The sequence below is a fragment of the Paramisgurnus dabryanus genome, chromosome 4, assembly GCF_030506205.2.
Source record: "Paramisgurnus dabryanus chromosome 4, PD_genome_1.1, whole genome shotgun sequence".
Classification (NCBI taxonomy): Eukaryota; Metazoa; Chordata; class Actinopteri; order Cypriniformes; family Cobitidae; genus Paramisgurnus; species Paramisgurnus dabryanus.
This window is the reverse complement of record NC_133340.1, coordinates 23,906,885-24,051,063: the sequence shown is the minus strand read 5'-3', so window position 1 is coordinate 24,051,063 and position 144,179 is coordinate 23,906,885. Positions and strand designations below refer to the sequence as shown.

The window sequence follows — 144,179 nt, the reverse complement described above, 5'->3', positions numbered from 1 at the left end:
CACCAAACTAAACTTTATTTAATTTTTGCTCCAGGTCCCCTTAGGGGCTCTGCATGTATGTGTGTATTTATATATACATAATAATTTCACACACACAAATATAAAACACAAACTTTAATTTTGTATGCAATAAATCGTGATTAATCTTTTGACATCCCTAGTATAAATGTAAATTAGAGGAGCAGTTCCTTGAATAAGGTATTTCTTAAAAAGAAACAATATGGTCATATTAAAACATAAAAAGTTAACAAAAAACTTTAGTTTTTTCTTTACGCACAGCCATCCTATTTAGCCTAAATAAACAAATATCTCCCCCATCCTGATCTCCCGTCACTGATCAATATTACTGCTACTAATAAGAAAACATTCCTAATATGATATAATTTGCACTCACCCATATCTGCAGTTTCACACGTTTCTCATTGCGGTACACCGTTTTGACTTTAAAGTCAATGCCGACCGTGCTGACGAAAGCTGAGGTGAAGGAGTCGTCAGCGTACCGGAACAGGAAACTGGTTTTTCCCACGCTGCTGTTCCCAATGATGAGGAGCTTGAACATGTAGTCAAAATTCTGATCGGCCACATCTTTCTGACCCTGGGGACGGGTATCGTTGGCAGATGCCATCTAGAGGAGTGGAGGGAAAGTGGCAGCTCAGCTGTTGTGGCACTAGCAACATCAAGGTCATGGGTTCGACTCTCTCATATACTGATAAAACACGAGGTTTGTCTATTTAGTTCCAGTATTAGGTCAGTCTTTTATAGTTTATGTATAACTCTGACACTGTCCGCTATCCATCACTCGCTTTCTCTCTTTGTTAAACAGAGATGCTGAGTAGGGATCTGTCATTGATTCAAGGCCATTACAGCACCAAACATTCCGGCCAGGAAAACTAGACTGAAATGGGAAGCACAGAATACTAATCAGGAATAGTTCACCGCACACCTATTTCGTTCCTAAGCCGCATGCCGTGAGAACAGATGAAAATTAAAGTGGTCATTTACTAACAATAATTTTCCTCAATTCATTCTCTTCCTCACACAAGGAGGATATTGTGTCAAATGCTCTGTCCCAATACTGTTCCCTAAAAGTATAGCATGAATGCATAGCAAATAAGTATGCAGATACTGGGACGTACTAACATGTAACGGTAGTGAGATTGATAACAATAACAAACGTCACAAGTCTACTATTTCAGCTTTTCTTATGTAAAGTAATGTTTACAATAATATTTAATTAATTTATAAGGTGAATCATCGCTTACTTGATTTATTAATTCAGTGCAGCATCACTAAAATCCTCCCTTTCACAATGAATTATGGGTAATATCAGCCATGTTAGTATGGATCTGCACTTCCAACTTTCACTTAAAATAGGAGACCGGATACTTTAAGGATACTCATTTCAACTAGGGGTCGAAGAAAATCTATCGGGTATCAAGATATTTTGTTTGCCGATACAGTACAGATTCAAAAACGCAGTATTGATTTTTTTTAAAGGGGTCATACTATGAGTTTTTAAAGAAAATGCAAAATAAGTCTTTAATGTCCCCAGAGTGTGTATGTGAAATTTTAGCTTAAAATACACCACAAATAATTTATTATAACATGTTAAAATTGCCACTTTATTAGCCTAGAAATCTAGACGCACCCTAGCGGCCGCAAAATATATTTGCTGCCAGGGTTTAGTCTAGGCACTCACAATACACTTAACCGGTCCAAAAACCAAAATTTGGTCAGGCCAATCACATCGTGTGTAGCGTCTGTGGGGCGGGCATAACATGATGACGACAGAGCTGCAACGGTTCCTACTTGAAAACAGAGAATGGCTGCTGCTGCTGGCGAACAGCTATCTTTTGAAGCGGCTTTGGCCGCGACTCTGGAGGACTTAGACTTATGTTTTTCTTTGAGAGAAGAGCAAATAAACCCTACTGAAGTCCTTTTTAAGCAAGAAAGATGTGTTTGGAGTTTTGCCGACTGGTTACGGTAACTACGTCACCTTCTTCGTTGCTCTGCTTGGTCATAGCGCTATCCTATTGCGTGCAGAGGCATTTTGAGGGACAACCTTATATCCCGCCCCTTGCATTGAGCCGTTTGTGTGAAGAGTTGCCAGACCTTACATCTTGATGTAGGTCTGGCTAACCAGGCTACCACTTTATAGATGTGAGCAGAAATTTGTGGGTGTGTCCTTTAAAATGCAAATTTGATACAAACCATGATGGTGGTTTGTTGAAATTGAAACTCAATTGTGCTGTCAATATTTTTTCTCTTTTTTTCTCTGACTTATGGCAGTGCTGTGGTTGCAGATTAAGGGGCGGTATTATTCAAATAAGACTTGCTACCTACGTCACAAAACAGGTAAAATCAGAATGACCTAATGTTTGCACAGAATGGTTTACCAAAACGATAGAAGCACTGGGGATTAAAGCACCTAAACACGGAAAAAGTCAGTTTTTTATGCTATGACCCCTTTAAAATTTTACGAATTATGGCAATTTCGCTTTGAGTTTACATCCTGACCGCTATATTGCTGTCTTCTGATCTATAAACTTATCGCCCAATATCGCAACCATGTATCACGATACATATCATGTGGCCAGATTCTTGCCGATACACAGCCCTAATTTCGACATACTATGATTTGGGACACACAAAATTTTTATTTCGAATACGACACACTCGGATAAAAGGTACAGAAGCTATCACGGGGATGGTACCCTTTCAAAAAGTACACCTTTATAACTAAAGGGTGCATATTAGTACCTTATAGGTACATTTTGATACTACATCGGCACCTCATAGGTCCATAGAAGTACCTTAGGGTACATATTAGGATACCATCCTAATGACAACTTGTACCTTTAATTCTAACAGTGTATTTACGATGGACGTGCAGATTGGGATGCAGGATTATTTCCTTTAATGAGAAAAATGTCTCATGGAAAGTTACAGGAAGTTACATGGAAAAACAAGATGCAATAACGATAATATTTTATTTTTATTGCTTTTAAAGATCAACCAAGTAACATGTCTGCATCAAACTCAAATATTTGATGTTTTAGCTAAGTAATACTTTGAGTGTCAGACACGTGAAACATGTTATACAGGTATACAGTAAGGCTTGATCTACACACTCCTATATTTACACCTGTAAAGGTAACCTGAAGAGGGAGTTACCAGGATATGACACACCTAACACGTATAAACGAACATGGTGAACAGTTTAATTAAAATTAAAATAACATATTTTATTTAACATAATGCCGTTTCCAAACCAGCAGTTAGTTATACACAACGTGTACTGCTACATCGTTGTACGTTTTTTTTAAACCACAACGTCACAAACATACACAATTCACATTTTATATTATCATGTTATCAATAACGGAGTGCGAAAACCAAATACCCATGCGGATCCGGATGCTTAAAGCAAGCGTCCATATGGCTACCTTTCTAAAATGTCCCACAACAGTAAACGATAATAAAGATGCTTATCCTTAAAAACAGGTATTAAAGGCCATGACTAACCTTGACCAGCTATTCTTGATGGTTATTTTATGAAGTTGGGATCCAGTTTTCGCGTCCGCGGCGCGTTCACATCCACTTTCACTTTTCCCGTACAAAACACTGGAAAGGTCTGCTCGCGTAATCTCGCTTCAAACCCCGACCATTGCCTTCCCTTCAGAGGGGCGTTGCAACATCAGAGCCTTGATGCCTTCGTCTGCCGCGACCTGCTGGCTCTCCACCAGCTGTATTATGCTGACGGATCGCTGACACGACGAGGACTGTTTCCAGATCAGTCAGCGGCACTGGCGAGTTTCCAGCATGCAATATAATAACCAATCAACAGGTCCGCCCCGTTATACAGTAGCTGTGATGAGGCGATTTTTAAAAATCATTTTAAGAAAACATTTAAGCGTTAAAAAATAGCATTTTGTCATTCAAAGGTGATATTTAACATTATTTTTAGTTATACCACAGGGCTTTTAAATGCTTCTTTCTCATTGGTTGAGAATCGTTCAACGGGTGTGCAATAATTTTCAGTAAATGCAAAATTATGAAGTAGTTCCAGGTGTGTCGACTGCATTACAGTTCCATATCACTGCGCCAAGTTTAACTGAAATAACCAATTTATTTTATTTACAACAAATAAAGCATTAACGCAGGGTAGTAAAAAAGGAATGAAAAAGAATTAATAAAATGCTTAGAAGAAGAAAATGAATACAGTAAATAAACTGTTCATTCCGTGGTCGCATTACCACCTCGGGTGTGCGTTATTTTCGATAATTCAATGGCACATCGTTAATTATTCCTTACCTATATTATCAGTGGTGTTTAAAAACTCTTCAAAATTAATTGTTTGTATAATTTAAGAATAAGCCAGTTTTTTTTACTTTTTTTGTCTTGTTTTTAGTACAAACATCTAACATTTTTTAATCAAGATGCAAGATGTTTTTATACAAAATATCTAAAATTTAAGTGAATTTATGCATAAAACAAGCAAAAAAGTCTAGTTTTAAAACCAACGAACTTTGAAAACTGTCGTCTTCGCTCTCCAGGCAGAGAGTGGACACAGAGATGCTGCGGAGCGGTCATTAAAACACGAAGTGGATCACCGGAATCAGTGGATCTTTAGTGGAGCGGCAACAATTAAACGGCAAGATTTTTGGGTACTGTGTTTAGTCTATGTTCTGCGTTTTGCTGCTTTCCGCAAGTCTATCATATTAAAAACAAACTAGACACCCGCCTGAAAGGGTTTTTAAAATATGTATTTAATATTTAATAAAACTGTATAAATCATCATTCGGGCCGGATTGGACACCTTTGACACCCCTGCCCTAAGGGGACATGGAGAAAAAATTAAATAAAGTTTAGTTTCGCATGCACACATGATAGTTTCACGTGCGCACGCAATAGTTTCAAGAACATACGATAGTTTCACGTGAGCACACAAAACTAAATTTAAAAAAAAAAAGTCTGCACATGAAGGTTTCGCGTGAGCACCCGAAAGTTTCATGTGAGCTTAGATTTTTTTACTCCAATGTCACCTTAGGCGCTCCATAAATTTGTGCTTAAAACAAGCCAAAAAAAATCTGCCAATGGGGTAAGCAAAAATTTCTTGATTTTTGCTTGAATTGCAGTGTGTGGCTCGTCAAGTCAAAATATGCACTGCAATAAATTATTTTCAAGAAAAAAATTCTTAGTATTTTTTGTCTTGTTTTCAGTAAAAATATCTAAAAAATTCTTAAATTAAGATGATTTTTCTTTATGAGCAAAACGACCCAAGAATTTAAGTCTAGTTTTTAGACCAAAAATATCAAATGTAAGTGATTTTGTGCATAAAACAAGCAGAAAAATCTGCCAGTGATTTTTCTTGAAATTCATTTTTTGCAGTGCACTCTTCGCTGGTACCTATGCCAGTTGGGGTGGTACGAGTTCGGGCAAATATTTAGAGTTCGGAGCCCTCCCCGCAGATAGCACACCAAATATGCTTTATTATTTCAATTCAATTCAATTTTTTATATAGAGATTGATCGATTATTAATGCGAACTCGCGGAATGGAAAAATTATCATTTGAAAAATGACACAGTGACATATTTGTATGGCAATAGACTTTTTTTATGTTGTGCTACAGAAACAAGCTTATCTAAAATATTTGAGTTACAGGAGAGGAACACAAAGGGAAAAGCATTGTAAGGAATTGAGCAATCAAAGGCATGGCTATAGAACACACACAGATGTTCACTAAACTCACTAAAATATATTAGTATTATTTTAAGCATTGATTATTATTTTAGTATCTGGGCTTTATTTTCACTAATGGTTTATCTATGACTAGGGCACAACTTGAAGTAAATATTGCATCATTCAAAATCTCAATAAAACATATCCATAAAAATTTAACAAAGTTTGCCTTAAAGAGACGGACAAACCATATAAAACAAAAATTCGTATTCAACACCCAAACAGTTGAACAAAATAAAATGTAAACTGAGTCAAACTATGTCTTGTAAATCTTATGAAAAACAAGCAAAAGTAGCCCTTTGTCTAGCAAGTTATAATTTCACCCACATGACCCTATTGGTCAATTCAGCTGCCCGTTTGTGGCCCGATGTTCGTGATTGGCCGGATCATTGGCGTCCCACAGCTTCTCAAACTCCTTGCGATACGGGCCCACGAGCATGGGTTCCTCGGTTATGATGAGGTTCTCTTTGTTGCTCTGAACAGCCGTTAGGGTCCAGTTAAGGGAGCCAGTGATCAGCTTCCTGCCATCAACTATTGCAAATTTGTGGTGCATGTGTACAGCAGTGCTCATCTCGTGCCTCACGCAGATACCTGTAGCAGGAACGCTTTGGTCAATAAAACTAGAAACTTGAAACAGTCGGGTGTGATAGCCTAGAGAAGTTACAGTACTGTATCCTTAAATAACAAAGACTGATTCAGACAGAACATGTGCAGGCTGTGTCGTGTGTGTTGTAATCTAGGTATGAATGACATGATTTTTACTGCCTACTACCGTCATGCTAGGTCAATGAATCATTGTAGTCTGCATGCCACAGAGCTGTGAGGACAGGCCTGGATCATTGCAAAGAGAGAGAAGGTGGAAAGTGTTGTTTGTTTTTTAAATATTACTCATAAACTGGCACACTTTATTCATCCCAAATCACATACTAAATGTTGTTTTTACATTTCTTTGATCTGCTGAATAAAAAAGAAGATATTTTGAAGTATGCTAATAACCAAGCAAATCTGGAGCACCATTGACTACCATAGTAGGAAAAATGATACTATGTTTTGAATGGTGCCCCAGATCGGTTTGGTTTAATTATAATTTTTCAAATTTTAGAGCGGTTCATTATTCAAAGCTTGAAGGTGAGTAAATGATTACAGAATAAATAAAAAATTCAGTAAACTTTCTCCTTAATGTTTGTGTTTCTTTAAAGGAAAACACCACAGTTTTTCAATATTTTACTATGTTCTTACCTCAACTTAGATGAATTAATACATACCTATCTTTTTTCAATGTGTGTACTTAATCTTTGTACAGCGTGTCGTGAATGTGTTAGCATTTAGCCTAGCAATCGTCACTTCCATTTCGCATTACTATGTCGAAGTGTGTGCACACTCTTTTGCTCCACACTCAGAAGTATGCAATTTCCCAACACAAAAATAGTACACACTATTAGGGCATAGTTTAAATAGGCCAATTGAGATTGAGAGTTTATATAAGGAACAAAAAAGTCAGGTGAGTGGCCTGCACTTTTTCGTATTTCGATATTGTTTGTCTGGGTTTTTGTTGTGGGCGATGTCTAATTATGTAGCTTGCAACAATAAAAGCGCTTAAAGCCCCTATATATTATTGATGAAAAACATCTATTAAAAAGTACCATTAATGGGACGGTTTTCTTAATCTCAAAGCTGTGTTACTGAAATAACGCACCTGCCCTGCGGAGGGTGCCAATCTGAGATCCAGTGATGGTCATGTAGTCTCTATCCGTAACAACTCGTACAGTAACTCCCTGCTGGTGCAGGTGAAGAACCGCTCTGCTCAGCTCCATTTGTGAGAAAGAAAACACACACAGGTCCAGTGATGAACATGCAGAGAGAAGATGACCAAGGAGCCTGGAGAAAGACGTCTCCCTGCCGTGTGGGAGGGGACATGTGCTAGGGGGGGAGACATTAAGATTCTTATATACATTTTAGATTACGGATGGATTTTGCAAGCTTTCCAAATGCAGACTTTACCAGGGGTAGCTTCTGTTAGGCATATACAGGTGCTCAACACAGGTTTGGGGTGAAGGGAAGAACAGGACTTCTTTCAGGGGCCCTCGGAATCTCAGACGACGCACCAGCCAGTCGAAGCACTCGACCCCCAGCACGAGAGCTACGGCTCCCAGGCCAAAAAGTTTTATGAGCTCTTTAAATGATATCTGAGAATTCACACACACAAAAAATGGAAATATAGCAATGCCTCTCATAAGTACCTTATTATGGTTCTGTGGAATACTTCATTCTGATTGGTTCATTCATTTTTTGTACTGTATAATCTCAGAAAACTGATTACTGTAGCTGTAAAAATTAATTTCAAATAAAATCAATATTGTGAGAGTTAACATTTTAATAATATTGAGTTCACATTGGGTTTGTTGTACATGCTAAACTCCAAAACCAGCACATAGCAGTTTTGTGTTTGAAAGATGTGTGATGTTTAGTTGTGTCAACCGATAACTTTTATTAACTATAATTTGTGAATTAGCTGACTAATTTGTACTTAGCCAGTTTGAGTATTCACTATTGTCAACTATTTTAAATGGAAAATTACTCGAAAAGTTGCGTTCATGACGTCACTGCGTGTCGTGTGGTTTTTAGTTTGAGGTTATAGCGTCAACACTGACATCTGTTTGACTCTCTTCTTACTCTATGTGCTCACATACTGAATTTTTAATACAGCCTTCAATCTAGTTTACATATTTTACATAGTTTCTGTTGCTAGACAACAAAAATAGCAACTGAGCGCGACCTATTAAAAATACGAGCACAACCACCTACTGATGCAAGGAGCTTTTTTAAAAATACGTTGCTAAAGGGGCCTGCAAAGTCATGGAGTTGGTAAATGAATAAAAATGTACCTGTTGAGACATGTTAGCAACTGTGTTGACAACCAAAACCATCAGCACATGGCGGTTGATAGTTCTTTTCCTGCAGAGACGCCGAACTGAAGACAGCGAGTGAGGGCGTGTGTAAGTGTCGCCCCCTACTGGTTGACATTGGTCATGCAACACATTCACTTAAATAAAGCAAACACAAGATGACGCCATAATTTGGTAAAAGTTTACTAATATTCGTGATTAAAAGGCAATTGAGGGGCATTTCGATGAAAGAGAAAAATCTAATGAGCAGGATAATAAATTAACGAGGATTTTTTGTAAGCAGTTACAATCAATAATGTAAATAATAGGTGGTAAAATCTGACTGCTGTTTGATCAAATTTACCTTCTTATTAAGCTTTAAGGCCTATAGTTGTGTAAATAAATGATTTTTTCCTTTTGTAGATGAATCTGAATCGGCGTCTGAAAGCAAGTATAGACTGACCAATCAGAAAGACGCCTTGATGATGACGCAATTTTGAAATGCGGGGCCGCGACAGGTAAACATTTGAACTTTTTGTGATTCGGTATTTATTTTGGAATTGATCTCATATAAGAAATATACATAAAGATTTATCTAGATTTATAATTGAACATATTTAATTGAACTTATATTTAGAAAATGTTTGGTTTGGTTTTAAAGGTCCCCTTCAATAAGAGAAAATAATAGGCTACTTATATTCTCTAAAAAGAAATTAAAATGTATATGAAGACAATTTTTTTTTCAAAAAAGTAATAAGAAAGCAACTAATGAATATCTTTTAATATATTTGTGTAATGCTTGATTTACAAATATATTGTTGTTTTTCAAAAAAGAAAAAGAAATGCTTCTCTGGGTCAAAAATATATATATACATAATGTATAAACAATCCAGGGTGCTCTTCAAAAAAGGGCCTATAATAACATTAAGAAAATAGAAAAAATGAGGCACTCCTGATAAATGTTAAAAAGCCTTTAATCAAAAATGGCTACATGCCAACGCGTTTCAACTAAACAGTTTTCATCAGGGCATGATGTCATGTAGCCATTTTTGATGAAAGGCTTTTTAACATTTATCAGAAGTGCCTCATTTTTCTATTTTCTTAATATTGTTGTTTTATTTTGACTATGTCTACCTTGGTCTTCTGTAAATTCATTTAATTATAAAAAAATAGCTTTTTTGCTAAATGTGAATTAATAAGTGCATATTAAGGATTGGTTGCTAAGTCATTGAATGCTTATGTGGCAGAAGTTCCACTTAAAAATAATCAGAGAACAGCTGTTTTCTCCGTAAAGATATCATTTATCACTACCAACCCTAAGACAATGTTTCTTTTCTACCATTTATCTACTACTGGAAGTGTGTACTACCATTTTTTCTGCCTATAGTTTGTATACTTCACAAAGCATGCAATTCTTCTTATACGGGATACTTAGATGATCTTCCACATTTGGCAGAATTAATATAGCATGCAGTGCATTGCATTATGGGATACAGTACTATATCTTTTCTCAATACTACAACTTTTTGTCATTATTCACTTTCCCTCATTCTAAGTGGCAAAGGTCAAAGTCTGTACACTTCTTCAGTTACGTCTGTCTACATTCTCTGCGTTTCTGTGTTAACAGCACATTCACATGAAACTAAAGTATGCAGTACATGAACAAATTAGGCAAACCCTGAACAAGTATGATAATATCTCACATACTTAACATTACACAAATCTCAATGTTTACTATTTACTGTTGCCAAGATGCAAGCAGCTCATATTTTGCATATCATAAAATAATATCCAGCATGACCTGTATTTTCTTGACTGGAAGCTCATGTAAATGTAAATCAGTATTGAAAAACATCCAAAATTTGCTGTCAGGTGTATCATGTCAAGCCTTTAAAATTCACTACGCCATCCTTCAACCTGTCCTTGAAGTTGATATACTCCTTCAATTGTTAATAAGTATCGTTTAAATGTGATAGGCCAAATGAAAGTCACCCAAAAAGGAAAAAGGTAGCACTATTACCATAATTGTCCAACAGGGGGCGGTATGACAGCAAACTTATGACACTACAGTACATATGTGTTCTTTACCTATTCCTTATATGCACCTGAATAAGTTGCTTGAACTTCTGTGTTTAATATATCAAATGAGCTAGAACTGATATTTTGACCATTTTTCAGTGCATTATTTTTGATTGGACTGTCAAAGGTCTATAAACATTTTATAAGATGATCAGGATGCCACATGTTTAACAAATGTACAATGTATAGGGCCTAGATACAATGTTTATTCCAAACAGAGTCACACCTCTTCATATTCCAGTTTTCGCTTTGAACAATATGCAGCTAAGCTACCAAGCTTAAAAACTACCCACAAATCCACTTTTCCTAATAAGTGGCAACAGATTTTTCCTCATACTTGTAACTGTAGCGTTTCTCCAACTACACAGAAACTTCATTAAATCTTTCAGAGTCGTGCTGCTGCCTGTGTAGCTCTATTGCTAAAACCAATACATTAATCAACGAGTTCATTTTTACTTTGGTTAATGGCAGTTTTTACTCCATATAAATGACTGCAGGGTTTCTTACACCCGACGACCTGTAGCATATGGTTATAATCACCATAAGACAGGGAATAAAAGTAATAAAATGTTACGTAATCATGCGGTGTGTGGCTTTAATACGAGCCTGGAACCATAACAGATTTTTACCTCAGCAGACCCATGGGCCAGAGCTCCACATTCAGCTGTCACACAAGCCACATTAATGCACCTTTAGTACTTTAAAATTATTGGCGAAATTGGTAAGGGCATCTGAAAATAAGAAATCAGTCAAACAAGTATGATGCACCGGTTAGACTGCATGACATTGACTGACATGTTGGAAGAGAAGGCCGGATAGTCCAGATTAATAATGTTGAGTGCAAAAGTTACTAATAATTAATACAGTGAGTTTTTGTGAGTTAAAAATCTTTAAAAGAATAAAACTAAACCAAAAAATTAAGAAAAAAAAAACATTTCATTTATTTTTATATTGCTATTGCTTTCTTATGCCTTAAAAGTGCCTCAAATAGTCAATTTGTGTGCACTGCAAAAAATGTATTTCTTACCTAGTATTTTTGTCTTGTTTTCAGTATAAATATTTAAAAATTCTTAATTCGTATTTTCTTGATGAGCAAAAAAAGAATTGAGGATATTACATTGAAAAGAATTTGTCTTTAAAAAAAGCAGAACAAATCTGCCAGTGTGGTAAGAAAAAAAGTCTTGAAATGTGTTTACTTTTATCTTCAACACTTAATTTAAGAAAAAGTCAAGAATTTTTTTTATCCGATTTGCAGATATGTTTTATATTGGTCAAGACAATCTCCTGAACTCCAAACTGAATGTCAGAATGGGAATGAAAGGTGATTTAAGCGATTTTGAGCGTGGTATGGTTGTTGGTGCCAGACGGGCCGGTCTGAGTATTTCACAATCTGCTCCGTTACTGGGATTTTCACGCACAACCATTTCTAGGGTTTACAAAGAATGGTGTGAAAAGGGAAAAACATCCAGTATGCGGCAGTCCTGTGGGCGAAAATGCCTTGTTGATGCAAGAGGTCAGAGGAGAATGGGCCGACTGATTCAAGCTGATAGAAGAGCAACTTTGACTGAAATAACCACTCGTTACAACCGAGGTATGCAGCAAAGCATTTGTGAAGTCACAACACGCACAACCTTGAGGCGGATGGCAGAAGACCCCACCGGGTACCACTCATCTACACTACAAATAGGAAAAAGAGGCTACAATTTGCACAAGCTCACCAAAATTGGACAGTTGAAGACTGGAAAAATGTTGCCTGGTCTGATGAGTCTCAATTTCTGTTGAGACATTCAGATGGTAGAGTCAGAATTTGGCGTAAACAGAATGAGAACATGGATCCATCATGACCACTGTGCAGGCTGGCGGTGGTGGTGTAATGGTGTGCGGGATGTTTTCTTGGCACACTTTAGGCCCCTTAGTGCCAATTGGGCATCGTTTAAATGCCACGACCTAACTGAGCATTGTTTCTGACCATGTCCATCCCTTTATGACCAGCAGGATAATGCACCATGTCACAAAGCTCAAATCATTTCAGATTGGTTTCTTGAACATGACAATGAGTTAACTGTACTAAAATGACCCCCACAGTCAGCAGATCTCAACTCAATAGAGCATCTTTGGGATGTGGTGGAATGGGAGCTTCGTGCACTGGATGTGCATCTCACAAATCTCCATCAACTGTAAGATGCTATCCTATCAATATGGGCCAACATTTCTAAAGAATGCTTTCAGCACCTTGTTGAATCAATGCTACATAGAATTAAGACAGAGTTCTGAAGGCGAAAGGGGGTCAAACACACTATTAGTATGGTGTTCCTAATAATCCTTTAGGTCTTTATTTATCATATGCATTTTGTATTAGCAGCCTTTAAAATTAAGATAAAACTCCTGCATGTTTCACATCCTAAAACATTTTTCACCTCCACGTTTAAACATCTAGGTTTCTGAAGTGATCACTCACTGTGTGTCATCATTTTTTCATATGACATCCCTTCAATGGCCTAAACTGAAATGAATAATACAGTTGGCCTCTTCAATACTTTTGTCCACACATTACAGTAAATGTCCTTTCCCTCACCAGCATGTTTTCAATTATAAAGCAGTAAATATTGTTGTACAATTTCATACAGACTATTCTAGTAACAATAGGGCACTGTATTCATCTCAAAATCTTCAAGGAGCCAGAAACTGAATTCATATTGGCTCAGTCTCAGAGACAGAAATGAGCGGTCATAAACCGCCAGATGTGCTCATTACTGTTAAATAAATCACTGTCGCCCAAGATGTCATCTCTCATTCAACTTCCCAAATAAAGGCCTTTCAAAATCACTTGAACTATAATCACTATACTTAATAGTCATTATACTGTGAACTTTAAGGTAATCATGTCCTGTAAGACCTTTTAGATACTTCTGCTCTCTCAGAAAAATGTGCACTGTGAAAAAGTACACATTTGTAAAAGTGCATATGAGTACATCACAGGTACAAAATGGGTTCAAATAACCCAGCATTTTGGGTTGAAACAACCCAGCATAGGTTTGATTGCAACCCATTCGGTTGGGTTCGTCTCTTTTGACCAAACACTGTGTTGAAAATATCCCAGCATTTTGTGTGTGTACATATCTGTATCGTCAGTAACAGCTTTATTATCTAGAGTAGATAGATATTAGGATGCAGAATTATAAATTACATTTTGATTAAGAGTAAGTGATATTTATCTGCACTCAACACTAACATAGATAATATAGATTAATAGATAATTATTAAATCAGCTGTATCTTCAGATAATGATTTTCAGCATTGATTTTATTAACAGGAGGATCCAGAAGGACGATGAAACCTCGAAGCAAGTGCTCATGAATGCTGACGAGTTTGTGACAAGACATTTTATGTTACTATTACACACAAGCAGTTGTTCTGATTCTTATCTTGTACAATAAACAAAACACTGCCTGTTTTGTATCATCCATCAATATATTATTACCTGTTCATCCAGCTCTCTATTGATCCAGCATCCTCGTCTGTTGACGTAGCTATGCATCTTCTGTACTGCTGCCGTAAACATGACAGCAAAACTGTGACAGGACAATTTCATTGATTTCTGTGGTGGGACGCTCCTGGTGTGTGATCACTTGCGTGTGTTCTGGATATTAAGTGGCAGTTACACTGTAAACTTAAAAAAGTAAGTGTTCATGCTGCCTTCAGATTTTATGTTAATTCAACTTAAAAATATAAGTTTACAAAAAAATTAGTTAAACGAACTCAAAATTTTTGTTGAAAAAGTTAAAATCTTTTTTTATATTTAATGTGTGCTGCAGAACATAGTTTCACACCATACCATGTATGAAGACAAGGGTGTAGAGTTGGTTGTACACTGGGGGTGGGGGGGCGGAAGTGTCAACTATGTTTTATTAATCATTATATACATTTTGAAAGATTCGATTATGAGGGTTTTCCTATCCCACCCAGAAACATGCAATGAAGACGGTCAGGTACAGATTAAAAACTTTTATAAATGTTCTTGCCGATCATAGGTGTGTACAGTATGTGTGTAAAAATATCTAATTGGTCATATATGCTTGCTATTAGTTCTTAGAATGCAATTTGTTTTTGTTTTACTGCGACTCCTCCCAAACACTTATAGGAAAACACCCAGAAACATGTGCCCATAGTATATGTGTACCAAATTTGGTGTCGATACCTCATTCCTGTCCACGGTTATAGCTAAATCGCTCCGCCCACTTCCTACGTTTGGGTGTGCAGTTTCGGAAAGTTCAATTATTTTGAAAACTTTTGATATTCACACTCAAAAGAATATTTCAGCAATGTTTTGGTTCCAATCGGGTGAAAAACCTAGAATTAGTTTGCAAAAGTAGGTTTTGGACAAAATTTTTCATGATGGAAATGAAATCTGAGATCTACGTTTTGTTTGTTTTGAACCAAGGATATAAGCAACTTGACAAAAATTGCATGAGTTATGAGCACAAACGAGTTGCCTAAAGTCTCATAATCTAATTTTAAGATAAAAAAAATCAAAGTTTGATTTTAAATTGATTTCAATCTTTGACATGCACTGTACAAAGTGAAGTTATAGAGGACATATCATGAAAATCTGACTTTTCCTCTTGTGATGTCAGACGGGGATCTTATTATAATAATACCACCCCTTAAACTACATTATCCAACCAAGGCACTGCCATTTAGTTTCAGTTTTAACAAACCACCATTATGGCGATCAGTGTTTGCATTTCAAACAGCACATTTTAACATGTTGTAATAAATTATCTGTGGGATATTTTGAGCTAAAACTTCACATATGTACTTTATTTTACTAATTTATTTTTCATCTTAAAAAAAGTTGTGTGAAATGTCCCCTTTAAATTTTTTTTTACATTCGTAAAAAACTATTTTTTTTTCAGAAAACATACAATTTTTAGGTTGATCCACCTTTTTACATTGTGACCTTACTTAGTCATTATAAAGATATAAAAAGACTTTTTACAATGTATGAGCTGTTCTGAGCCAAAACAATATATATATATTTTTTTACAAATCTGTACCCTGCCAGTCCAAATGTAATATCCTTTCTCCGTCTGGTGACTTTACTTTCTCATGATCCAAACAATGCAGGTGGGGTCTGAACCTGAGACCATCACACACAAATAGACATTCATTAGACCTAACCCCACCATAAAACACCTGGCAGGGTTAGAGCCAGGTATTCACAGCACCCATTTATTTACTGAGGAGGAGGGACGTCAAATGCTAATCAGGCTTTGATGTGGCCGAGTTTCTATACCAGTAAGCATTGCCATTGTGCCTGGAACTGAAACAAAGAGGCATCTATTTTTTCCATCTGTTTATACATACATAGTTATTACCTGCTCTGTGATGTTTGTGTGCAATCAAGTTGAAACATTTTCACAGTCTTGACTGTACCATTGCACTTCCAGGGCTTTATTTATACTGTATGAGTGAAGGAATTGGGGCAGCACCCTTTAAAAGGGTCCTTTGAGACACCAGCATGTACCTCTAATACGTACTCTTAAGGTGCAAAGCTGTGCCTTTTATAAAGGGTACCATCCCAATGAAAGCTTTGCCTACATATGTTGACCATTTTTTGGACAGTGTGGACAAGCTAAAGTGAGAGGAGTCTGCGAGTGATTTTTGTAAGTTCAGTAGGGACCACAGTACAAGTAGTTTTGCACTTTCAGAATGGCTCACTCCAGACCACCGAAACCTCTGGAGCACATATTATCCCTGACTGCGTTCGTATATAATGATTCAGACGAGACCACCTCCCTGTCTCCTGTTATCAGCAATGCCACGGCTTTCAGGTCAAAAAGAGCTTTTGATATGAGGTCAGAGGTCACGTGAGCATTCTGAAGCTTCTCCTCCCCTGGTTTTGGGTCACTTCACCGCGACAGTGGATTTCCAACAGAATCCCTAGACGGTGTGTCGGGTTCGAGTCTCTGCTGGCGTCCGGTTGTGAAGGTTCAGTTGATTCCTTTCCCGTCATAGTTCATTTGGTAATGGAAAGTCGTTCGCAGAGTTGTCTCAAATAGCAGAGACTTTTAATTATAGGAATAAAGTCTGGTCAACTTGTTGCTTTGGACAAAAAACACGCTCTTAGACATGTGACACGATCAGGCGATGTTTGATTTGTTTTTACATGTCTAGGAGCAAGTTTATCTCAAAGAGCGTTGCTTATAAAACAGCTATATGAACAGCTATATATATATATGCGTCCGAAAATGAATACCGGATGAAAAAATGAATAATTGTAAAAATAAAAAGTTAAAACAACTTGTCAATTCAACATACTATTTTAAGTTTGGACTTGTAGTTGATATAACTTTAACAAGGTCATTTTTTGACCTCCTTTTCTTTTCGTATATCCTGTAAGTCACGTTGGTTGCACAAACTTCCAGGCAGCCTGCTTTCAAATGGCCAAATTAGCACCGTTTAATTATGTACTGGCACAACCTTTCATTACTAAACGATGCAAAGGTTAAAGAAGAAGCAATAAAAAAGTTTCACTGCCTAAGAATAGATGCAGCACAATGGAAACGAAATGAAATGATAATGGATTTTCAATTATAAGTTTAATTATATGAAAAGGTATAGGCGACGTTTAATTATAGGTGAAACTACACCCGTGAATGGAATGTGTTTTCTAACAACATTAAAATAGTACTCTTTTTAATAAACAAACCTTGTAAAAACAAACCTGGCCTCTGTATTTGACACCGTTTTCGTGTGGGATCGTACACATATGTTTTAAATAGGAATGCGACGTAGATGGATCTGGTTCTGCTTCTGAGAATGACTTAAAAAGCAATTCGCATTTTGGAAAGAAAAGCCCTCGTATTTTGGAAACACTTCAGGTTTTCAGAAATGGCTACTTTCAGTCAAATCTGTGTGGTGCCAGATCCACCAAAATGGCTGAAACTTGCACTGCAAAAAATGATTTTCAAGAAAAAAAGGTCTTAGTATCAAAATTCTTAAATTAAGATGCTTTTTCTCGATGAGCAAAACGACCCAAGAAAATAAGTCTAGTTTTTAGGCCAAAAATATCAAATTTAAGTGAATTTGTGTGTAAAACAAGTAAAAAAATCTGCCAATGGGGTAAGCAAAAAAAATATAGAACATTTTTCTTAAAGTCGCCATGAAACGGAAGTAGCAATTGCCTTATTTTCCCCGTGGTGACGTATATCCGAATGAAACGGCTTTTGTGATGAAATAAGGCAGGGCTGGATTTGAATTTGTCCATCGAGATCTGATTGGATCGTTTAAAGTTGGGTCGTGTTGCTAATTGCTAATCTCTGCGATCTTCTACCGGACCCCGCCCACCTGCCATACTTTTGACCGGAAGTGAAGAGATATCGTTTTGAGGAGGGGAGGAGATTTGCATTTTTGATTAAAGATCATGAGAACACACAAATTTTTTTTAAATAATGAAGCTCACAGATAAGTCATTGTTAATAATACCACAATATTAAAAAAATATATATAGTTTTTCATTTCAATTTCATTGCGACTTTAAACCCTAAATTCAAGAAAAATGTAAGAAAAATTAGCTTACCCCATTGGCAGATTTTTTTGCTTGTTTTACGCACAAAATCATTTAAATTTGATATTTTTGGTCAAAAACTAGACATATTTTCTTGGGTAATTTTGCTCATAAATTTTTTGATATTTTTACTGAAAACAAGACAAAAATACTAAGAAAATATTTTCTTGAAAATAACTTTTTGCAGTGTGGCTGAGTCGTTTTTGAAGAAGTTGTTGAAAACCGAGTGAAGATGACAGGGTTTTTCTTTCGAAAGTAGTACCTGGAGTAAGTTAAAGTGTACTTTCTGTGCCACGTGTGCAATAGGATTGGTTTTGAACAGGTTTCTCAAACTTACCCTATACTGCCATTGGGCAAGCACAGATAGTCCCACCCCAGACTTACACCACTGGTTAAATTAATGTTGCTGTGTCAGACGAATCAGACGACGGATTGGAGGAGTTTGCGTTGGTGGGGAACTTTTCTACCTATTTCTGGACGTAACGCTCGAGTCTGTCCCAAAATACGACTCCGGTGCACCCTCGTGGACTCGTGTCAAGGGTCCCTATAGGTCTACATGATGTCATTAAAGTGTGGACTCAAGTCTGAAGTGTGCCATTTTGGGACAGGGCCTTACTTGAACTCTAAAAACTTGGTTATAAACCACGCACACCTAGCTCGACGGTAGTGGCAGCAGCGGCAATCCATCTCAAGTCACTCAAGTGGCCACACCCTTAATTATGCAGAACTTCAAGGCTTAAGATCATTTAAATAAATGAGTTACCCCCCTCACAGTTGTCATGAAGGGCAAAATTAGCTATAGACCAAAACCATTTTTTGCATTTTTACATTTAAATATGATCCTTTTTGGAGCCAGTCGATGAATTGCAGTTCAAGTCACTTCTGTGTTGGATTCAAGAGAGAGACGAAAAGGTTTTAGTACATTTTCTTGAAATAGTTGATCATATAAATCACAAACAGAGCAGCTGACACTCAGAATAGCATGTAAGGGGGACGTGAGTGATGTCTATTAGTGAACTTTCATCTATGACCTCAGAGGTCGGCATGGGACTGTCGGACCTCCATGATGGAGGCAAGAATCACGTGTCTTTAGTATACTGTTGTGTGTCTGAAACCATGTTTGTATTTGATTAATACGTTTGATACGGCTTAAGCATGGGAGATATTTAACTACATTTACATTTAGGCATTTAGCAGATGCTTTTATCCAAAGTAAAAAATTAAGGAACAATAAAGCGATTTATCATAGGGAGGAAAAACACAAGAAGTGCTTATCAAAACATAACTGCGAGATTAGGAGCAGATGACACTTAATTTGTCCAATCACAATGAAGCTGTAGTGGTGATGCATACTGTACCCCAAACATGCTCAGTAACATAATATTTCACATGGCAGTTCAAAAAATGATACGCTAATTGATATGAATTTGAATGATTTCATTCATACAGTTTAATACAATATGCTTTTGTCCAGCTGACCTTGGGTTTAAAGACAGGGTTTGAGCTTCCTTGATGCTTTCTTCGAATAAATATACGTTTGTCTATCATAAAATTTGTATGAATGCATTATGAATGAGACACCACATTAATACTTATGAATTTTTGTAAGATCTGGTTGATATTACTTTTGTGTTTAGTTTTAAGGATTATCTTTAGGATATTTGGCTCTTCATAATGTAATATATATTCACCCCTATTATGTAGCGTTCCGTTCACACCAGCTGCGGAAGAGGCGTCAAAAAACGCGCATTTCATGCATAGTTGGACGCTTGAACATTTTGAGTTTAGTCACTTCATTCGCGCGTGAAAGCCGCGCATGAAATTCTAGTCATTCGAGATGTTCACGCGGAAATTCATGTCATGGGAGGGGCTTCTTCTGCATCTGCTCGCTTCCTGTATTCACATCACTACTAGAGCAAGCTCCTGATTGGTTAATGCGTCGCGAATATCTACCAACGTTCAGATTTTTCAATTCTGCGCCATCCTCATGTTACGCGCCATTCGTAACGCAGGATTCCTATTCGGTCTTTGCATTTACCTTACGTGGTGCGGCTGGTGTGAACGCTATATTACAGCTGGTCAAATTGTTTTTTTTACATTTTGACTTTAGAATTAAATTTAATATATATATATATATATATATATATATATATATATATATATATATAAGCTCATAAAATACTCAAAATGTAAAAAATAAAACATTTATATAAATCACAGGCTACACTGTAAAAAAGATTTGTTGTTTCAACTTAAAGAGGTGTTTGTGCTGCCTTAAAATTTTCAGTTAATTCAACTTAAAAATATTAGTCAACTTAATTAGTTAAAAAAAAATTCTTCATTTTAAGGTAGCACAAACACTTTATTTTTTAAGGTAAAACAACCACAAACCTACCTCAAAATTTTATATTTGTCTTGCCAAGTTACCTTCCATGAAACAGGCCCCCTTTCTTCACATTAGCTGTAAAAAATTCCTTCATATTTAAATTTTCCTGAAATAAGAGTTTTATTTTAATACCGACTTTATTTTGTAAAACAGTCGAAGTGGCCGAGCTTTTGTGTGATTAACAGTGAGGATATCATGAATACTAACACTTAAAGAGGCTCTCAGCCACATCAATGCTCATACTTGACCTTTAGTTTCAGGGTCATCGCTTGTTTTTTAACTACACTGTAAAAAAAATCCGTAGAAATTACAATGTTATTGCAGCTGGGTTGCCGGTAATTTACCGTAGATTTACATTTATGTTATTTACTGGCAAGAGTTTGTTCAAAGTTAAATAAATTTTAAATATTAACAAGTCTTTATCTTTACAGAATAAAACTATACAATAACAGCCTCATGCAAAGCATTCTGGGAACCAGAAATCATCATCAACCTTTTTCTGTTTTTTGCTTCAGATTTTGTTTCCCAGAGTGTTTTGCTTGATGCTGTTTTTTTAGTTTTACTCTGTAAAGACAAAGACTTGTAAATGTTAAATGTTCATTTAACTTTGAACAAAATGTTGCCAGTAAATAACATAAATTTAAATCTACGGTAAATTACCGGCAACCCAGCTGCAATTTCTACGGATTTTTTTTACAGTGTAGGGTGTGAAAACTTTTAATCCGAGTGAGATTTTAGCGCTCGTCTAATCCTTTTCTAATCCAGGACCCAAAACACAGGCCATCACAGAGCCGAACACACACGGAGGCTGTCGAGATGAAGAGGCCAAACCAAATCCTGCTTGCATGTGAATGTGGTCAGTCAGCTGGAGAACGGGGGAACATCTCAGCTTTCCAGTATTTGGTGGTGGCCACTGGGATACAAAGAAGACTTTACAAGCGAGAAGCGCTCAAAGACATTCCTCGAGTCCATTTCAGTAGAAAGAAAGAGAGGACAGGGCTTATGTTTCCCCACAGAAATAGCTGTTTTATTTTTCTTGGGACCTCTGATTTGAATTTCTTCTCCATGGGCCAGCCAAGTGATCTTAAATTTATTTTATTTAAGTACTTAAATGTCAGCTCTTGGTTCATCTTTATAAACTTTTTGTCTACTTCGATCCTTCAGGCGTGACTTATTCCTGATACAGCACTAGCCTTGGGTACCTTATTGCTTTTATTAAACGGCACACAATACAATATTAAAGCAATAAATGCAGTTTTATAAATGCAAAGAGCTGTAGATCAAAGTCTAAATGATAATAAAAATGGTGAGGAGAGTCCTTGCTGGTAGATTAAATAATGTATATAAAGTCACCCAGCACACATTAATTCTCTGTTAAACATTTTATGGTTTGGTTAAATCACTGTGTTGGTGGATGAGCTGGGTGACAGAACATAGACGGTTATTGATTTTGATATTTTTTGGGGATGAAGATTGGTAACATTAATGCAGTTGGGAAGGCATCAGTGTGGTCTGCTCTTGTGGTCAAGGCTTTAATATAATCTGTCACAAGGGTCGACCAGGGGTCAAAGATTATCACCTCCCAGATCTCTATGACCCTTACAGATTGATTCCTTACACATTCAACTCAGCCTGGATGATGTTGGTATCTTTCTCTGTTACTTCTTGAAAAGGCTTAAGGTATTAAATCAGTTTTGCACTGCAAAAAATGACTTTCTTACTTTATTATTACGGATTTTTCTTGTTTTCAGTACAAATATCTAACCATTCTTAATCAAGATGCATTTTCTTGATTAGCAAAATCACCTAAGAAAATAAGTCTAGTTTTCAGATAAAACACATACATTTTTTGTGAATTTGTGCTTAACACAAGCAAAAAAAAAAAACCTGCCAATGAGGTAAGCAAAAATATTTTTTCTTAAAGAATACAAAAAAGTCAAGAATTTTTTTATCCCATTGGCATTTCAATTGGATACTTTTTTGTCTAAAAACTACACTGCAAAATTTTCAAGAAAATAAATTCTTAGTATTTTTGTCTTGTTTTCAGTAACAATATCTGAAAATTAAAGCAAAAAAAAATCTGCCAATGGTGTAAACAAATTTTTCTTGAATTTTTCTTGAATATAGTGTTTAAGAAAAAAATTCAAGATTTCTTTGCTTACCCCATTGGCATATTGTTTTTGCTTGTTTTATGCACAAAATCACTTAAATTTGATATTTTTTGGTCTAAAAACTAGACTTATTTTCTTGGATCGTTTTGCTCATCAAGAAAAAGCATCTTAATTTAAGAATTAAGACAAAAATACTAAGAAAATTTTTCTTGAAAATTATTTTTTGCAGTGTAGACATAATTTCTTAGGTCATTTTGGTCATCAAAAAATACTTGTTGATTTAAGAATTTTCTGATATTTTTACTGAAAACAAGACAAAATACTAAATAAGAAAGTCATTTTTTCAGTGTGTTTGAATAAAAAAATGATCCTTGGCTTCTATCTATCTTTATATCAGTCTAATCTCACAGAAAGTCGTGTTATAGTCATACAAAATTTTATTAATTTATTATGTCCATGGCACGAAATTCAGCTTTTTTTCGTGCCTTGAGCACAAATATATTTTCCGTGAAAGTTGCATGAATTTCTATTAATAGTTTCCTGTGTCTGTGGCATGACTTTCTTTTTTGTTTCATTTTATGTATTGTTTTTTAATTGTTTTTTCCTATTTTCTTACCATTGTCGCTTGGGGTTGGGTTTAGAATCACTTTCTGTTAAATTTTTAGACATCTTAACCCAAAACCCAACTCTAACCCCAACTACAGTCGAAAAAAGTTTTAAAAGCGGAAGAAAAACTTGTAGAAACTAATTCATAAAAGTACATCCTAAATCAACCCCAAATGTAACCATAATGATGTAAAAATAGTGAAAAAAACAATGAGAAAACAATACATAAAATGAAACGAAAAAGAAAGTTGTGCCAGGGACACGAGAAACTATTCATAGAAATTCGTCCGAGTGTCACGAAAAATAAATTCGTCACAAATAAAAGCTGAATTTCGTGCCATAGACACGATTAAATTAATAACATTTTGCGTAATTATAACACGACTTTCTGTGAGATCATGTTGATTTGTATACTCTAATTACTCTATACCATGGTTTTCTGGGGTCCCCCAGGAGGTTATAGGGGTCCTCAAAAAATTTCAAAGGAAAAAGACAGCCCAAAAATTATAAAAATAAACTCTTTTAGCCAACTTTTTAAGAAACAATTTGTCTATATTACATTTGTATAATATTAAAATTACTATTTATCTAACAGGGTTTAAATGTTTTTATTAATATATATATGTGTGTGTGTGTGTGTGTGTGTGTGTGTGTGTGTGTGTGTGTGTGTGTGTGTGTGTGTGTGTGTTAATTTTAGGATGGGGTCCCAATTCAGGGTCCTTGGCATCATAAAGTTTTCTTTTAAAAATGTTTAGAAGAAGTCAGTAAATCTCAGCTTTTTGATCCAATATCAAATACATATTTCATATATTTTATGCTATTTATTTGACCCATTTCTGATTTTAATAATAATTTATTTGCACACAAACAGATGATAAACCTCAAACAACACAAATATTTTTATGAAATGAAATATTTTTAATCTTTTTATTCATAAATATAAATAATAGCATTTTTACAGCAAAAGCAGTCAGCAGTCAACGAATATTTGCATATGACTAATGCATAGTCCAGTATTTATCCCTGTAAAACATTTCAATAACATCTTCAGAAAAACATAGACCAAGTATAAATATGTTTACATGTCACATAAATGCTTATCTAAAAAAAATCATGACACAAAATTAGCTTTTTTTTGTATGTTGGGATATATAGTATATGTATTGAATCTCTCCCTGTCTCTGTTATTTCTATCCTTTGTCTCTTTCATGTGTCAATGTCATATTTTATAGTATATAACAGTGGTTAAATGAGAACATCCAAGTTTTTGCTCATTTTGGCAGGAATAAATTGAGAAAAAATAAATTTTGAGTTATATTATTATGGACATGTGAAATAAAAGAGCGTTTAAGCAGTGGACGTAGACAAAAGTGTTATTCTGTCAAGTTTGTTTTACACTGTTCTCGTTCTTATTAGAATAAACAATGCTATCTCATGCCAATACGTATTTATGGATGGCTAAATCGTACAACCATATTTGTACGTTTTTTGTAATATGCTTTTGCCCTGTGCATTGGGGTGAAAATCGTGTTTTTGTGCAATTCATTTTCGTTTGAATTCTTAAAAATGAAGACAATTACAAACAGATACGTACTGTAAATGTTATGCTTTTATGTAAATCATTTTTCATGGAAACCCATGGATCTTTAAATGAAATATGCTTGAAAACTGGCAGTGTTTTGAGTGCATAAAAGGATTTTAAGTGGAAGCCATCCAGCCCTTGATTCAATGAACCAGGTATTTTGAGTCATGAATGTCATGAAAAGACCAAGCTTGGAAGCCCAGATTCAATCCCAGCCAAAGTCCTGACCAGTCATTTGGTAAAACTTTAGATTGAAAGGTCTGTAAAATTCCCTGAGTCTGTGTAACACCTCTGGTGGTATGTGTGGATGGGATCTCCCTTTAGTTTTACCCAGGCATCGCGGCCTGCTGCTGCCCTCGGGCTTTTTGAGGCACGGGAAGCCTTTAGTCTGATTGAAATAGAAGTGCTTGTTGGTCACCACCCGTTTGAGACCCAAAAAGTCCTGCACTCGCCCCATTTCTCCTGCCGGGTCCGTGACGAGCCTCTCCCCGCTCACGAACAGTAACTGAGAGAGCGGGAAATACCTGAGCCAGTTCTCCAGGTGTTTGGCGTAGATGCCGATCCTGACAGCGCTCCAGGAGGTGTCGATCAGACCGCTGGTGGAGTTCTTGAAGACCAGGTTCTGAAATGTCGGCAGACCGGGGTTTTTTGTCAAAGTCTGAGTATAGTCCGACACGGCCCGGGTCACGGGGTCGCGGACCACCACGATGAGTTTGGTGAGGCGGCTCATGGAGAAGACGCGGTGAGGGGCTTCACGTGTGATGAAGTAGCTGGGGGTCTTCTCCATGGTTAACTGACCATCTAACGTACGTGGCATTAGATTCCTACAGAAAGAGAAAGTGAAAATTAATAACAAAAAATGTTATGCCAGTTTGGTAATAACACCAACATGCTCACAGAATTACAGCTGAATATGATTTGCATAGGTAAAGTTGTGAAATATACAGTAGACTACCGTAATGTGATATACTTCACTGGGACTTTACAGCATTGCTTGCGACACCCGATTCAGCTATTTAAAATATAATATGTACAGTATGTTTGTTTAAAACCACATGTCTGGAGATATGCTTACTCTTTTGCTTATTGCGATTAATAAAATTGGACAAAAAATTAAGAAATAAAGCACAATTTTTTGCGCATTTTTACATAGAAAGGATGTTTGTTTGCACTACAAGTGCCTTTATTCATATATGTGCAGTTATATTGAACAAAAATACAACGTGCAGAATTTCTGAATAGTTTCTACTTCGGAAGTCAAGTAAAATCTTTAAACTTATCGTGCACCACCAAAGTAATTGAAGTAAAATGTAATTTAAAAGTATAATTTAGAAGTTCTGTGTTTTTTTACTCTGTCGGCCAAACTAAATATCAAACCTGGAAATTTTAAGCAATAATGCCACATGCAAAATATAAAGTTTAATTAGAAGTGACTCCGGAGACAAAATAATTGCAACCATTTCTCCAGTTTCCAGGAAATGAAGTTGTGGCACGTTTTTATGTTTCGGTTTGTTACGATGAAAGATGTTTCTTTTATTATCAGATATAAACTCTTACTCTATTATGATTGATGCGAAATGTAAAATGTATTTTAATAAAAACGAACGTTGACTTTATTATAAAATAAAAGTCACTGCTAAATAAAAACTCAAAACTCATAATAGCTCTTAGCAGTCATTTCCTGATGGTCTTTCTACGTAGAACATCCCGATCTCTCCATAGCTCTTTCGGACTGATCTAAGATCAGTTTTGTGAGTTTCAAATACAAAATTTCGACTCTGCTCAGGTAACGGAAGCTGATCCTAAATCAGCACATATTGGAAGTCTTTTCCACAAAGTGGAACGAATGAACTGTAGGCAGCGCAGTATGAAACCTCCCACACTAAAGTACAGAACGCCAATGTCCACAAGAATCTCTCCAAACTGATCCAGGGCCAGTTTTCCTTCTTTAGTACATAGTGAGACACAGAGATACAAGATGACTACTGTGCTTTTTTAGATGATAGAAAGTCCACAATTTCTCTTTTAAACAAATAACTTAAATATGTGTAATAAAAATAAAAAGGCAAATACAGCGATTACGATTTACTGTTTATATAAAACATATAGACTTTTTATAAATGTATTATAGCTTCTGCAACCAAAGTCTCAGTCTTTCCATAGAGAACATGTGCGAGAGATTAACTCTTCATTGCAAACTGCTTTCATACGCTGAGGCTGCCCATCATCTCATTGCCACAAGACTAATACTGAAGTCTAATAAGAATCATATTTCTCTAAGAAAACCATCTTCTCACATTGACCACAGAGACAAACATCTGAGAAATCCCACTGATTATATTATATTATATTATATTATATTATATTATATTATATTATATTATATTATATTATATTATATTATATTATATTATATTGATTTCAATCTTTGACATGACATGAGTTTGATATCAAGATTATATATTTCACAGAATGTAGGATAATTATATGTAGAAAACAGTAAATTACAAAAACTGATTTTAGCTGGGTTGTCACATTTTATATTATATTATAATCCAATAGACCTAAAATATAGGGCCTGAGTCATATGGACTATTTTAAAGTTGTTGTTTTTTACAATTTAAAAGCTTGGTCACCATAAACATAAGTTGTAAAAATCCTTTAGTGCACTTTGAGGTACAATAATGCTGGATTCACACCACGCGAAGTAGTACAGGCGGCAAAAACGTGTTATTCACACTGATGCTTGAACATTTTGAGAAATTCTAGTCATTTAAGATATTCACGCGGAAATTCTTGTCATGTGAGGGGCTTCTCCAACTCTGGTTGCTTCCTGTAATCACGTCACTACTAGAGCAAGCTCGTGATTGGTTAATGCGGCACGTTTTTCCGCCAAAGTTCAGATTTGTCAACTTGCGCGTTTCCCGCGGCAATGCTCAATTCATGTCATGAGGTGGATTCACATCTATGGCGCCGTGTTTAACGGCTCATACACGCCGCGAGACCTCCAGACGCACGTAAACGCGTCTTTACAATGACTTAACATTAAAATAATTTGTGACAGACGCTATATTCGCGGTTGGTGTGAACGCAGCATAATGCTGAATTCACACCAACCGTGAATAGAGCATGAAATTCGCATCTACCGCGTCTAGTTTGAACATTTTGAATGCATTCAAATGGCAATTTCGCTTCAAGTGCTTGCTTTATACGCGTGTCTATTTCGCTCTAGACGCGCGTCCGAGGTGAAATCCGCTTCTTGTGGGAGGGGCAAGTGCTAGGGGGTTGCCTGTTTGTAAGATGGCTGATGTTGATGCAGCATTCATCGAGCGAGTTATCGCTTTGTATTTGCTCTGGAGAGCAGAAAGGCGGCGCAGGGTCAGCGTCGCCGTACTTGGGTCCTCCGGGTGCATTCCCAGTGCATTCCCAGCTCCGGGAGTTGCGTCTGGATGACGGCGGCTTTCAGCGGTACTTCCTCCTGTCTTGCGTCCCAGCTCCTGATTGGTTAACGTGGTGCAAATTGACGCCAAAGTAAAAAAAAATCAACTCGGGCGTCAGACGCAAATTCGTGCAAACTGGACCCGTAAATGAGGCGGATTCGCATCTACCGCGCCGTGCTGAACACATAATTTGTGCTGCTACACCTCCAGACACGCGTAAACGTATCTTTGCATTGACTTGACTTGAAATCATATGCGCCATATGCTCTGTTCGCGGTTGGTGTGAACGCAGTATTACACTATGTAGAAAGCTCCTTTGCATCATTTTACACACTGTAAAAAATACTTTGCTGCCTTAAATTTTTTTGTTAAATCAACTCAGATTTACAAGTCATTTCAACTTACTATTATTTATCTTGACTAGAGATGAGTTGTTATAACTACAGGTGAGTTGTTATAACTTATAAAATGAAGTTGACTTTTCTCAATTATATTTTATAAGTTGTGACAAATCATCTCTGTTGACATGACTATTAAATTTGAGTTGATTTAACAAAAAATTTTAAGGCAGCAAAGTATTTTTTACAGTGCAGGAATGTGATCTCATAATGTTGTCATTCTCTGCTCAGAACCTACAGCACAACTAGCAAACACAAGGCAAAGTGCGTGTTTAATTTGGGGTAATCAAGCTAATGGAAGCCATAAAGGCACATTCAAAGACTGAAAGCTGACATCATGTTTGGGAAAGCCGGCTTGTAATCGGCAAATCCCTTGGCCATGCCCTCCACACCAATAGCCCACACACTTTCTGATCCACGCGTTTCATCTTCAAATCTAAAATAGCATAGCAAGATTAACCTTTTTGTTCAGGTTTGGAAAGTATCTGACCACCTCTGATCACTCGCCAGCGTGCTTGGATTTTCCTTTCTTTATCAGATGGATTCCACGGCAGCCGCTACCTGTGCGGTTGCACGCAGGGCGATAAAGAAACCTGCGACCACGCTGTTCGTTTTGATCACACCTTGTGGTAACCATCTGGGTTGGACCGATGTTAGCCCGAAGCAGCACGCATGGGTTTATCAGCTGGCAATAATTGACTTGTTTACTAGCACAGAACGCATGGCTACGGACATTTAAACAAAGAAACAGGCCCAACACACGCTTTGACACTAGGAAAGATTTCTCTACACAAATTTTGTCATCTCGTCAGTGCCAGCTCTGGATCATTTAGTAATAAGTTTGAAAGCTTGCAAGCACATCATCAAAAGCAAAACAAGTGGAAGAATATTACATTATTATAATGCAATTTATAAATGTTTTTATGAAGCTATACTCCAAACTAGTAATAAAACATGTCAAATAATACTTATTTAAACTGGTTGATGAGGTGACAGATATAAAATGACGCTTTAAATGTCCAAGCAACTTCTTTTTTCCATGTATGGTTGCCTACGATCCAAAAAAATTATTGTAAAGTACTTCATCGTGCAATACTTTTTATGTTTTCTGTGTGTTGACATGTCTAAAAAAAGAACTATCAGAAATTAATGCTAATATAAAAATAAAATTAAAATAGATGAAATGATGCATTATACATACAGTAAAAAGCTATAGATTTTTATGAACAAAAAAGGTAATATTATTTATAGAAAGTTTGTGGAAAAACTGTTGAACTATAACAGGCAATAAACACACATTGAAAAATTTTTTATGTTACTTCAACTTAACAAATTAAGTTAAACAATTTCAACTTGTTTTCTAAGTTATGTCAACTTATAACAGGTCAAAACTTTAAATAACTTGGTTTAGCAAGTCAATTCAACCTACTTTTTTTCTTCATGCCAAAAGATTTTACAGTGCAGATGAATAAGTCACGCCTGACTAACATGACATTTAGCTGACGCTTTTATCCAAAGTGGCTTACGAGAGAGCATTTAACATTTGGTCTAAATGTATATTTTGTCTACAACAAATCTCGCACAAACCCACTCTTAGTTACCTTCCTCATAGTTTGCATAATACAGCACAGGATACAGGCTTTCTGCCATTATCAGAGGAAAACATCCAGACACAACACCCCTTTTATCCAAGCACCAGTGACCCGGGATGTTACCACACTGATCTGTGGTACATCTGGCAGCAATGAGTCAGACAGGAAGTTGTTTCCCATTAGGAGCTCGCCATGGGCCTGAAATGAGCGAGGATCTTGTGGTATAAGATCTATGGGCAGATGTCTCCAAAATGTTACTTTAAAATCGCAGCTGCGTTTCTTTATTGTGCAACTATACAATGTTGGTTCATAAATGAAAAAATGCCTAATTTACACTGAGAAAAATGTTGGCCAGTACGTTTGTCTCATTTTGAAGTTTTGGGACAGATTTACTAACAGCTACCGCCAACGCAAACCATCATGTTGGCGTAAAATATTGACTGTCGGGATTTACTTAAGTTGATGGATAATTAGCGCTGAAAAGGTGTGGTCTAGTTATTTTTGGATATAAAAAAGGAGTTTCCTTTTCAAATACAAAGTTTATGGGAGAATAAAATGATTCTTGCTGATTTACTAAGGTTTGGAGAAAGGCCCGGATTGGCCATTGGGAGGACCGTGATCATTCCCGGTGTGTCGGTCTGTTTTTGTTTTGCCACGAGGGCCAGTGTTGTCATGCCACGGGTTGAATTTTGCTGTACATAGGCTGCCAGCACTATTATAATATTATCCAGCCCCACTCGAGTTATTTGTGGGCAGGAGATGTCTCCGCTGCTTTATGCCCAAGTTGACTGTCTTCCGACAATTAGAAAAATTCTTGCATTATAATAAAGTCCATTACCGTCAAAAACGCATGGAAAACGCAAGGCGTGCTTTTCAAAGGGCTCGCCTGTGAACACGAGTTTTGTTTCAGACGCATCTATATTTAAGTGCACTTGTGGTGCATCTAAATTTTAAATACATTTCAAATATTCAGGTTTCAGATGAATATGATGTTTTGTCAAGTAAAACAAAATGTTAAAAGTCCATTATATATTTGTTATTTTTTTGACACAAGGTAGGCCTATCTTACATTATTTGGTAATACATGATAAATTAAGATAATGCTTTTTATTTTGTTACCCCAAATCTTGCTTCTGTGTGGTATATCATGGGTTTCCAAACTTTTAAACCCAACAGATAATCTCAAGACCCACAATTTTTTAAAATAGAAATATGGGGGAAAGACAAACAAATTTGTTGCCTTTCAGTTTTTTTTGAAAAAGTTTAATTGTATAATATTAAAATATGGTAAAGCTGCACGATTATGAAATCATATTGTTTAGGCTACTGTATTTGCACTGAATTGGAAATGATATATTTGGAAAATACAATGAATTGCAGACTTATATACTACTGAGGATTAAATATTATTATTTTAATCTAGTCAGTCATGCCGGTCTAAGGCATAAAACGCTGAAAATGAGTCCCACTCCAGCCCTGTTTGGAGGTTTAAGATTTGATCTGTAATAATAAATAAACGTCACACATTACATGATAATCTGAGCTAAACATCGGAAACTGATCAAGATCTAGGAACCGATTTTCTCTCTGATTCTCGATGAGGGGAAAATCTGGATAAATTTGGGCAAAAAATTCTGTAGTGTGATTCGGCTTACTTTATACGGTCAGAAAATGGTCAGCTGTCACTGGGGTGGTATGTTATCTTTTAAAATTACACCTTTGCACCTAAAGAGTTCATATTAGTACCTCAGGGGTACATATTGGTACCAAATGTGCACATAAATGGTACAAATTAGTAAGACAGTAAGACGTGAAATCTGAAACTTTTATAACTTTATCCAAGAAATCGTCTTCCAAAATTCTTGCAAGGTGAAAATCCCAAAACAGTACAATCCTGTACATAACAGTCTCAAACATTTGCACAAGCCGCTGTGAACTGCACAAATATTCTGCTGTGGGACTATCCTCATGTGTTTTTTACACCAGCAACCTATAATATATAAAGCAGGACCTTCTTATTGAGAGCTCAGTGAGGATGATGGCTTGTCATTACTGAGGGAAATAGACGCCTCCAGAAACCGTGGGAAGAAATTAAATGTCAATGGGAAACGAGAAAGCCTGCCGTAAAACTGCTCAGACATGCAACAAGACAGAAAGTAGAGAAAAACACATGACTGTTTCTTTAAGACAGCAATGATATGAACTGATAGACTGATATGAATGATATGATAGACTTATCCCATGAGAATGAGATCGCAGTATCTAAATATAAACAGAAAATGTTTATATTTCACCCAACTACCAAGCATTTTGGGTTGAAACAACCCAGCATGGGTTAAATTACAACCCAGCTGCTGGGCTCGTCCCTTTTCGACCCAGGTTGAAAATAACCCAGCATTTTTTTACATTGTAGTGAATTGAATAAATGTACAGTAGTAAATACAGCAGCATACTTTTAATTAATGTACATAATTACATAATCACGTCGAAAGGTCACAAGTTTATTTAAACAATAAACTGGCACAAAGACATTAATCAGTATAATTTTTACATACAACGACAATCCTCTTTCTCAACACTTGGAAACACTGGGGCGGTAGTTTCGACATGATTACATAATATGTAAGGTCGCGCTGAACTTTTTGATTGTTTTGCTAGATAAGACCCTTATTCCTTGGTTGGGATTGTTTAGAGCCCTTTGAAGCTGCAATGAAACTATAAACTTGTTGAGGTCCAATGAAGTCCACTATATGGAGAAAAATCCTGGAATTGTTTCATCAATACAAAAAAAATTCTTCTCGACTGAACAAAGACAGACAAAAACATCTTGGATGACACAGAGGTGAGTAATTAAATGATCAGAATCTTTTAATCAAAGTGAAATAATCCTTTAATATTTCCTATGGTATGCTTTAAAACATTATACTGTAGTACCTAGTCATTTTACTGTAGTTTACCGTAGTACATACTAAAGTATTTCTTAATGTGGTTGTGACTATCATGTCAATATGTTGATAATAGCATCTTATCATTTGAGATCGAAACTGGTTCACACCTCAAAATGGTATCAGTATCAGAGAGCTGTCAACATGTGTATGTTGGTGTGTATGGGTGTCTGCGTGTGTGGTGACGCAGGAAATAAAGGGGTCAAAGGAGAAACCGAAATTAAGAAACGCTCACATCCTCCAAAGAGTCCTGCAATTCCAGGAAACACACCAGGAGCCAATCAGAGAAGGGCAGCGTGTTGGGGTTCAGGGATTACAGATGTGCAAGTGTGTGCGGGGGAGAGAGAGAGAGAGAGAGAGAGAGAGAGAGAGAGAGAGAGAGAGAGAGAGAGAGAGAGAGAGAGAGAGAGAGAGAGAGAGAGAGAGAGAGAGAGAGAGAGAGAGAGAGAGAGAGAGAGAGAGAGAGAGAGAGAGAGAGAGAGAGAGAGAGAGAAAGAAAAGTAATTGTCCTCACTATCATGTGGGAAAATCAGTGCTACCGGCTTGGGGTTATCTGTGAACCGGTAGTCGCTTGACCACACCCAAAGATGAAAAGACAATAGTGTAAAATACAGGCAGCTACAGTCATATTTAAACCCTGTCAACTCCCTCCTTTTAAATCCCATGTAAAGCGGTCACTGCAACACGTTTATCTGCTGCATAACATCTGCATGAGCACTCAGTTGCGTAATTGAATTTGTGTGGCCCTTATCAGTAACGTTATCAATCAATCTCATGCCTATTTTTGGCAAGCCTGTTGGTACATTTGTTGAGGTTAAAACAGGATATTCACTTAGAAACAATGTGTCACTTATTATCCAAGAAATTCTTCAAATGGCTTTTGGATGAAAGGGTTAAGACCCGGATCTATTTGGATGTTTAATCACCTACATTCCAATTTTCCTCAAGCCCTGACAGGATGTGCTTCCTTCCTTATTTCAATTTCCAGAGTTTCCGTTAATCTAATCAGACCGACTGGAATGATCAGACATCGAGTTTAGGTTCAGACACAGGAAACAACAAAATACAACAGAAAAAATTAACAAACAAAATGGAAAACATGGCTTTGTAAACTGCACTGATGTTAGCTTATCGGCAAAATGTTAAATGCCCGCTTTGGATAAAAGCATGTACTAAATGAATAAATGGAAATGTTGGGAATGTTTACCATAAAAGTAAAAGCAGGCATTCTTCAAAATATCAGTCAATAATAAAAATCCAAATGTATAATGAAAAATGTACAAATAGGAGCTTAGTTTTTGCTTAATTTTAGGAATGAGTAGTGGATTAGTGATTATTACCTGTCCTAAAAGTTATACATTTAATTCCTGGTGTGTTATTTGAAATGTTATTAACCTAACAGCCACTCTTTAGGAAATCAATCACAGTTCATTATAAAGAGGCGTTCATGCGTAAACCTTTAATTCATCCGAGGTGTTTATTGTACAGAGGCGTTCATGCGTACCTTTTTTTTGGCACATCACGTAACATGAATGGATTTTGTTAAAGGTACAAACAGTTAAGCCCTAAATGACTGATTCCAGGATTCGACTAACTGTATAACAGCTTCCGGATATTACAAAATGCCCACAAAGACTTGGCATCAACAAATGACAATAAACATTTGGCATAAGGACCCTGAGAAAACAAAAACGGCCATTGTTTATTAATGAAATCATGGAGGCGTAGTGCTATTCCTTTGATACATTTGCAATTGTGAACTAATCTAAAGTCCAAGGAACATACTGTTAGTAAATGTATATAACAGATGTACGTTTATATGTGACGGCAAGCGTCTACATCTCCTATAGAAGCTCGAAGAAATGTAACAGTAAATGCAGATCGGAAATCTGTTGAAATGTGCACTGAACTAAAGTTTAACTGGCTCAATATGTAGTGTGCAGCAGTGTAATGAACCTTTAAGACGGCTCTGGAGGAAACCACATCCCTGGCTGAGTTAACAGCCCACCATATGTGCATTTTAAAAGTCAATAACAGAACTATGAGCTAAAAAATTGAGACTGAGAAAAGCGGATGGTAAATGTGTTCACAATTAGACTGAGGACTTGTTTATTGTCTGCACTGTAAATACTGTAAAATACTGTAAACAAAAGTTTTTCTTGATTATTATAGACTGTTTCATCAGACTAACGCGCGTTGTCACGGTTACGTGCCTGAATCGAACTGAACTTCCGGTCTGTATTTATTTATCGGTCTGGCTAGTGGCTAAACTGATCTATGAAACAAATACCTTGTCGAAAATAAAATGTTTTAGTTTGCTAAAGACGAGAGGAGACGGCGAGCATGGATCACATCTGTGGGGAGAGGTTTGGCAACCAGGCAAGAATTAAAAGACCTGTAGCTAACATTGTATACATTCATTTTACACAGTAATATTAGCTCAGTGTAATAGTTGATAAGCGTTACAAATTATACATGAATGAAGGTAATTTAAAAAAAATCAGAAATAAACCACTGTAAAATAAATTTGCGTTTAGTCCACAAAAGCCGTTTGTTTTCCATGCTGCAAAAATATATATATATTTTTTAATTTTTATATATAAACAATAAGTATATAAACAAAAATGGCCAAAAAAATATATTTGCTGAAATATAGTTTGGAAATGAAAATGCCATTTTTGTAATATATTTAAAAAGTAAATAAATTTTAAAGCATTAGCCCTCCATATAATTTCAATCCAATGAAATATATTCACGTCAAATTTTAAGTAAAACTTTGTCAAACCTGTTTTAAAAAAGTTAAAATTAAATATATATTCAACTTCAAAAATATACTTTATATAAAATGAACTTGTATTTAGCATATATTTAGGTAAAAAAATTGCCATTGGGTTGTATGTATTTGCTTCCCCTTGAAATACATTTTGTACCGAGCTTCTGAGGTGACATTGGAGTAAAAAAAAATCTAAAGTTTAGTTTTTTGCCGTATGGGTTATGTTGCCATATGCGATAATTGCCATATGCGTTGTAAATGTATTTGCTTCCCCTTGAAATACATTTTGTACCGATAGGTGACATTGGAGTAAAAAAAATCTAAAGTTTAGTTTCATGTGCTCACGCGAAACTTTCATGTGCTCACGCAAAACCTTCATGTGCAGAAATTTTTTTCACGTGAGCACATGAAACTAAACTTTATTTAATTTTTGCTCCATGTCCCCTTAGGGGCTCCGTAATTTTGAAATGTATGTTGATATGAATATTAAAACTAAATATATTTCCAAATTAAAAATTATTCAATTTAGCATTAACTTCTAAAAAGAATTATTTAGCACATATTTAAAATATATTTTTGGCCAGAGAAATTAAATTTTTGCCGTATGGTTTATGTTGCCATATGCGATAATTGCCATATGCGTTGTAAATGTATTTGCTTCCCCTTGAAATACATTTTGTACCGATAGGTGACATTGGAGTAAAAAAAATCTAAAGTTTAGTTTCATGTGCTCACGCAAAACCTTCATGTGCAGAATTTTTTTTCACGTGAGCACATGAAACTAAACTTTATTTAATTTTTGCTCCATGTCCCCTTAGGGGCTCCGTAATTTTGTATGTTGTATGTTGATATGAATATTAAAACTAAATATATTTCCAAATTAAAAAATATATTCAATTTAGCAATAACTTCTAAAAAAAATTATTTAGCACATATTTAAAATATATTTTTGGCCAGAGAAATTAAATTTTTGCCGTATGGGTTATGTTGTTGCTATTGAAATCGTCTATAGCTTTTGTGTTTTTTTGTTTACTTACTATTTCAAAGTTTCCACACAATGTGCTTTTTATTGCAATTTACCATTTTTACCAAGTGAGCTGAATTAATGTTTTTTCAAATAGTAAAAAAAGTGACCCTGCTTTTTAAAAAAGCTGTGAAAACCCAGCTAAAGTCTTTTTTTGGGGTAATTAAAAAATTTCGATATGAAACTCTCTCTCTGGTCTGTCTATCTGTCTATCTATCTATGCATAAATATAATCACAGATTCTGTTAAACAAAAAAGTTTGTTATTTTTGTGTAATCTTACATTTTTGTTGTTTAGGGAATCATAATGGGTTTGCTAATTATACATTATTTTAATTAAAAGGCATTAAATGGCTTCCTATTGTGACAACCTGCCCCAGTATTGATCAATGCGCTATGAGAGGTCGGTGTTTACCCTCTCAGCCTTGATTTATGTACTAAATACCTCAAAGATGAGCCAATGAACAGAGAGCATTACACCAACGTGTGTTTGCAATGCAAGCAACTATGATGCAAGTCGTTGCTTCGTAGCAAAAGATTATCTAGCTAACCACATCTTAAAACAATCAAAACAAGCACCATGCAAAGCTAAACATGTTTTTCGCAGACTTAGTACAGACAGGTGCTTTCAAGAAGAAAAACACAATAAAACAAAAAACCAACATTAGTAAACATTGCTGACAAAGCAGGGTATGTTTTTATACGAGAATAGATGCTATAGACGTATAAACTTTACGAATTATAGCATCAGAAATTCACGAATATCTTGAAGGAAATAGGACTGCAACACTGACATTTTGTATTTATAAACCAAATGCAGATAGGACTTAAGTATAAGTTCATTGGCAGTCTTCGTATGACAGTATGTAATAAAATTTTTATTAAAGAAACAATTACAACAACAAACCAACATTTGTATCTCTTCTCTTTTTGGCAGCTAACTCTGACAATGCTTGAGTATTACACCAGATGACAGCTGTCACCACGGACAATTCAAGGACAATTGCTCGGCTGGAAAATAAAAACGAGTCTTCCACTCTTCCCACCCTGATGTTATGTACCCAACACGCCTGTGCCCACTACCATTTTTCACAGCGCCTCATTGAAACCTCTCTAGCAGTAATGAATATCGAAAGATCTTGCACTTGGTGTGCCAAACTATGATCATCATTAATGCTTACAAATACAACCTGACTCTTATTCATGATCATGTAAGGGTGTGCTGTACTGTAAGGATATAGATAACACATCATACGGTGATGCTGATGTGCAGCAATGTTTTCTCTGCACCATCACCCTCAAGCACGATCGATCAATGACTAGTTTAATGTTAGAGACCCAGGTCATATGGGAAATCAAACCTGTCAGGTCAACAAATTTATGGCTTTAAAATAAAAATGGCATGTGTAATGTAAAATGGAAAGTATTCATTACCGCCAAGGATGTATTTACCGCTAAACGCAAATGTATTCATTTTTAATATTTTAAATATCAGAGTATATGATAAGATGGGGGTAGGTAAGGATAAATAGTAAGTATAGGTAGGTAGGTAAATAGACCGTAAAGATGGTCAGTAGCTGTAAAGGGTAACAGCGTTTTTGTCAACAAGATTGAATATGCACAGGTTAATTAACTGCCTCTGTGCCTAAATGCAATAAAGTTGGTTAAGGGAAAAATCGATAAGCAGCGAGTCTGCATAGATCATTGATTGGAAAGTGACTTTTATCACACACAATGATTTATAGAGTCATGAAAAGATGCTTGTAGGGCTCTGAAAAGTGTTTTTAGTAGAAATCTTCAATATTTTTTCAATATTTGCTCTGACAAGAGTTTAATTTATATAGACGGTTTTATCGGACACACGTGCGTTGTCGCTGTTCTGCATCTGGACAGAACTTATTTCTGGTCTCTGTTTGTTTAATGGTCTGACAATATAGTGACTAAACTGAACTCTAGAACAAATACCTCATCGAAAATAACAAATATTTTGGTTTCCTAAAGATGAGGGGAGATGGCAATCATGGATCACCTCTATGTGAAGGGAGAGTTAGCATCCGATCTGTAGTTTATTACATGATTTTACACAGTTATGTTTGCTCGGTGTATTTTTTTATATGCTTTAGCTATGATTTGAACTTAGGTAATCTACTTGTTATTTATTTCCCTTGTTATCAGAAATAAACTACTCTAAAATGATGTTATTGATTCTTGTGGAAGTTAACCCGAAGTTATGTTAGTTCCACAAAAGCTATTTATTTATATTGTTACGGCTGCAACCGTCTATAGACCCTTTTACAGTTGGTAAACATTGTGACGTATTTGTGTGGGCGGGGCTTAGCTGGAGGCAGAAAGAGCCGCGGAGGCAATGTTGACAAGCTTAAACTAGCACGTTTTAGGAGGGATTTATTCAACATGGATGCAGAAGAAGTTTCGAATCTGTCCGAATATGTACAGTCACTGAATTAAGTCTTGGAATTAGAATTAACCTTATGATTTTATAATTAAATACAGTAATCAATGCACTGATCTTTTTTTGATCTGCTTCGCATTTAACATCATCTACATTCAACATTTCATTTTTAAAAAGCTCTCAGGACGCTTTTATGTACTTTAGAGAGCAGCTGCTCACTTTGAAGCTTGTATGTTCTCTCTCTCTCTCTCTCACACACACACACACACACACACACACACACACACACATATTTACAGAACCCATCTGGAAAGTGCTATCGCTCAGCTGTCATTACACGTCGGCAGACAGAATACCCATGGTGTTGACAAGGCTCTTATTGAATTATACTTTTAAAAGGCCGGTTTGTTGACATAAGGCAGTCAACGTGCGCTGGAACAAAACCTGATGAAATCTGCTGAGCTAAAAGCAAGCTCTCTGTACGAGAAACAAATTAAAACGTGCTCAAATTTTCCATGGTTATTAAAAACACTTCAATATGACCATGGTTATTTTACACTAAACTGATTTGCCCACAGTGCTACTCCACAATGCTCTCTATTCTTTTGTTGAAGCTTTGACAGTCAATGCAGGCAATTTATTGGTAGACGGTTCAATGTCTTGCAATGGTGGATGTCTGACAGGTGATATTAGTTAACTAAGTGCTACAAAAATAGAGAAGAATCAATATGCAAGACTGCTTGCATCCAAACTGTACTGCCAAACAAAACAGTACGAGAGAGGCTTCATGTGTACACCAGGCTTATTTAATAAGAACCAGCATTACTGTGAATATCACACACTGGCCAAGCATCGTTGCCTTTATAATAAATCTGAGCTACTGGGAGTTAAGTCATCAGGTGGTTAACTGAATTACCACTCTGTAGGTAACCGAGTTCATAATGGCACCCTGAAAACAAATCAAACTGAGTCATTTACATAGATGCACAAGACCTTTTGGTAACAGATTAGTTTGACTACAATAGTTAACAGCTAACAATAAACAATATTTCGGATGCATTTGATTGTCACCCACATAAGAAGTAATACAGTATATTATAAAATGTGGTATAATTTTGTATATTGTACTAATTATACTATAGTAGAGTAGGTATAATTACTATAGTATATTATGATATTTACTATTGCTAGATATTTACTATTAAAAAAAAAATTATTCTTAGCTGGCACTGGGGTGGCACCTTTTCAAAAAGTACGCCTTTTTTTATCTCAGAGGTATATATTGGTACCAAATGCATACTTATCTGTACCTATGGTACCATTAGGACCTCTCAAAAGTTACTGCATACAGTATCTTCGAATATTAATACAGTTATTAGTAAATAGTAAATACAGTATCAAATCTGAAAAAAGTTAATGCATCATGCACAAAGAATGAACCATTGCGTTTGTATTAACAAAATAAATGCTATAAAATGACATTGCTAATTGCTAGTTCAGGTTTGCTAATATATTAACTAGTGTTGTTGAATTAGCCCGTATTGTAAACTGTTATCGACTTTTAAATAATTTGTTAAAAGCAATATATTAATTAAAACATTGAAGTAACAACGTTATGACATGCGTTATGTAACACAAACACCGACACCATATTGTTAAAACTTAAAATCTGCAGTACCTGTACCACTGGAGACCCTTGTCATAGAACCTGTCGAAGAAATGCGGTTCTGCGCCCACCGCGCGCACGTCCGGGTGGACGCGCAAGAACTCCAGAAGCGCTCGCGTTCCTCCCTTTTTCACCCCAATAATAATCGCCTGTGGAAATTCTTTGGTCCCATAGTTATTTGATACTGAAAGATTGTTATAAAGGTTATAATCTAAAGCGCGTTGCCGTTTCTCGTCCTCCAAATCTTTCGCGTCAAACTCCAGCTGGTCGGACTCGGGGAGTTCGCGTGCGGTGATGTTCCAGCGCGCGTCCGCCTGAACTTTCTTCTCTTCCTTTGAGAAAATTTTACTTTTAAAACTTTGATGGACGTATAATGGGCTCGGCATGGAGTCGGAGTATCCAGTGAGGCAGTAAAATAAATAGGTGAATATAAGGATCATGGTAAAGTAAAAAGACACCTTGGAGTGGGATTTCAGGTGTCCGAAGTTGAAACTCGTTGTCCAACATCCCATGAGTGTCTTTGACAGGAAAAGAAAATGCTGAACACCATGCCGTATAAGATGGAACAACAGTTTTTTCGTCTCTAACCCAAATAATTTAGGGATTATTTCCTGTTTTTGTCAAATCCATCCCATATGTGCGCACTTTTGTTGCATCCATAGAAGCACAACCTGACAAATAATAGCTTTACATTATCTTTCTGACTTGTAGATCCATTGCCTCGGGGGTCTTGATTTAACAAATTCTTCGTCTTGTGGTCTTTGGATGATCAAGGTTACCCATTTATCTCTCCCACCCGTTCTTGGAGCGCACGCCCCCTTTTCCAAGACCCCGCCCCGTTGTCCCGTTGCTCGAATTACTTTTATGACTTACCTACCTAAGCAGTTAGAAATCCATCCATTATTGCTAAATCAATGAGAGCTAGAGAGCTTCAAAAAGAGCAGGTCAAAGTTCACGATGCATAAGAGAGTCAGAGAATGTTATCTTGGGTATTTTTATGGCATGCACTTTCCTTCATAGACACTGCTGTCAGTACCCTTTAACACACACACACATATATGTACACAAATGAAGAGGTCAGTGAGTGAGCAACACCTGTCATGAAGGCCACACACTCAGCGGAGACTGTCTGTTTACTGATCCTTCATCTTCTTTACTATGTAGACGTCATAGAGAAATGTTCATTGAATTTACACACACACAGTCAAGAGATGCAAATAAAATGTTAAAGTGTATCGTTGGCATGATGGTTTGCCGTGCCATCAATATACAGTGACAGAGAAATAATTATAAACATAAATCTAAGGTAGTGTATGTGATAAAAAAATATAATAAGATGCTATACATTCAAGATAATAAAGTGATGTTTTGGTGCATAACTGCCCTCCCCAAAAATATTTACATGCATGTATAGCTCAGTGATAGAGTATTGCGTTAGCAGTGCAAAAGGTCATGGGTTTGAACCCAGAGAGCACACATACTGATATAAAAGTCACTTTGTAGTGTCTGCCAAATGCACATGCACATTAAATGCAAATTAATTTAAATGCAAATGAACATTTATGCATTTATCCAAAGCAACTTATGGTACATTCAGACAATGCATTTTATTTGTGCAAGCCCTGGGATTGAACCCACAACCTGTGCATTCCTAACAACAACATTTCTTGACAGTATACACTCTTATTAACGCTATAGGACAGGTGTTTAAAGCTCCAGACTACACGGAGCCTTTACGAGACCATAAACAACACTGCCTGTCTTACCCAAACACTCTCTCCACATGACCCTTGTGTCAAACTACATTATTTTATATCATGTGTTCATTAAACCACAGCAGTGGTGTAAAGCTCCAAAACTTTATTTTTTATATTTAACCTTTATGAGACTCGTTGAGATTAAAAATCTCTTTTTTAAGAGTGTCCTGGCCTGCAAATACAAGGTACACAAAAACACTAAAAACATAAAACAACTGAAACAACAAATCCCTCAGAGTCGACCAGAATCCTAAAAGATAAAACATCTACAGCCAGATGTAGCTGCCTCTAAGTCAAACAACATCCGTTTAAAAACGACCAATGAGACTAGTTTCAAAATTATTCTAGTATTTGTTTTAGACTCTGTCTAAATGATTAAAGTATCAAATTAATTGTACCAAAGACATAAAACAATGTCGATATACTTTAATTCACTAGGACAGATGTGCATTATTGCCATTGTACTGTATCAATTATATATGTATTATATAAACAATAATGCATGCGATTAGAAGTTTGTTTAAGTCCCAAACCCTAAGTATTATTTTTGGAGTGTACCTTGGATTTTTTTTCTACATCAGGGAGAAATACTAAATAAAAGTATCTAGTTATAGGTTATCATATAACATTACAATAACCAGTGGCTCCTAAACATAATAATAATAATGTTTGTGCGGTTAAATGACAGTAATCCAATTCAGAGCCACGTAAAAGTCAGCTCATATCAAAGATGTGATACAGTAAACAGCTATTTTTTAAGAAGAGAAAAGTGGTCCTGCATGGCTACATATTTGTGGAGGACCACCAATGAACTGCCACCCACTGACTCGCATAACACCCATGACTGATAAATGCGTAACATGCCCAATTAATGTCAAACATAAAGTAAGATTATTCTGAAGTAGCTTGAGGAATTAAATGTGACATTTTACATTATGTAGTAACGAGAAACATTAGATTTGAAATAGGAGTGAAAATTGGTTGTGTATGTGTGAAAACAAATCAGGTAAAAATGAACATGAATTATGAAAAGAACAGTTTTGACTAAGGACTGGATAAAATAGCTATTATGGTTTACACTTACCTGTGTACACTGTAAACATTTAAAGGGGCCATGTCACAAGACTTTTTTAAGAGTTCAAATAAATCTTTGGTGTCTCCAGAGCACATATGTGAAGTTTTAGCTCAAAATACCATATAAATAATTTATTATACTGTAGCATGTTTAAATTGCCACTGTGTGTGCAAAAATGTGCCATTTTGGGTGTTTCCTTTAAAATGCAAATGAGCGGATGAAGTGCAAACACTGATCATAATGATGGTGGTTTGTTGTAATTGAAACTCAGTTGTGCTGTGAATTATTTTCTCTCTCACTTTTTCTCTGCAGTAAATGGAAGTGCTGTGGTTGGATGGTGCAGATTAAGGGGCGGTATTATTATAATAAGAGCTCCTTATGACATCATAAGGAGAGACAAATTTCAATGACCTATTTTTTCATGTGCTTGTAAAGTTTTGGTTAACCATTCTAAGTTACTGTGTTGATCTTTTTCACATTTTCTAGGTTGATAGAAGCACTGGGGACCCAATCATAGAACTTAAACATGAAAAAAGACAGATTTTCATGCCATGGCCCCTTTAAAATTGCTCTACTTAACCCTTTAACCACCTCTAAACCAAATGGTTGAGCACATTTTTAGTCAAAATATTTTATTGAGAGGAGTACTTATTGAGCTATCTCTACCATTGCTTTGCTTTGAGGTATGTTATTCCCAAAAATACATGCCAATCAACAGCACATGTCACAAATTTTCTTTTTAGATGAAATCACTCCTGCCATGTGAACTGTACTTGCTGAAATTTTGCAAGGAAAGCATATGTTTTGACATATTACACTGTAAGAGCCCTAACTTTACAAAATTGTGTTACTTTGTGCCATGATAAAACTTAAGTATGTTTTTAATAAATAAAAAAAAACGTGCTTTACCAAATGGTTCATTTGTCTCTTTTAGGTAAAAGTAGAAAAGCTTAGCTAATGTTTTCGGATTATCCATTTCTGTGGTCAGAATGTATTATTTGCTGAGAAATATTCATTTCTGATCATTCACAACTATGTGAAACCCAGGCAGTTATACTTCAACTGGTAACACCTAAAGTATTTAAACATTTTCAGAGAAAAAATGTAAGTTGAAAAAACTTTAGGCGTTATTAGGTGTAATTGATTGAATCATTTTTTTCCTAACTTTTACTTTTTACGGTGCAGGACATTTCATATGAATTATTCCTAATGAAAGATTAATTTTTTTATTAAAGTTGTTTTTTTTACAGTTTTTTAATGCAATTTTTATTGTAAAATCGTTGTATCAAGCAATACCACATAGTATATTTATGCCTACTGTATATATAACAAACAATAATGCTGTAAGTGAACACTTATAAACAACACTGTCATTGTGAACTTAAGCAACTTTGTGGTGTGTCTCGTTATTCTCTTAGCCAAGTTTAAAGCTTTGTACTGATGTGGGTTAGACTAGTTAAACTAGTTAAACTCACTTGAACAGTGCCTCAATCTTGTAAGTGAAGATCGGCCTGCATTTATGGTATGACAGTAAAATATCTCTGGAGGGGAAAACGCATGGGTGAAAGAAAAATGGAGATGAGGAAGAATCCTTTACTTTTATGACATGCATGCCATTTTAAAGATGCTTTTCAGTCAAAACATCCTGCTTCAAAGGTCTGGTATACAGCCTGGAGCAACCTGGGGTTAAATGGTTTAAAGCAAAAGAACATTGCACCTTGTTAAACGAGATCTGACCTTGATGTTACGCAACCTTTATAGGTAAAAACAAACTGCAGTTTATTAAGCATAGCCTACTGTATGAGGAATTTCAAAGTTAATCAGAGAGAAGCAACAGTAAAGTTTAGGGTAGTATTGAAGAAACAAGTATGCTGGTTATTACATTGCACTTTTTTGTTTGCTGTACAATACTGAAAAGCATATTCATGTGTGTTTGCTTCTTTTGAAAAGTTGATCTGGACTTAAATATTTAATAGCTACAATAGGGACTGATTGAGTATTATAAATCAGAATGTTGTCTCAACACATGTGCGTGTCACGCTTGCCGACGTCCTCAATCACCTTCATCCAGATGTGCCACCCTTGTTTTCACAGCTGAGGGGGTGTTTCTTAAATATTGCATCCCCAGACACTCAAACAAGGTGAATGCGGACAGATTGCATCACGCTTATGCTCCTAAAACAACAACAAATGCACAGCACTTTCTAAAGTCACTCTCTTATGTTAGAGATGCCTGTTGAGGTTACCTGCAGCAGCTTGTTGTTATATTTGCAATGCATTAAATCTTTCTAAAAGATACATAAAGTCAAAGCACTCATGCCTGCAGTGCTTGGCTGAAAAACACTGCCACTTTGAACATGCATTTCTCGTACCCTCAGCGCTGTGTTTGCACATGAAAGCTGAAGTCTGTGGTAGTAAAGGCAGTCTCTCTTCACAGCATCGGTTTGGAAGGTTGTGGTTAGCCTTAAGTATAGGGAACACTTGAATTACATTACAGTGCAGTGGGTGTAGCAGACAAAAAAAAGAGATATACGAGAATTAAGAGAAAAGTGAGGGAGAAAAGAGTCATGAACGGCATGTTGGGGCAGGGCATCAGGACACCTAAAACCTTGGTACCTTAAATGTAAAATGTGCCATTTCTAGAGCAATAAAGGACACCGAATTGAATTAGCATTTTTAAACATGTCTTCAGTTGCTCAAACAGACAGATAGTCCGCCCAAAATCATTGCATTGGGTGGATCTTGGGCCGATGCTGGGCAGATCTAGCAAACAGATTGCGATGCCTCTAGTGGCACAGATGGTGCACTGGATTGTGAAAAGTGGGTGGAGTCCCAGAATACAGCCAGGTGGTCAGAGCGGAGGGGCTAAAAATAAGAGGAATTAAGAATGTTATGTAAGGAATAATTGACGACGGGCCGTTGTACGTTTTGGTGGTAAATTCCATTAGACCGCATGTGTGCATTATTTTCAAATAACTTAAAAGACCGTAATTTTTCCGCTTATATCACGGTAAGCACAAACATTGCTCTGGTTGTTATTTTAAGACACTTGACAGTTTAGGTGTGCGTTTATAATGATCAACACCCGTGTAACATCTCAACCAATCAGAGTAAAGCCCAGTAGAGCCCCGTGGTATAATATTAAATAATACACAAAGGATAAAATCTTGTTTTTTTTAAATAAAGTAAAGAATAGTTCCCAATAGAGCAGTGACATGCTTTAAAAAAATTTAAGAATGCTTAAAACATCTATCTAAATATACAGTACAGAAGATCATCCAGACAGCAAATGTACAACAGAGGCCTGGACATTTGACTTCGCAGAAATCCCCAACTCTATTAAAACCTTTTATTGCAGTGAAGTGTAGTAAAATGCTTTTATTGTATCTAATAAAACTCTGCGTGTTTAATAGCTTGAACAATCATCAAAGCACATGACACTCTGTTTATTTTTTGTGTGCCCATTTCAAAACTTTCGCAGTTCAAAACTAATTTTAATCCAAGTTTATGAAGAAACGTGTGCTGCTTTTAAATGTAGACAGAATACTGACAGACAGACAGAACAAATACAGAGAGACAGACAGACAAAAAACAAACAAACAAACAAACAGACAGACAGACAGACAGATAGAAAGAATACAGTGAGACAGATGGAATACAGAATGATAAACAGACGCAGACAGAATATATAGAAATAGATAGAATACAAAATGATAAACAGACAAAGACAGACGGACAGAACACATAGATATATAGATAGACAGACAAACAGATAGATAGATAGATAGATAGATAGATAGATAGATAGATAGATACACACAGGCAGGCAGACATACAGACAAAAAGACAAAGAGATATAATACAGAAAGATAAACAGACAAAGACATACATACATACAAACAGACAGAGAGACAGACAGACAGACAGAGAGACAGACAGACAGACAGACAAACAGGCAGACAGACAGACATACAGACTCTGACAGACAGACATAGAGGGCCCTATTTTAACGATCTGAAATGCAAGTGTGAAGCGCAACGCGCAAGTGAGTTTGTGGGCGGATCTTGGGCGCTGTTGCTATTTTCCCGGCGTGAGAAATAACTCTTGCGCCGGGCGCAAATCAATAAGGGGTTGGTCTGAAGTAGGTTCATTATTCATAGGTGTGGTTTGGGCGTAACGTCAAATAAACCAATCAGAACGCTAGCCAACATTCCCTTTAAACGCAAGGGCGCAAGTTCCATGGCGGGTTGCTATTATTATGACGGATTTACCAGGCGCACGCCAGGAGCGGTTCACAGCCGAGGAGACCGACGTACTTGTACGGGGGAATCCCACGCTTGCCAGCATAAATCGGGCACGCCGTGTAACGGGAGGTGGATCTGCCTCAGGACTTGACGCCAGCAGAGGACATCGCTGCGTCCACCCTCACCGCTGAAAGGGTTTGGGGGCTTTGAAATCGGACCCAAGAAACGCAAGCAAGGTCCAACCCCAAAGTACACTTACAAATCAAGTTCATATACATGAAGGTTTCTTATGAAAACATTTTAATTATTATTTACATAAAATAAACGTAATACAGCCACACAACAAAGTTATGAAAATATTTTAATCGTTATTTGCATGAGAATAAATAAAAACTATCACCACAATGCTCACCACTATGATTCCCCTTATCTCGTGTATTAATATTTTTAAGTGTAACAATTTATGATTTGCAAAAATAACTGTTGTATCTGTGTAGATTAGATGCAAAGTGTATGCGCGTTGTGCACGCTATACATTATGGTCAAGCATGCGCCCTTAAAATAGCATAATGAACCACGCGCAACGCGCCACTGACTTTAGACTAGTTTTTTTTTGGTTAGTAGCGCAATTGTTTTTTGAAACTGCAAAATAGCATAAGAGATGGTTTGCGCCACAACACGCCTCCTTTTTGCGCTGAACCGCCCAGGGAGCGCAAGTTCATTCCCTAGTTTGCAGACGTGCATCTGTGGAGGGAAAAACCCCGCTGTGCGCCGGCGCAAAATACGAATGATACATGCGTCACTGACAAAGTCAATTATGCTGGGTGCAAGATAGGGCCCAGAGAGAGACAGACAGACAGGCAGGCAGGCAGACAGACAGGCAGATAGTCAGACAGATAAACAGATAGAATACAGAACATTAAACAGACACAGACACAGACAGACATACAGACAGACAGACAGACAGACAGACAGACAGACAGACATACAGAATACAGAGATAAACAGACAGACAGACCCTGACAGACAGACATAAAGAGACACAGACCGACAGACAGGCAGGCAGGCAGGCAGGCAGACAGGCAGGCAGATAGTCAGACAGACAGACAGATAGAATACAGAATGATGAACAGACACAGACATACAAACAGACAGACAGACAGACAGACAGACAGACAGACAGACAGACAGACAAACAGACACACATACAGGCATACAGACAGACAGACAGAGAGAGACACAGACAGGCAGACAGACAGATAAACAGATAGAATACAGAACGATAAACAGACACAGACAGACATACCGACATACATACATACATACAGACAGACAGACAGACAGACAGACAGACAGACAGACAGAAAGACAGAAAGACAGACAGATAAACAGATAGAATACAGAACAATAAACAGACACAGACAGACAGACATAAAGACATACAAACATACAGACATACAAACAGACAGACAGACAGACATACAGAATGGTGGACAGACAGACAGACAGACAGACAGACAGACAGACAGACAGACAGACAGACAGATAGACAAACAGATATAATACAGAACAATAAACAGACACAGACAGACATACAAACATACAGACATAGAAACAGACAGACAGACAGATAGACATTCAGAATGATGAACAGACACAGACAGACAGACATACAAACAGACAAACAGACAGACAGACAGACAGAAAGACAGACAGACAGACAGACACACACACACACACACACACACACACACACACACACACACACAGAGAGAGAGAGAGACTCACACATAGACAGAATACAGAGATAAACAGACAGACCGACAAACTGACAGATAGACAGACAGACAGGCAGGCAGACAGACAGACAGACAGACAGACAAAAAGACAAAGAGATATAACACAGAACAATAAACAGACAAAGTCAGACAGACAGAATACAGAGTGATAAACAGACAGAGAGACAGACTACAAAGATATAGATTGAATACAGACAGACAGGCTGACAGACAGACAGGCATCCAGGCAGACAGAAAGACAGACAGTGGCCTTTCTTGGTTAACAGTCTCTGATGTTTTGTGGCTAAGATGGCTATTTCAAACAACAATATGGCTCATTTAACTGAGAGCCACTGTGAAAACAGAGCTGCTTTATTAAAACACCCCTGCAAAGTGGAACAAATGCAAATGATGTCAAATTTGAAACCATAAGCCCTTGTTCTTCGCAGTATCTTCCCAAAGTATCAGAGTTCAGATTCAAGAAATCTGTAATGCAATGCCCTTTGATTCTTTGCTTTCACAAGTTAACCATGAGCACAGCTTTGATATGACATCTGAACCCAATGGTTCCCATTAGGACCACCCATACATGTCAGTGTGTGTGTGTGTGTGTGTGTGTGTGTGTGTGTGTGTGTGTGTGTGTGTGTGTGTGTGTGTGTGTGTGTGTGTGTGTGTGTTCTCTTCTGTATGCCTGATAAGTGAAATCAATTTTGTTGGAATTGCAGGTAATGATATCTGTAAGTTTTCCCACAAGACTGAGACCTGCCCTAAAGGTACTGCATTATTACAACGGGCCTCCACAACATTCTAAGCCAAATTCTTTTGAAAGCCTTACATTTCAGTTGTGTTACTGTTGCGCAAAGCATTGCGTTAGCAACCCTAAGGGTGTGGGTTCCAATTCCCAGGGAACGCACATGATAAAATGCATACCGAAGATATTTTTATTCCAAAACATAAAATAATCTCCCATTTGAATGCTGATCAGCTAATAAAATTAGCGAGCTAGATCTTACTGCTATAATACTATAATAGAGAAATCAGAACTCTGAAGCACAATCTTAAATAAGGAATGTGCTAATAGAGGCATATTTTCAAGCCTGTTTCAGACAAAATCATTTTATCTTCCGAACAATATGCAGACTGCATCTTCAACGCCCGATAAAACGATCTTGTTTGGCACACCTTTGATGTTATCATTTTCATACGCATACGCTGCATTCATTTTTTGTTTCCGATGGGCTTATCTACAGTACATCAGATTCACATGCGTGCAGACAGCTGCGCAGACAGATTAAGGTCTTCTTTCAAACACACCTGCTTTGAAGTACAGAGCACTGAAATGGGTGTGAGTGTGTGTGTGTCTTTGTTGATAAAAATGGATGTACCTGTATTGTCTCACTGTCTGTAAAATATCTGTGATCTCTTGCTTTGAATCAGGCTTCCTACTGTACGGCAAAATCTTAGTGTGTCTAATCTCGACGTGCTACTAAAAACCTCTTACTGAAAGCTCTAATGTTGTTTGTACTTAAAGACTAAACATTACTTTAAAAAATTATTTAAGATTCATAACATAACAATCTTTGTTCATTCAACTTATTAATGTACAAAACCATAAACTACAAAACAATTAATTGCAATAAACTTAAAATTATCAGTACAGAAATTACAAGGAAGGTCCCTTTGTTCATGAATTTTTTTATTATTTACAGTCTGCTTATTAAAAGAATAACAATTGATGGAATAAATAAACAGTTTTACACTCTTTGTAGTATTATTGATGATGTTTTTTTATAAATTATAGTTTGTTCAGGTGATCAGTGTTTATTTGGACCCTGTATTTCTCTCTACTATAACGCAGATCTGTGTACACAATGTTATGTGCTTTTGTGGAGAGTTAAGTTAATTTATTGATTGACACAAAGTTAGTCATTATTTTTTTATTTCATCTTGTTATACAATGTAAACAACAATTTAAGTTCACTCTTTATGAACACTATGTGAACTTAATTGTAAAAGTGCACTGTACAAACTTTAGGTTTGGTGAGCTTAACTACACTATTTAATATATTTAATATATTACTATTTAAAATAAGTTTTGAGAACCATTTATTCAGTTGAATTGAGGGAATGAGATTACTCAATCATTACTCAATCAATTATGTTATTAGACCCCTTCGAAAACAAGATACAAGAAATAAAATTGAATTAATCAAATAAGTTCAGTCAATGGGCTTTCAGTGTAGAGAAAATGTTTTTTTGGTGGTGCCCTATCATAGGTCCGTTTATACGTTACACAGTTATGTTTCATGGAAGTATCAACATTTTCTCTGAGGTCTTTCATAAATTTTTTTATAAATTAGCATTTGTTGGATAACAGGGCAGTAGATCTCTAAACTGAATTTGGACAAATTATTAAGAGATGTTTATATTAAATTAAATGTTTTCAATTGCAGACTGCTCTTTTAGACTGCTACAAAGTTTAATATGAAGAGTTTGGTTCCAAAACGAATTTTTTTTTTTAAATCTGTTTATTTATTGTGCATTCCAGTTAATATCAATCAAACTGCAGTTGGTTTGTTTTGATTTAAGCCTTCAAAACAAAAAATACAGCTTAATAGCACAATAAAACAATAAAAATATGATAACATAATAGTAAACATGTTTTGATAAAAAAAAATTAAATACGTAGTTACTTTGTTTTAAGAACCAAACTCTTCATATGTTCTGGTAAACAATAAACCCACATTTGTAGACAAAAAAAACAATAATGTTAAATCTTCATGTCTGCGTACTAAGATTAGATATCTTAATTCACATACCCAGCTGAATGCTTAACATTAGACATTTCAAACTGATTTTATGTCATAAGACCTTTGAATGTTGTAAGAGAAAAGGAGACAAACATAACAAAATTTTCAGGGTAACACATTCAACAGCACACTCCTTTGTTACATGTGTTTGTTTTATAAATAAGCAGGCAGCAAACAACAAAAGCATTACAAAAGTTATTTCTTATCACAGCAAGGGTCATTTGGTGATGCGGCATGCGAGCGCCCCCATGCGGTACACGACACGCCCTTTAATCGACCCCATTTGCGTTGTTGGACTTACAGTATAACACAGAAATACAAACAATTATTAAAAAGCATACTTTATGAATCATTTCTTTGTTTACAATGTTACATATTGAAAAGCTTAATATAAATTTATGTCATTATTAACGCGCAAGTGCACATTTAAATTATTACACTATGTGAATTTAATTATGCTCAAAGGGAATAAAAAATCAGAAGCAACATCATTGTTAATATGAACTTCTTGAATGTTTTATTGGATGATTAGCCTACGACACACTTTTAAACAATGTATAGTTTGAAAGCACTTTATGTTGAGTGAAATAAAAGCGCCTGTCAAATAAATATGTATGAGAGATGATTGCGCGGAAAGGTTGAATAAGCACTCTATTGTTAAGAGAAGTGAACAAATTAATCCGTTCTTCCCCCATGTCTTTATCCGCGTACTTTGTGTTTTGTTCTGTGCTGACAGCATTCTTTATACGAGCCATGTAGATTGATTTAACGTGTTACACTTATGATAAATAAAACGCCCAAATTGTACAAATGCCTCCAGTAATAGAAACTCACAAGATCTGATGCATTCATGCATGTGGTTAAGTAACACCACTTTAACCTGTTGCATAAAACCATTATCATAAGACACCTGCATCTCTGTTGTGCAAGAAACATGCGCATATGAATAGCGAATGAATGAGCGCTTCTTGGTGCTATAAGTTTGTCCTTTTATTGTGTCTCTTTCACGGTTAATTTACCACAAGTCTGAGACGTCGCGTGTGTGTTTTGATACTGAATACTTGTTTTGTATCTGTCTAAACAAAGGATTTCAAGTCTAAAAAAAAACTGGGTTGTTTTAACACAAACAGTTGGGTAAATATGGACAGCCCTTGCAAAAACGACTATGCAGACTGTAAGCCATGGTTTCCCAATGGCATTTTGCCAAGAAACATGTTTAATTTATCAAATAAGCGATTTTAAATTAAACAAACCCAAGTATTTTCGAGCAGAAGACACGGTAGCTTTAATTTACGCAAGAAAAGCAGCACGGTTTCCGTTTGTGGCTTTTGGAATATTAGGCTATTGGTTATTGACGTCTTTGCTGTCCAGACTGAAACACACAGAATTCCAATAATAGCACATCCGGTCGCACCAACAAAAATGTTGGTGTTTTGCGTCACAGATTTCACAGTACGATTAGCACGCTGAATAACCAATTGAAAATTAAAAATAACTCTTTACAATAAGGTTGCATTTGTTAAAATTAGTTAAGTACAATAGTTAATATGAATTAACAATGAACAATATAGCATTTATTCGCTTAACGTTAATTTAATGTTAATTTGTTAGTAATTTAAAACATTAACTAACTAACATGAACAAACAATTATATTGATATTAACTTAACAATCATACCTAACGAATTAACGAATAAATTAGTTAAGAGAGAGAATTATAAAGTTTTATATTTAAGTCATTATTATTAGTGGCTGCATTAAATTGATTTGTGAAACAGACTGACCGAAATGAATGACACTTTAAGCAAATCTGCAAATAATTCTGTTCAACATTTAGGCCACCATAATCAATGTTTTAATTTGATATACCTAATATATACCTTTAATATATTTAAATAAGTTATTTACCATTTATTAATATCCACATTTAAGAACTATTAGGCTATGGCAAAACAAACAGCATCAGTATTGAGAAAGACGATAGAAATGGTTTCTAAAATTAAAAGCTACATACCCTGAACAAAGAAACACTTAAAATATGATAATAGGAACTAAAACCAGGAAATAAAAATGTGGTATATGCTCCCTAGTAACACCCCAAAACACTCACCACACCCATCCATTCATTCCTTCGACATGACAGGAATGAGAAGAATGAGAGCAATTTTAGCTTAAAGCACAAATGAACTGTAGTATAAGTACTTAAAGACACTTAACTTTGCCTTGTTACTTTCATATTAATCATGACAAGTCAACAAATGTCATTTCTGATCAGGAAGAAATCTATTCTAACTTACTCTATTTTATTTTACTTTATTACTCCATTATTACTTGCTATATGTGAATATTATAATGCATAATAGTGTCTAGATAATTAAGCAATAGGATATAAATTGCAAAAACACCGAATAATACATTTTCGCAGCGATGCGATCTCTCTGGTGATCTAATTCAACTTTATCTGCTTGCTGCCTTGCTAAATATTACAGAAATGGTAAATGCCCCATAATGATTTTAAATGTTCACACAAACGTTGACATATGAACATAAACATGATTATAGTGACCAAAGTTATTGCGATTACTAATATTATCATGGTTTTGTTAAAATGAGAGGGAAATGTTCAAAAATAACTGATACACACACTGAAAACATTTGAACAAGTTTTATGGCTGAAAATCACAATTTAATATTTCATGTCCCTAAAATTATTTCTGTGGTAAAAAATAAATAAATAAGTTTACTGTGAATGAATACAATACGTTATTCCTTAAATGCCTTCTTGTGCAAAAAACTATGTTGCATGTGCACGCCTGCTTCAAATTGATTCTGGCTGGACAGGATTTACCGTGAGTTTTCAAAATCACAAACACGGTTGTAAGGATAATAAAATTTTAAACGATAATACTAACCGTCGGGACATTTTATCGTGGTTAATCGCGAAACCGGTAATGGTCCCATCCCTAAGAGAGGTGTTTGTTGTGTTAAAAGACCTAAATCAAAATGCTCTTAAACTTTAATAGCTTTTGTAAATTATATCATTTTATATTTCTGCATAAGTGCTGGGTAAACGACAATAAAACCTTACAAGCTGCTGCATGCATGCGTTTTCAAGTCTACCTATAATAACGTTTTAAAGGTTATGGATTACAAAAACAGTTTTTTAAGTGTAATATTTACACTATTTATATTTTTATATATTGTGTTCACGAATTGTTTTCCAAAATGTGGCAACCATAAGCCTTAGCTGTTTAACGCCATTGTGACAACTGACCTCATATAACAGGTCGTCCCACTGCGTGTTGACACAAAAGGTCAGTCAGCGCGTGAAAATGATAGCCTATAATATATAACTTAAAATGAATCGTATGATAAACGTTCAACCAATGCATATACGTGTATAATATTTGCATATACTACAGTAAATACTAAATTCAATTTATACTATAAAATCATGTCTATCTAGCTGGTGTGTACTGCAATAGGGGTTTAACTATGAGCAATGGGCCACTGACGCTATTTCACAACTATGTTTTTCGAACGGAAAGATCGTAGTCTCTGAAGTAAAGACTATCTCAGAATGTGAAGAATGATTCGGTAACCAGTCTGGTTAGTTTTTTTCCTACACGTGTAGGAGTCATGATCTATTGACGCATATCATGTGATATAAGTAAACATATGTAGATATTCTGCGTGCTTACAGTAACACACCATGGCATGAAACCAAGACTAATTTTGAGTTAGACGTAAATTACCTTTAGTTGCTGGGAAATTCCAAATTTAGCACTGTACTCTGACGCTGCAAAAAATAAAAAATACAAAATAACGATGTGATGGCAACATGCGATGTTTTTACATTATTTTGACACAGCAACAACTCAATTTCTACTTTTATATAGGTTGCAGCAACTCATAGCCACTTTGAATAAGTGATAAATAATAAATGAGGACTTAAAATGGAACCAAAATATTTATATGCATTTTTTGTTTAAAAAAAATGTTCATCTAAAGATTCGTATATATTATTTCTCAAATTTTACAATAAACTAAGAAAACGCTGTCTGTTTGCAATATCCATTCAATAAAATCGTAAAAAAGATTAATAAAATCATCTAATTTACCACACAATCAAAATTAGCCAAACATTGTATGCGAATAGTAGCTTACATCATTTCGATGTTAAATAATAATTTATAATGTTTAACTTTGAAATACGGAAGACAGCAAGATACATTAAAGAAATGAACATCGGACATAAAAATGTTAAATAGTCGCCGGCCCCTGATTCATAACCGTCGCTTTACAAAGCACAACCATTTGAATTCCTTATATTTACACATTTAATGAACGATTTAATACAGGTTGAGTATTTTCATCGAGTTCAGTGTTTCTATTTATAAAGCTTGTATGTTGCATGACAAACACATGTGATAAACTGATCGACGACGCACAAATTCTTTTGCCAGCCAATACAAAGATGTTTATAATATTTATTGCGTCCTTCAAGAAGCATTCCGGTTCTTATCTGTGCATTTGAAAAGGGGACAAACCCGATCATCAAGACGTCATCACCCTCTATTTAAGGCAGTATTAGCATACCTGAGCCAGTACAGGTGTCAGAAACGGAACAGGGTATACCTGCTAGAAGCAATCAAACCAACAGCGGATTAACAAACAAAGCGACTTTCTTTCACAGTTCATAATTTGGCTATTTATTTGCTCAACAATAGGTAAGGCTTGAATTTTTATTGCTAAATTTTTATTTTTGTGTAAATTATATATAATCAGAATCACACCAATACAATCTTCCATTTAAATCATTTTTAATAAATGTATATATGCTTTTGTACAAAATGTACAAAAAAAGTACTGTGCAAAAGTTTACAATGCCATCTTCAGATTCGTTGGTATCACTTTATTTTGAAAATCTGCTTTAGGCATTAAGACATGATTTTACACCCTAAAAAAAGGGTTATTTTCAACACAGTATTGGGTCAAAAAGGGACAAAAAAATGGCTTTTTATTTCCTTTATTTACTATTTGTATCTTAATAAAGAGACTGAAAAATAAATATGGATAGTCAAGAAACTTTGCTAAACCAACAAAGCTGGTGGTGGCCTAAGACTTTTGCACAATAATATGTGTTTTATGTGGCATATATTTAATATCCGATATTTCCAGATATTAGTATGCGAAAGTTATTTATCTTGATGGCTGATCACCTTTTGAAAGTTGATTTGTGTACCATGCAAAACAAAGTGATGTCCAGATTTAAAGATCTTGATCGTACAGGGTTTTGGACACAGACTGCTGCTGCTTACATAAAGTTAATCAAATATATTTGTGCTCGAGTTTACAGCTGTTAGAGTCATTGTACATGTTAATTTATACCAAGGGGCTGTTAAATGCTTTTGTCTGATTGGTTGAGAAATGTTTCACGGGTAGTCATTATTTTGCGATAAATGCACACCTAACCTGTCAAATGTAGAAAGCAATTTTGGCTAAAACAAGGCAAAATTTGGGTTGCCAGTGAAAGACTTATAGACATCTAACCATTGCGCAAGAATAGATAGATGCATATATACAGATGAAAGCGAACACCTTAAACACCTGTTAACTTTGCTTATGTTATAAAATTAAGTAATTAGTACTCCAAGTTATTTTGGCAAAAACGGCATTTAACCAAATTCAAGGTAATTTACAATGTAAAAAATTTGCTGCAATTATGCAGCTGGTGCCAGTAACTAACTGTAGAAGATAAAGACTGAAAATGTTTTATGTTCATTTAACTTTGAACAAACTCGGCCAGTAAATAACATAAATGTAAAATCTACAGTAAGTTACTGGCAGCTAGTTGCCAGTAATACCCAGTAATACTGTAATTTCTACAGAATTTTTTACAGTGTAAAAGTGGGTTACTCACCCGTCTCGCTTTGGGCTTGCTGGGTTAAAATAACCACCAGAACAATGTCTCTGATAACTGTGGTATAGGTGGAATAATTGACTCCAGTCCTTTTGTGTCGTGCTGGGTGTGCATTATTTTTCGAATAATTAAAAAACCTGTTGTCAATTATTCCTTACGTATTTTAAATGTATTTTAAATTATTTTACGCAGCGCCCGAAAATAGTCACCCTTGGTTACTTTCAATCTATACTGGACTATTTTCAGGCACTGCGTAATATCATTACGCCTCCTGCAGCCATGGTACGACAGCAAAGTCCTTGATTATTACGCTAAAAAGAGAGTATATTTCCTAGCCATATCTGCCTAGAAAAACTTTTAATTTTCTGCTGGTCTTAGTACACGATGTAACTACAGAAGAGTCAAGTTTTAAATAGGAAAATTATTTTATTTTTGAGCGCAATGCTAATGGTCTTATCAGATTCTATGGATTGTGCTAAGCTATGCGAAAATTGGTAGATCGACTGAATGGATTCCAAAATGTAAAAATCAAATGTTTAACTCTAGAGGTCTTGGAAAATGAGCCTATTTTTAAAAAAGTGGAGTGTCCCTTTAAAGGTGCTCGAAGTCAAAGTACTTGACTTAAGCTACTGCTAGGAAAAACAGTTACTTAGGCACTATGACACACAGTTATAGACCCTTTGCAAACACGTGACCTAGACCACGTGACGACGCCATGCTGGACGGCAAAATCACTGGCGCACTAGGTTGATTAGTAATAGACGAGCGGGATTTTTGATTAGTTTTAAACAGTTTAAATATATATTACACTAAAATACATGGCTTCTTATATTAAGGAAGTTGTTGTTCCGTTATCGGTCGAGGTAGGGCATTTGGTAGGTCCTCACAAAAAGCGCTATTTAGAGAAGTTAGAGATAGCGGGACTGGATACCGACCCTTACCTTCTTCCTCCTTCAATTTTCACGGACCTCATTAAATCGCCGAATCTGCCCGACTTCAGCCCGCATGATTTGTACCACTATGTGGTAAACGGGATATCCTCATAGACTGGTGCTGATCTTAAGGCTTTTAAAAGTCTGCAGAGCTGCCAACTTCTGAGTCCTAACCATTTGCCAATTGTTAATAGTGTGGATTTTAGCTATTTCTGTGTTAAATAGTTGGAAAAGACTGCGGTAAAATGGTTCACAGTACAAATCGAATCATATTTTAGAAATTAAATTGAAATAAAAGCTTTTGCTGAGTTTAAATGCCTGAGATTAGAGTCTTTACTATTATTTTATACACTTCTATTATGCTTTTCTTCTGATAAAATCTAATGAATGGGCTACTGGTCTCTGTAAAATGTATAACTGCAGATAACAGCAGCTTTGATTCAGTTTATCCACTGAGAAAGAGAAGCGTAAAGTGATGATTTGTGATAGAGGGACTGTCAAAATCAAATAAACCAAATGAGTAGTTTATATTAAACTAAAGCAACAGATAATGTGTATGTCAAGACCATATAATTATATTTCGTATATATTATTGTTTATAGATGTCAAATATCAATTGACTTTTTTTTATTAAAACCTGTCACCGCAAACATCACGCAGGCTTGTACTGCTTGCAAACATGCACACGCAAGTGATGGTTGCTTAAAATTGCTGTTTTCTGAGGGTATCTGCGTGCGTGGAATCCGGGCAGGTCTCTGCTTTTCATCCAGACCTTGACGCTTTGTGTGTTCGACTGGTGCGGAGCTGACTGATCGGCGTATGACATCAGAGTAACGCGAGAGCAAAGGTAAAGGCGGACCCTTTTGTAACATTTCGACTTGCTCTCGCGGTACTCTGATGTCCTCGCTGCCGAACTTCCTGCGCAGCGCCACATAAAGTGAAATGCTCTTTGACTCTTTGCAGCAAAGTACCAGCAACATGAGAAGTGGTGGCACGCAAAAGACAGTGAAGGTACGCTTAAATATAAAAGTGTCAGTACTGCGAGCACTGGTTTAGCTACTTACATCGTGAAAATGGATATGTGGCGTGAGAATGGGGTCAATTGCGATGCGTGGGAGTTAGCAGCTATGATTTATGGTGTCACTGCAGCATTAAACAATAACATTCATGTAAAAATAATGTATTTATGCCACTTTTCTGTAATGGTAGGTGCATCATAGCAACACGAAATAACCATTTTATGACCCTAACGAACACAAACACGTACTTGTTCGGCTTGCCGTCCGTCTACAATATAGCACTTCCGCCGTCCGTCATGGCGTCCATAATTCGCGCGAGTAGACCGTGACGTCACGTGCAAAGGGTCTATATGCCTTAAAGCATGTATATTTGAGTTTGCATGTGTAAAAACGTTTTACTTATATATTGCTTACTTTGCAGGCATCAAGTATCAACATTATTATTTTAAGGATGGAGAGAACAGGGTTAATCTTACTTATTTTCATCGGTAAGTAAAATAACTTTTTAGCAATAAAAATGTACATTGTATACATTATCACTAATATTTTTACATGTCTATATGTAGAATATATACAGTACTGTGCAAAAGTTTTAGGCCACCATGTTACCATAAGATTTGTTTGTTTTTGCAATGGTATGGTGATCATAAATAATTATTTATCATTCTGTTTACTAGAATACAATCAGAAAATAAAGGAAATTTGTATGTAGAATTAAAAACAGTAATACAGTATAAGCTGAAGAAGTATTTAGGGTAAACTCCCCTTCCACTTCTGCAATAACAGGCAACTGCAGGATCCCTTAAACATAAATAAATTAAATCCTAATTTCTAATTCTAATGGAATGACTTCAGGACTTCAGTCTCCTCAAAAAAGCTCAAGATGTGTTTTGTGCCAAGAGAGGTCACGCTAAATACTGACTGATGGCTGAAGAAGACATTTAGTTCTATAAAGTTTTTGTTTTTGATTTGTGTAGATTTTCTATTTTTATCCTTATAAAAAGAGTGCAAAAATATGGATAGACATCAAAACGTTGCTTAAACAACAAAGACTTTTGCACAGTACTGTGAATATGAATTTCATGATTTCAAAAGTGAAAAAATAAATGTATTTTGTCTTATATAGCAACTGCTAGTGTACCACCTACAACCTCCACAACCACTGCATCTACATCACCATCTTCAATAGCCACATCTACATCACCATCTTCAATAACCACAACCACCGCATCTACATCATCATCTTCAATAGTCACATCTACATCACCATCTTCAATAACCACAACCACCGTATCTACATCACCATCTTCAATAGCCACATCTACATCACCATCTTCAGTAGCCACAACCCCCGCATCTACAACACCATCTTCAATGGCCACAACCACTACATCTACAGCAGTTGAAAGTTCAACAGTCAGTACAGCTGCAGCATCTACATCAGCATCCTCAGTAGCCCCAACCATGGCATCTACATCACAATCTTCAGAAGCCACAACCACTGCATCCACATCACCATCTTCAGTAGCCACAAACCCCGCATCTACAACACAATCTTCAGGAGCCACAACCACTGCATCTACATCACCATCTTCAGGAGCCACAACCCCCACATCTACAACACCATTTTCAGGAGCCACAACCCCCGCATCTACAACACCATCTTCAGGAGCCACAACCCCCGCATCTACAACACCATCTTCAGGAGCCACAACCCCCGCATCTACAACACCATCTTCAGGAGCCACAACCACTGCATCTACATCACCATCTTCAGTAGCCACAACCCCCGCATCTACAACACCATCTTCAGGAGCCACAACCCCCTCATCTACATCACCATCTTCAGTAGCCACAACCCCCGCATCTACAACACCATCTTCAGGAGCCACAACCCCCGCATCTACAACACCATCTTCAGGAGCCACAACCCCCTCATCTACATCACCATCTTCAGTAGCCACAACCCCCGCATCTACAACACCATCTTCAGGAGCCACAACCACTGCATCTACATCACCATCTTCAGGAGCCACAACCCCCACATCTACAACACCATCTTCAGTAGCCACAACCCCCGCATCTACAACACCATCTTCAGGAGCCACAACCACTGCATCTACATCACCACCTTCAGTAGCCACAACCCCCGCATCTACAACACAATCTTCAGGAGCCACAACCCCTGCATCTACAACACCATCTTCAGGAGCCACAACCACTGCATCTACATCACCATCTTCAATAACCACAAACACCGCATCTACATCACAATCTTCGGTAGCCACAACCCCTGCATCTACAACACCATCTTCAGGAGCCACAACCCCCGCATCTACAACACCATCTTCAGGAGCCACAACCCCCGCATCTACAACACCATCTTCAGGAGCCACAACCCCCGCATCTACAACACCATCTTCAGTAGCCACAACCCCCTCATCTACAACACCATCTTCAGGAGCCACAACCCCCGCATCTACAACACCATCTTCAGTAGCCACAACCCCCTCATCTACAACACAATCTTCAGGAGCCACAACCACTGCATCTACATCACCATCTTCAGGAGCCACAACCCCCACATCTACAACACCATCTTCAGTAGCCACAACCCCCTCATCTACAACACCATCTTCAGTAGCCACAACCCCCGCATCTACAACGCCATCTTCAGGAGCCACAACCCCCGCATCTACAACACCATCTTCAGTAGCCACAACCCCCTCATCTACAACACCATCTTCAGGAGCCACAACCACTGCATCTACATCACCATCTTCAGGAGCCACAACCCCCGCATCTACAACACCATCTTCAGGAGCCACAACCCCCTCATCTACATCACCATCTTCAGTAGCCACAACCCCTGCATCTACAACACCATCTTCAGTAGCCACAACCCCCGCATCTACAACACCATCTTCAGTAGCCACAACCCCCTCATCTACAACACCATCTTCAGGAGCCACAACCACTGCATCTACATCACCATCTTCAGGAGCCACAACCCCCGCATCTACAACACCATCTTCAGTAGCCACAACCCCCTCATCTACAACACCATCTTCAGGAGCCACAACCCCCGCATCTACAACACCATCTTCAGTAGCCACAACCCCCTCATCTACAACACCATCTTCAGGAGCCACAACCACTGCATCTACATCACCATCTTCAGGAGCCACAACCCCCGCATCTACAACACCATCTTCAGGAGCCACAACCCCCTCATCTACATCACCATCTTCAGTAGCCACAACCCCCGCATCTACAACACCATCTTCAGTAGCCACAACCCCCCCATCTACAACACCATCTTCAGGAGCCACAACCCCCGCATCTACAACACCATCTTCAGTAGCCACAACCCCCCCATCTACAACACCATCTTCAGGAGCCACAACCACTGCATCTACATCACCATCTTCAGGAGCCACAACCCCCTCATCTACAACACCATCTTCAGGAGCCACAACCACTGCATCTACATCACCATCTTCAGGAGCCACAACCCCCACATCTACAACACCATCTTCAGGAGCCACAACCCCCGCATCTACAACACCATTTTCAGGAGCCACAACCCCCGCATCTACAACACCATCTTCAGGAGCCACAACCCCCGCATCTACAACACCATCTTCAGGAGCCACAACCCCCGCATCTACAACACCATCTTCAATAGCCACAACCCCCTCATCTACAACACCATCTTCAGGAGCCACAACCCTCTCATCTACATCACCATCTTCAGTAGCCACAACCCCCGCATCTACAACACCATCTTCAGTAGCCACAACCCCCCCATCTACAACACCATCTTCAGGAGCCACAACCACTGCATCTACATCACCACCTTCAATAGCCGCAACCTCTGCATCTACATCACCATCTTCAGTAGCCACAACCCCCGCATCTACAACACCATCTTCAGTAGCCACAACCCCCGCATCTACAACACCATCTTCAGTAGGCACAACCACTGCATCTACATCACCATCAATAGCAACAACCACTGCATCTACATCACCATCTTCAGTAGTCACAACCACTGCATCTACATCACCATCTTCAGTAGCCACAACCACAGCAGTAGCTCAAGTGTTGACGGCTCTGGTGTTTAGCTCAAATGAAACATTTACACCTGACCTCTCCGATTCAAACTCTAATGGCTTCACGACAAGAGCTAAGCTTGTGAAGGACCAGGTGAGTCTAGATCCCCTATGTTTAAAAGGCAGACTGATAAGATAATTCTAAAGGAGCAGTTCACCTAAAAATTTGAAAAATCATATGATGTACAGTACCTTCCCTCTACCTTCTTTAAATCAAAATATCTCTCACTACTTCCATATAAATTTCCCAACACGTTTGAAGCTCCAAAAAGCACAAACATCCATCATAAAAGCATTCATAATTTTTGGTTCAACTATTCCTTTAAGAGAAGAGACAACAATTACTAAATTAAAAATGCAAATACATTATATTACAAGATTTTCATTAATGACTGTAATTATTGTTTGTTACAGCTTGAACCAGTCTACAGAAGAAAGTATCCTTCATCCTTCATAAGATTGAATGTCTTGAGCTTCAGGTAAATACAGAACATTGCAATGCCTTGTCTGTGTGTGAGTGAGAGAGAGTGAGAGAGAGAGTGTGTGTGTGTGTGAGAGAGAGAGAGAGAGAGAGAGAGAGAGAGAGAGAGAGAGAGAGAGAGAGAGAGAGAGACACATTTTAATAATTTGATTATTATTTGGTAACATGCACAAAAAATCCATTATGACACTCTGTCTTAAACATATTACAGGGCTGGGTCAATTGTCACTTCAACAGAACTAGCTTTCAACGGCGCATCCCAACTCCCAACCACTCAAGAGATCAAAAATGATCTTCTGAATGCAACTGCAACAGGAGAAGTCAGTCTGCTGAAAATTATTCCCAGCTCAGTCACAGTCAACAATACAGGTAAATCTTACAGTATTTTCATATATCAAGGCAAATTATAAAGTCTGATACTTTTTCTCTCCATTTGCATTTTAGTTTCTATTGTATATTTTCTTTTTTTGTTGTTGTTGTTATAGTATTACCTACATATTTTTATTTTTCACTGCACAGTCTATAAAGCTAATCATAATAATCATGAATCTAAAGCATATTATGGAATATATTATAAAATACATGCCATTTTATACTGTACCTTTTTCCAGTAGCCACAACCACTGCATCAACATCACCGTCTTCAGAAGCCACAACCACTGCATCTACATCGCCATCTTCAGTAGCCACAACCACTGCATCTACATCACCATCTTCAGAAGCCACAAACACTGCATCTACATCACAATCTTCAGTAGCCACAACCACTGCATCTACATCACCATCTTCAGTAGCCACAACCACTTTATCTACATCACCATCTTCAATGGCCATAACCACTGCATCTACATCACCATCACCATCTTCAGTTGCAACAACCACTGCATCTACATCAGCATCTTCAGTTGCCACAACCACTGCATCTACATCACCATCTTCAATAACCACAACCACTGCGTCTGCATCACCATCTTCAGTAGCCACAACCACTGCATCTACATCACCATCTTCAGAAGCCACAACCACTGCATCTGATTCACCATCTTCAGTAGCCACAACCCCCGCATCTACAACACCATCTTCAGTAGCCACCACCACTGCATCTACATCACCATCTTCAGAAGCCACAACCACTGCATCTGCATCACCATCTTCAGTACCTTCCACCTCTGCATCTGCATCACTATCTTCAGTAGCCACCACCACTGCATCTACATCACCATCTTCAGTAGCCACAACCCCCCTATCTACAACATCATCTTCAGGAGCCACAACCCCCGCATCTACAACCCCATCTTCAGAAGCCACAACAACTGCATTTACATCAGCATCTTCAATAGCCACAACCACTGCATCTACATCAGCATCTTCAGTAGCCACAACCACTGCATCTACATCACCATCTTCAATAGCCACAACTTCTGGAAGTGATACCACAACAGCACCACAATCAACAGGGTCTACCTTTACTTCAACTGCCCCCTCTTCAACCCCATTTGAAAGTTCAACTGTTAGTACAGCTGCTGCATCTACCCCATCATCTTCAATAGCCACAACCACTGCTGCTGTAACATCCACCACTAATGGAGTTGATACCACAACAGCCCCACATTCAACAGGGTCTACATTGACTTCAACTGCCCCCTCTTCAACTCCATTTGAAAGTTCAACTGTCAGTACAGCTGCAGCATCTACATCATCATCATCTTCAATGGGCACAACTACTGGAAGTGATACCACAACAGCACCACAATCAACAGGGTCTACATTGAGTTCAACTGCCCCCATTTCAACCCCCTTTGAAAGTTCAACTGTCAGTACGACTGCAGCATCTACATCATCTTCAATGGGCACAACTACTGGAAGTGATACCACAACAGCACCACAATCAACAGGGTCTACATTGAGTTCAACTGCCCCCTCTTCAATCCCTTTTGAAAGTTCAACTGTCAGTACGACTGCAGCATCTACATTATCATCATCATCTTCAATGGGCACAACTACTGGAAGTGATACCACAACAGCACCACAATCAACAGGGTCTACATTGAGTTCAACTGCCCCCATTTCAAACCCCTTTGAAAGTTCAACTGTCAGTACGACTGCAGCATCTACATCATCATCTTCAATGGGCACAACTACTGGAAGTTATACCACAACAGCACCACAATCAACAGGGTCTACATTGAGTTCAACTGCCCCCTCTTCAACCCTCTTTGAAAGTTCAACTGTCAGTACGACTGCAGCATCTACATCATTATCATCATCATCATCTTCAATGGGCACAACTACTGGAAGTGATACCACAACAGCACCACAATCAACAGGGTCTACCTTGACATCAACTGCCCCCTCTTCAACCCCCTTTGAAAGTTCAACTGTCAATACAGCTGCAGCTTCTACATCATCATCTTCAATAGCCACAACTACTGGAAGCAATACCACAACAGCACCACAGTCAACAGGGTCTACCTTTACTTCAACTGCACCCTCTTCAACCCCCTTTGAAAGTTCAACAGTTAGTATAGCTGCAGCATCTACGTCCTCATCTTCAACAGCCACAACCACTGCTGCTGGAACATCCACCACTAATGGAGGTGATACCACAACAGCACCACAATTGACAGGGTCTACCTTGACTTCAACTGCTCCCTCTTCAACCCCTTTTGAAAGTTCAACTTTCAGTACATCTGCAGCATCTACATCCTCATCTTCAACAGCCACAACCACTGCTGCTGGAACATCCACCACTAATGGAGGTGATACCACAACAGCACCACAATTGACAGGGTCTACCTTGACTTCAACTGCTCCCTCTTCAACCCCCTTTAAAAGTTCAACTGTTAGAACAGCTGCAGCATCTACATCCTCATCTTCAACAGCCACAACCACTGCTGCTGGAACATCCACCACTAATGGAGGTGAAACCACAACAGCACCACAATCAACAGGGTCTACATTGGCATCAACTGCCCCCTCTTCAACCCCCTTTAAAGGTTCAACTTTCAGTACATCTGCAGCATCTACATCCTCATCTTCAACAGCCACAACCACTGCTGCTGGAACATCCACCACTAATGGAGGTGATACCACAACAGCACCACAATCAACAGGGTCTACCTTGACGTCAACTGCTACCTCTTCAACCCCCTTTAAAAGTTCAACTTTCAGTACATCTGCAGCTTCTACATCCTCATCTTTAACAGCCACAACTATTGCTGCTGGAACATCCACCACTAATAGAGGTGATACCACAACAGCAACAAAATCGACAGGGTCTGCCACTGCATTAACCACTCCCTCTTCATCTACCTTGAAAATCCTCACTTCTAAAACAGCTGGACCATTCACCACATCAATAACTACAATAACACCAGGACCCTCAACAGCCAGTTCAAGCCACAGCACCACTTCCGCAATTACCCTGACAGTGCCACAAACAACAGGAACAACTCAAAAATCATCTTTACCTGTTAGTGCAGGCACAACAGCCACAACAACAACAACATCCTCCACAATTAAAGTGACTGCAACCACTACTGCAGCAGCAGTCAAAACAACAGCAAAACCCCTCACAACTAAAGCAACTAAAACTACTACTGCAGCAGCAGTCAAAACAACAGCAAAACCCCTCACAACTAAAGCAACTAAAACTACTACTGCAGCACCAGTCAAAACAACAGCAAAACTCCTCACAACTAAAACAACTACAACTGCAGCAGTAGCTAAAGTGTTGACCGCTCTGGTGTTTAGCTCAAATGAAGCGTTTACAGCTGACCTCTCTGATCCAAACTCTGATGGCTTCACGACAAGAGCTAATCTTGTGAAGGACCAGGTGAGTCTAGATCCCCTATGTTTAAAAGGCAGACTGATAAGATCATTCCAAAGGAGCAGTTCACCCAAAAATTTGAAAAATCATATGATGTACAGTACCTACCCTCTATCTTCTTTAAATCAAAATATCTCTCACTACTTCCATATAAATTTCCCAACACGTTTGAAGCTCCAAAAAGCACAAACATCCATCATAAAAGCATTCATAATTTTTGGTTCAACTATTCCTTTAAGAGAAGAGACAACAATTACTAAATAAAAAATGCAAATACATTATATTACAAGATTTTCATTAGTGACTGTAATTATTGTTTGTTACAGCTTGAACCAGTCTACAAAAGAAAGTATCCTTCATCCTTCATAGGATTGAAGGTCTTGAGCTTCAAGTAAGTACAGAACATTGCAATATGTGTGTGTAAGAAACACATTTCAATAATCTGATTATTATTTGGTAACATGCACAAAAAAAATCCATTATGACACTCTGTCTTAAACATATTACAGGGCTGGGTCAATTGTCACTTCAACAGAACTAGCTTTCAACTACACAGCCCAACTCCCAACCACTCAAGATATCAAAAATGATCTTCTGAACGCAACGGCAACAGGAGAAGTCAGTCTGCTGAAAATAATTCCCAGCTCAGTCACAGTCAACAGTACAGGTAAATCTTACAGTATTTCCATATCTCAGAGCAATTTTAAAGTCTTATACTTTTTCTCTCCATTTGGCTCTATAGATAAAGGCCAATTTAGTTTCTATTATATATTTAACTTTATTCATTATTTTAATTTTTCACTGCATGGTCTATAAAGCTAACCATAATAATCATGAATCCAGAGCATATTATGGAACATATTATAAAATACATGGCATTATATACTGTACCTTCTTTATAAAAGAAGGAAAGACACACAAAATTAGCACTCTTTTTAAACACATTTCATTATATTACACTGTACATGTGATTTTGTCAACATGGTGTAACATCTAATTCGCTCTTTATTTTTAACAGTTACAACTACAACTGTAGCGACAATTGTTTCGACAACCCCTTCAAGTGGATCCAGGATTGAATCCGGTCTTCTCCAAGCAATGTTCCTCATTATAATGTCAACAATATTAAGACTTTACCTGGAGATTCCTTAATCAACCAAACGATTAAGTTCAGCAAAATAGTTCAGCAAAAATGCTTGAACAAATGAAACAAATAGCAAGTTTTATTGCCTTTTATATAGTACAGTATTTACTGTTGTCACACACTCTCAGAATATGATTTATGGCAATATAGATACGCCTAATATTCCATTTATCCTTAACAATAAAATTCTTGAGGTGAAAAACAGTATGTTAATTTAACAGCAGGCTGTTACAAGAATGAAAAGGGAAATGTTTGATTTGATTGTATGCTTTTCTTTGGAAGGAAGAAGTAGATCTTTTTCCTCTGTAATATGCATTTTCTGATGAAAGCAGTTGTTTGTTTTACTGTTGAAAGATAAAATACCTTTTCATTCATTAATTTATGTCTAGTACATGCTAACGTGGCACAACTTTATATTTAATTTAATTATAATGAACATATTTATCATGTTTTTATGGTTTGCTATTATGTGCTAAATATTTTCTAGTAATGATCATATTGAAATATGTACTAAACTGCCATCAGCCTAGCATCTATATGATTATGCAGTAAAATTCAGTCAGATACAGTATCATTTACAGTACAATGTGTAAACTTTTCAATTTACTTCTATTAATTTATTTAAACAGTTAAATTGTGCAATATGAATAACATAAAAATAAATAAAGCAGTTTACATAAAATAGTGGTGTACTGTTTTATTTTCAAAATTTTTACACAAACGGACAAAGTTTTGCAATGTTCATCTAACAAAATAAAGACAAAAGATAAACAAAACAAAACAGACAAAAAGATTTCTTGCGCGCCTTTGAGTTCTCTGATGCCACACAGCAACATTTTGGCAGCCACAATAAGAATGATAAATAAGACGCACTGTGAATGTCAAAGGGCATTTTGAAAAATACCCCACAAAGATTTTATAATAGAAATATAGCTGCAAGCAGCAATACCGGGGTCATGTCAAAAAGGGCACAGAAGGAATATAAGATGAGTTTGGATTAACAGTTTAAAGAACTTAGGAAAAGCCTATGATTTCAGAAAAAAATGCACAAGTAATCAACAAAAATAATCCATGTTTTTACACCAGCCCCATGTATTTACGGTGTTCTGATGCAGAGATATAGCTCTTGCAAAACGGTTGCTAGGGTATTCTCATTGGTTGCTGGGTTGAATTGGCATTCACCAATGATTATACTCCAAGCTATGAAAGGTACTGTACAATTCACAATGACTCATGATTTTAGATGTAAGTTTGTAGTAGTTTTAAGCAAAAATAACCATTTTCATATCTCAAGACCACTAAGTAGCGCTTTGACGAAATCGTGCATGCAATCTTAGGTCAAGACTATGATTACATCTAGCTAGTTATATGACAATACACATTAGTTTAGCAAAGAAACAGTTGTATGACCACAGGGTAGTAGAATAATCGTTACGTATTTATTAAGGTCATCAAAGTGTAAATAAAGCGCTGATACTTGAAATGTGAGTAAAATAATTAATTGAAAAAAATCCTTGTAACAATTTGCACAGACCTTTTTTAAGTAAAATGTACTATATTAGTTTAGTTGAAGTTTAAAAAATGTAAAAAAAATCTCCTTAATGCATGAAACATTTGTTAAATAATTAAGTAAATGCCACTTAATTATTTTTATTTTAGAAGTTGAATTTATTTTAATCGTTTAAGTAAAGTCTATTACTTTAAAGCATTGCTGTCCTAAAAATATTAAATAAATCTTATTTACTGTTCTAAGGTAGAATGTATTTTATATTTGTTATTTTCTTCAACATAGTTGAATGGACTTAGTTACTCTTTGTGTTATAAATGGCATTATAAAACAAAATTCATGACTGACTATAAGCCATTGAATAAACTTGATTCTCCACTTAAATCAAACAAAACTGTGTTTTTGACATGCATTGTCAGCACTGTGGAGAGAAATACAATAAAATTTTCCGAACAGGGTTCATGTAAGTAAACAATGATTAACTGAATGGTGACTTCACAAAAAATATAATTAACAAAAAAACAACAATAATAATATAAGAGCTTAAACCTCTACTACATTTTATTAACAAATATTTAAGTAGTTAAAATTCTTATCAGTTCTTATTCTGTGAAAAAGCTTAAATAATAAAAATATTCAGGCACAAAGGATTATGGGTATTCCTTACAACATGTACTGATAATTTTAAGTTAATTTCACTTGAATGTTTTAGTTTAATGGATTTTATATGCTTAAGTTAAATGAACTCAGATTTTTTAAGCAGACTTAAACGCGCTAAATTATTTTTTTGAATCAAAATTTACTTAGTTATTTTAGGACTATGTGCAGTGACTAATTACCAGTTTAATAATACAAGGAAATATATAATACGACTTACTATTCCCACACAGTTCATTTTGTAAATTTAAATGTGTATTTATCATCATTTTACTTAGTTCTCAATAAATGTCAATATTACTGCAGAAATTATGATGGTACATCCAAATTTTACTACTCAAAAAGTTCGTTTTTTCAGTGTTATAAAGGTTTTTACAGTGCAAAACATCATTTTAAAAATCGTTATAAGTTATAAACCCCTTTAAAAAAAGGAGAGCTGCTTAAGAAAATTAAAAACACAGCTGGTTTAGATACCAGGTACACAGCAAAATCACCAGTGTTAAATCTACACTGCTGGTGTTTATATGGGTACCACCAGTCCTGGTGGTACCCATATATACACCAGTAGTGTCACTATAAGAACCCAAGTGCAGACACGGGTGTACAAATACTGGGAATTTATTGTAACACAAACACAAAAAATAAACAACCCACGAGGGGGCAAAATAACACACACTGGGAAATAACTAAACTAACAAAGTATTCACACGGGTATAACGAGGCAATGGAACGAGGCAATGGAACACGGCATGGAATAACACATGAAACAACAATGAACAGGCACAGACTAACAAACACAAGAACCTTAAATACGGGAGAACTAATGAAGACAACAGGTGACAGGAATTAAACAATGAGGGTGACAACACGCTGTCAAAAAGGTCCTAATATGTACTACTACTACTACTATATGTCCTATGTATACATCTACTATGTATAGGTGTATATACAGGTATGAATAGGCCTAAATACATGTTGTGTTGCAAAACTGACAAACAAGTTTCTTATGTTAACAATTCTCTAACCTGTATCTTTTATAGCTCCCTGGTGTGTTCTGGACTAAAGGATAAAATATTTTTACAAGCTAAATGGCAGAAATGTTTTCATTCCATTAGATAGACATTATATCACAGATTTAGGTTGTCTATTAGTGTTGGTAACATGTCCTACATTGTCGCACACAGAATTACTACAGTTTAATACTTTTTTTGGGTGGTGGTCAGTCATACTGGCATACTAGAACTTATCTATGCATCTGAATAAGCAGGAAAACCTGACCATCAAGAAGTCATCCCACTTTACCTAAGGCAGTTTCAGTGGTCAGTATAGGTGTCAGAACAAACACAGAGTATCCCTGCCAAAGTCAATCGAACCAACAGCGGATTAACAGACTTATCACTCATAGTTGAATTGTCTATTTATTTGCTCAACAATGGGTAAGAATTGATTTTTTTATTAAAAAATATTTGTGTCAATTTCTCATAAGAGGTATTTAATAGATTTTTTTGACAAATGTTTATTTTATTCAATTGATTCTTATTCCTTTTTAAAAAAGGATGTGGGTCAAGGTCTGTTGGTTAGTTATACATACATACATACTTAAACTGTTATTCTGTTCATGAATTAATAGGGTGTTTGTTTAAAAGACATCAAATGCTACGACTTGATTTTAAAATGATTTATGCAATACTAACTGTAAATATTAATGGATGAGAAACTTGTGTAGCTTGATGACTTACCAGCATTTGAAAACTGATTTGTGTATTATCTGAAGGGAAGGTGATGTCCAGATTAAAAAATCTAGATCCTGGACACATACCCGTGTGGCTTAAAAGAACAGTTAATCAAAGTATAAAGTTTAAGATTTTCTACAGTACATTTTTGGGCAGTTTCCTGGACATGTTAATTTTAAGACAAAACAGTGGCACTGTTTTAAGATATGTAAGTAAAGGTGTTTTCAAATAAAGCAGCCAAACATGCATTTTAATCTGGGACTAGTATAAGTCCTGTCCTGGAAACCACCCCAGAGTGTTTTAAATTTTAAAAATCTGCATGGCAGATATTTAAAGGACCACAGAAATGCCCTGGGATGTGCAACATTATATTTATATATTTGATGTAGTGATGTCAGTTTAATTGAAACAAAGGAACTATTGAGAATACCCTTCCCTTTTTTAAGTGCACCTATTTCATTGCTAAAAAACGACGTTATTTTGTGTATTTGGTATAATACAATGTGTTTGCATTGTTTATGGTTAAAACACATTATTTTCCATAAACCGTACATTTTTGTAGCATCAAATATCCTGCCTTCCTCAAACGCTTTCATTATTACTAATCGATCTGAGAAGCTATGTGTCTCTGATTGGCCAGCTAATCTGTATGTTGTGATTGATCTGAATACCTCTGACGTCAGCCGGAAATGTGACGCTCTTTACCATGATTGAAAGATTTGCTCACAATGCAATGCTGACAGGGGTTAATTTACAGGCTGTGAGACAAAGCGGGAGGAATTATGATAATGAACGTTGTGTCCACGTAAACAGGCACTGGAAGTAAACTTTTGCCTACAATCCGTGTTTTTGCTGTAGTCCAAGAAAAGAGAGAAATTTACGTTGGAAACAATAACTTGCGTTATCGTTTACTTTGGGGTTTGTACCTTTTGCATATCGTTAACATGTACAAAATACACTTACATACCAAAGAAAATGTAAAATTGTGAATCAGACGATAGTTGCTCTTTAAAAGAAACAATGGTGTTCATTTATGGCACAGTCCAGCAAAGATGTACTGTAACAGGCGCAGGATGCTTCAGCATCTAAAGAGCATTTGATTGGACAGGACATTTGATGAGAAATTGAGATGTAGGTTGATGTTATAAAAATGTTATCTTAGGGCACGTGCCAAACTGTAAAGGGTGACCATACGTGCCATTTTACCCAGACACATGCTTTGCAGGATTTCGGGTGCGTACTATGGAACTTGCATTTGTCAAACCACATACGTCATCAAAGGGGCTGTTTACACCTAATATTAAGATGCATTTTCATCAATCGGATCACAAGTAGATGAGGCTAAAGGTGTTCAAAACGTTGCAGATTTGGATTTTTCTCTCTGCCTTTACAGAGATTTGTGTATTTTCTATGAGGACGCACTCCGGTCAATAGCGTTTTTTTCTTCACATCCCCATCAAACAGCGTATACAACACATATCTATTGCAGACAATTGCATCCTCATGCCAAAAGTTTATTATTTGCATGCGTTTTAAAATTTTGACCGTTTAAACTTTCATTTTCCTCACAGCTGCTCTTGTCTGCGTTCAGCCGCTTCGTTCATCTCGCTCACGTCTTAAAGCTACAGTAAAATAATTCATCTCTCAATAAAATCACTCTCTGCTCTTGACTTCTTGACATGAAGTGTAAACAGCCTCAAGGTTTAATATTTCATGTTTTATTTCAGAAAAGCAACCTTTAGATTTCAAGATAAGATTAAAACTACATTGATTGTATGTATTAAGAGAAATAAAACAATGTTTTTAACTGAAATGTGAGTACCTTGATGACTTACACGGTCAACAAATGCGACTTCTGGAGGATGCACCCGAAATCCTGGCAAGGACATGTGGAAAATGGCATGCACAGTATGTTCACCCTAAAACTGTAGGTTTTGAATGCTTATATCTTCTGCATGAGAATTTAGTCAGTGTCTTTTTAAGGGATGAATATAGGGTCCAGCTCCTTCAAAACCAAAGAATGTGCTACCATCCTTCACAAAATTATTCCACATGGCTTCAGGGGGATAAATAAAGGCCTTCTGTGGGTAATTGATCCGATTTTGTAAAATAAATATTCATATTTAAAACTTTACAAATATACGAATGTGAAGGGTTGTTTTGCTTCCTGATCTGTCTCTCTGCATTCGTCATACATCATTATGATAAGTGTGCACAATATGCTGAAACTCTCTCCTGAATGCAGAGGATTCTAAGATGGCGGCATTACTGGAAGCTAGTTATTTTCATTTGGAAAGTTTGAAATAGGGATATTTCTCTAAATATGGATAAATCAAATCGATTACACTCAGAAGGCCTTTATTTATTCCACTGTAGCTGTGTGGTTTACTTTTGTGAAGGATGAATCCACGTTCTTGGGCTTGAAGGAGCTGGACCCTATAATCATCTGTTAAAAAAGATTGGGAGAGATTGGATGGACATATGTAACTTGGATGGATTAAGGGGAGTACATCATGGGGTTATTTTAATTTTGGGCAGAACTATCTCTTTAAATTGCCACATTGAGCTTCTCTGTATACAGCTACAGTATCTTATAGTTGTGCATATATGGCCAGGTTTTTGTGGATCTGAGCAAAGTGGGAAAGTTAAGAGTTAAAAGTCTTGCGAAATGAGAAAACCCAAAAACCTGTAAGACTGAACTGTGGAAAGCTTTACTGCCTAAGGCAAACAAGTTACTATAGTCAAAGATGTAAAAGACACATACTTTAATTAGCCACAGATTCAAGGTATAAAAATACCATTATGTAAGGAATAACTGATGACAGGCCTTTGAATTATTCAAAATAATTCATTCATTATTATCAAATAATTCCAAAAACCAGAATCAATTATTCCACTTATACAACAGTTACCACAAAAAATGCTCTGGTTCCTATTTTAAAGACATTTGACAGGTAAGGTGTGCAGTTTAAAGAAAAATAATCAACACCCATGGAACATTCTTTAACCAATCAGAATAAAGCATTCAACAGGATGGTGTTATAACCTGTAATAAATAATATAAAATTAAATGTTTAAAATGAAAAATTATTGTCCGCATCAGGACATTAAAAACATGCACAGCTGTGTGTGTGTGTGTGTGTGTGTGTGTGTGTGTTTGTATAAAAACTATTTAGTTATACTGTACTACTTACTTTGTAGGCACTACGTATCTTCTTTTGATGATGGACAGAAGAGTTTTTATCCTAATATGCATTTTCATCAGTAAGTAAAATACCTTCATTACAATTACTATAAACACAGTAACTAACACTAATGATTCTTGTATGTGTCTGTTAAGTATATAAAGTTGTGGATTGGCCCCCTTGGTTAATATGAAAGGAATCAACTGGTGGATTGCCCGCTGGCCCAGTGTGAGAGACGCTCGGGCCAGTAAAAAGTATTGTCACTGATCGGCCACTTAATCAAATATTTTATGCCTGTGGCTGTTTGTCTGTATATATTCGTAAGCAGCCAATGTTGATCGCTTACGATTTAGGACAAATACGACAGGCATTTGAGCAATGTCCTGAGTCACAGCTGCGCCTGTGTGCGTACATTCATAGAAAATTATGTGTTCTGTTTTTAGATGCATGGCGCGTTGTTGCGGTTCTTGTCCAGTGTGCGACCCCTTTATGCATTGAGACACATTTTAAGCATTGCAAACGTGAACTTCTCAGCAATGTCATGAGGTTTCTGCTACCTTATTGGTTGTTGTGGACGACGTTGCGTGTTATGTCAGCTGGTAGAGCAAAGAGACATTAAGACAACGACGCCCTCTAATTATGAGGCCAAATGAAAACATAATTTTTTAACATCTTGGAAGCAAACATTTACTTGGGCAAAACACAACGAAAAAAATATTCAATGTTTTGCAGTTTGTCGTTAGTTTTCAGGTAAAGTAGACAATTTTGGAGCCTTTTTTATTAGAACAAGCAACTACCGTAAACAAAACCTTGAAGTTCATGAGAAAAGCTGACAGCAAAAGCGTGCATAGTGTATATTGTATCGATTTCCCTTCATCTGCTCTGAAAACCGGTATAAAAAAATATTTGCATTGAGCCCTGTATGAGTGAAGAAAGCTGGAAAAATAAATCTGCAATGTTTCTCTTTTATATCTTTTATTTCCAAAATTCACAAAAATCCAATGTTTCATAAATGAAAAAAATGGGGGAAAACATCATATTTTTTTCTCAAATACACATTGGCCATAATTATTGGCTCTTCCTTTATTTAATCCTCCATTTGCAAAGATAAGTTAACAAGATGGCAAGTAATCTTATGATTAATTTCTCCAGACCCTTTGAAATTTTGGTGGTCTCTTCTCATTAGTTCACTCCAGTCAACTTTTGGGTAGCACTTTATTTAACAGTATGTGTATTTACACTGAATATATATGGTAAATACAGTATGTCAGTGTTTCTCAACTCCGTTCCTAGAGGTCCACTGCTCTGCACATTTTGTATGTCTCTCTTATCTGCAGGCCTCAGTTCAGTTCATGGAGATCTCTGCTAATGAGCTGGTGATTTGAATCAGGTGTGTTAAATAAGGGAGACATACAAAATGTGCAGAGCAGTGGGCCTCCAGGAATAACGTTGAGAACCACTGCAGTATGTTGTACTTGGAGACAAATGTGTGGTACTTACTTTTGAGTATCTTCATGGTAATTAAATAGTATCATTACTGTACTCAGAGGTGGAAAGTAACGAATTACATTTACTCACGTTACTGTAATTGAGTAGTTTTTTTGTGTACTTTTACTTTTTTGAGTAGTTTTTAAAATCTGTACTTTTACTTTTACTTAAGTATGTTTTATTTAAAGTATTGTACTTCGCTACATTTTAAATCATATCCGTTACTGAGTAAAAAATGTTTTTATAAAATATTAAAACAAGGTGATAAAGACGCGCAACGGATGTAAATGGGCGGGGCCCGGGGAACGCGCAAAAAGAACCATGGAGACGGACGAGACAGGCGCGCGCTAATGCAGACCCGCCTCAGTTCAAATCTTATGATAGAAACCCCTGGTCATATTTAAGCGACCACTTTCCACTGACGCGAAGCGAGTGTTTCATTCTTATGAAAGGTAGGATTCATGCTTTGGGTACTCATTTGCACGACGCGTTTTTAATACCATGCGCATTATCTTCCGAGGTCTAGCAGCTTCGCGTCAAGTCAAACACAACTTCAGAACGTCCTTGAGAATGCGCAGGTCATTAGACATTGCAAAGAGAGAGAGAGAGAGAGAGAGAGAGAGAGAGATAGAGAGAGAGAGAGAGAGAGAGAGAGAGAGAGAGAGAGAGAGAGAGAGAGAGAGAGAGAGAGAGAGAGAATAAAGGTCTGACATCAGGTACCCATGGTCAGGGAAGCTAGAAGACAGTCAAAAGTATATAGCCATGGCACTCATCTCATTATATGCTCATTTAAACTATATATAGTTTAATAAAATAATGTATGTTACCAGCAATACATCAATTACAACCTTACTACTAGCTGCTGACCATTTTCAAAAGTGCATAACTCACATGTAAAAATCATAAAACAATTCCATAAATGTTTCTTTTTTTATATAATATTAACATTTTGTTATTGCACTTTAATTGTAAATATGTTCCTACAATTAAAAACAACTACTTTGAGATTTATATTCCCTTGTCGTTTTTGAACTATACTAGATTCCTCCACCTCTCCCGCTGTAAAAAAAGTAACTTTTACTCTGAGTAAAGTTAAAATGACTTACTTTTTACTTTTACTTGAGTAGATTTTTAGACAAGTAACTTTACTTTTACTTAAGTAAAATATTATAAAAGTAACTTTACTTTTACTTCAGTACAATATTTTATTACTCTTTCCACCTCTGACTGTACTTACCAGTGGTACATACTTGGTAGTTATTTTATAACTCTAGATAAGTACTTGGTAATTCCAGATAGTGAAACCGGTTCCGTGATTAGAAGTAAATCGCCATCCCCTGCTTTTAAATGGAGCGACATTTACTACACAAAGCTGTAGTTCACTGATAATCGGGGCAATTTCGCATTATTCATCGCCTGCAAGATATATGCGATATGGCCCAGCTTGTAAGTGATTTACGCTTTGTGTAGTAAATGTCGCTCCATTTAAAAGCAGGTGATGGCGATTTACTTCTAATCACGGAACCGGTTTCACTGACGAGATCGAAATGACAATCACATGCAAATTATCAAGCATCCTTAATTCAGACTAGCAGCAACTAGCAGTAGCAGAGCGACATGATCTCATTGATTTCAATGGAAGCTCGGCGGCATCGGACAGCACGGGCGACAGTGACCATTGACGACCAGATGGGGGGCAATGGTTGTGTCCGGTGAATTAGAGAAAATTTTATTTCATAGTGTAAATATGAAAAATCAATGAAAAATCAAATCATTGTGATTCATTAAACTCAAAATGAGAAACTTTGTGGATTTATTTTCACAAGGGTATTTGGTCATATTTACCAAGAGGGCCAATATTTTTGTCTACAACTGCATGCGAAATTTAAAATAAATGCATTTGTCATTTCTAGAAACAATCATTTCAGAAACAACCTTTTAATAAATCAATAACTTTATCAACAGAAGCTGGAGAAACTCAATTTACAGGTTCAACATCTGTTAGTTCAGCAGATACCTCCACATATTTCACAGCAACAGCAACTACTGGAACATCCTCCAATAGTGCAGGAGTTACAACAGCATTAGAATCAACATCACACACAGTTGTGAACACAGTTGAAACATTCACAACGAGACCGTCAACAGAAACATCAGATCCTGCAAGTGCGTCGACCACTAATGCAGCTAATACCATAACATCACCACAATCAGTGTCTACCTTTGAATCAACTAGTCCGTCTTCAACTGTCATAAAAAGTTCAACTGTTAGTACAGCACCAACATCTACAACATTATCATCAACCACCACAACAAATGTTACTCTAACAACCACCACTAATGCAGCTAATACCATAACAGCACAACAATCAACAGTGTCTATCTCTGCATCAACTGTTCAATCTTCAACTGTAACAGAAAACTCAACTGTTAGTACAGCACCAACATTTACAACATTATCATCAACAACCACAACAAATGTTACTGAAACATCCACCACCAATGCAGCTAATATCATAACATCATCACAATCATCAGTGTCTATCTCTGCATCAACTGCTCCATCTTCAACTGTAACTGAAAGTTCAACTGTTAATACAGCACCAACATCTACAACATTATCATCAACAACAACAACAAATGTTACTGAAACAGCCACCACTAATGCAGCTAATACCATAACATCATCACAACCATCAGTGTCTATCTTTGCATCAACTGCTCCATCTTCAACTGTAACTGAAAGTTCAACTGTTAATACAGCACCTACATCTACAACATTATCCTCAACAACCACAACAAATGTTATTGAAACAACCACAGCTAATGCAGTTAATACCATAACATCACCACAATCAACAGTGTTTATCTCTGCATCAACTGCTCCATCTTCAAAAGCAACTGAAAGTTCAACTGTTAATACAGCACCGACATCTACAACACCATCCTCAACAACCACAACAAATGTTACTGAAACAACCACTATAACATCACCACAATCAACAGTGTCTGTCTCTGCATCAACTGCTCCATCTTCAAAAGCAACTGAAAGTTCAACTGTTAATACAGCACCGACATCTACAACACCATCCTCAACAACCACAACAAATGTTACTGAAACAACCACCATAACATCACCACAATCAACAGTGTCTGTCTCTGCATCAACTGCTCCATCTTCAAAAGCAACTGAAAGTTCAACTGTTAATACAGCACCGACATCTACAACACCATCCTCAACAACCACAACAAATGTTACTGAAACAACCACCATAACATCACCACAATCAACAGTGTCTATCTCTGCATCAACTGCTCCATCTTCAACTGTAACTGAAAGTTCAACTGTTAGTACAAAACCAACATCAACACTATTATCCTCAACAACCACAACAAATGTTACTGAAACAACCATCATAACATCACCACAATCAACAGTGTCTATGTCTGTATCAACTGCTCCATCTTCAACTGCAACTGAAAGTTCAACTGTTAATACAGCACCAACATCTACAACATTATCCCCAACAACCACAACAAATGTTACTGAAACAACCACGACTAATGCAGCTAATCTGATAACAGCACCACAGTCAACATTGTCTATATCGGCATCAACTGCTCCATCTTTAACTGTAACTGAAAGTTCAACTGTTAATACAGCACAAACATCTACAACATTACCCTCAACAACCACAACAAATGTTACTGAAACAACCGCCATAACATCACCACAATCAACAGTGTCTATCTCTGCATCAACTGCTCCATCTTCAACTGTAACTGAAAGTTCAACTGTTAGTACAGCACCAACATCTACAACATTATCATCAACAACCACAACAAATGTTACTGAAACAACCACCATTACATCACCACAATCAACAGTGTCTATCTATGCATCAACTGCTCCATCTTCAACTGTAACTGAAAGTTCAACTGTTAGTACAGCACTGACATCTACAACATTATCATCAACAACCACAACAAATGTTATTGAAACAACCACAACTAATGTAGCTAATACCATAACATCACCACAATCAACAGTGTCTATCTCTGCATCAACTGCTCCATCTTCAACTGTAACTGAAAGTTCAACTGTTAGTACAGCACCTACATCTACAACACCATCCTCAATTACCACAACAAATGTTTCTGAAACAACCACCATAACATCACCACAATCAACAGTGTCTATCTCTGCATCAACTGCTCCATCTTCAACTGTAACTGAAAGTTCAACTGTTAGTACAGCACCAACATCTACAACACCATCCTTAATAACCACAACAAATGTTTCTGAAACAACCACCATAAGATCACCACAATCAACAGTGTCTATCTCTGCATCAATTGCTCCATCTTCAACTGTAACTGAAAGTTCAACTGTTAGTACAGCACCAACATCTACAACACCATCCTCAATTACCACAACAAATGTTACTGAAACAACCACAATAACATCACCACAATCAACAGTGTCTATCTCTGCATCAACTGCTCCATCTTCAACTGTAACTGAAAGTTCAACTGTTAGTACAGCACCTACATCTACAACATTATCATCAACAACCACAACAAATGTTACTGAAACAACCACCACCAATGCAGCTAATACCATAACATCACCACAATCAACAGTGTCTATCTATGCATCAACTGCTCCATCTTTAACTGTAACTGAAAGTTCAACTGTTAGTACAGCACCAACATCTACAACACCATCCTTAATAACTGTTAATACAGCACCTACATCTACAACATTATCCTCAACAACCACAACAAATGTTATTGAAACAACCACAGCTAATGCAGTTAATACCATAACATCACCACAATCAACAGTGTTTATCTCTGCATCAACTGCTCCATCTTCAACAGCAACTGAAAGTTCAACTGTTAATACAGCACCGACATCTACAACACCATCCTCAACAACCACAACAAATGTTACTAAAACAACCACCATAACATCACCACAATCAACAGTGACTATCTCTGCATCAACTGCTCCATCTTCAACTGTAACTGAAAGTTCAACTGTTAGTACAAAACCAACATCAACACTATTATCCTCAACAACCACAACAAATGTTACTGAAACAACCACCACTAATGCAGCTAATACCATAACATCACCACAATCAACAGTGTCTATCTCTGCATCAACTGCTCCTTCTTCAACAGCAACTGAAAGTTCAACTGTTAATACAGCACCGACATCTACAACATTATCCCCAACAACCACAACAAATGTTACTGAAACAACCACGACTAATGCAGCTAATACCATAACATCACCACAATCAACAGTGTCTATCTCTGCATCAACTGCTCCTTCTTCAACAGCAACTGAAAGTTCAACTGTTAATACAGCACCGACATCTACAACATTATCATCAACAACCACGACAAATGTTACTGAAACAACCACCACTAATGCAGCTAATACCATAACATCACCACAATCAACAGTGTCTATCTCTGCATCAACTGCTCCATCTTCAACTGCAACTGAAAGTTCAACTGTTAATACAGCACCAACATCTACAACATTATCCCCAACAACCACAACAAATGTTACTGAAACAACCACGACTAATGCAGCTAATACCATAACATCACCACAATCAACAGTGTCTATCTCTGCATCAACTGCTCCTTCTTCAACAGCAACTGAAAGTTCAACTGTTAATACAGCACCGACATCTACAACATTATCATCAACAACCACGACAAATGTTACTGAAACAACCACCACTAATGCAGCTAATACCATAACATCACCACAATCAACAGTGTCTATCTCTGCATCAACTGCTCCATCTTCAACTATAACTGAAAGTTCAACTGTTAGTACAGCACCGACATCTACAACATTATCATCAACAACCACAACAAATGTTACTGAAACAACCACCACCAATGCAGCTAATACCATAACATCACCACAATCAACAGTGTCTATCTCTGCATCAACTGCTCCATCTTCCAGTGTAACTGAAAGTTCAACTGTTAGTACAGCACCTACATCTACAACACCATCCTCAATTACCACAACAAATGTTTCTGAAACAACCACCATAACATCACCACAATCAACAGTGTCTTTCTCTGCATCAACTGCTCCATCTTCAACTGTAACTGAAAGTTCAACTGTTAGTACAGCACCAACATCTACAACACCATCCTTAATAACCACAACAAATGTTTCTGAAACAACCACCATAATATCACCACAATCAACAGTGTCTATCTCTGCATCAATTGCTCCATCTTCAACTGTAACTGAAAGTTCAACTGTTAGTACAGCACCAACATCTACAACACCATCCTCAATTACCACAACAAATGTTACTGAAACAAACACCATAACATCACCACAATCAACAGTGTCTATCTCTGCATCAACTGCTCCATCTTCAACTGTAACTGAAAGTTCAAATGTTAGTACAGCACCTACATCTACAAAATTATCATCAACAACCACAACAAATGTTACTGAAACAACCACCACTAATGCAGCTAATACCATAACATCACCACAATCAACAGTGTCTATCTATGCATCAACTGCTCCATCTTTAACTGTAACTGAAAGTTCAACTGTTAGTACAGCACCTACATCTACAACACCATCCTCAATTACCACAACAAATGTTTCTGAAACAACCACCATAACATCACCACAATCAACAGTGTCTTTCTCTGCATCAACTGCTCCATCTTCATCTATAACTAAAAGTTCAACTGTTAGTACAGCACCTACATCTACAACATTATCATCAACAACCACAACAAATGTTACTGAAACAACCACCATTAATGCAGCTAATACCATAACATCACCACAATCAACAGTGTCTACCTCTGCATCAACTGCTCCATCTTCAACTGTAACCGAAAGTTCAACTGTTAGTACAGCACCAACATCTACAACAGTATCATCAACAACCACAACAAATGTTACTGAATCAACCACCACTAATGCAGCTAATACCATAACATCACCACAATCAACAGTGTCTATATCTGCATCAACTGCTCAATCTTCAACTGTAACTGAAAGTTCAACTGTTAGTAAAGCACCAACATCTACAACATTATCATCAACAACCACGACAAATTTTACTGAAACAACCACCACTAATGCAGCTAATACCATAAAATTACCACAATCAACAGTGTCTATCTCTGCATCAACTGCTCCTTCTTCAACAGCAACTGAAAGTTCAAATGTTAATACAGCACCGACATCTACAACATTATCATCAACAACCACAACAAATGTTACTGAAACAACCACCATCAATGCAGCTAATAACATAACATCACCACAATCAACAGTGTCTACCTCTGCATCAACTGCTCCATCTTCAACTGTAACTGAAAGTTCAACTGTTAGTATAGCACCAACATCTACAACACCATCCTCAATAACCACAACAAATGTTAGTGAAAAAAACCCCATAACATCACCACAATCAACAGTGTCTATCTCTGCATCAACTGCTCCTTCTTCAACAGCAACTGAACGTTCAACTGTTAATACAGCACCAACATCTACAACATTATCATCAACAACCACAACAAATGTTACTGAAACAACCACCGTAACATCACCACAATCAACAGTGTCTATCTCTACATCAACTGCTCCATCTTCAACTATAACTGAAAGTTCAACTGTTAGTACAGGACCAACATCGACAACACAATCCTCAATTACCACAACAAATGTTACTGAAACAACCACCATAACATCACCACAATTAACAGTGTCTATCTCTACATCAACTGCTCCATCTTCAACTATAACTGAAAGTTCAACTGTTAGTACAGGACCAACATTGACAACACAATCCTCAATTACCACAACAAATGTTACTGAAACAACCACCACTAATGCAGCTAATACCATAACATCACCACAATCAACAGTGTCTATCTCTACATCAACTGCTCCATCTTCAACTGTAACTGAAAGTTCAACTGTTAGTACAGCACCTACATATACAACATTATCATCAACAACCACAACAAATGTTACTGAAACAACCACCACTAATGCAGCAAATACCATAACATCACCACAATCAACAGTGTCTATATCTGCATCAACTTCCCCATCTTCAACTGTAACTGAAAGTTCAACTGTTAGTACAGCACCTACATCTACAACATTATCATCAACAACCACAACAAATGTTATTGAAACAACCACCATAACATCACCACAATCAACAGTGTCTACCTCTGCATCAACTGCTTCATCTTCAGCTGTAACTGAAAGTTCAACTGTTAGTAGAGCACCAACATCTACAACATTATCATCAACAACCACAACAAATGTTATTGAAACAACCACCATAACATCACCACAATCAACAGTGTCTATCTCTGCATTAACTGCTCCATTTTCAACTGTAACTGAAAGTTCAACTGTTAGTTTAGCACCAACATCTATAACATTATCATCAACAACCACAACAAATGTTACTGAAACAACCACCATAACATCACCACAATCAACAGTGTCTTTCTCTGCATCAACTGCTCCATCTTCAACTGTAACCGAAAGTTCAACTGTTAGTACAGCAGCTACATCCACAACAGTATCATCAACAACTACAACAAATGTTACTGAATCAACCACCATAACATCACCACAATCAACAGTGTCTACCTCTGCATCAACTGCTCCATCTTTAACTGTAACTGAAAGTTCAACTGTTAGTACAGCACCAACATCTACAATATTATCCTCAACAACCACAACAAATGTTACTGATACAACCACCACTAATGCAGCTAATACCATAACATCACCACAATCAACAGTGTCTATATCTGCATCAACTGCTCCATCTTCAACTGTAACTGAAAGTTCAACTGTTAGTACAGCAGCTACATCTACAACATTATCATCAACAACCACAACAAATGTTACTGAAACAACCACCATCAATGCAGCTAATACCATAACATCACCACAATCAACAGCGTCTATCTCTGCATCAACTGCTCCTTCTTCAATAGTTAGTTTAATAGTTAGTACTGCTGTAACACCATCCTCAATCACCAGAACAAATGTGGCTGAAGCATCCACCACTAATGGAAGTAATACCACAACACCAACAACTCTGAAATCAGCCACTTCCTCCTCAACTTCAATTGTTATCGCAGGCACAACATCCAAAACAACAACAGCAACATCCACCCCAACTAAAGCAACTACAACTACTACTGCACCACCAGCTCAGGTGTTGACATATCTGGTGTTTAGCTCAAATGCAACGTTTACAAATGACCTCTCCAATTCAAGCTCTGATGGCTTCAAGGCAAGAGCTAAGCTTGTAAAAGACATGGTAAGTCAAGATCCACAGTTCAAAAGGGAGACATTGATAAAATCATACTCAAACACAGTGGCAGCTGGTGACTTCATTTTCGAGGGCAAACAAAAAAGGGTAAATATGCCGGTTCGGCGTTTAAAGTTCGGCACTGCAAAAGACGAGCACTAATCACTTCAATCTAGCTTGTGTTCATAAAGAAAAACAATTAAATTATTGCAAAGTGGAATTTAAAAAATTGATTTGAATCCTTATTATCCTTACCCTGGAGTTAATTCACCCTTCGCCTATGCATCTATGCCATATGCTTTATAAAGTTGGGCAATAAATTGGACTGTGAGTGGCCATTGATATTTTAACAAACCAACGATAATTCTTTTCACTTCGCTCCGCTCACATACTCTGGCAGGCACGTATTTTAAAATGACACATGTCCATGGTTCACATGACGCAACAAACACATATTTTGACATGATGAGTCACATACTTGACACTCTGAACACATATTTTTAAATCAAGCCACTCTTAAGAGAAGTTACTGGCCGCCACTGCTCAAACACTTAAAGGAGCAGTTCACCCAAAAATTAGAAAATTCTTAACAAGTTTCTACCATCCCAAGTACTTTAATAAAAATGTCTCTACTACTCTATATTTCCTTACATATTTGGCAACATGTTGAAGCTCTAAAAAGCACATACATCCATCATAAAACCATCATCCTTTTTTGGTGAACTATTCCTCAAAGAGAAGAGACAGCAATTACTGAATTAGAGATGCCAATACATTATATTTAGTGACTATATTTGTTGTTTGTTACAGCTTGAACCAATCTACAGAAGCAAGTATCCTGCCTTCATCAGTTTAATTGTCTTGAGCTTTAGGTAAATATAGAATATTGAGATCCCTATTGTACATCGTTTGGGATGGAGAGATTTAAAAAAATGTATTTTAATAAACTGACACTTGTATATTACAGGTCTGGGTCAATAATCACTTCAACACAATTAGCTTTCGACTACACACAACAGTACCCAACCACTCAAGAAGTCAAAAACGATCTTGTAAATGCAGCGGAAACAGGAGGAGCCAGTGTGCTGGAAATAATTCCTAACTCAATCACAGTCAACAGTTCAGGTAAACATATATTTTTTTTAATTATACTGCATTACTATTTTTTTTATTTGTTATAGTATTGTCTAACTATTTTTATGTAGATAATGTGACAAAACTTGAACATAGAACATAATGTAAAACATATAGCTTATATACCTCCAGTATAACAGAAATGAGGATAGGACACACAAAGTCAACACACTGTCTGAATTAATGCAGTTTATACTTCTCTGTATATTTCACATTGTTTTGTTTTTTCCATCTAATTTGTCAATTTCTTAACAGTTACAGATGTTACTGAAACAACCACAATAACATCACCACAATCAACAGTGTCTATATCTGCATCAACTGCTCCATCTTCAACTGTAACTGAAAGTTCAACTGTTAGTACAGCACCTACATCTACAACATTATCATCAACAACCACAACAAATTTTACTGAAACAACCACCACCAATGCAGCTAATACCATAACATCACCACAATCAACAGTGTTTATCTCTGCATCAACTTCCCCATCTTCAACTGTAACTGAAAGTTCAACTGTTAGCACAGGACCAACATCGACAACACCATCCTCAATTACCACAACAAATGTTACTGAAACAACCACCATAACATCACCACAATTAACAGTGTCTACCTCTGCATCAACTGCTCCATCTTCAACTGTAACCGAAAGTTCAACTGTTAGTACAGCACCAACATCTACAACATTATCATCAACAACCACGACAAATTTTACTGAAACAACCAGCACTAATGCAGCTAATACCATAACATCACCACAATCAACAGTGTTTGTCTCTGCATCAACTTCCCCATCTTCAACTGTAACTGAAAGTTCAACTGTTAGTACAGCACCTACATCTACAACATTATCATCAACAACCACAACAAATGTTACTGAAACAACCACCACCAATGCAGCTAATACCATAACATCACCACAATCAACAGTGTCTATCTCTACATCAACTGCTCCATCTTCAACTATAACTGAAAGTTCAACTGTTAGTACAGGACCAACATCTACAACACCATCCTTAATAACCACAACAAATGCTACTGAAACAGCCACCACTAATGCAGCTAATACCATAACATCACCACAATCAACAGTGTCTATCTCTGCATCAAGTGCTCCATCTTCAACTGTAACAGAAAGTTCAACTGTTAGTACAGCACCTACATCTACAACATTATCATCAACAACCACAACAAATGTTACTGAAACAACCACCATAACATCACCACAATCAACATTGTCTATCTCTGCATCAACTGCTCCATCTTCAACTGTAACCGAAAGTTCAACTGTTAGTACAGCACCTACATCTACAACATTATCATCAACAACCACAACAAATGTTACTGAAACAACCACCATAACATCACCACAATCAACAGTGTCTATCTCTGCATCAACTGCTCCATCTTCAACTGTAACTGAAAGTTCAACTGTTAGTACAGGACCAACATTGACAACACCATCCTCAATTACCACAACAAATGTTACTGAAACAACCACCACTAATGCAGCTAATACCATAACATCACCACAATCAACAGTGTCTATCACTGCATCAACTGCTCCATCTTCAACTGCAACTGAAAGTTCAACTGTTAGTACAGCACCTACATCTACAACATTATCATCAACAACCACAACAAATGTTACTGAAACAACCACCACCAATGCAGCTAATACCATAACATCACCACAATCAACAGTGTCTATCTCTGCATCAACTGCTCCATCTTCAACTGTAACTGAAAGTTCAATTGTTAGTACAGCACCAACATCTACAACATTATCATCAACAACCACAACAAATGTTACTGAAACAACCACCATTACATCACACCAAACAACAGTGTCTATCTCTGCATCAACTGCTCCTTCTTCAACTGTAACCGAAAGTTCAACTGTTAGTACAGCACCTACATCTACAACATTATCATCAACAACCACAACAAATTTTACTGAAACAACCACCACTAATGCAGCAAATAGCATAACATCACCACAATCAACAGTGTTTATCTCTGCATCAACTTCCCCATCTTCAACTGTAACTGAAAGTTCAACTGTTAGTACAGCATCTACATCTACAACATTATCATCAACAACCACAACAAATTTTACTGAAACAACCACCACTAATGCAGCAAATAGCATAACATCACCACAATCAACAGTGTTTATCTCTGCATCAACTTCCCCATCTTCAACTGTAACTGAAAGTTCAACTGTTAGTACAGGACCAACATCGACAACACCATCCTCAATTACCACAACAAATGTTACTGAAACAACCACCATAACATCACCACAATTAACAGTGTCTACCTCTGCATCAACTGCTCCATCTTCAACTGTAACCGAAAGTTCAACTGTTGGTACAGTACCTACATCTACAACATTATCATCAACAACCACGACAAATTTTACTGAAACAACCACCACTAATGCAGCTAATACCATAACATCACCACAATCAACAGTGTTTGTCTCTGCATCAACTTCCCCATCTTCAACTGTAACCGAAAGTTCAACTGTTAGTACAGCACCTACATCTACAACATTATCATCAACAACCACAACAAATGTTACTGAAACAACCACCACCAATGCAGCTAATACCATAACATCACCACAATCAACAGTGTCTATCTCTGCATCAACTGCTCCATCTTCAACTGTAACCGAAAGTTCAACTGTTAGTACAGCACCTACATCTACAACATTATCATCAACAACCACAACAAATGTTACTGATACAACCACCATTACATCACCACAATCAACAGTGTCTATCTCTGCATCAACTGCTCCATCTTCAACTGTAACCGAAAGTTCAACTGTTAGTACAGCACCTACATCTACAACATTATCATCAACAACCACAACAAATGTTACTGAAACAACCACCATAACATCACCACAATCAACAGTGTTTATCTCTGCATCAACTGCTCCATCTTCAACTGCAACTGAAAGTTCAACTGTTAGTACAGCACCTACATCTACAACATTATCATCAACAACCACAACAAATGTTACTGAAACAACCACCACCAATGCAGCTAATACCATAACATCACCACAATCAACAGTGTCTATCTCTGCATCAACTGTTCCTTCTTTAACAGCAACTGAAAGTTCAACTGTTAATACAGCAACGACATCTACAACACCATCCTCAACAACCACAACAAATGTTACTGAAACAACCACCATAACATCACCACAATCAACAGTGTCTATCTCTACATCAACTGCTCCATCTTCAACTATAACTGAAAGTTCAACTGTTAGTACAGGACCAACATCTACAACATTATCATCAACAACCACAACAAATGTTACTGAAACAACCACCATAACATCACCACAATCAACAGTGTCTATCTCTGCATCAACTGCTCCATCTTCAACTGTAACTGAAAGTTCAACTGTTAGTACAGGACCAACATTGACAACACCATCCTCAATTACCACAACAAATGTTACTGAAACAACCACCACTAATGCAGCTAATACCATAACATCACCACAATCAACAGTGTCTACCTCTGCATCAACTGCTCCATCTTCAACTGCAACTGAAAGTTCAACTGTTAGTACAGCACCTACATCTACAACATTATCACCAACAACCACAACAAATGTTACTGAAACAACCACCATAACATCACCACAATCAACAGTGTCTATCTCTGCATCAACTGCTCCATCTTCAACTGCAACTGAAAGTTCAACTGTTAGTACAGCACATACATCTGCAACATTATCATCAACAACCACAACAAAAGTTACTGAAACAACCACCACCAATGCAGCTAATACCATAACATCACCACAATCAACAGTGTCTACCTCTGCATCAACTGCTCCATCTTCAACTGTAACTGAAAGTTCAACTGTTAGTACAGGACCAACATCGACAACACCATCCTCAATTACCACAACAAATGTTACTGAAACAACCACCACTAATGCAGCTAATAGCATAACATCACCACAATCAACAGTGTTTATCTCTGCATCAACTTCCCCATCTTCAACTGTAACTGAAAGTTCAACTGTTAGTACAGCACCTACATCTACAACATTATCATCAACAACCACAACAAATGTTACTGAAACAACCACAATAACATCACCACAATTAACAGTGTCTACCTCTGCATCAACTGCTCCATCTTCAACTGTAACTGAAAGTTCGACTGTTAGTACAGCACCAACATCTACAACACCATCCTCAACAACCACAACAAATGTTACTGAAACAACCACCATAACATCACCACAATCAACAGTGTCTATCTCTACATCAACTGCTCCATCTTCAACTATAACTGAAAGTTCAACTGTTAGTACAGCACCTACATCTACAACACCATCCTCAATTACCACAACAAATGTTACTGAAACAACCACCACTAATGCAGCTAATACCATAACAAAACCACAATCAACACTGTCTATCTCTGCATCAACTGTTCCTTCTTTAACAGCAACTGAAAGTTCAACTGTTAGTACAGGACCAACATCTACAACACCATCCTTAATAACCACAACAAATGTTACTGAAACAACCACCATAACATCACCACAATCAACAGTGTCTATCTCTACATCAACTGCTCCATCTTCAACTATAACTGAAAGTTCAACTGTTAATACAGGACCAACATCTACAACACCATCCTTAATAACCACAACAAATGTTACTGAAACAGCCACCACTAATGCAGCTAATACCATAACATCACCACAATCAACAGTGTCTACCTCTGCATCAAGGGCTCCATCTTCAACTGTAACAGAAAGTTCAACTGTTAGTACAGCACCTACATCTAAAACATTACCATCAACAACCACAACAAATGTTACTGAAACAACCACCATAACATCACCACAATCAACATTGTCTATCTCTGCATCAACTGCTCCATCTTCAACTGTAACTGAAAGTTCAACTGTTAGTACAGCACCAACATCTACAACATTATCCTCAACAACCACAACAAATGTTACTGAAACAACCACCATAACATCACCACAATCAACAGTGTCTATCTCTGCATCAACTGCTCCATCTTCAACTGCAACTGAAAGTTCAACTGTTAGTACAGCACATACATCTGCAACATTATCATCAACAACCACAACAAAAGTTACTGAAACAACCACCACCAATGCAGCTAATACCATAACATCACCACAATCAACAGTGTCTACCTCTGCATCAACTGCTCCATCTTCAACTGTAACTGAAAGTTCAACTGTTAGTACAGGACCAACATCGACAACACCATCCTCAATTACCACAACAAATGTTACTGAAACAACCACCACTAATGCAGCTAATAGCATAACATCACCACAATCAACAGTGTTTATCTCTGCATCAACTTCCCCATCTTCAACTGTAACTGAAAGTTCAACTGTTAGTACAGCACCTACATCTACAACATTATCATCAACAACCACAACAAATGTTACTGAAACAACCACCACCAATGCAGCTAATACCATAACATCACCACAATCAACAGTGTCTACCTCTGCATCAACTGCTCCATCTTCAACTGTAACTGAAAGTTCAACTGTTATTACAGGACCAACATCGACAACACCATCCTCAATTACCACAACAAATGTTACTGAAACAACCACCACTAATGCAGCTAATAGCATAACATCACCACAATCAACAGTGTTTATCTCTGCATCAACTTCCCCATCTTCAACTGTAACTGAAAGTTCAACTGTTAGTACAGCACCTACATCTACAACATTATCATCAACAACCACAACAAATGTTACTGAAACAACCACCACTAATGCAGCTAATAGCATAACATCACCACAATCAACAGTGTCTATCTCTGCATCAACTGCTCCATCTTCAACTGTAACTGAAAGTTCAACTGTTAGTACAGCACCTACATCTACAACATTATCATCAACAACCACAACAAATGTTACTGAAACAACCACCACCAATGCAGCTAATACCATAACATCACCACATTCAACAGTGTCTACCTCTGCATCAACTGCTCCATCTTCAACTGTAACTGAAAGTTTAACTGTTAGTACAGGACCAACATCGACAACACCATCCTCAATTACCACAACAAATGTTACTGAAACAACCACCACTAATGCAGCTAATAGCATAACATCACCACAATCAACAGTGTTTATCTCTGCATCAACTTCCCCATCTTCAACTGTAACTGAAAGTTCAACTGTTAGTACAGCACCTACATCTACAACATTATCATCAACAACCACAACAAATGTTACTGAAACAACCACCACTAATGCAGCTAATAGCATAACATCACCACAATCAACAGTGTCTATCTCTGCATCAACTGCTCCATCTTCAACTGCAACTGAAAGTTCAACTGTTAGTACAGCACATACATCTGCAACATTATCATCAACAACCACAACAAATGTTACTGAAACAACCACCACCAATGCAGCTAATACCATAACATCACCACAATCAACAGTGTCTATCTCTGCATCAACTGCTCCATCTTCAACTGTAACTGAAAGTTCAACTGTTAGTACAGCACCAACATCTACAACATTATCATCAACAACCACAACAAATGTTACTGAAACAACCACCACCAATGCAGCTAATACCATAACATCACCACATTCAACAGTGTCTACCTCTGCATCAACTGCTCCATCTTCAACTGTAACTGAAAGGTCTACTGTTAGTACAGGACCAACATCGACAACACCATCCTCAATTACCACAACAAATGTTACTGAAACAACCACCACTAATGCAGCTAATAGCATAACATCACCACAATCAACAGTGTTTATCTCTGCATCAACTTCCCCATCTTCAACTGTAACTGAAAGTTCAACTGTTAGTACAGCACCTACATCTACAACATTATCATCAACAACCACAACAAATGTTACTGAAACAACCACCACTAATGCAGCTAATAGCATAACATCACCACAATCAACAGTGTCTACCTCTGCATCAACTGCTCCTTCTTCAACAGCAACTGAAAGTGCAACTGTTAATACAGCACCGACATCTACAACACCATCCTCAACAACCACAACAAATGTTACTGAAACAACCACCATAACATCACCACAATTAACAGTGTCTACCTCTGCATCAACTGCTCCATCTTCAACTGTAACTGAAAGTTTAACTGTTAGTACAGCACCTACATCTACAACAGTATCATCAACAACCACAACAAATGTTACTGAATCAACCACCACTAATGCAGCTAATAGCATAACATCACCACAATCAACAGTGTCTACCTCTGCATCAACTGCTCCATCTTCAACTGTAACTGAAAGTTCAACTGTTGGTACAGCACCAACATCTACAACATTATCCTCAACAACCACAACAAATGTTACTGAAACAACCACCACTAATGCAGCTAATACCATAACATCACCACAATCAACAGTGTCTATCTCTGCATCAACTGCTCCTTCTTCAATAGTTAGTTTAATAGTTAGTACTGCTGTAACACCATCCTCAATCACCAGAACAAATGTGGCTGAAGCATCCACCACTAATGGAAGTAATACCACAACACCAACAACTCTGAAATCAGCCACTTCCTCCTCAACTTCAATTGTTATCGCAGGCACAACATCCAAAACAACAACAACAACATCCACCCCAACTAGAGCAACTACAACTACTACTGCACCACCAGCTCAGGTGTTGACATATCTGGTGTTTAGCTCAAATGCAACGTTTACAAATGACCTCTCCAATTCAAGCTCTGATGGCTTCAAGGCAAGAGCTAAGCTTGTAAAAGACATGGTAAGTCAAGATCCACAGTTTAAAAGGGAGACAATGATAAAATCATACTCAAACACAGTGGCAGCTGGTGACTTCATTTTCGAGGGCAAACAAAAAAGGGTAAATATGCCGGTTCGGCGTTTAAAGTTCGGCACTGCAAAAGACGAGCACTAATCACTTCAATCTAGCTTGTGTTCATAAAGAAAAACAATTAAATTATTGCAAAGTGGAATTTAAAAAATTGATTTGAATCCTTATTATCCTTACCCTGGAGTTAATTCACCCTTCGCCTATGCATCTATGCCATATGCTTTATAAAGTTGGGCAATAAATTGGACTGTGAGTGGCCATTGATATTTTAACAAACCAACGATAATTCTTTTCACTTCGCTCCGCTCACATACTCTGGCAGGCACGTATTTTAAAATGACGCATAATGTCCATGGTTCACATGACGCAACAAACACATATTTTGACATGATGAGTCACATACTTGACACTCTGAACACATATTTTTAAATCATGCCACTCTTAAGAGAAGTTACTGGCCGCCACTGCTCAAACCCCTAAAGGAGCAGTTCACCCAAAAATTAGAAAATTCTTAAGAAGTTTCTACCCTCCCTAGTACTTTAATAAAAATGTCTCTTACTACTCTATATTTCCTTACATATTTGGCAACATGTTGAAGCTCTAAAAAGCACATACATCCATCATATAACCATCATCCTTTTTTGGTGAACTATTCCTCAAAGAGAAGAGACAGCAATTACTGAATTAGAGATGCCAATACATTATATTTAGTGACTATATTTGTTGTTTGTTACAGCTTGAACCAATCTACAGAAGCAAGTATCCTGCCTTCATCAGTTTAAATGTCTTGAGCTTTAGGTAAATATAGAATATTGAGATCCCTATTGTACATGATTTTGGATGGAGAGATTTAAAAAAATGTATTTTAATAAACTGACACTTGTATATTACAGGTCTGGGTCAATAATCACTTCAACACAATTAGCTTTCGACTACACACAACAGTACCCAACCACTCAAGAAGTCAAAAACGATCTTGTAAATGCAGCGGAAACAGGAGGAGCCAGTGTGCTGGAAATAATTCCTAACTCAATCACAGTCAACAGTTCAGGTAAACATATTTTTTTAAATTATACTGCATTACTATTTTTTTAATTTGTTATAGTATTGTCTAACTATTTTTATGTAGATAATGTGACAAAACTTGAACATAGAACATAATGTAAAACATATAGCTTATATACCTCCAGTATAACAGAAATGAGGATAGGACACACAAAGTCAACACACTGTCTGAATTAATGCAGTTTATACTTCTCTGTATATTTCACATTGTTTTGTTTTTTCCATCTAATTTGCCAATTTCTTAACAGTTACAGATGTTACTGAAACAACCACCATAACATCACCACAATCAACAGTGTCTATATCTGCATCAACTGCTCCATCTTCAACTGTAACTGAAAGTTCAACTGTTAATATAGCACCAACATCTACAACATTATCATCAACAACCACAACAAATTTTACTGAAACAACCACCACTAATGCAGCTAATAGCATAACATCACCACAATCAACAGTGTTTATCTCTGCATCAACTTCCCCATCTTCAACTGTAACTGAAAGTTCAACTGTTAGTACAGGACCAACATCGACAACACTATCCTCAATTACCACAACAAATGTTACTGAAACAACCACCACTAATGCAGCTAATACCATAACATCACCACAATCAACAGTGTCTATCACTGCATCAACTGCTCCATCTTCAACTGTAACTGAAAGTTCAACTGTTAGTACAGCACCAACATCTACAACATTATCATCAACAACCACAACAAATGTTACTGAAACAACCACCACCAATGCAGCTAATACCATAACATCACCACAATCAACAGTGTCTATCTCTGCATCAACTGCTCCATCTTCAACTGTAACTGAAAGTTCAACTGTTAGTACAGGACCAACATCGACAACACCATCCTCAATTACCACAACAAATGTTACTGAAACAACCACCACTAATGCAGCTAATACCATAACATCACCACAATCAACAGTGTCTATCTCTGCATCAACTGCTCCATCTTCAAATGTAACTGAAAGTTCAACTGTTAGTACAGCACCTACATCTACAACATTATCACCAACAACCACAACAAATGTTACTGAAACAACCACCACTAATGCAGCTAATACCATAACATCACCACAATCAACAGTGTCTATCTCTGCATCAACTGCTCCATCTTCAACTGTAACTGAAAGTTCAACTGTTAATACAGCACCAACATCTACAACATTATCATCAACAACCACGACAAATTTTACTGAAACAACCACCACTAATGCAGCTAATAGCATAACATCACCACAATCAACAGTGTTTGTCTCTGCATCAACTTCCCCATCTTCAACTGTTACCGAAAGTTCAACTGTTAGTACAGCACCTACATCTACAACATTATCATCAACAACCACAACAAATGTTACTGAAACAACCACCTTAATATCACCACAATCAACAGTGTCTACCTCTGCATCAACTGCTCCTTCTTCAACAGCAACTGAAAGTTCAACTGTTAATACAGCACTGACATCTACAACACCATCCTCAACAACCACAACAAATGTTACTGAAACAACCACCATAACATCACCACAATCAACAGTGTTTATCTCTGCATCAAATTCCCCATCTTCAACTGTAACTGAAAGTTCAACTGTTAGTACAGCACCTACATCTACAACATTATCATCAACAACCACAACAAATGTTACTGAAACAACCACCACCAATGCAGCTAATAGCATAACATCACCACAATCAACAGTGTCTATCTCTGCATCAACTGCTCCATCTTCAACTGCAACTGAAAGTTCAACTGTTAGTACAGCACATACATCTGCAACATTATCATCAACAACCACAACAAATGTTACTGAAACAACCACCACCAATGCAGCTAATACCATAACATCACCACAATCAACAGTGTCTATCTCTGCATCAACTGCTCCATCTTCAACTGCAACTGAAAGTTCAACTGTTAGTACAGCACATATATCTGCAACATTATCATCAACAACCACAACAAATGTTACTGAAACAACCACCACCAATGCAGCTAATACCATAACATCACCACAATCAACAGTGTCTATCTCTGCATCAACTGCTCCATCTTCAACTGTAACTGAAAGTTCAACTGTTAGTACAGCACCAACATCTACAACATTATCATCAACAACCACAACAAATGTTACTGAAACAACCACCATTACATCACCACAATCAACAGTGTCTATCTCTGCATCAACTGCTCCTTCTTCAACTGTAACCGAAAGTTCAACTGTTAGTACAGCACCTACATCTACAACATTATCATCAACAACCACAACAAATGTTACTGAAACAACCACCACCAATGCAGCTAATACCATAACATCACCACATTCAACAGTGTCTACCTCTGCATCAACTGTTCCATCTTCAACTGTAACTGAAAGTTCAACTGTTAGTACAGGACCAACATCGACAACACCATCCTCAATTACCACAACAAATGTTACTGAAACAACCACCATAACATCACCACAATCAACATTGTCTATCTCAGCATCAACTGATCCATCTTCAACTGCAACTGAAAGTTCAACTGTTAGTACAGCACCTACATCTACAACATTATCATCAACAACCACGACAAATGTTACTGAAACAACCACCACTAATGCAGCTAATAGCATAACATCACCACAATCAACAGTGTTTACCTCTGCATCAACTGCTCCTTCTTCAACAGCAACTGAAAGTTCAACTGTTAATACAGCACCGACATCTACAACACCATCCTCAACAACCACAACAAATGTTACTGAAACAACCACCATAACATCACCACAATTAACAGTGTCTACCTCTGCATCAACTGCTCCATCTTCAACTGTAACTGAAAGTTTAACTGTTAGTACAGCACCTACATCTACAACAGTATCATCAACAACCACAACAAATGTTACTGAATCAACCACCACTAATGCAGCTAATAGCATAACATCACCACAATCAACAGTGTCTACCTCTGCATCAACTGCTCCATCTTCAACTGTAACTGAAAGTTCAACTGTTAGTACAGCACATACATCTGCAACACCATCCTCAATTACCACAACAAATGTTACTGAAACATCCACCACTAATAGAGCTAATACCATAACATCACCACAATCAACAGTGTCTATCTCTGCATCAACTGCTCCTTCTTCAATAGTTAGTTTAATAGTTAGTACTGCTGTAACACCATCCTCAATCACCAGAACAAATGTGGCTGAAGCATCCACCACTAATGGAAGTAATACCACAACACCAACAACTCTGAAATCAGCCACTTCCTCCTCAAATTCAATTGTTATCGCAGGCACAACATCCAAAACAACAACAACAACATCCACCCCAACTAGAGCAACTACAACTACTACTGCACCACCAGCTCAGGTGTTGACATATCTGGTGTTTAGCTCAAATGCAACGTTTACAAATGACCTCTCCAATTCAAGCTCTGATGGCTTCAAGGCAAGAGCTAAGCTTGTAAAAGACATGGTAAGTCAAGATCCACAGTTTAAAAGGGAGACAATGATAAAATCATACTCAAACACAGTGGCAGCTGGTGACTTCATTTTCGAGGGCAAACAAAAAAGGGTAAATATGCCGGTTCGGCGTTTAAAGTTCGGCACTGCAAAAGACGAGCACTAATCACTTCAATCTAGCTTGTGTTCATAAAGAAAAACAATTAAATTATTGCAAAGTGGAATTTAAAAAATTGATTTGAATCCTTATTATCCTTACCCTGGAGTTAATTCACCCTTCGCCTATGCATCTATGCCATATGCTTTATAAAGTTGGGCAATAAATTGGACTGTGAGTGGCCATTGATATTTTAACAAACCAACGATAATTCTTTTCACTTCGCTCCGCTCACATACTCTGGCAGGCACGTATTTTAAAATGACGCATAATGTCCATGGTTCACATGACGCAACAAACACATATTTTGACATGATGAGTCACATACTTGACACTCTGAACACATATTTTTAAATCATAACACTCTTAAGAGAAGTTACTGGCCGCCACTGCTCAAACCCCTAAAGGAGCAGTTCACCCAAAAATTAGAAAATTCTTAAGAAGTTTCTACCCTCCCTAGTACTTTAATAAAAATGTCTCTACTACTCTATATTTCCTTACATATTTGGCAACATGTTGAAGCTCTAAAAAGCACATACGTCCATCATATAACCATCATCCTTTTTTGGTGAACTATTCCTCAAAGAGAAGAGACAGCAATTACTGAATTAGAGATGCCAATACATTACATTTAGTGACCATATTTGTTGTTTGTTACAGCTTGAACCAATCTACAGAAGCAAGTATCCTGCCTTCATCAGTTTAATTGTCTTGAGCTTTAGGTAAATATAGAATATTGAGATCCCTATTGTACATGATTTTGGATGGAGAGATTTAAAAAAATGTATTTTAATAAACTGACACTTGTATATTACAGGTCTGGGTCAATAATCACTTCAACACAATTAGCTTTCGACTACACACAACAGTACCCAACCACTCAAGAAGTCAAAAACGATCTTGTAAATGCAGCGGAAACAGGAGGAGCCAGTGTGCTGGAAATAATTCCTAACTCAATCACAGTCAACAGTTCAGGTAAACATATTTTTTTAAATTATACTGCATTACTATTTTTTTAATTTGTTATAGTATTGTCTAACTATTTTTATGTAGATAATGTGACAAAACTTGAACATAGAACATAATGTAAAACATATAGCTTATATACCTCCAGTATAACAGAAATGAGGATAGGACACACAAAGTCAACACACTGTCTGAATTAATGCAGTTTATACTTCTCTGTATATTTCACATTGTTTTGTTTTTTCCATCTAATTTGCCAATTTCTTAACAGTTACAGATGTTACTGAAACAACCACCATAACATCACCACAATCAACAGTGTCTATATCTGCATCAACTGCTCCATCTTCAACTGTAACTGAAAGTTCAACTGTTAATATAGCACCAACATCTACAACATTATCATCAACAACCACAACAAATTTTACTGAAACAACCACCACTAATGCAGCTAATAGCATAACATCACCACAATCAACAGTGTTTATCTCTGCATCAACTTCCCCATCTTCAACTGTAACTGAAAGTTCAACTGTTAGTACAGGACCAACATCGACAACACTATCCTCAATTACCACAACAAATGTTACTGAAACAACCACCACTAATGCAGCTAATACCATAACATCACCACAATCAACAGTGTCTATCACTGCATCAACTGCTCCATCTTCAACTGTAACTGAAAGTTCAACTGTTAGTACAGCACCAACATCTACAACATTATCATCAACAACCACAACAAATGTTACTGAAACAACCACCACCAATGCAGCTAATACCATAACATCACCACAATCAACAGTGTCTATCTCTGCATCAACTGCTCCATCTTCAACTGTAACTGAAAGTTCAACTGTTAGTACAGGACCAACATCGACAACACCATCCTCAATTACCACAACAAATGTTACTGAAACAACCACCACTAATGCAGCTAATACCATAACATCACCACAATCAACAGTGTCTATCTCTGCATCAACTGCTCCATCTTCAAATGTAACTGAAAGTTCAACTGTTAGTACAGCACCTACATCTACAACATTATCACCAACAACCACAACAAATGTTACTGAAACAACCACCACTAATGCAGCTAATACCATAACATCACCACAATCAACAGTGTCTATTTCTGCATCAACTGCTCCATCTTCAACTGTAACTGAAAGTTCAACTGTTAATACAGCACCAACATCTACAACATTATCATCAACAACCACGACAAATTTTACTGAAACAACCACCACTAATGCAGCTAATAGCATAACATCACCACAATCAACAGTGTTTGTCTCTGCATCAACTTCCCCATCTTCAACTATTACCGAAAGTTCAACTGTTAGTACAGCACCTACATCTACAACATTATCATCAACAACCACAACAAATGTTACTGAAACAACCACCTTAATATCACCACAATCAACAGTGTCTACCTCTGCATCAACTGCTCCTTCTTCAACAGCAACTGAAAGTTCAACTGTTAATACAGCACTGACATCTACAACACCATCCTCAACAACCACAACAAATGTTACTGAAACAACCACCATAACATCACCACAATCAACAGTGTTTATCTCTGCATCAAATTCACCATCTTCAACTGTAACTGAAAGTTCAACTGTTAGTACAGCACCTACATCTACAACATTATCATCAACAACCACAACACATGTTACTGAAACAACCACCACCAATGCAGCTAATAGCATAACATCACCACAATCAACAGTGTCTATCTCTGCATCAACTGCTCCATCTTCAACTGCAACTGAAAGTTCAACTGTTAGTACAGCACATACATCTGCAACATTATCATCAACAACCACAACAAATGTTACTGAAACAACCACCACCAATGCAGCTAATACCATAACATCACCACAATCAACAGTGTCTATCTCTGCATCAACTGCTCCATCTTCAACTGCAACTGAAAGTTCAACTGTTAGTACAGCACATATATCTGCAACATTATCATCAACAACCACAACAAATGTTACTGAAACAACCACCACCAATGCAGCTAATACCATAACATCACCACAATCAACAGTGTCTATCTCTGCATCAACTGCTCCATCTTCAACTGTAACTGAAAGTTCAACTGTTAGTACAGCACCAACATCTACAACATTATCATCAACAACCACAACAAATGTTACTGAAACAACCACCATTACATCACCACAATCAACAGTGTCTATCTCTGCATCAACTGCTCCTTCTTCAACTGTAACCGAAAGTTCAACTGTTAGTACAGCACCTACATCTACAACATTATCATCAACAACCACAACAAATGTTACTGAAACAACCACCACCAATGCAGCTAATACCATAACATCACCACATTCAACAGTGTCTACCTCTGCATCAACTGTTCCATCTTCAACTGTAACTGAAAGTTCAACTGTTAGTACAGGACCAACATCGACAACACCATCCTCAATTACCACAACAAATGTTACTGAAACAACCACCATAACATCACCACAATCAACATTGTCTATCTCAGCATCAACTGATCCATCTTCAACTGCAACTGAAAGTTCAACTGTTAGTACAGCACCTACATCTACAACATTATCATCAACAACCACGACAAATGTTACTGAAACAACCACCACTAATGCAGCTAATAGCATAACATCACCACAATCAACAGTGTTTACCTCTGCATCAACTGCTCCTTCTTCAACAGCCACTGAAAGTTCAACTGTTAATACAGCACCGACATCTACAACACCATCCTCAACAACCACAACAAATGTTACTGAAACAACCACCATAACATCACCACAATTAACAGTGTCTACCTCTGCATCAACTGCTCCATCTTCAACTGTAACTGAAAGTTTAACTGTTAGTACAGCACCTACATCTACAACAGTATCATCAACAACCACAACAAATGTTACTGAATCAACCACCACTAATGCAGCTAATAGCATAACATCACCACAATCAACAGTGTCTACCTCTGCATCAACTGCTCCATCTTCAACTGTAACTGAAAGTTCAACTGTTAGTACAGCACATACATCTGCAACACCATCCTCAATTACCACAACAAATGTTACTGAAACATCCACCACTAATAGAGCTAATACCATAACATCACCACAATCAACAGTGTCTATCTCTGCATCAACTGCTCCTTCTTCAATAGTTAGTTTAATAGTTAGTACTGCTGTAACACCATCCTCAATCACCAGAACAAATGTGGCTGAAGCATCCACCACTAATGGAAGTAATACCACAACACCAACAACTCTGAAATCAGCCACTTCCTCCTCAAATTCAATTGTTATCGCAGGCACAACATCCAAAACAACAACAACAACATCCACCCCAACTAGAGCAACTACAACTACTACTGCACCACCAGCTCAGGTGTTGACATATCTGGTGTTTAGCTCAAATGCAACGTTTACAAATGACCTCTCCAATTCAAGCTCTGATGGCTTCAAGGCAAGAGCTAAGCTTGTAAAAGACATGGTAAGTCAAGATCCACAGTTTAAAAGGGAGACAATGATAAAATCATACTCAAACACAGTGGCAGCTGGTGACTTCATTTTCGAGGGCAAACAAAAAAGGGTAAATATGCCGGTTCGGCGTTTAAAGTTCGGCACTGCAAAAGACGAGCACTAATCACTTCAATCTAGCTTGTGTTCATAAAGAAAAACAATTAAATTATTGCAAAGTGGAATTTAAAAAATTGATTTGAATCCTTATTATCCTTACCCTGGAGTTAATTCACCCTTCGCCTATGCATCTATGCCATATGCTTTATAAAGTTGGGCAATAAATTGGACTGTGAGTGGCCATTGATATTTTAACAAACCAACGATAATTCTTTTCACTTCGCTCCGCTCACATACTCTGGCAGGCACGTATTTTAAAATGACGCATAATGTCCATGGTTCACATGACGCAACAAACACATATTTTGACATGATGAGTCACATACTTGACACTCTGAACACATATTTTTAAATCATAACACTCTTAAGAGAAGTTACTGGCCGCCACTGCTCAAACCCCTAAAGGAGCAGTTCACCCAAAAATTAGAAAATTCTTAAGAAGTTTCTACCCTCCCTAGTACTTTAATAAAAATGTCTCTACTACTCTATATTTCCTTACATATTTGGCAACATGTTGAAGCTCTAAAAAGCACATACGTCCATCATAAAACCATCATCCTTTTTTGGTGAACTATTCCTCAAAGAGAAGAGACAGCAATTACTGAATTAGAGATGCCAATACATTATATTTAGTGACCATATTTGTTGTTTGTTACAGCTTGAACCAATCTACAGAAGCAAGTATCCTGCCTTCATCAGTTTAATTGTCTTGAGCTTTAGGTAAATATAGAATATTGAGATCCCTATTGTACATGATTTTGGATGGAGAGATTTAAAAAAATTTATTTTAATAAACTGACACTTGTATATTACAGGTCTGGGTCAATAATCACTTCAACACAATTAGCTTTCGACTACACACAACAGTACCCAACCACTCAAGAAGTCAAAAACGATCTTGTAAATGCAGCGGAAACAGGAGGAGCCAGTGTGCTGGAAATAATTCCTAACTCAATCACAGTCAACAGTTCAGGTAAACATATTTTTTTTAATTATACTGCATTACTATTTTTTTTATTTGTTATAGTGTTGTCTAACTATTTTTATGTAGATAATGTGACAAAACTTGAACATAGAACATAATGTAAAACATATAGCTTATATACCTCCAGTATAACAGAAATGAGGATAGGACACACAAAGTCAACACACTGTCTGAATTAATGCAGTTTATACTTCTCTGTATATTTCACATTGTTTTGTTTTTTCCATCTAATTTGCCATTTTCTTAACAGTTACAGATGTTACTGAAACAACCACCATAACATCACCACAATCAACAGTGTCTATATCTGCATCAACTGCTCCATCTTCAACTGTAACTGAAAGTTCAACTGTTAATACAGCACCAACATCTACAACATTATCATCAACAACCACAACAAATTTTACTGAAACAACCACCACTAATGCAGCTAATAGCATAACATCACCACAATCAACAGTGTTTATCTCTGCATCAACTTCCCCATCTTCAACTGTAACTGAAAGTTCAACTGTTAGTACAGGACCAACATCGACAACACCATCCTCAATTACCACAACAAATGTTACTGAAACAACCACCACTAATGCAGCTAATACCATAACATCACCACAATCAACAGTGTCTATCTCTGCATCAACTGCTCCATCTTCAACTGTAACTGAAAGTTCAACTGTTAGTACAGCACCAACATCAACAACATTATCATCAACAACCACAACAAATGTTACTGAAACAACCACCACCAATGCAGCTAATACCATAACATCACCACAATCAACAGTGTCTATCTCTGCATCAACTGCTCCATCTTCAACTGTAACTGAAAGTTCAACTGTTAGTACAGGACCAACATCGACAACACCATCCTCAATTACCACAACAAATGTTACTGAAACAACCACCACTAATGCAGCTAATACCATAACATCACCACAATCAACAGTGTCTATCTCTGCATCAACTGCTCCATCTTCAAATGTAACTGAAAGTTCAACTGTTAATACAGCACCAACATCTACAACATTATCATCAACAACCACGACAAATTTTACTGAAACAACCACCACTAATGCAGCTAATAGCATAACATCACCACAATCAACAGTGTTTGTCTCTGCATCAACTTCCCCATCTTCAACTGTTACCGAAAGTTCAACTGTTAGTACAGCACCTACATCTACAACATTATCATCAACAACCACAACAAATGTTACTGAAACAACCACCTTAATATCACCACAATCAACAGTGTCTACCTCTGCATCAACTGCTCCTTCTTCAACAGCAACTGAAAGTTCAACTGTTAATACAGCACCGACATCTACAACACCATCCTCAACAACCACAACAAATGTTACTGAAACAACCACCATAACATCACCACAATTAACAGTGTCTACCTCTGCATCAACTGCTCCATCTTCAACTGTAACTGAAAGTTCAACTGTTAGTACAGCACCAACATCTACAACATTATCATCAACAACCACAACAAATGTTACTGAAACAACCACCACCAATGCAGCTAATAGCATAACATCACCACAATCAACAGTGTTTGTCTCTGCATCAACTTCCCCATCTTCAACTGTTACCGAAAGTTCAACTGTTAGTACAGCACCTACATCTACAACATTATCATCAACAACCACAACAAATGTTACTGAAACAACCACCTTAATATCACCACAATCAACAGTGTCTACCTCTGCATCAACTGCTCCTTCTTCAACAGCAACTGAAAGTTCAACTGTTAATACAGCACCGACATCTACAACACCATCCTCAACAACCACAACAAATGTTACTGAAACAACCACCATAACATCACCACAATCAACAGTGTCTATCTCTGCATCAACTGCTCCATCTTCAACTGTAACTGAAAGTTCAACTGTTAGTACAGGACCAACATCGACAACACCATCCTCAATTACCACAACAAATGTTACTGAAACAACCACCACTAATGCAGCTAATACCATAACATCACCACAATCAACAGTGTCTATCTCTGCATCAACTGCTCCATCTTCAAATGTAACTGAAAGTTCAACTGTTAGTACAGCACCTACATCTACAACATTATCACCAACAACCACAACAAATGTTACTGAAACAACCACCACTAATGCAGCTAATACCATAACATCACCACAATCAACAGTGTCTATTTCTGCATCAACTGCTCCATCTTCAACTGTAACTGAAAGTTCAACTGTTAATACAGCACCAACATCTACAACATTATCATCAACAACCACGACAAATTTTACTGAAACAACCACCACTAATGCAGCTAATAGCATAACATCACCACAATCAACAGTGTTTGTCTCTGCATCAACTTCCCCATCTTCAACTGTTACCGAAAGTTCAACTGTTAGTACAGCACCTACATCTACAACATTATCATCAACAACCACAACAAATGTTACTGAAACAACCACCTTAATATCACCACAATCAACAGTGTCTACCTCTGCATCAACTGCTCCTTCTTCAACAGCAACTGAAAGTTCAACTGTTAATACAGCACTGACATCTACAACACCATCCTCAACAACCACAACAAATGTTACTGAAACAACCACCATAACATCACCACAATTAACAGTGTCTACCTCTGCATCAACTGCTCCATCTTCAACTGTAACTGAAAGTTCAACTGTTAGTACAGCACCAACATCTACAACACCATCCTCAACAACCACAACAAATGTTACTGAAACAACCACCATAACATCACCACAATCAACAGTGTCTATCTCTGCATCAACTGCTCCATCTTCAACTATAACTGAAAGTTCAACTGTTAGTACAGCACCTACATCTACAACACCATCCTCACTTACCACAACAAATGTTACGGAAACAACCACCACTAATGCAGCTAATACCATAACATCACCACAATCAACAGTGTTTATCTCTGCATCAACTTCCCAATCTTCAACTGTAACTGAAAGTTCAACTGTTAGTACAGCACCTACATCTACAACATTATCATCAACAACCACAACAAATGTTACTGAAACAACCACCATAACATCACCACAATCAACAGTGTTTATCTCTGCATCAACTTCCCCATCTTCAACTGTAACTGAAAGTTCAACTGTTAGTACAGGACCAACATCGACAACACCATCCTCAATTACCACAACAAATGTTACTGAAACAACCACCATAACATCACCACAATCAACAGTGTTTATCTCTGCATCAACTGCTCCATCTTCAACTGTAACTGAAAGTTCAACTGTTAGTACAGCACCTACATCTACAACATTATCATCAACATCCACGACAAATTTTACTGAAACAACCACCAATGCAGCTAATACCATAACATCACCACAATCAACAGTGTCTATTTCTGCATCCACTTCCCCATCTTCAACTGTTACTGAAAGTTCAACTGTTAGTACAGCACCTACATCTACAACATTATCATCAACAACCACAACAAATGTTACTGAAACAACCACCACCAATGCAGCTAATACCATAACATCACCACAATCAACAGTGTCTACCTCTGCATCAACTGCTCCATCTTCAACTGTAACTGAAAGTTCAACTGTTAGTACAGGACCAACATCGACAACACCATCCTCAATTACCACAACAAATGTTACTGAAACAACCACCATAACATCACCACAATCAACAGTGTCTATCTCAGCATCAACTGATCCATCTTCAACTGCAACTGAAAGTTCAACTGTTAGTACAGCACCTACATCTACAACATTATCATCAACAACCACGACAAATGTTACTGAAACAACCACCACTAATGCAGCTAATACCATAACATCACCACAATCAACAGTGTTTATCTCTGCATCAACTTCCCCATCTTCAACTGTAACTGAAAGTTCAACTGTTAGTACAGCACCTACATCTACAACATTATCATCAACAACCACAACAAATGTTACTGAAACAACCACCACTAAGGCAGCTAATACCATAACATCACCACAATCAACAGTGTCTATCTCTGCATCAACTGCTCCATCTTCAACTGTAACTGAAAGTTCAACTGTTAGTACCGCAGCAACATCTACAACACCATTGTCAATAACCACAAAAAATATTGATGAAACAACTACCACTAATGATGCTAATACGATAACAGCACCACAATCAACAGGGTCTACCTTTATTTCAATTTCTCCCTCTTCAACTGCTTTTAAAATTTTAACTGCCAGTACAGCTGCAGCATCTACATCATCATCCTCAATAACCACAACCACTGCTGCAGGAATAATCACCAACAATGTAGGTGGTACCACAATAGCAACACACTCAACAGGGACTATCCTTGCATCAACTGCTCCTTCTTCAATAGTTAGTTTAATAGTTAGTTCTGCTGTAACACCATCCTCAACCACCACAACAAACGTGGCTGAAGCATCCACCACTAATGGACCACCAACAACTCCGAAATCAGCCACTTCCTCCTCAACTTCAATTGTTATCGCAGGCACAACATCCAAAACAACAACAACAACATCCACCCCAACTAGAGCAACTACAACTACTACTGCACCACCAGCTCAGGTGTTGACATATCTGGTGTTTAGCTCAAATGCAACGTTTACAAATGACCTATCCAATTCAAGCTCTGATGGCTTCAAGGCAAGAGCTAAGCTTGTAAAAGACATGGTAAGTCAAGATCCACAGTTTAAAAGGGAGACACTGATAAAATCATACTCAAACACAGTGGCAGCTGGTGACTTCATTTTAAAGGGCAAACAATACAGGGTAAATATGCCGGTTCGGCGTTTAAAGTTCGGCACTGCAAAAGACGAGCACCAATCACTTCAATCTAGCTTGTGTTCATAAAGAAAAACAATTAAAATATTGAAAAGTGGAATTTAAAAAATTGATTTGAATCCTTATTATCCTTACCTGGAGTTAATTCACCCTTCGCCTACGCATCTATGCCATATGCTTTATAAAGTTGGGCAATAAATTGGACTGTGAGTGGCCATTGATATTTTAACAAACCAACGATAATTCTTTTCACTTCGCTCCGCTCACATACTCTGGCAGGCACGTATTTTAAAATGACGCATAATGTCCATGGTTCACATGACGCAACAAACACATATTTTGACATGATGAGTCACATACTTGACACTCTGAACACATATTTTTAAATCATGCCACTCTTAAGAGAAGTTACTGGCCGCCACTGCTCAAACCCCTAAAGGAGCAGTTCACCCAAAAATTAGAAAATTCTTAAGAAGTTTCTACCCTCCCTAGTACTTTAATAAAAATGTCTCTTACTACTCTATATTTCCTTACATATTTGGCAACATGTTGAAGCTCTAAAAAGCACATACATCCATCATAAAACCATCATCCTTTTTTGGTGAACTATTCCTCAAAGAGAAGAGACAGCAATTACTGAATTAGAGATGCCAATACATTATATTTAGTGACTATATTTGTTGTTTGTTACAGCTTGAACCAATCTACAGAAGCAAGTATCCTGCCTTCATCAGTTTAATTGTCTTGAGCTTTAGGTAAATATAGAATATTGAGATCCCTATTGTACATGGTTTTGGATGGAGAGATTTAAAAAAATGTATTTTAATAAACTGACACTTGTATATTACAGGTCTGGGTCAATAATCACTGCAACACAATTAGCTTTCGACTACACACAACAGTACCCAACCACTCAAGAAGTCAAAAACGATCTTGTAAATGCAGCGGAAACAGGAGGAGCCAGTGTGCTGGAAATAATTCCTAACTCAATCACAGTCAACAGATCAGGTAAACATATTTTTTTAAATTATACTGCATTACTATTTTTTTTATTTGTTATAGTATTGTCTAACTATTTTTATGTAGATAATGTGACAAAACTTGAACATAGAACATAATGTAAAACATATAGCTTATATACCTCCAGTATAACAGAAATGAGGATAGGACACAGATAGTCAACACACTGTCTGAATTAATGCAGTTTATACTTCTCTGTATATTTCACATTGTTTTGTTTTTTCCATCTAATTTGCCATTTTCTTAACAGTTACAGATGTTACTGAAACAACCACCATAACATCACAACAATCAACAGTGTCTATATCTGCATCAACTGCTCCATCTTCAACTGTAACTGAAAGTTCAACTGTTAATACAGCACCAACATCTACAACATTATCATCAACAACCACAACAAATGTTACTGAAACAACCACCAGAACATCACCACAATCAACAGTGTCTATCTCTGCATCAACTGCTCCATCTTCAACTGTAACTGAAAGTTCAACTGTTAGTACAGCACCAACATCTACAACATTATCATCAACAACCACAACAAATGTTACTGAAACAACCACCACCAATGCAGCTAATAGCATAACATCACCACAATCAACAGTGTTTGTCTCTGCATCAACTTCCCCATCTTCAACTGTTACCGAAAGTTCAACTGTTAGTACAGCACCTACATCTACAACATTATCATCAACAACCACAACAAATGTTACTGAAACAACCACCTTAATATCACCACAATCAACAGTGTCTACCTCTGCATCAACTGCTCCTTCTTCAACAGCAACTGAAAGTTCAACTGTTAATACAGCACCGACATCTACAACACCATCCTCAACAACCACAACAAATGTTACTGAAACAACCACCATAACATCACCACAATCAACAGTGTCTATCTCTGCATCAACTGCTCCATCTTCAACTGTAACTGAAAGTTCAACTGTTAGTACAGGACCAACATCGACAACACCATCCTCAATTACCACAACAAATGTTACTGAAACAACCACCACTAATGCAGCTAATACCATAACATCACCACAATCAACAGTGTCTATCTCTGCATCAACTGCTCCATCTTCAAATGTAACTGAAAGTTCAACTGTTAGTACAGCACCTACATCTACAACATTATCACCAACAACCACAACAAATGTTACTGAAACAACCACCACTAATGCAGCTAATACCATAACATCACCACAATCAACAGTGTCTATTTCTGCATCAACTGCTCCATCTTCAACTGTAACTGAAAGTTCAACTGTTAATACAGCACCAACATCTACAACATTATCATCAACAACCACGACAAATTTTACTGAAACAACCACCACTAATGCAGCTAATAGCATAACATCACCACAATCAACAGTGTTTGTCTCTGCATCAACTTCCCCATCTTCAACTGTTACCGAAAGTTCAACTGTTAGTACAGCACCTACATCTACAACATTATCATCAACAACCACAACAAATGTTACTGAAACAACCACCTTAATATCACCACAATCAACAGTGTCTACCTCTGCATCAACTGCTCCTTCTTCAACAGCAACTGAAAGTTCAACTGTTAATACAGCACTGACATCTACAACACCATCCTCAACAACCACAACAAATGTTACTGAAACAACCACCATAACATCACCACAATTAACAGTGTCTACCTCTGCATCAACTGCTCCATCTTCAACTGTAACTGAAAGTTCAACTGTTAGTACAGCACCAACATCTACAACACCATCCTCAACAACCACAACAAATGTTACTGAAACAACCACCATAACATCACCACAATTAACAGTGTCTACCTCTGCATCAACTTCCCCATCTTCAACTGTAACTGAAAGTTCAACTGTTAGTACAGCACCTACATCTACAACATTATCATCAACAACCACAACAAATGTTACTGAAACAACCACCACTAAGGCAGCTAATACCATAACATCACCACAATCAACAGTGTCTATCTCTGCATCAACTGCTCCATCTTCAACTGTAACTGAAAGTTCAACTGTTAGTACCGCAGCAACATCTACAACACCATTGTCAATAACCACAAAAAATATTGATGAAACAACTACCACTAATGATGCTAATACGATAACAGCACCACAATCAACAGGGTCTACCTTTATTTCAATTTCTCCCTCTTCAACTGCTTTTAAAATTTTAACTGCCAGTACAGCTGCAGCATCTACATCATCATCCTCAATAACCACAACCACTGCTGCAGGAATAATCACCAACAATGTAGGTGGTACCACAATAGCAACACACTCAACAGGGACTATCCTTGCATCAACTGCTCCTTCTTCAATAGTTAGTTTAATAGTTAGTTCTGCTGTAACACCATCCTCAACCACCACAACAAACGTGGCTGAAGCATCCACCACTAATGGACCACCAACAACTCCGAAATCAGCCACTTCCTCCTCAACTTCAATTGTTATCGCAGGCACAACATCCAAAACAACAACAACAACATCCACCCCAACTAGAGCAACTACAACTACTACTGCACCACCAGCTCAGGTGTTGACATATCTGGTGTTTAGCTCAAATGCAACGTTTACAAATGACCTATCCAATTCAAGCTCTGATGGCTTCAAGGCAAGAGCTAAGCTTGTAAAAGACATGGTAAGTCAAGATCCACAGTTTAAAAGGGAGACACTGATAAAATCATACTCAAACACAGTGGCAGCTGGTGACTTCATTTTAAAGGGCAAACAATACAGGGTAAATATGCCGGTTCGGCGTTTAAAGTTCGGCACTGCAAAAGACGAGCACCAATCACTTCAATCTAGCTTGTGTTCATAAAGAAAAACAATTAAAATATTGAAAAGTGGAATTTAAAAAATTGATTTGAATCCTTATTATCCTTACCTGGAGTTAATTCACCCTTCGCCTACGCATCTATGCCATATGCTTTATAAAGTTGGGCAATAAATTGGACTGTGAGTGGCCATTGATATTTTAACAAACCAACGATAATTCTTTTCACTTCGCTCCGCTCACATACTCTGGCAGGCACGTATTTTAAAATGACGCATAATGTCCATGGTTCACATGACGCAACAAACACATATTTTGACATGATGAGTCACATACTTGACACTCTGAACACATATTTTTAAATCATGCCACTCTTAAGAGAAGTTACTGGCCGCCACTGCTCAAACCCCTAAAGGAGCAGTTCACCCAAAAATTAGAAAATTCTTAAGAAGTTTCTACCCTCCCTAGTACTTTAATAAAAATGTCTCTTACTACTCTATATTTCCTTACATATTTGGCAACATGTTGAAGCTCTAAAAAGCACATACATCCATCATAAAACCATCATCCTTTTTTGGTGAACTATTCCTCAAAGAGAAGAGACAGCAATTACTGAATTAGAGATGCCAATACATTATATTTAGTGACTATATTTGTTGTTTGTTACAGCTTGAACCAATCTACAGAAGCAAGTATCCTGCCTTCATCAGTTTAATTGTCTTGAGCTTTAGGTAAATATAGAATATTGAGATCCCTATTGTACATGGTTTTGGATGGAGAGATTTAAAAAAATGTATTTTAATAAACTGACACTTGTATATTACAGGTCTGGGTCAATAATCACTGCAACACAATTAGCTTTCGACTACACACAACAGTACCCAACCACTCAAGAAGTCAAAAACGATCTTGTAAATGCAGCGGAAACAGGAGGAGCCAGTGTGCTGGAAATAATTCCTAACTCAATCACAGTCAACAGATCAGGTAAACATATTTTTTTAAATTATACTGCATTACTATTTTTTTTATTTGTTATAGTATTGTCTAACTATTTTTATGTAGATAATGTGACAAAACTTGAACATAGAACATAATGTAAAACATATAGCTTATATACCTCCAGTATAACAGAAATGAGGATAGGACACAGATAGTCAACACACTGTCTGAATTAATGCAGTTTATACTTCTCTGTATATTTCACATTGTTTTGTTTTTTCCATCTAATTTGCCATTTTCTTAACAGTTACAGATGTTACTGAAACAACCACCATAACATCACAACAATCAACAGTGTCTATATCTGCATCAACTGCTCCATCTTCAACTGTAACTGAAAGTTCAACTGTTAATACAGCACCAACATCTACAACATTATCATCAACAACCACAACAAATGTTACTGAAACAACCACCAGAACATCACCACAATCAACAGTGTCTATCTCTGCATCAACTGCTCCATCTTCAACTGTAACTGAAAGTTCAACTGTTAGTACAGCACCAACATCTACAACATTATCATCAACAACCACAACAAATGTTACTGAAACAACCACCACCAATGCAGCTAATAGCATAACATCACCACAATCAACAGTGTTTGTCTCTGCATCAACTTCCCCATCTTCAACTGTTACCGAAAGTTCAACTGTTAGTACAGCACCTACATCTACAACATTATCATCAACAACCACAACAAATGTTACTGAAACAACCACCTTAATATCACCACAATCAACAGTGTCTACCTCTGCATCAACTGCTCCTTCTTCAACAGCAACTGAAAGTTCAACTGTTAATACAGCACCGACATCTACAACACCATCCTCAACAACCACAACAAATGTTACTGAAACAACCACCATAACATCACCACAATCAACAGTGTCTATCTCTGCATCAACTGCTCCATCTTCAACTGTAACTGAAAGTTCAACTGTTAGTACAGGACCAACATCGACAACACCATCCTCAATTACCACAACAAATGTTACTGAAACAACCACCACTAATGCAGCTAATACCATAACATCACCACAATCAACAGTGTCTATCTCTGCATCAACTGCTCCATCTTCAAATGTAACTGAAAGTTCAACTGTTAGTACAGCACCTACATCTACAACATTATCACCAACAACCACAACAAATGTTACTGAAACAACCACCACTAATGCAGCTAATACCATAACATCACCACAATCAACAGTGTCTATTTCTGCATCAACTGCTCCATCTTCAACTGTAACTGAAAGTTCAACTGTTAATACAGCACCAACATCTACAACATTATCATCAACAACCACGACAAATTTTACTGAAACAACCACCACTAATGCAGCTAATAGCATAACATCACCACAATCAACAGTGTTTGTCTCTGCATCAACTTCCCCATCTTCAACTGTTACCGAAAGTTCAACTGTTAGTACAGCACCTACATCTACAACATTATCATCAACAACCACAACAAATGTTACTGAAACAACCACCTTAATATCACCACAATCAACAGTGTCTACCTCTGCATCAACTGCTCCTTCTTCAACAGCAACTGAAAGTTCAACTGTTAATACAGCACTGACATCTACAACACCATCCTCAACAACCACAACAAATGTTACTGAAACAACCACCATAACATCACCACAATTAACAGTGTCTACCTCTGCATCAACTGCTCCATCTTCAACTGTAACTGAAAGTTCAACTGTTAGTACAGCACCAACATCTACAACACCATCCTCAACAACCACAACAAATGTTACTGAAACAACCACCATAACATCACCACAATCAACAGTGTCTATCTCTGCATCAACTGCTCCATCTTCAACTATAACTGAAAGTTCAACTGTTAGTACAGCACCTACATCTACAACACCATCCTCACTTACCACAACAAATGTTACGGAAACAACCACCACTAATGCAGCTAATACCATAACATCACCACAATCAACAGTGTTTATCTCTGCATCAACTTCCCAATCTTCAACTGTAACTGAAAGTTCAACTGTTAGTACAGCACCTACATCTACAACATTATCATCAACAACCACAACAAATGTTACTGAAACAACCACCATAACATCACCACAATCAACAGTGTTTATCTCTGCATCAACTTCCCCATCTTCAACTGTAACTGAAAGTTCAACTGTTAGTACAGGACCAACATCGACAACACCATCCTCAATTACCACAACAAATGTTACTGAAACAACCACCATAACATCACCACAATCAACAGTGTTTATCTCTGCATCAACTGCTCCATCTTCAACTGTAACTGAAAGTTCAACTGTTAGTACAGCACCTACATCTACAACATTATCATCAACATCCACGACAAATTTTACTGAAACAACCACCAATGCAGCTAATACCATAACATCACCACAATCAACAGTGTCTATTTCTGCATCCACTTCCCCATCTTCAACTGTTACTGAAAGTTCAACTGTTAGTACAGCACCTACATCTACAACATTATCATCAACAACCACAACAAATGTTACTGAAACAACCACCACCAATGCAGCTAATACCATAACATCACCACAATCAACAGTGTCTACCTCTGCATCAACTGCTCCATCTTCAACTGTAACTGAAAGTTCAACTGTTAGTACAGGACCAACATCGACAACACCATCCTCAATTACCACAACAAATGTTACTGAAACAACCACCATAACATCACCACAATCAACAGTGTCTATCTCAGCATCAACTGATCCATCTTCAACTGCAACTGAAAGTTCAACTGTTAGTACAGCACCTACATCTACAACATTATCATCAACAACCACGACAAATGTTACTGAAACAACCACCACTAATGCAGCTAATACCATAACATCACCACAATCAACAGTGTTTATCTCTGCATCAACTTCCCCATCTTCAACTGTAACTGAAAGTTCAACTGTTAGTACAGCACCTACATCTACAACATTATCATCAACAACCACAACAAATGTTACTGAAACAACCACCACTAAGGCAGCTAATACCATAACATCACCACAATCAACAGTGTCTATCTCTGCATCAACTGCTCCATCTTCAACTGTAACTGAAAGTTCAACTGTTAGTACCGCAGCAACATCTACAACACCATTGTCAATAACCACAAAAAATATTGATGAAACAACTACCACTAATGATGCTAATACGATAACAGCACCACAATCAACAGGGTCTACCTTTATTTCAATTTCTCCCTCTTCAACTGCTTTTAAAATTTTAACTGCCAGTACAGCTGCAGCATCTACATCATCATCCTCAATAACCACAACCACTGCTGCAGGAATAATCACCAACAATGTAGGTGGTACCACAATAGCAACACACTCAACAGGGACTATCCTTGCATCAACTGCTCCTTCTTCAATAGTTAGTTTAATAGTTAGTTCTGCTGTAACACCATCCTCAACCACCACAACAAACGTGGCTGAAGCATCCACCACTAATGGACCACCAACAACTCCGAAATCAGCCACTTCCTCCTCAACTTCAATTGTTATCGCAGGCACAACATCCAAAACAACAACAACAACATCCACCCCAACTAGAGCAACTACAACTACTACTGCACCACCAGCTCAGGTGTTGACATATCTGGTGTTTAGCTCAAATGCAACGTTTACAAATGACCTATCCAATTCAAGCTCTGATGGCTTCAAGGCAAGAGCTAAGCTTGTAAAAGACATGGTAAGTCAAGATCCACAGTTTAAAAGGGAGACACTGATAAAATCATACTCAAACACAGTGGCAGCTGGTGACTTCATTTTAAAGGGCAAACAATACAGGGTAAATATGCCGGTTCGGCGTTTAAAGTTCGGCACTGCAAAAGACGAGCACCAATCACTTCAATCTAGCTTGTGTTCATAAAGAAAAACAATTAAAATATTGAAAAGTGGAATTTAAAAAATTGATTTGAATCCTTATTATCCTTACCTGGAGTTAATTCACCCTTCGCCTACGCATCTATGCCATATGCTTTATAAAGTTGGGCAATAAATTGGACTGTGAGTGGCCATTGATATTTTAACAAACCAACGATAATTCTTTTCACTTCGCTCCGCTCACATACTCTGGCAGGCACGTATTTTAAAATGACGCATAATGTCCATGGTTCACATGACGCAACAAACACATATTTTGACATGATGAGTCACATACTTGACACTCTGAACACATATTTTTAAATCATGCCACTCTTAAGAGAAGTTACTGGCCGCCACTGCTCAAACCCCTAAAGGAGCAGTTCACCCAAAAATTAGAAAATTCTTAAGAAGTTTCTACCCTCCCTAGTACTTTAATAAAAATGTCTCTTACTACTCTATATTTCCTTACATATTTGGCAACATGTTGAAGCTCTAAAAAGCACATACATCCATCATAAAACCATCATCCTTTTTTGGTGAACTATTCCTCAAAGAGAAGAGACAGCAATTACTGAATTAGAGATGCCAATACATTATATTTAGTGACTATATTTGTTGTTTGTTACAGCTTGAACCAATCTACAGAAGCAAGTATCCTGCCTTCATCAGTTTAATTGTCTTGAGCTTTAGGTAAATATAGAATATTGAGATCCCTATTGTACATGGTTTTGGATGGAGAGATTTAAAAAAATGTATTTTAATAAACTGACACTTGTATATTACAGGTCTGGGTCAATAATCACTGCAACACAATTAGCTTTCGACTACACACAACAGTACCCAACCACTCAAGAAGTCAAAAACGATCTTGTAAATGCAGCGGAAACAGGAGGAGCCAGTGTGCTGGAAATAATTCCTAACTCAATCACAGTCAACAGATCAGGTAAACATATTTTTTTAAATTATACTGCATTACTATTTTTTTTATTTGTTATAGTATTGTCTAACTATTTTTATGTAGATAATGTGACAAAACTTGAACATAGAACATAATGTAAAACATATAGCTTATATACCTCCAGTATAACAGAAATGAGGATAGGACACAGATAGTCAACACACTGTCTGAATTAATGCAGTTTATACTTCTCTGTATATTTCACATTGTTTTGTTTTTTCCATCTAATTTGCCATTTTCTTAACAGTTACAGATGTTACTGAAACAACCACCATAACATCACAACAATCAACAGTGTCTATATCTGCATCAACTGCTCCATCTTCAACTGTAACTGAAAGTTCAACTGTTAATACAGCACCAACATCTACAACATTATCATCAACAACCACAACAAATGTTACTGAAACAACCACCAGAACATCACCACAATCAACAGTGTCTATCTCTGCATCAACTGCTCCATCTTCAACTGTAACTGAAAGTTCAACTGTTAGTACAGCACCAACATCTACAACATTATCATCAACAACCACAACAAATGTTACTGAAACAACCACCACCAATGCAGCTAATCCCATAACATCACCACAATCAACAGTGTCTACCTCTGCATCAACTGCTCCATCTTCAACTGTAACTGAAAGTTCAACTGTTAGTACAGGACCAACATCGACAACACCATCCTCAATTACCACAACAAACGTTACTGAAACAACCACCACTAATGCAGTTAATACCATAACATCACCACAATCAACAGTGTCTATCTCTACATCAACTGCTCCATCTTCAACTGTAACTGAAAGTTCAACTGTTAGTACAGCACCTACATCTACAACATTATCATCAACAACCACAACAAATGTTACTGAAACAACCACCACTAATGCAGCTAATACCATAACATCACCACAATCAACAGTGTCTATTTCTGCATCAACTGATCCTTCTTCAACAGCAACTGAAAGTTCAACTGTTAGTACAGCACCAACATCTACAACACCATCCTCAACAACCACAACAAATGTTACTGAAACAACCACCATAACATCACCACAATCAACAGTGTTTGTCTCTGCATCAACTGCTCCATCTTCAACTATAACTGAAAGTTCAACTGTTAATACAGCACCAACATCTACAACATTATCATCAACCACCACAACAAATGTTACTGAAACAACCACCATAACATCACCACAATTAACAGTGTCTACCTCTGCATCAACTGCTCCATCTTCAACTGTAACTGAAAGTTCAACTGTTAGTACAGCACCTACATCTACAACATTATCATCAACAACCACAACAAATGTTACTGAAACAACCACCTTAATATCACCACAATCAACAGTGTCTACCTCTGCATCAACTGCTCCTTCTTCAACAGCAACTGAAAGTTCAACTGTTAATACAGCACCGACATCTACAACACCATCCTCAACAACCACAACAAATGTTACTGAAACAACCACCATAACATCACCACAATTAACAGTGTCTACCTCTGCATCAACTGCTCCATCTTCAACTGTAACTGAAAGTTCAACTGTTAGTACAGCACCAACATCTACAACACCATCCTCAACAACCACAACAAATGTTACTGAAACAACCACCATAACATCACCACAATCAACAGTGTCTATCTCTGCATCAACTGCTCCATCTTCAACTGTAACTGAAAGTTCAACTGTTAGTACAGGACCAACATCGACAACACCATCCTCAATTACCACAACAAATGTTACTGAAACAACCACCACTAATGCAGCTAATACCATAACATCACCACAATCAACAGTGTCAATCTCTGCATCAACTGCTCCATCTTCAACTGTAACTGAAAGTTCAACTGTTAGTACAGCACCAACATCTACAACATTATCATCAACAACCACAACAAATGTTACTGAAACAACCACCACCAATGCAGCTAATACCATAACATCACCACAATCAACAGTGTCTATCTCTGCATCAACTGCTCCATCTTCAACAGCAACTGAAAGTTCAACTGTTAATACAGCACCGACATCTACAACACCATCCTCAACAACCACAACAAATGTTACTGAAACAACCACCATAACATCACCACAATTAACAGTGTCTACCTCTGCATCAACTGCTCCATCTTCAACTGTAACTGAAAGTTTAACTGTTAGTACAGCACCTACATCTACAACAGTATCATTAACAACCACAACAAATGTTACTGAATCAACCACCACTAATGCAGCTAATAGCATAACATCACCACAATCAACAGGGTTTACCTCTGCATCAACTGCTCCATCTTCAACTGTAACTGAAAGTTCAACTGTTAGTACAGCACCAACATCTACAACATTATCCTCAACAACCACAACAAATGTTACTGAAACAACCACCATAACATCACCACAATCAACAGTGTCTATATCTGCATCAACTGCTCCATCTTCAATAGTTAGTTTAATAGTTAGTACTGCTGTAACACCATCCTCAATCACCAGAACAAATGTGGCTGAAGCATCCACCACTAATGGAAGTAATACCACAACACCAACAACTCTGAAATCAGCCACTTCCTCCTCAACTTCAATTGTTATCGCAGGCACAACATCCAAAACAACAACAACAACATCCACCCCAACTAGAGCAACTACAACTACTACTGCACCACCAGCTCAGGTGTTGACATATCTGCTGTTTAGCTCAAATGCAACGTTTACAAATGACCTCTCCAATTCAAGCTCTGATGGCTTCAAGGCAAGAGCTAAACTTGTAAAAGACATGGTAAGTCAAGATCCACAGTTTAAAAGGGAGACACTGATAAAATCATACTCAAACACAGTGGCAGCTGGTGACTTCATTTTAAAGGGCAAACAAAAAAGGGTAAATATGCCGGTTCGGCGTTTAAAGTTCGGCACTGCAAAAGACGAGCACCAATCACTTCAATCTAGCTCGTGTTCATGAAGAAAAACAATTAAATTATTGCAAAGTGGAATTTAAAAAATTTATTTGAATCCTTATTATCCTTACCCTGGAGTTAATTCACCCTTCGCCTATGCATCTATGTCATATGCTTTATAAAGTTGGGCAATAAATTGGACTGTGAGTGGCCATTGATATTTTAACAAACCAACGATAATTCTTTTCACTTCGCTCCGCTCACATACTCTGGCAGGCACGTATTTTAAAATGACGCATAATGTCCATGGTTCACATGACGCAACAAACACATATTTTGACATGATGAGTCACATACTTGACACTCTGAACACATATTTTTAAATCATGCCACTCTTAAGAGAAGTTACTGGCCGCCACTGCTCAAACCCCTAAAGGAGCAGTTCACCCAAAAATTAGAAAATTCTTAAGAAGTTTCTACCCTCCCTAGTACTTTAATAAAAATGTCTCTTACTACTCTATATTTCCTTACATATTTGGCAACATGTTGAAGCTCTAAAAAGCACATACATCCATCATAAAACCATTCATCGTTTTTTGGTGAACTATTCCTCAAAGAGAAGAGACAGCAATTACTGAATTAGAGATGCCAATACATTATATTTAGTGACTATATTTGTTGTTTGTTACAGATTGAACCAATCTACAGAAGCAAGTATCCTGCCTTCATCAGTTTAATTGTCTTGAGCTTTAGGTAAATATAGAATATTGAGATCCCTATTGTACATGGTTTTGGATGGAGAGATTTAAAAAAATGTATTTTAATAAACTGACACTTGTATATAACAGGTCTGGGTCAATAATCACTGCAACACAATTAGCTTTCGACTACACACAACAGTACCCAACCACTCAAGAAGTCAAAAACGATCTTGTAAATGCAGCGGAAACAGGAGGAGCCAGTGTGCTGGAAATAATTCCTAACTCAATCACAGTCAACAGATCAGGTAAACATATTTTTTTTAATTATACTGCATTACTATTTTTTTTTATTTGTTATAGTATTGTCTAACTATTTTTATGTAGATAATGTGACAAAACTTGAACATAGAACATAATGTAAAACATATAGCTTATATACCTCCAGTATAACAGAAATGAGGATAGGACACACAAAGTCAACACACTGTCTGAATTAATGCAGTTTATACTTCTCTGTATATTTCACATTGTTTTGTTTTTTCCATCTAATTTGCCATTTTCTTAACAGTTACAGATGTTACTGAAACAACCACCATAACATCACCACAATCAACAGTGTCTATATCTGCATCAACTGCTCCATCTTCAACTGTAACTGAAAGTTCAACTGTTAATACAGCACCAACATCTACAACATTATCATCAACAACCACAACAAATGTTACTGAAACAACCACCAGAACATCACCACAATCAACAGTGTCTATCTCTGCATCAACTGCTCCATCATCAACTGTAACTGAAAGTTCAACTGTTAGTACAGCACCAACATCTACAACATTATCATCAACAACCACAACAAATGTTACTGAAACAACCACCACCAATGCAGCTAATACCATAACATCACCACAATCAACAGTGTCTACCTCTGCATCAACTGCTCCATCTTCAACTGTAACTGAAAGTTCAACTGTTAGTACAGCACCAACATCTACAACATTATCATCAACAATTACAACAAATGTTACTGAAACACCCACCACCAATGCAGCTAATACCATAACATCACCACAATCAACAGTGTCTATCTCTGCATCAACTGCTCCATCTTCAACTGTAACTGAAAGTTCAACTGTTAGTACAGGACCAACATCGACAACACCATCCTCAATTACCACAACAAATGTTACTGAAACAACCACCACTAATGCAGTTAATACCATAACATCACCACAATCAACAGTGTCTATCTCTGCATCAACTGCTCCATCTTCAACTGTAACTGAAAGTTCAACTGTTAGTACAGCACCTACATCTACAACATTATCATCAACAACCACAACAAATGTTACTGAAACAACCACCACTAATGCAGCTAATACCATAACATCACCACAATCAACAGTGTCTACCTCTGCATCAACTGCTCCTTCTTCAACAGCAACTGAAAGTTCAACTGTTAGTACAGCACCAACATCTACAACACCATCCTCAACAACCACAACAAATGTTACTGAAACAACCACCATAACATCACCACAATCAACAGTGTCTATCTCTACATCAACTGCTCCATCTTCAACTATAACTGAAAGTTCAACTGTTAGTACAGCACCAACATCTACAACACCATCCTTAATAACCACAACAAATGTTACTGAAACAGCCACCACTAATGCAGCTAATACCATAACATCACCACAATCTACAGTGTCTACCTCTGCATCGACTGCTCCATCTTCAACTGTAACTGAAAGTTCAACTGTTAATACAGCACCAACATCTACAACATTATCATCAACCACCACGACAAATTTTGCTGAAACAACCACCACTAATGCAGCTAATAGCATAACATCACCACAATCAACAGTGTTTGTCTCTGCATCAACTTCCCCATCTTCAACTGTTACCGAAAGTTCAACTGTTAGTACAGCACCTACATCTACAACATTATCATCAACAACCACAACAAATGTTACTGAAACAACCACCTTAATATCACCACAATCAACAGTGTCTACCTCTGCATCAACTGCTCCTTCTTCAACAGCAACTGAAAGTTCAACTGTTAATACAGCACCGACATCTACAACACCATCCTCAACAACCACAACAAATATTACTGAAACAACCACCATAACATCACCACAATTAACAGTGTCTACCTCTGCATCAACTGCTCCATCTTCAACTGTAACTGAAAGTTCAACTGTTAGTACAGCACCTACATCTACAACATTATCATCAACAACCACAACAAATGTTACTGAAACAACCACCTTAATATCACCACAATCAACAGTGTCTACCTCTGCATCAACTGCTCCTTCTTCAACAGCAACTGAAAGTTCAACTGTTAATACAGCACCGACATCTACAACACCATCCTCAACAACCACAACAAATGTTACTGAAACAACCACCATAACATCACCACAATTAACAGTGTCTATCTCTGCATCAACTGCTCCATCTTCAACTATAACTGAAAGTTCAACTGTTAGTACAGCACCTACATCGACAACACCATCCTCAATTACCACAACAAATGTTACTGAAACAACCACCACTAATGCAGCTAATACCATAACATCACCACAATCAACAGTGTCTATCTCTGCATCAACTGCTCCATCTTCAACTGTAACCGAAAGTTCAACTGTTAGTACAGCACCTACATCTACAACATTATCATCAACAACCACGACAAATTTTACTGAAACAACCACCACTAATGCGGCTAATAGCATAACATCACCACAATCAACAGTGTTTATCTCTGCATCAACTTCCCAATCTTCAACTGTAACTGAAAGATCAACTGTTAGTACAGCACCAACATCTACAACATTATCATCAACAACCACAACAAATGTTACTGAAACAACCACCATAACATCACCACAATCAACAGTGTCTATCTTTGCATCAACTGCTCCATCTTCAACTGTAACTGAAAGTTCAACTGTTAGTACAGCACCAACATCGACAACACCATCCTCAATTACCACAACAAATGTTACTGAAACAACCACCATAACATCACCACAATCAACAGTGTTTATCTCTGCATCAACTGCTCCATCTTCAACTGTAACTGAAAGTTCAACTGTTAGTACAGCACCTACATCTACAACATTATCATCAACAACCACAACAAATGTTACTGAAACAACCACCACCAATGCAGCTAATACCATAACATCACCACAATCAACAGTGTTTATCTCTGCATCCACTTCCCCATCTTCAACTGTTACTGAAAGTTCAACTGTTAGTACAGCACCAACATCGACAACACCATCCTCAATTACCACAACAAATGTTACTGAAACAACCACCATAACATCACCACAATCAACAGTGTTTATCTCTGCATCAACTGCTCCATCTTCAACTGTAACTGAAAGTTCAACTGTTAGTACAGCACCTACATCTACAACATTATCATCAACAACCACGACAAATGTTACTGAAACAACCACCACTAATGCAGCTAATACCATAACATCACCACAATCAACAGTGTTTATCTCTGCATCAACTTCCCCATCTTCAACTGTAACTGAAAGTTCAACTGTTAGTACAGCACCTACATCTACAACAGTATCATCAACAACCACAACAAATGTTACTGAATCAACCACCACTAATGCAGCTAATAGCATAACATCACCACAATCAACAGTGTCAACTTCTGCATCAACTGCTCCATCTTCAACTGTAACTGAAAGTTCAACTGTTAGTACAGCACCAACATCTACAACATTATCATCAACAACCACAACAAATGTTACTGAAACAACCACCATAACATTACCACAATCAACAGTGTCTATATCTGCATCAACTGCTCCATCTTCAACTGTAACTGAAAGTTCAACTGTTAGTACAGCACCAACATCTACAACATTATCATCAACAACCACAACAAATGTTACTGAAACAACCACCACTAAGGCAGCTAATACCATAACATCACCACAATCAACAGTGTCTATCTCTGCATCAACTGCTCCATCTTCAACTGTAACTGAAAGTTCAACTGTTAGTACAGGACCAACATCGACAACACCATCCTCAATTACCCCAACAAATGTTACTGAAACATCCACCACTAATAGAGCTAATACCATAACATCACCACAATCAACAGTGTCTACCTTTGCATCAACTGCTCTCTCTTCAACTGCCTTTAAAGTTTTAACTGGCAGTATAGCTGCAGCATCTACATCATCCCCCTCAATAACCACAACCACTGATTCAAGAACATTCACTAGCAATCGAGGTGATACTACAACAGTACAACACTCAACAGTGTCTACATTTTCAGCAATTATTTCATCTTTAACTGCATCTGAAAGTTCAACTGTTAGTACTGCAGCAACATCTACAACACCATTGTCAATAACCACAAAAAATATTGCTGAAACAACTACCACTAATGATGCTAATACGATAACAGCACCACAATCAACAGGGTCTACCTTTATTTCAATTTCTCCCTCTTCAACTGCTTTTAAAATTTTAACTGCCAGTACAGCTGCAGCATCTACATCATCATCCTCAATAACCACAACCACTGCTGCAGGAACAATCACCAACAATGTAGGTGGTACCACAACAGCAACACACTCAACAGGGACTATCCTTGCATCAACTGCTCCTTCTTCAATAGTTAGTTTAATAGTTAGTTCTGCTGTAACACCATCCTCAATCACCACAACAAACGTGGCTGAAGCATCCACCACTAATGGACCACCAACAACTCCGAAATCAGCCACTTCCTCCTCAACTTCAATTGTTATCGCAGGCACAACATCCAAAACAACAACATTTACCCCAACTAAAGCAACTAGAACTACTACTGCACCACCAGCTCGGGTGTTGACATATCTGGTGTTTAGCTCAAATGCAACGTTTACAAATGACCTCTCCAATTCAAGCTCTGATGGCTTCAAGGCAAGAGCTAAGCTTGTAAAAGACATGGTAAGTCAAGATCCACAGTTCAAAAGGGAGACACTGATAAAATCATACTCAAACACAGTGGCAGCTGGTGATTTCATTTTCGAGGGCAAACAAAAAAGGGTAAATATGCCGGTTCGGCGTTTAAAGTTCGGCACTGCAAAAGACGAGCACCAATCACTTCAATCTAGCTTGTGTTCATGAAGAAAAACAATTAAATTATTGCAAAGTGGAATTTAAAAAATTTATTTGAATCCTTATTATCCTTACCCTGGAGTTAATTCACCCTTCGCCTATGCATTTATGCCATATGCTTTATAAGAGTAGGACAATAAATTGAGCGTTCTGCTACAGAACTGCAGTGGACTGTGAGTGGCCATTGATATTTTAACAAACCAACGATAATTCTTTTCACTTCGCTCCGCTCACATACTCTGGCAGGCACGTATTTTGAAATGACGCATAATGTCCATGGTTCACATGACGCAACAAACACATATTTTGACATGAGTCGTCACATACTTGACACTCTGAACACATATTTTTAAATCTTGCCACTCTTAAGAGAAGTTACTGGCCGCCACTGCTCAAACACTCAAAGGAGCAGTTCACCCAAATATTAGAAAATTTCTAATTTCTAAGGTTTCTACCCTCCCTAGTACTTTAATAAAAATGTCTCTTACTACTTTATATTTCCTTATATGTTTGGCAACATGTTGAAGCTCTAAAAAGCACATCCATCCATCATAAAACCATCATCCTTTTTTGGTGAACTATTCCTCAAAGAGAAGAGACAGCAATTACTGAATTAGAGATGCCAATACATTATATTTAGTGACTATATTTGTTGTTTGTTACAGCTTGAACCAATCTACAGAAGCAAGTATCCTGCCTTCATCAGTTTAATTGTCTTGAGCTTTAGGTAAATATAGAATATTGAGATCCCTATTGTACATGGTTTGGGATGGAGAGAGATTCAAAAACTGTGATTTTAATAAACTGACACTCAGTCTTATATATTACAGGTCTGGGTCAATAATCACTTCAACACAATTAGCTTTCGACTACACACAACAGTACCCAACCACTCAAGAAGTCAAAAACGATCTTGTAAATGCAGCGGAAACAGGAGGAGCCAGTGTGCTGGAAATAATTCCTAACTCAATCACAGTCAACAGTTCAGGTAAACATATTTTTTTTAATTATACTGCATTACTATTTTTTTTTTATTTGTTATAGTATTGTCTAACTATTTTTATGTAGATAATGTGACAAAACTTGAACATAGAACATATTGTAAAACATATAGCTTATATACCTCGAGTATAACAGAAATGAGGATAGGACACAGATAGTCAACACATTGTCTGAATTAATGCAGTTTATACTTCTCTGTATATTTCACATCGTTTTGTTTTTTTTCCATCTAATTTGCCATTTTCTTAACAGTTACGGCTACAACTGCAGCAACAACTGTTTTCGTTTCGACGACACGAAATCAAACCACTTCAAGTGGACCCAGGATTGAATGCAGTTTTCTCCAAGCAACATTTCTAATTTTTATGTCAACAATATCAAGACTTTACCTGGAGATTCCTTAATCAACAAATGTGAGCAATATATGCTTTAATAAATTAAACAAACAGCAAATTTTAATCAAACATAAGCCTGATATACCACACTGCCTTAACAATAAAGTTATTGAGGTGAGAAAACATATATTAATTTAACAGCAGATCGTTGTAATAAAACAAAGGGAAACTTTTTTTGATTTTATACATTCTTCTGTAAGGAAGTAGATGTTCTGTTATGTGTATTGTCTGATTAAAACAGTATGTTGTTCAACTGCTAGAAGATAAAATACTTTGGTCATTAGTTTTATTTCTGTGTAGTTGTGCTAACGATTTTTTATTTTATTTTAATCGAATATACATGTATCAAGGTTGTATGTTCTGTAATAGATTGTTTTTTGCATTATTACAAAAGATTTAACACAGAGAGATGCTATATAGAGACACCTAAACTGTCAGCAGCCTAGTGTTTATATATTATACAATTTAGCAGTGTTATATTGATACAGTGTCATTTATTTATTTAAGTCTTTTCAAGTTCTATTTTTCATTTAAACAATTGAATTGTGCAATATGACTTACATAAAAATAAAGCATTTCACAAAATGTCCTATTTTAATTTCCAATATTTGTACAAAAACGAGCATATTGTTTAACAATGTCCATCCAACAAAATAAAAGATTTTATTTCCCATACAACAACATAACTTAACCACCTGCTGCTTACCCACCAAAGTATGATGCATTGAGAAACGATTAAGTTGGTCATGACATCGATTCAACAATAGTTAAAGATGTCACCTACGTCACTATAATAATGTCAACTAATAAATCTGTTAGAAATCAAATTAATGTCAGATTATTGCTGCAAATAATGAACATCTGATACTTTCCTCCAATATTTGTCCTCCTCTGTTTTGCTTTTTTTGAAAAGTTTCATTCAATTGTTACGTCCTACTTGCATTACTCTGGGGTTTATGTGCACTCTTTGAAAGCACCTTGACAAATGAAAAGTCATAAATTGGAAATGATTTATGTGTGACCCTGCAATTCTTATTTGTGCATCCTTGTTTCCTTTCCTTGTTTCACTTTCTTGCATCTTAGCTCCACCCTCCTAGGATGCAAGTGAGGAAAGATGTGAGGACGGAGGAGACGGAGTATTAAGTGAAATGGCATGTCTTCATTCCTCACATCTAAAAGAACCAAAAGGATTTTAAAGGTTCTATAGTTAACCATTTCGACAAAAAAGTCCTTCTAGCACCTTTTTTTAAGAGTGCAGGTAATTTTAGACATAGGGAAAGCAATTAAACAACTTCCCTTGCTTTGCACAAAACATTTCTGTTGTTTATCTACAGAAGCCAATAGTGATTGAGTGAAAATAAGATTAGCTTTATTATTTAGAAATGCAGACACGCCCGCGCGTGCATGGATTTGTGCGTTTATGTGTCAGTGCGACTGCTGCATCACTACATTGCATATATATATCAGTTTTCGCCGCAATTATCTTTGTAAATTAATAAACTAGTTAATTGCAAAATGTAAACTTGAGATTTTCACAGGGGCACAAAAGATTTACACTGGGGCAAGTGCCCCAGTAAAAGGGGTCTAGTGACGCCTACTCAAGTCGACACGTCACGCCTCTTTTCATCTCTCATTTGACTATAAGTTCCTGCACACATCAAGACATTGCTGCTTGAGGCAAGGTGGCCACTGGCTCTGCACCAGCATACTTTTAATTCCTCTTATACCTCACAATAAAGCCTGTACAATAGATGAAAGCGGTGTCAGAATCACTATTGATTGATTTATATGTTTTTATTGGTGGCAACATGTTTGTAATGTCATGAGGTTTTTGGTCTGATATTTAGTAGTAGCTAGTCACCTAGTTTTTAGTGTCAGTCACCTAATTTTGGTCAGTTGATGTGTTTCGTCTGGCCTTAAAGGAAAATACAGCGGAGAAACCTCAATGCAGCAGTGAAACCAATTCCATGTCCCTTAATCCTTGACAGTAAATCTGAATGCTCAGTGTAATTAAAAACTAAAATAAACAAAATTTTTGCCCTAGGGAAAACCACAGCCAAGCCCTGACGATCAGCCCTAATTAAGACGTCACTGTACTCTATTTATATGGCAGTTTCAGAACAGATCAGTCAGAGCAGGTGCCAGAACAGATACAAGGCTAATACATAACTTCAAGCAATTTTGCCCATATTGGATATTAATTACGGTTAATGTAATCCATTTATCTGCGCAAGAATCGGTAAGGAGTGATTTATGGCTACATGTTTCCTTAAAAATATTTGTGTAAATTTTATTTGTACATTGAATGTTTAATTAATTTATTAATCTTATTTTATATATTAAACCAATTTTAGATTTATTGGGGTGGTTTCCCAAACAGAGATTAGCTTAAACCAGGATTAGGCCATGGTTTAAATGCCTTACTAAAAACATAACTTTTGTGCATTTTGAGACAAAACACAGGGCACTCATGTATTTTAACCTCCTAAGACACGGGTTTTGGTTTGTCTTTTTTCAGATTTCTACCAGCTATTTTGGGGTTAGGAAGAACCAATAAATATAATAACCAAATTGTTTTCTAAGAACATGAAGCAGTTTATGTGTCCAAGTTTGTGTACAACAGGTTCCAGTTACATAAAATTAAGTATTATGGTGCAAACACAATAAAATTTAATGTCCACATATGGGGACATCCAGATCTAAGGAGATTAAGCTATGTCAGTGCAAGTTGTTTTCAGTTTGGAAAGCTCTTAAATTTATTTTAGTCTAGGACTAGTCTAATCCCTGTTCGGGAAACTGCCCCATTAAGTTTAGGATGGCAGTATTTTTGTTCAGTGTATTGTTACTAAGTGAGATGCATTTTGTGCTGTGTATCTTTAAGCATATCTGAATTTACATTATTGCCATTTTTTGCAGTCACAGGACATTGCAGCTGTTCTTAAAGAAACAGTATTAATAAAAAAATTAGAGTTTATGTGATACATCTAAATTAGATTTCAGCTAATACTAATACTTCTGTTAATATTAAGTCATGAAAAAGTTATGTAGCTTGATGGCCGTATTCAAAAATTGATAAAATTAAAAAGAAGATCAGGGGCCTCATTTATCAACAGTGAATACGCACACAATTATGCGGAATGAGTGTGTAAGAACAGTTTAACACAAAGTCTGGAATCTACTAACTTATTTTTTGTATTTATTTTTTGACTAGTGAGGAGTTGCTCTAAATAATAAAAATTAAGTGGAATTATTATTTTTAAGTTATTTCAACTTTATTTTTATAATTTATAGCAACTCCACACTAGTCAAGAAAGCTGAAATAAATTGTACACAATTGTGCTTAAGTTCACACTTCTTACAGATGTTTCACATTCTGTTTAAAACCAAAAAGTAAGAAACACTTAAAATCCTCTTTGAGCTTCATTGTTTACAGTAATAATTGATTGTGACTGGTGTGTGACACACTCTGTTGTAAATCTGAGCAGAGCAGGATCTTAACATCAAAAGTTAAACTCAAAAGGTGCTGGGAAACATTCCAATACCTCGACAACTGAACTTTGAGCAGCTTTACTACCCAGAACAAACCAATAACACTATCACATCACACTAGGCTACAATAAGTCATATCCCCCTTTTCAATCAAAAACAACCTAGCTCCGTACCCTGATTGTTTCTTATTTTATTCACAACACCAAGTAAAACCTTTCAAAGCGAACAAAAGCTTTAAAATAGAAAAACAAATGTTCAATAAAAGCTTAAACCAAACTTAAGCTGAAAAACAGTAGCATACTTAAGACGACAGAGTATATTAAAAATTATAGTTATATACAGTTTTGCTTCATTTGCAGGCACTACATATCATCAGCATTTTATTATATCCAGAATGGAAGGAAAAGCTTTTATCTTCATGAACATTTTAATCAGTAAGTAAAATAATCACATAATCATGTCAAAAAATTGCACTAATTGCAATAATAATTATTGCATTTTTTCATGTAAACATGGATTTAAAATTTTTCTTGTCTTCTCTACTTACAGTTAGTACGCAAACTGCTACAGGACCTAGCATGACAATGGCACAGACAACAGGTCCTTTCCACACTTCTGCAACCCCCACTTCAAAGGCAGGAGGACCTACCACAACACCGAAACAGACAACAGTTCCAGCCCACAATTCTGCGGCCCTGACTTCCAAGGCCCCAGGCCTTACCACAACACCAGAACGAACAACAGTTTCAGCCCACAATTCCTCAGTCCTCACTTCCAAGGCCGCAGGACCTACCACTACACCAGAACGGACAACAGTTTCAGCCCACAATTCCGCGGTCCTCACTTCCAAGGCCGCAGGACCTACCACGACACCGGAACGGACAACAGTTCCAGCCCACATTTCTGCGACCCTCACTTCCAAGGCCGCAGGACCTACCACAACACCGGAACGAACAACAGTTCCAGCCCACAATTCCGCAGTCCTCACTTCCAAGGCCGCAGGACCTACCACGACACCGGAACGAACAACAGTTCCAGCCCACAATTCCGCGGTCCTCACTTCCAAGGCCGCAGGACCTACCACGACACCGGAACGGACAACAGTTCCAGCCCACGTTTCTGCGACCCTCACTTCCAAGGCCGTAGGACCTACCACGACACAGGAACGGACAACAGTTCCAGCCCACATTTCTGCGACCCTCACTTCCAAGGCCGCAGGACCTACCACCACACCGGAACGGACAACAATTCCAGCCCACATTTCTGTGACCCTCACTTCCAAGGCCGCAGGACCTACCACGACACCAGAACGGACAACAGTTCCACCTCACATTTCCACGACCCTCACTTCCAAGGCCGCAGGACCTACCACGACACCCGAACGGACAACAGTTCCAGCTCACATTTCCGCGACCCTCACTTCCAAAGCCGCAGGACCTACCACTACACAGGAACGGACAACAGTTCCAGCCCACAATTCTGCTGTGCTCACTTCCAAGGCCACAGGACCTACCATGACACCGGAACGGACAACAGTTCCAGCTCACATTTCTGCGACCCTCACTTCCAAGGCCACAGGACCTACCACGACACCGGAACGAACAACAGTTCCAGCCCACAATTCCGCAGTCCTCACTTCCAAGGCGGCAGGTCCTACCACTACACCAGAACAGACAACAGTTCCAGCCCACAATTCCGCTGTCCTCACTTCCAAGGCCACAGGACCTACCACGACATCGGAACGGACAACAGTTCCAGCTCACATTTCTGCGACCCTCACTTCCAAGGCCACAGGACCTACCACGACACCGGAACGGACAACAGTTCCAGCCCACAATTCCGCAGTCCTCACTTCCAAGGCTGCAGGACCTACCACAACACCAGAACGGACAACAGTTCCAGCCCACATTTCTGTGACCCTCACTTCCAAGGCCGCAGGACCTCCCACGACAGCGGAACGAACAACAGTTCCAGCCCACATTTCCGCAGTCCTCACTTCCAAGGCCACAGGACCTACCACAACACCGGAACGAACAACAGTTCCAGCCCACATTTCCGCAGTCCTCACTTCCAAGGCCGCAGGTCCTACCACTACACCAGAACCGACAACAGTTCCAGCCCACATTTCGGCAACCCTCACTTCCAAGGCCACAAGACCTACCACAACACCGGAACGGACAACAGTTCCAGCTCACATTTCTGCGACCCTCACTTCCAAGGCCACAGGACCTACCACGACACCGCAACGGACAACAGTTCCAGACCACAATTCTGCCGTCCTCACTTCCAAGGCCGCAGGACCTACCACAACACCGGAACGAACAACAGTTCCAGCCCACATTTCCGCAGTCCTCACTTCCAAGGCCGCAGGTCCGACCACTACACCAGACCCGACAACAGTTCCAGCCCACATTTCGGCAACCCTCACTTCCAAGGCCACAAGACCTACCACGACACCGGAACGGACAACAGTTCCGGCTCATAATTCCGCAGTCCTCACTTCCAAGGCCACAGGACCTACCACGACACCGGAACGGACAACAGTTCCAGCTCACATTTCTGCGACCCTCACTTCCAAGGCCACAGGACCTACCATGACACCAGAACGGACAACAGTTCCAGCCCATAATTCCGCAGTCCTCACTTCCAAGGCGGCAGGACTCACCACTACACCGGAACGGACAACTGTTCCAGCCCACAATTCTGCGGTCCTTACTTCCAAGGCCACAGGACCTACCACGACACCGGAACGGACAACAGTTTCAGCTCACATTTCTGCGACCCTCACTTCCAAGGCCGCAGGAACTACCACGACACCGGAACGGACAACAGTTCCACCTCACATTTCCACGACCCTCACTTCCAAGGCCGCAGGAACTACCACGACACCGACACGGACACCGGGACAAACAAGAGCTCTTGTAACCACAGCGGTGCCACAAACAACAGCAACAACTGACAAAAAAACTATTTCCTCCTTATCAACTGTAAGTGCAGGCACAACATTCACCAAAGCTAAAGTACCTATTACTCCTGCAGCAGCTGAGGTACTGACAAAACTTGTGTTTAGCTCCTCTGACACATTTACAAACGACCTCCTAGATAAAAGCTCTCCTGGCTTTAAAGCAAGAGAAAAGCTTGTGAAGGATGAGGTTAGTTGAAATCCACTCAATTCACAAAAGAGACATAAATGAGGTCTTCCTTGAGTAGTTAAAGGGTTAAACATCAAACTTTAATTAGTAATTGTTTTTGTTATGTTTCAGCTTGAACCAATCTACAAAAAAAAGTATCCTGCCTTCTTGAGACTGAATGTCGAGAGCTTTAGGTAAATGCATAATATTGCAGTCCCTCTTGTACATTGTGTTTGTATGTGTGTGTGAGAGAGAGAATCAGAAAGAAAGAGATTTAAATAGTCAGATTATTTAATCGTAACAAGCAAAAAACATTGCTACCTGTACATGACACTGTATCAAACACATTACAGGGCTGGGTCAGTTATTACTTCAACAAAACTAGCATTCAACTACGGACAAGAGCTCCCAACCCCTGAAGACATAAAAAATGATCTTGTGAAAGCAGTGGAAGCAGGAGGAGTCAATCAACTGAACATAATTCCCAACTCAGTTTCTGTCAACGATACAGGTAAATCTAACAGTATTTCAAATCAAATGCTGAAGTAACATACTTTTCCCCACACTTTTGCTCAATGGTAATAAGCGTGTCAGTACCATACGTATCAAAAACTAATTTGTATCAAATTGTACGACTACATTCGTACATTTTTGTACGATTTGCCTTTGCCCTTGTGACGTTGGAGTTCGGGGCAGGGTTAGGGGTGGAGTTTCGTTATTGTTTTTTATGATAACCATACGTTTTTGCACTATTATTTCGTATAATTTCATACAATTTAGCCAACTGGTAAAATATGCACAAATTCTGAATTTATCTTTATTTGTATCAGCGCACAGTCTAAGAAGCTGAGCAGGCATTTAACTGCAAGCTGTATTCTGTAATGAGGACAAAATAACGCATTTTGGTTTTGTGATTGATTTTGTTAATATGGTGTTCCATTTACTCTTTGTTTTTATCAGGTACAGCTACAACTGTAACAACCACTGCAAGTGCACACAAGATTGAATTCAGTCTTCTCCAAGCAACATTCCTCCTTATTATGTCAACAATATTAATTAAAACTGGTTTAATAAATTAAACTAACAACAAGTTAAATTATGTTGTTTTGAGAAAGCCAACATACTGTTGTTGCACTTAAACTTTTTTTATTCTTCTTTTTCTTCTGAGCTACAAAATTTCTAACTCTAACTCCTCCTAGAGCTTTCAAGCTACAGCCACCAAACTTTGCACAGACCTTCAATCTGATCTGAGTTGCTATATCTTTTCTAAGGGATCGGACTTACTGTTCTTCTAAACCGTCCGATCAAACATCCCAAAAAAGTTCCATAGACTTACATTCATAGAATGTTTATGCTACACACACACAGACACACAACCACACACACACAACTGCCCAATTCTGCCCCAAATGCCCCAACTGTTCAATTCTGCCCCAAATGCCTCATCTGCCCCATTCTGCCACATCTGCCCCAAATGCCTCATCTGCCCCAACTGCCCCATTCTGCCCTAAATGCCCCAACTGCCCCGTCTGCCCCATTCTGCCCCAAATGCCACATTCTGCCCCAAATTCCACATTCTGCCCCAAAATGCCCCGTCTGCTGCAAACACCCAATTCTGCCCCAACTGCCCTGAATGCCCCATCTGCCCTAAATGCCCCATTCTGCCCCAAAACCCCTAACTACCCTAAATGCCCCATTCTGCCCCAAAATGCCCTGTCTGCCCTAACACCCAATTCTGCCCCAAATGCCCTAACTGCCCCATCTGCCCCAACTAACCCATCTGCCCCAACTAACCCAACTAACTCAACTGCCCGAACTGCAGCTCCATCTATTACTCTCAGACTAGGCTTTCTCAAGCCAACATAAAGTTTGTTCACAAACTTTAACCTCATCTAGTTGCAATTTATATTGTATTAACTGTTGCAGCACACTCTCAAAGTATGTTTTATGACAATATACCTATGTCTGATATTGCACTATAACTTAAGAAAACAATTCCTGAGGTAAAAAACAAATAAATTTAACAGCAGGCTGTTGGAATAATACAAGGTTTCTTAGAGTTTAGGCTTTCCTTTGGAAAGAAAAAGTAGATCTTTTTTCTCAGTATTGTAGATTTTCTCATGAAAGCAGTTGTTTGTTCATTCAACTGTCAGAAGATTATATACTTTTTGTCATTTTGTTTTTGTTCTGTCTACTATGTGCTAACGTTGTAAGATTTTATATTTTTACTTTAATCCAATAAAGATATTTATCAAGTTTGTGTGTTCCATACTTTTGTGGTTTAAGTACAAAAAAGTATTTATGTAAAGATATATATTAAAATAAAAAGTGCACAACTCTTCTTAAGTGGAAGTAATGAAGTAAAATAACGAATAATAACGAAAAACTAAAATACCCCTGCCTAACGATGTCATCGTCCATTGCGATGGTTTAACGTAACCATCGTCAACTGCCAATTTAGGGGACATCGCCCAACCCTATTGGGTACACTGTAAAACATGTCTCTAAATGGAGGAACCTATAGGCCTGGTTTCACATTCGAGGCTTAGCCAAAGCCAGTACTAGGCCTTGGGTAAATTAAGCATATTTATAAACATGGCTTACAAAAAAGCCTTCATGTTATTGAAAAACCTTCATGTAAACACCTTAATCAATACAATTGATGCAAATTTCGATCAGATTGAAAGGCCTGAAGTAGTCCAATCTGTAATCCGATAAGCAGAAGAAAATTATGCATGTAATCGCATGGAACGTTGTACTTTCTCAATCGAATGCCCAAATACATCGTGCACATGCGCAGAACATTTCTGCCCAGGCTCAGGTCTTATGTTTACCTCATATTTACGTATCCCATAATTCTCGTCACAGAAACACACAATAGCAAGGCAATGGCAACACACATTATTAAAGAAATGGGGTCACACGCTGTACATTCTGCATCGTTTATGTCTTTCATAACATTACAGAAGCAATAAAATAGCATTGTGCCTTTGGAAAATTGTGTTTTCATTGCCTATATCTGAAAACTTCTGAACAAGAACATTCTCTAACTCAACTTTGTACATTTATCCAGATATAAACCGTGAACTTGCCGAGAGATGCTGTGCACTGGGTGGCATTGCAAAGCTTTTTTCTGCGGGTTAAAGATGACGGATTTCATTCATTAGTAATTGGTATTTAGGCTGTGAACAGTCATTGGGATGCTAGTTTTGCATGTCCATTGGGATGGTTTTGATGCGCGAAGCTGGCAACCTTGGCTGTGATGTTTAATAAGATTGCAATGTTTAGGGTGCATGTAAACTTTAATGTCGTAACCTTTAATCAGATTAAATTAAGTTGGATTGACAAAATGTTGTGTGCGATAACATAGCTATTGTGTTTGCGCTTTTGTGTCTGCAGTCACAATCAGTCCCACCACTTTCCCCTGCTTCAGCTTCCACGCCGCCCACGTCAGACACAGGGGCGTGCACAAACCAGTGTTGCCAGTTTAGAGCCTTTTTAAAAAAAAGCACACAGCAAGATCTCTAGTGACAGTTTGGATAAACCTTAGCTTTCTTTCAGAAAGCAAATATGACGTCATGATGTCACAAATATGCTAATTGGCACTTAGTGTCATAGTCTCACAAAATTCCATTGGAAACATTGAATCTTATAGATTTTTCTTTTTGGAAATGAATTGACTGTCAAAAGTATGAAAAAATATAATGTTTGTTATATTCATTGATCTTGTGTCTGACAATTTTAGTTAAATTAAACCTTCCCTGAGTAATGAACTATTGCCTGCTATCAACGGGTTAATATAACTAGATTTAATGAGTAATTAGTTTAACTTGATCTCATTTCTTTTAGTATGTCATTTCCTAAACATTTAGGTGCTCTTTCCTCAGAAATATAGGATAAATCTATACCTTAACAAACAATGCAAATTGTTACCATAATTTTATTGAATAGATTGTATGTGTTTGTTTTTACAGTGTATTTTCATCCTTTTGAAGTGTTTCTATTTATAAAGCCTGCATTTTGCTTTGGGATCATCAACACAATTGTGATGAACTGAAGCGCACTTGACAGCATATTTAAAAGCTATAATATTGATTGGACCTGTCAGGAGGCATTCCGAAGAATAGCTTTGCTTTTCAATATGGGACAATGGCCTGTCCATCCAAACGTCATCAGACTGTATTTAAGCACAGGTGAATCAGGACAAGTGTCAGAACTGGTATAGGGTACACCTAAAACCAGACCAAGAGTGGATTAAGAGTCAGTACAACTTGTTTTCCTACAGTTAAGAAAATCTATTTATCTGCTCCTGACTCGGTAAGAATTGGCTATGATTTTTAAATTTTGTGTCATTTTTATATCCATAAGGTGTATTTTAATTGCTAGTCTTAACATTGGGACACTAACTCATTCTTAGTTTTTTCTTGTACATGGGTCTGGGTTGTTAATCCATGGTTGTGTCAAACTTAGAGAAGCCCAACCGCTGGATTTTCACCAGAGGTTGACAGTAATTAAGTATTTAATTACATTTTCCAAGCATCTGTACTTTATCAAGAGTGTTTGTCTTGGGAAAACATTTACTACACTATATTCTAAAGCATATAATCATACTGTTCATTCCTTTATATTGCATATTAAAATTTATTTAATACATAATTTCATAAAAATTGTAAGGATTCGTACTTTCACTTAAGTAATAAAGCACTAGGGGCTCTATTTTAACGATCTAAGCGCATTGTCTAAAGCGCACAGCGCAACGTCTAAATGGGCGTGTCCGAATCCACTTTTGCTAATTTAACGACGGGAAAAATTGTTTTTGCGCCGAGCGCATGGTCGAAAAGGGTAGGTCCTTTTGTAATGGGAGTATTTTGGGCGTAACGTGCAGTAAACCAATGAGAGTCACAGCTCTCATCCCCTTTAAAAGCAAGTTGCGCTGGCGCTATGTCTAATCCCTATTTAAATGACGGACTTTGTAAACTGAAAAACTAAGCGGAGGAAGACGATCCCCAGTTTAAGATTAATGTTAAATAATTGTGTTGTTTTTCACTTGTATTGAAATTGTTATTTTTTATTAAAACCTTTAAAACCCGTTTTCTTTTAGTCATGGAAGTAAAAAGCAGGCTTGTAATTGCTTTAAATGTATGGCTATCCAATATCATCAAAACATAATTTACAAGTATGTAAGAAAAGGTTTGTACTCTAAAAATACTTTATTTGTAACAAACAGGAGATAAAGAAATTACAAACGGCTCTCCTCACGTTTCAGCACTTTGGACAGCGTTTTTTTTAGCAAAGAGTTTTTTAAGCATTACTTACAAATGTTTCTCATCTCACCATATCCACAGGTACATTATATACAA

At 37.3% G+C, this 144,179-nt stretch overlaps 5 protein-coding genes across 5 annotated transcripts in view; 2 read left to right on the top strand and 3 right to left on the bottom strand.

The window, feature by feature from the left end:
- The window catches only part of rab3da (RAB3D, member RAS oncogene family, a), a 12,527-nt gene extending 8,752 nt beyond the window's left edge, over positions 1–3,775 (bottom strand). Inside the window, exons 1-2 of the mRNA XM_065295270.2 lie at positions 3,526–3,775; positions 395–625 (exon numbers count right to left, since the gene is read on the bottom strand). Of these exons, the coding sequence (XP_065151342.1) occupies positions 395–625 (231 nt within the window). The 5' untranslated portion in view covers positions 3,526–3,775. The remainder of the gene's footprint in view (positions 1–394; positions 626–3,525) is intronic.
- Positions 3,776–5,607: 1,832 nt separating this feature from the next.
- On the bottom strand, positions 5,608–8,743 carry pld6 (phospholipase D family, member 6). The gene is made up of 4 exons (XM_065295830.2): positions 8,629–8,743; positions 7,745–7,929; positions 7,440–7,663; positions 5,608–6,334 (listed from the first exon to the last, which is right to left on the bottom strand). The coding sequence occupies exons 1-4, from the start codon at positions 8,668–8,670 to the stop codon at positions 6,084–6,086; spliced, it is 702 nt and encodes a 233-aa protein (XP_065151902.2). The 5' UTR covers positions 8,671–8,743; the 3' UTR covers positions 5,608–6,083.
- Positions 8,744–24,279: 15,536 nt separating this feature from the next.
- LOC135785753 (heparan sulfate glucosamine 3-O-sulfotransferase 6) lies at positions 24,280–41,947 on the bottom strand. The gene is made up of 2 exons (XM_065295269.2): positions 41,222–41,947; positions 24,280–25,786 (listed from the first exon to the last, which is right to left on the bottom strand). Exons 1-2 carry the CDS (start codon positions 41,719–41,721, stop codon positions 25,168–25,170), a joined length of 1,119 nt encoding a protein of 372 aa, XP_065151341.2. The 5' UTR covers positions 41,722–41,947; the 3' UTR covers positions 24,280–25,167.
- A 15,541-nt stretch (positions 41,948–57,488) lies between these two features.
- On the top strand, positions 57,489–115,174 carry LOC135786267 (uncharacterized). Its single transcript, XM_073814598.1, has 45 exons — positions 57,489–57,602; positions 61,168–61,234; positions 61,873–64,955; positions 65,276–65,340; positions 65,554–65,711; positions 65,954–69,177; positions 69,498–69,562; positions 69,681–69,838; positions 70,190–70,322; positions 81,320–81,620; positions 82,650–82,715; positions 83,282–83,327; positions 83,593–83,702; positions 84,384–84,578; positions 84,696–84,776; positions 86,508–87,048; positions 87,928–88,256; positions 89,058–89,119; positions 89,215–89,372; positions 90,315–90,475; positions 92,045–92,169; positions 95,224–95,290; positions 95,924–95,971; positions 96,115–96,160; positions 96,525–97,213; positions 98,019–98,080; positions 98,176–98,333; positions 101,506–101,834; positions 103,932–104,211; positions 104,299–104,424; positions 105,154–105,248; positions 105,472–105,512; positions 106,172–106,454; positions 107,259–107,320; positions 107,416–107,573; positions 109,324–109,415; positions 109,964–109,970; positions 110,206–110,342; positions 111,809–111,878; positions 111,949–112,265; positions 113,070–113,131; positions 113,227–113,384; positions 113,647–113,729; positions 114,657–115,022; positions 115,121–115,174. Exons 2-45 carry the CDS (start codon positions 61,198–61,200, stop codon positions 115,172–115,174), a joined length of 12,888 nt encoding a protein of 4,295 aa, XP_073670699.1. The 5' UTR covers positions 57,489–57,602; positions 61,168–61,197.
- A 19,144-nt stretch (positions 115,175–134,318) lies between these two features.
- LOC135785710 (uncharacterized) lies at positions 134,319–140,337 on the top strand. The gene is made up of 6 exons (XM_073814344.1): positions 134,319–134,438; positions 136,048–136,122; positions 136,238–138,840; positions 138,952–139,013; positions 139,173–139,330; positions 139,780–140,337. Exons 2-6 carry the CDS (start codon positions 136,083–136,085, stop codon positions 139,896–139,898), a joined length of 2,982 nt encoding a protein of 993 aa, XP_073670445.1. The 5' UTR covers positions 134,319–134,438; positions 136,048–136,082; the 3' UTR covers positions 139,899–140,337.
- The last annotated feature ends 3,842 nt before the right edge of the window (positions 140,338–144,179 follow it).

Excerpts from the sequence above, each read along its gene's own strand:
- LOC135785710 (XM_073814344.1), top strand. The coding sequence starts at position 136,083 with ATGGAAGGAAAAGCTTTTATCTTCATGAACATTTTAATCA. Across the intron at positions 136,123-136,237 it reads CTTCATGAACATTTTAATCA|TTAGTACGCAAACTGCTACA; the intron begins GTAAGTAAAATA and ends CTCTACTTACAG. Across the intron at positions 138,841-138,951 it reads AAAAGCTTGTGAAGGATGAG|CTTGAACCAATCTACAAAAA; the intron begins GTTAGTTGAAAT and ends GTTATGTTTCAG.
- LOC135786267 (XM_073814598.1), top strand. The coding sequence starts at position 61,198 with ATGGAGAGAACAGGGTTAATCTTACTTATTTTCATCG. Across the intron at positions 89,120-89,214 it reads TTAATTGTCTTGAGCTTTAG|GTCTGGGTCAATAATCACTT; the intron begins GTAAATATAGAA and ends TGTATATTACAG. Across the intron at positions 89,373-90,314 it reads AATCACAGTCAACAGTTCAG|TGTCTATCTCTACATCAACT; the intron begins GTAAACATATAT and ends CACAATCAACAG.
- LOC135785753 (XM_065295269.2), bottom strand. The coding sequence starts at position 41,721 with ATGGGATGTTGGACAACGAGTTTCAACTTCGGACACCTGAAATCCCAC. Across the intron at positions 25,787-41,221 it reads AAGGGTCTCCAGTGGTACAG|GAATCTAATGCCACGTACGT; the intron begins GTACTGCAGATT and ends CTCTTTCTGTAG.
- pld6 (XM_065295830.2), bottom strand. The coding sequence starts at position 8,670 with ATGGTTTTGGTTGTCAACACAGTTGCTAACATGTCTCAACAG. Across the intron at positions 7,930-8,628 it reads TTGCTAACATGTCTCAACAG|ATATCATTTAAAGAGCTCAT; the intron begins GTACATTTTTAT and ends GTGAATTCTCAG. Across the intron at positions 6,335-7,439 it reads TGGCACCCTCCGCAGGGCAG|GTATCTGCGTGAGGCACGAG; the intron begins GTGCGTTATTTC and ends TTCCTGCTACAG.